Source organism: Camelus dromedarius, chromosome 23 (genome assembly GCF_036321535.1).
Source record: "Camelus dromedarius isolate mCamDro1 chromosome 23, mCamDro1.pat, whole genome shotgun sequence".
NCBI classification, from domain to species: domain Eukaryota; kingdom Metazoa; phylum Chordata; class Mammalia; order Artiodactyla; family Camelidae; genus Camelus; species Camelus dromedarius.
Genome location: NC_087458.1, coordinates 26,513,667 through 26,644,803, shown reverse-complemented (window position 1 = coordinate 26,644,803; position 131,137 = coordinate 26,513,667). Strand labels below are relative to the sequence as shown.

Sequence of the window (131,137 nt, the reverse complement as noted above, 5' to 3'; positions counted from 1 at the left end):
AAATTTACAAGAGTCTTTTTAAGTTCTTAGAATTTTCTTTGTTAGGTTTATAAAACTGCCTTGTTAGGTATATGTAAAGTATTTTTTAAAATCATATTTTAAATTCATAATATGAAATGTCTAAGGAATTTTAATTAACAAAAATATGGAAATGGTATCTGTTTAGGAAAATCTTACGTATCAAATGTACCATATTATTGAAAAATAATGAACAAGTGAAAGCAATTTTAAATAAAATCACTACATTTAAAAGTAATTCTAAGTAATTCCATACGCCAAGTTTAAAAGCTTAATAATTACCATATGACCCAGTAATCACGCTCCTGGGCGTATATCCAGAAGGAACTCTACTTCAAAAAGGCACCTGCACCCCAATGTTCATAGCAGCACTATTCACAATAGCCAAGACATGGAGACAGCCTAAATGTCCATCAACAGATGACTGGATAAAGAAGATGTGGTATATTTATACAATGGAATACTATTCGGCAATAAAAACGACGACATAACGCCATTTGCAGCAACATGGATGTCCCTGGAGAATGTCATTCTAAGTGAAGTAAGCCAGAAAGAGAAAGAAAAATACCATATGAGATCGCTCACAGTGGAATCTAAAAAAAAGAACATAAATACAAAACAGAAACAGACTCATAGACATAGAATACAAACTTGTGGTTGCCAAGGAGGAGGGGGGTGGGAAGGGACAGACTAGGAGTTCAAAATTTGTAGATACTGACAGGCATATGTAGAATAGATAAACAAGATTATACTGTATAGCACAGGGAAATATATACAAGATCTTGTGGTAGCTCACAGAAAAAGAATGCGACAATGAATATATGTATGTTCATGTATAACTGAAAAATTGTGCTCTACACTGGAAATTGACACAACATTGTAAACTGACTATAACTCAATAAAAATGTTTTAAAAAGCTTAATAATTAGTTTATTAAATGTGTATATTGAATATTGATTATAATAAAGCCATTGCAAGCATTTTGTTGTTGTTAATGGCACCATGTTCCATTGTAAGAGCCCATTAATAATCTTCTGTCATTAACTTGAAAAGCAAATTATCAAGCTTTCTATAAAACAATTTGTGTGGCTCTTCCTTAGCCACCCTTCCTCGGGGGCAAGAACTCAACAGCCTTCTCTGGTATCATCGGGCCATGACATCCCATCACTGGAACTGCACTGCCAGGCGTATGAGTACAGGAATGTACAAGACCTCAGAATGCCTGTCCTGAACTCCTGTAACAAACTCCTATTTACCCCTCAAAACCCAAATCATAATTAAACTGACATTTCATCCACGTTACACCTGTACTAGCTGCTTTATTTACTCTTTCATCAGCCATTTATTGCGTGCCTGATATGCGATGAGCTAAATGAACATTTTGATGATTTTTATAGAATTGTAAAAATGTAGCCATTTTAGCTCAAGCATTTTGACACCGCTGTGTTTTTGAGGTACACACATACCCCTATATCTATATATTTATGTACGTACAGATACTTCATCTCTATATAGGCATGTATACATCTATGTATCCGTGTATCTATGTATCTATGTGTGATCTATACATATGTGTCCTACATCTATCAGTTGAATTCTATGCTCATTCACGTCCACCTTCATTATGTTTACTAGGCGCTTGGAAAGCACTTGCTTATGTGTTTTTCTACCCTCCTCTTCACCCTTCCTGCCTTTCTTTTAAATTGATAACTTAGTACAAATGGAGCCCACGGGCCCCTTCCCATTTCATGGAAACATGGTGCCCTCTGGTGGATGGTGGTAAAGCTTACACTTTTTTCTCTAAAACTCCATTTGGGTTTTTATTTTAGTGTTTTGTTTTGTTTTGCTTTGTTTTGTTTTGTTTTCCTGGATTTATCTTCGGTTGGTTTTACATTCTACATGATTAAGATTCCTGGCAGAGTGCTCGTAGGTGCTGTGATGTGAGGAATACAGAAAGGTCCTTATCACCCAAACAGCAGGCCTGTCAATTCCACCTTCAGGCCTCAGGAATAATCCCTTGTGGCTTTGAAGGCCGCTGCTAAAATTTATTATTTTACCTCAAAGATGCATGTTGTGATACATAATAATATTTGAAGGCATTAATTTACTACAGGAGATGAGCTCGTTGGTATCTGACAGGACCTCAAAAGTACTCAGAAACGGGACACATCCGCCAAGAGGTGGCTTTGGCATCTCCTCAGCTTCTACTGCTGTCGAGAGAGAACACCTTGAAATATTCATATTTGGGATTTGCTTTTCTGCCCTTGTGTATAATAACTTATCTCCTAATTAATGACCTCAAGATGAGGCCAGATTGTAATAGCAAAAAAAGAGTCAATTTTAAGGTTTAAAAAAGACAACAACAAAATATACTTTTAATATGAAAAAGAGGAGGCCTGAGTGAAGTAGAGAACAGTTTTGCCAAATCACTAGGAAAGAGTATAGAGGAAAAGGGATTCCCTACCACCCGAACCTCAGGGCCCTAGAGGAGTTTCAACTGGGCCACGGGATGGAGGAGCCGCAAGTCTGGGCAAGGCCTGAAAAGGTACCCACGGTGGTGGGCGAGAAACAAGGGGACGGGCCCCAGAGGTGATGAGCAGGAACAGGGCAGGACCTCCAGGGGACAGTGCGGAGCTCCGCGGTCACCCGGAGCACAGAGATGCACCGAAGCTGAACCAATGCACTGGGAAGATTTTATTTCTGCCCCAGGGACCACTGCTCATCTCCTGTGGGCCATCCTGCTGGTGCAAGGGGTAAGCCTTCCGTGGAGAGCCGCCTGCTGGTCACACGCTCGACGTCCAGCATGTGCCCGCCAGGCGGCGTTCCAAGACATCGCTGCGCCCCCTGTGAGTAACACCAGCAGGCACCTCCCTCCTTTGCAGTAACTCAGGATGTTCGCCAGCCCCCCAGACCAGAGGGGAGCTGCCCTTAACAGCCGGATAACAATTTACCCCTGCTACTCCTTAACTTCTGAATGAGAAAATTAACAAGGAAGCACAGGGCCAGAACCAGAGGAAGAGGGCTACCCCTAGTTTTCCTAGGGACTAGAAGCAAAGGGGAAAGTAGAAAGATGATGGCCCTCTGGAATCCCTGCCCCAGCCTCACTCTGTCCTAAGCATGGATGTTTTAGCTGTGACCATGAGCAAGGGAAGCTTAACAGATTCTCTGTATCCTGGGGATGGCAAGGAGGAGAGCAGAACAGGTGGCAGAAAGACACTTTTTTTTGCAAGTCCCCAGGAATTTAACTCTGCCTCTCAGAAGGCCACTCCCTGTGACGTACAGATGGCACGTATGACATACTCCCAGCCAGAGTGTTATGTGACACGGCTGAATGTCTAGCTACTTTAAGCCAGTTTCCTAAGACTTGAAGTTTTAGATCACCATCTGTAAGCCTAGCTCAGAGAAGAGTTGTGAGGATTAGAGAGAAAAGTGTGCAGAATAAACAAACCATTGGCTTTTATGTGATATGAGAACCAGAAAGGAGCAGGTCCAGGTGAGTCTTACTTGGAAATTGAAGTGTGTGCAGAGCAATGGGTTGATCTACACAGGCAGAAGAATCTGGCAGACTCTGCACTTGGGGAGACAGGGGTTGAGAAATTCTAGAAGGAGACATACCCTCTGAGCCCTCACTACGTGCAGGATGCTGGTCTGTTCTACTGGACCCTGCAGAGGAAACTGCCTTTAAGGATTGTGGCGATGGTCTCACAGTACAGAGATGCTCAAACTCATCAAAATGTATACATTAAATATGCACAATTGCTTGTACATTAAGTGTACCTCCACAAAGCTAAAAGAAAAAAGAATCTGACTTTCTCTTAGATAAACCATAAAGTAATAAAAAAAAAAAAAGAAAGAAAGACCTCAGTAACAGTTCTGTGAGTTCTAGATGGTTAAAATGATAGTTCAGATTTAGTATGAGTACTGAAGAGACCCGGGAAGAGAAAGAATGAGGAGGTGGTTCGTATGATGGGTAAATTGGGCTAAAGAATGCAAATTCTTAGGATGCACTAAATGTCAGTATTCCATGCGGTGGGCGAGGGGTATGTATAAAAACCCAAAGGCAGGATATAGTACATTTACTTTCATGCTCTACCAGGGAGGGGGGAGTAAGGGGGGCAGGGGTGGGGAGAAAGGGGAAGGGCCAGCAGACCGCAGTGGCTGGAGCTGAGGACAGTTGAGGGGCGTTGGGGGAAATACTTGGGGAGTTGAAAGCGAAGGTCAGAGTCACATGCCTCCTGGGCTCCATTCGCCTTTTCTCTGCACACTGCTTGGCAAACCAGACGGAGGGCAGCCAAGAAGGGGGAGAGAGAGGGATGCCCCTCCCGCAGAGTCGGCTGGCTCGGGAGTGCCCTCTGGAGGAAGGACACCTGGTGTCCCTCCTGAGGCTCGACCTCCGGCAAGTCCTCCTCCAGGTGTTCCAGCGTGTGCAGGTGACAGCAGCCACTCCGGGCTCACCTGGTTCAGGCATTAGCACATGTAGCGATACCACAAAAAGGAGACGCCGTGGATCCAGGCCATCAAAAAGGCGAGGATGACCACATGCCAGCAGAAGAAGGTGGTGACAAACATAATATTGTTTTTGTCATCATCCATCCACTTATGGCCGGAGATCGGTCTGTAGAGCATGAAGCCTATCTGGATCAGCCAAGAGCCCGTAAGCATGTACAGAAAGGCCTTCATCACCCAGAGCTGCCACGCGTCGGGAGCCCACAGCTCGGCAACCGCCACCAGCACCAGCGGGAACAGGGCCTGGATGAACAGGAGGTGGGACTGCAGGTCCACGCCCTCCGAGCCCTGCAAGTGAGACAGCATCAGGGGCAGGATCAGAGCCAGGCCCAGGGCCTGGGTGGCCTGCTCCAGCGCGGCACTCCTGCGGGGCAGCAGGTTCTGGCTCACCGCGTCAACACAGCCGCTCAGGACGAATGTCATGTATATGGTGAGGTGCTGCCACTGCTTGCAGTACAGGAAGTCTCTCGCGTGGTACGTCTTCCTGATGAGTACAAACGGCCCGGAAATGTTATGCAGCTCTTGGGCCACTAGAATGAAGGTGCTCAGTATCTTCAGCAGCCCCACGTAGTGAACTTGCCGTAGCTTTGCCCATCTGCCTTTGCTCCAGGGAGGACGTGGCGGGTACTGGGCAGGCTGGCTGCATATCAAGGCCCTGGAGACGAGTCGCGCGTGATAAAGTCCATAGAAGAAGAGGGACAGTCCTGGGTACAGATGACCCTCGAAGCCTCCCATGGAACTGAAGGTAGGTCTGACCACAAGCAGAGGCAAGAGGCTCGGGGAACGGCCGTGCTGGGCTCTAGGATGTGGAGGGAGCTTCTCGGAGTCTGTTTATATTCAGCTCATTGCATGCACATGCAAAAGGGAAACGGTTTTGGAGAAGGCCCAGACTTATGGTGGGGTGGGTGTCCTGGTTTCCGTTCTGGTCTTCTGCTTGGTTCACTGATGGCTAACCAACCATTGCCAAATGGTGAAATAAGCATATTCTCCAGCACAACGCCTGGCTTCTGCCCTTCTCAGAGACCATGCCTCTCCCCCCGTTGGTCCCTGATGTGGTCTCTACCTTCCTTACTTTCCCCCAGATTCACAGAACGGAAGGAACAACTCAGAGGAAACGGGGAGGACACACAGGTTACCTCACACAAACACGAGGTACGAGTCTGTTCTTCTGGGTACAAGCAGTCTTAAGAGCCACAAGGAAGCACACACAGCCCAGTGACTCTGATGTTACTTGAGGACGCCAGTTCACCCCTGAGAATCTCTTCTGCTCCTTTCCAGACAGGACTGAGATGCCACCATCTGAGATTCCTCTCCTTGGGTTTCAGTGTTTTTTCAAGTTAAAATGCAGGTAAATAGGTTCTACTCAGACGTACTGATTTGAAATCTCTTGGGCTGGTGTCTTGCAATAAGCCTTTCAGTAAACATCCCAGGTAATTCTTAAGCATCCCAAATTTTGAGAAACGCTGAGTAAAATGTAGGTACTGATAGGAAAGAAGGTCCTATTAAGCTAGTAAACTTCATGTGAATTAACCATCAGATATTCCCGCTCATGAAAGAAGCATTTCTTGGTCATATTACCCCTTCATGACAGCCAATCAAGGACAGGGAATGTCTCAAATTTATTGTGTTTTATATTGACTTTATGGATTTCCATTTTGGTTTATTTGCTTTTTGTTGCTACTATGAATGCACCTTCCATTTTAGTTTATAACTTTTGCTGATGTAAGAAACTATACTTTTATGTTGATCTTTATATTCACCATCTTGTTGCATTTACATACTCTTCTTACTAATGTTCAAATGATTTTATGTAATCATATTATCTGTAAATAAGGGGGGGGAAATTGTGTCCTTTTAGATATATTTCAGTCTTTTCTAATTGGCTTTTCTAATTGAATTGGCATGGTAGAAATCTATCATTTTGATTGTGAAAGCTTCCCTCTTTTGGGGAAGTGTCCCGTCAAACCATCTGGGTTAGATGGGAGCTGTCATCTTCCAACAGATTCTGCATTCCTAGCCACGGAGTGGCCACGAGATGGGCACATGACCCAGCAGGGCAACCTAAGCCCTTCACCAGATTTTTTTTTAACCAAAGACAATAGCTCTCAGCCTTTTCACAGACTGTATGGCTTCTGTTCACTGCAGAAACAAGCCGTGTATTCGGGTTATATTTCCTTCTCCACGGATCCATATTGTATTGGTTACCTGTTGTTGTGTAACTGATTAACACAAAATTAGTGGCTTAAAACAACATACATTTATTCTCAGTTTCTGTGGGTCAGGATGCAGGCATAGCTTTGCTGGGTCCTCTGCTCAAGAGTCTCACAAAGTGTGATCATGGTGTCAGCCAGGCTGCGTTTCATTCCGAAGCTCGGGGTTCTCTTCCAAGCTGACAGGGTTATTGCAGAATTTGGTTCCTTGTGGTTGTAGGACTGAGGTCCCCTCATTTGCTTGCTATCATTTTACACCTAACAGACTGACAAAAAATAGCCTGAAAATAGTCTGAAAATGTGAAAGAAATAGAATAATTAATACATTATGAGGGGGGATGTAAGTTAATACAACCACTTTGGGAAAGAATTTGGCAGCATACGGCATGAGATAGTGAAGTTGAAGACAACGCATTCTTACTTGCGCATAGCACATAGTAACTCTCAGGAATGCCCACAACAGCACTGTTTATAATTGGCAGAAAGGAACAGAAATACTCAAAATGTCCTTCACTATTTAAATGCACAGATAAATTTATAAAATATTCATAAAATAAAATAATACCATAGGGGAGTGAAAATGAAAATTACAGCTACATTCAATAACAACGCTGTGGTGATAAGTTTCCTGTCAGCTTGTCTGGGCACAGGGCGCCCAGGTTAAACATCATTTCTGGGGGTGTCTGTGAGATTAGCATTTGGATTGGTAACTGAGGAAAGTAGATGGCCTGCCCCAATGTGAGTGGGTCTCATCTAATCTGTTGAGGACCCGAAAAGAACAAAAGACAGAGGAAAGAGGAATATGCACCCCCCCCTTTTTTTTTGTCCTGCTTGTCTACTGAGCTGGGACATGGGTCTTCTGCTCTTGCACTGGATTTATGTCAAATGAATAAAGTAGACTTTAGACTCAGACTGGAACGATACCATTGGCCTTCCTGGAGAGAGCGTGTGGCGGGCCTTCTCAGCCTCCAGGATTGCGTGAGCCGCTTGCTTGTGATAAATCTCTTTATACGTGTCTCCCGCTGGTTCTATTTCTCTGGAGAACCTTGACTAACACAAACATGGAACCTCAAAAACATAATTTTGGATGAAAAAAGAATGTCACAAAATAATACATACTGGATGATTATATATAAAGTTCAAAACCACACAAAACTGAACAATGTGAACACGTATGTGGAACCATAAACAAAATGCAGGAAAACGGTCACCTCTGAGAGGGAAGGGATGAGATAGATATGAGAGGGACACACAAGACATAGAAAATCATGGCGGTGTTTTCCTGTTCTCACGGTGTGGTGAGCATAAGCATAAGAGGGTTGTACCCCACCTCTGTAGAGTCCGTGCATTATATAAATGTTATTTTGTATTTACTCAATGTTAATTTTTTTTTAAGAAATAAGAAGACAGAGTAAAAGTGCTGTGTGGGTGAGACTTGGTGCCAAGCAAGGCTGCTTTGGGGTGAGAAGGTAGGAAGTTAGCTGTTTGCAAAGGCGCTCTCTCAAATGCCAAAATGAGCTTTTCTCTAGGACTTCACACTCATATGCATTATTCTACAACTGACTTTTTTCAGTCAGCCGTATACTGTGATGGAGACAGAACCGTTTTTTTATATAGAAGCTCTGCTCACTCCTTTTCCCGTCATACTCTTTATCTAGTTCCTTATTGATGTGTGCATTGGTCCATCCGATTTTTAAAAAAACAAACATGCTGAATAAATATCCTTCTTTGGGGTATATAAGCATAAGTTAGTTTCTGAGTCATAGGCTAGTATCTCCTCTTTCAGTTTTAACAGGCGCTGATACATGTCCCTTCAAAGTAGTGGTGCCAGTTTTCACTCAGCCCCACCGCCTGTTTGTTAATTAACGAGTTCTCCAGATTCTCCTTCCTAAGTAACTCCTCTGGTCAGTTCCTCCCGCCCCCTCCCACCCACTTGTTCAGCCATTTCCAACCCTGCATTGTTGCAGCATCTCTTAACCGGGTTCCAGTCCTCATCGATTCCTACCACGCTGCGACCAGAGCGAGCTTTGGGAATAGAGAGCGAGCCATGCCCCTGGCTAATTTAAATTCTCCCGTGGCATCCCGTTGACTGTGAATAAAATCCAGGCCCTTAGCACGAGCTTCAAGGCCCCTCATGGTTTGCCCTGGCCTCATTTCCGGTCCCTTTCCCCTTGTACCGTTTTCTCCAGTCATGTCAGAACCTTCCAGCTCGGTCTGGAATGGTCTTCCTATTACACGTTTTTCCTCTGTCTGAGAAACTCTGCCTTTCCTTTAAGACCCAGCTCAAGCACTGTCTCCTCTCGACCGACCGGGAAGGAGACCTCTCCAACATCCACACGTCTCTAGAATTACACTTGTCGTGCTGTGCACCACTCTCCATTCACTCGGAAGTCTTTGAAGTCGGAGACCATGTCCTGTCTTGTCTCTTTAGAATCTAGCCTCATGCCTGGAGGTGCTCAATGGATGTTTGATGAATGAATGAATTCATGAATGAGCTATCACATAAACACGTGGTCTCTACCATGAAATGCTTTTAATCTAGTTATAAAGACAGAACAGATACATTCAAATGATGCAAGGTCACTCATGCTAAGGGTGAAACACCAGACGTGTAGAACAAATGACCAGAGCTATGGAACTAGAGGCGAAGGCTCATCCCAGCTGCAGAAGTCAGGGCAAATGGGGTCATTCCCAGTGAACAGCTGGAGAGACTAACATATATGTGTCCAGATTTTATCTTTGATTCCTTTGTCCTTAATTAAACACAGAAGAGGCAGATTGAAAGGGTGTAGATGACATGGCATAATTATAACTTCCCAGAGACACAGACTCTTTTTTGCATAAACCAGTGTTTCTCAGGCCCTTTCTCATTTTTGTCCTCCCTAAGGAAGCTTCTCAACATGTGTTCCCTCATCATATTCCCCCATGAATAATTAATACCTAGATGTACTGTCTATCTGTTTTATGTCCTGTGGCCTCTTGGAAAGCCACAATCCATTGTAATATCTAAAATCGCAAATTTTTATTTCCTTGGGGGTGGTACTTCCCCCTTTGAGAGCACATAGTGTAAACCAGGAGCAGAGTGTAATCCCAGCAAAGAGCCTGGTGATGCAGCACAGAGGTCATCTTCAGAATATATTTCCTTTCGAAAAACGTTTGTCTTTCAGTGATAGGCAGTGGGGGCTGGGGGGGGGGTGTCCCTAGTGAGAGGTAGACTAGATGACTTCAAAGATCCCTCCAAATTCTGCAAACGTGACTGTCAGAGCCCAGAGATCTCGGGGGGGAAAGCCCTGGTATTTAATTAGAAAACTAATTTAATTAGGAAACTAATTAAACTAATTAGGAAACTCATGTTCAATTAGAAGTACTTGAGTGAAAATTGGTTTCCTCTCCAGTGGATAACAGGGGAGACAACTGTGGGAGAGGAGGAAGTGACACCTAACAGGATGAGAGGGGTGAGTGTATCTCTGATGTACAGCCTGCAGCCAAAAATAGACGAAGTGCAAATCAGGAGACTCGCCTCTCCAAATGCGGCGGAAGCAAGGAGCTCCCCGCTATTAAGCCAGACATACCTCTATGGGGGCATCCAGCCAGGATGGGGGAGGAGCAGGTGTCAAACTCACTAACTGACGTTCCGTGACCTAGAAGCAAGGCCTCCGCCTGAGGCAACCCTCCTGGTACTACTGTGGACACTTGGCCACTCACTGGCTTACCCCTAGGGGTGGGTCTGATGGGCACAGGCCCCAGCAGTAAAGTATGCATCTTGCTACACGTCTGAGTCATCTCCAGAGAGCTTTTTTTTTTTTTTTAAACACAGAGTACTGAGTTTGTATGATTCACTGAATAAAGACTCTGAGTTGGGGCCCAGGAATCTGCATCTTGAATCATACCCCTTCTCCTGTCACCGGTGAGTCCAGCGCAGGCCCTCCTTCACCTGATGCTTGGAAACCATTGCACTGGACTAGAAAACAGCCCCCTGGTCATCAGGCCACACCTGGATGCTACCTTCCTGCCCTCACTGACCCCAAGATTCACACAGGAGCATGGGGGTGACATCTTCATAAAAGCAAAACCCACCAAGACAGGCTGGCATGCAGGAGGAGGGAGGGCAGGGAGGGCAGGGGAGGGCAGGGAAGGTGGAAGAGAGAAAGGGAGATGGAGGAAGCTGAGGGGGAACATGGAGACCTCCACAGAAAAAAGAAAAAGAGGGTGAAAGCAGCCCAAATCCTGGAAAGGAGACATGAGGAGAGGGGAGAGTGAGGGAGTCAGAAGGCTGTGCCTTCTTTCCCAAGGGTGGGAGAGAAGTAAAAAAGCCTCCTTGTCCAGGCCCGGGTGACATTACCAGCTAGTGATTAAGAAAGTGTGGGTTTGAGACCTAGTCTGGCCAGTTACTAGGTGGATATTTTTTTTAAATTGAAGTATAGTCAGTTACAATGTGTCAATTTCCGCTGTCCAGCACAATGTCCCAGTCATACATATATATACATATATTCATTTTCATATTCTTTTTCATTAAAGATTATTACAAGATACTGAATACGGTTCCCTATGCTCTACAGAAGAAATTTGTTTTTTATTCTATTTTTATATATAGTAGTTAATATCTGCAAATATTGAACTCCCAAATTTATCCCTTCCCACCTGCTTTCCCCCATAACCATCAGATTGTTTATTATGTCTGCAAGTCTGCTTCTGTTTTGTAGATGAGTTCATTATTATCTTCTTTTTTCTTTTTTTAGATTCCACATATAAGTGATATCATATGGTGTTTTTCTTTTTCTTTCTGGCTTACTTCACTTAGGATGACAGTCTCCAGGTCCATCCATGTTGCTGCAAATGGCATCATTTTATTCTTTTTTATGGCTGTGTAGTATTCCATTGTATAAATATTAAGAGGCCATTTTAAGACAAGATATTTAAGGTATTTCTCTAAGACTCATTCTCCTCATAGGTAAATGTGGAATTCTAATTGTGAGGATCCCAAGAAATACTGTATTTTAAAGCAGGTTATTAATATGAAGTACTTTAAGTTGTTAACCTTAGGGCTGGATGAGACCATAGGGTCTATTTCTTCAAAATCCCCTCTTTCACAAAGGAAGAAACTGAAGCCCAGAGAAAAGTGACTCACAAGATGTCACGTGGTTAGTGGGTTAGTTAGTAACAAAGTACAAGCTGACTGTCAGTAAGAAGTACAAGAGAACTTCAGCTTGTCATCAGGCAAAAGGGAAGGTACATGGGCCAAGGTTGTGAGCCCTCTCTCCCAGGCAGCCCCCTCGGCTGATGGCTCCAAGGCCACAGGAGAGCCCAGCACTGCAGCTGGCCCACGAGCTGGATGCTGGTCTGTCCCACCCTGCCCAGCCCCTCAGGGGTATTGTCAAGAGAAGAGGCCAAATGAGGCACCCCCAGCAGAGTCTGTGTCAAATAAGCAGAATCATCTCTGCAGAAGCATCCCACCCTAAGAGCTGCCAGACACCACACACACATCCATCATGAACTTGCCGGCTTGAATGTACCCTCAAGACTAAAGCACAGCTGGAAAAGGTCGTCAGTGGATCCATTATTTTGAAGCTGGGCTTCCGAGTAGAAGGATGTGTTGGCTGAAGTGGGGGGAGTTGGTCAATATGGAATCCAGAAACATAGATGCTTAGGAGCAAGAATTTATCTGTCTTCATCCAGTGAAAGGCTATGTTTGGGAGAAAATAAATACTCTATTACCCTTCAGCTGGAGGCTGAAGTCCAGCGAAATCTTTCTGGAGAAGGGACAACCTATCAAGGTCTTCATTCACCGACTTTGTTTTCCCCACAAGTACGCTTGGTTATTGATGTTCTGAGTCGATGTTCTGAGCTAAGCCATCCCTTGCTACTTTGATCCCAGGCAAGGGGTGGGGCGGTGGGGTGGAGCCTGGATGGGTGGAAAGACATAGCCTTTGATGTTAATAAATACACTGGCCTTCAGGTTTATATGTTAGTGTCAGTCAGTCCTTCAGATCCTGAACAGACTGATAAAAAGACTGAGTTTCTGAGTCTTGTAAAGCTGAGGTCTTGGTCCTACTCAGGATTTATCCTGCCTTCCTTTGAGTCCCAAGACCTGCCCTACCCTCCTGTCAGCCGTCTCGGCTACAACCATCCTCTAACACTGCCCAGATCACAGATTTATACCTAAAGGAAACACTTCAGAGACACCAGTGCCTTAACCCATTTCATTTCAATTCAACAAATGTTTATTAACCAGCTGTAATCAGCCAGATACTGTACTAAAAGCTGGTATTACAAAGATGAGTAAGATATGGCAGCTGCCTTCAAGGAACTCAGAGGAAGTACTTGCCATGCCACGTGGGTCCACAGGTCACCAGTGTCAGCGACACTTGGGAGCTTGTGAGAAATGCAGGCTCCCAGGCCCCAGACCAGACCTCCTGAATCTGGACATGTACTTTGCCAAGATCTCCAGGTGACTTGTACGCATATAAAGTTTGAGAAGCACTGATCTAGTAGGAAAGATCCAGCTAAAGCCATCTTGAAGTAAATTTTATGATGATGGAATAAACCCAGTGTCAGGGGAACATCAGGTAGGTTGTGGTTAATTCTGAGAAAGGAGCAGCCACTGGCACTGAGACTGAACTGGCCAACAACTTGGGACGGGGAGCAACCGAGAGTAGGTAGGAGCATTCATTTGTGGACAATGGCGTGAACAAAGCTCTGACTGCGCACGCTGTGTGGGGGTGGGGTGAGGGTGAGGGTGGGCCACACACACAACCAGCTGCAGACAGACCGGAACAGTGGCCTTTCAAGAGCTCGAAGCCTCACCCCGGGATGGATGGAGCCGCCCAGCCAGCAGGGCTGTGCTAGCCTGTACACGGCCCTCGTTACCAGCACCCCAGGCCAGGACTGACCAGTGCATGGACAGGAAAAGGCCTCTTCCCACTCCTGGCCCTCGGTGACCCCTTGGGAATGAGGGGCTGATGTTTGCAGACAGCAAAGGATGCCGAGTCTCAGATCTCATGCCAGGCCACCTGGTCTCTGGCAACAACTCTGCAGAACGACCTTGGTAGGAAGTGGATGCGCAGATTCCCACGGATTCCCACGGGTTTCCAGCAGCCCAGACAGCCTCTGGGGAGACGGTGTCCTCTTTATTCAGGTTGTAAGAGAAGCTGACTCTGGAAAAAGTTGAGAAAGTAATGACACAGAAAGGAAAGGGACTGAGGTGGAGGCTGGAGGCTGAAGTCCAGTCCTGGCCTGGCCCTTGGCTGTGTGACCATAAGGAAGTCTCTGGGCCTCAGCTGTAAATGAGGAAGATGGACCAGATGATCCTCAGGCCCTCCCCAGCCCCGACCGCCTGTGACTCTGGAACCTTCTAGTTTTACAAAGGTCTTGCCTGTTCCCTTTTTTCAAATTGCTTAGATTCTTCTGGAATTCACTGCTCAGTGGCAAAATAAAACGATCTTCTTGGGGACAGGATCTCCACCCAGCTAACAAGGGCAGCTGGATTATATTGTCCATCAGGGTTACATTTAGAGGAAAAAAAAAATATATATATATATATAGATTAATTATGAAACAGATATTAAACATCTACGATGCATTTTGTTTGGCAACTGAGTTGGGCACCAAAGATGCAGAATCTTAGATTCTTGCCAAAAATGTCATATACATTTGAACAAATAGGACACATATTAATTAAGAAGAAAGCAGTATATAATTTCACAATAAAGTGTTCTATTGATGATCAGTGTTAATACTTCATAGTGCTAAACAATTGACAGGAATGACTTCATTTATTCTACTCAAATCTATGCGGCACTAAGTCATTTCGTATGTTTTTGCCTGTAAATAATAGAAAACCTTGGTGCTGCTGGCTTAAGCATTAAGACACACATCGTCTCACTGAAGAACTCCAGAGGTATGTGGCTCCAGAGGTGGCTAACGGAATGGAACCATCGAGGGTCCAGCTTGTGTCTAGTTTTTCTTCTCTCTGCCATTCTCCTGGGCCTTGTCCTCAGATTAGCAACCACCACGGTTTCAAGATGCTGCCAACTTCCAGACACCACGTCCTCAGAGAAGATCCAGAGGCAGAGAAGACAGCCCCTCCGCATTTGTGTGTATGTGTGTATTTCTTTACGATGGGGGAGGACTCACCAGAGTAACTGGACCAGCTTCCCTCACATCGCCCTGACTGGGCCTGGATTTCGTGCCCACACCTAAAGAAAGAAAAGGCAAATGGCTTGTTAAAAAAGCAAAAAAAAAAAAAAAAAAAAAAATTACATTTTACAGTTTAAGAAAGAGAAGTTTCGATAGCACAGGGAAATATATACAATATCTTGTGGTAGCTTACAGCTAAAAAAAAATATGACAATGAATATATGTATGTTCATGTATAACTGAAAAATTGTGCTCTACACTGGAATTTGACACAACATTGTAAAATGACTATAACTCAATAAAACAATGTAAAAAAAAAAGAACTGCCAAAAAATAAAAAAAGAAAGAGAAGTTTCGAGAATTAATTAACTTGTTCAAGGTCATGCAACTTGAAAGCAGCCAGGTTGGGATTCAAAGCAGAGCCCATACCCTGGCACATTCCAGGTCAGGTCAAAGCCACCTGCCCCCTGCAGCCTCCCTGACCTCAGTCACTCACTCCAGGGTCAGCGGCATCTTGCCCTCAAGGCCGCACTGCACAGCTGTGATGTGCCCGCCCCGCCTCCTCCAGGGCAGGGACTCATTCATCATTTTCTGTCTCGTTTTTCGCCACCCTCTAACGCCATGCTTACTTGCTTTTAAAATAAACCTCCATCTACTCTCCTCACGAGACTGGATTTTCCTCCTCAGTAGCTGGACCCTTGTCCCAGCGAGGCACTGAATTTCCTTTGCCTCTTCCTCAGCCTCACCGCTGCCCAGAACTCAGCCCTAATTCCAGGAAATGTTCAGAACAAGTTAGGGCTCACACTTTGGACCCAGTTCCAGCTCTGCCGCTCACGAGCCACGTGACTTCAGGCCACTGACAGAAGCTCTCAGTCTCAGACTCCTTATCCGTAAAGTGAGGGCATTGACCACACAGGGTTACGGTAAGAACTGAACGAGATAGAATTTAGCACAGCCCTCAATAGATGGGAGTCATTGTTCTTAATTAATATAATAAAAAATGAACACTCATGTTATCACAGTTTGTGGAGCTCTCTGCACATTATCTGGTCTGAGCATCATAACCACCACGTCAGGGGAAGGATGCTCCCTCCCTGTGAGGTTGAGGGACTGAGTCTGAGAGTGGCACAAGCCTTGTCTTTTTCAGATTCTTCTATTACTTTCTATGGTACATTCTTGGGGTGCTCCTCCCCCACCATGTGCATCAGCTCACCCTCCTTTTTGTGGATTATCTATTTTGGGCTGGATTATGCCCACCTCCCACCCCCAAATTCATAAGTTGAAGTCCTCCCTCCAGCACCTCAGGATGTGACCTTACTTGGAAATAAGAGTACTGCCGGTGTAATTATATAAGTTCGTGCTGGAGTAGGGTGGGCCCCTAATCCAGTGAGACTGGCGTCCTTATAAAAAGAGGAAATTTGGACACACATACATACACACACACACACACACACACACACACACACACACACACACACGTGATTGCCACATGAAAATGAAGGCAGAGACCCGGACAATGCTTCAACAAGGCAAGGAGCACCACAGATGGCCAATAAACAACCAGAAGCTTGGGGGGAGGTGTGGAACAGACTCCCCCCTCAGAGCCTCGGAAGGAACCAACCCCGCTGACACCTTGACCTCGTACGCCTCACCTCCAGAACTGAAAGATAATACATTTCTGTTGTTGAAGCCACTCAGTTTGTGGTACTTTGTTACAGCAGCTCCAGCAAACTGATACAGCCTCCTTGGGCAGGTGCTACCCCGCCTCCCACTGGGCTTGCTTTTCTCTTTGGGAGTCTCATTGCTCCTGCTGGGCACCCCACGAGTCTCACTGGTCCAGGGCTAACTAGCTTTTATGTCAATTTCACGGCTCAAGATCCTTGCATCCTCATTTGCAGCAACATGGATGTCCCTGGAGAATGTCATTCCAAGTGAAGTAAGCCAGAAAGAGAAAGAAAAATACCATATGAGATTGCTCATATGTGGAATCTAAGAAAAAAAAAAAAAGGACATAAATACAAAACAGAAACAGACTCATAGACATAGAATACAAACTTGTGGTTGCCAAGGGGGCAGGGGGTGGGAAGGGACAGACCGGGATTTCAAAATGTAGAATAGATAAACAAGATTATACTGTATAGCACAGGGAAATATATACAAGATCTTGTGGTAGCTCACAGCGAAAAAGAATGCTACAATGTATATATGTATGTTCATGTCTAACTGAAAAATTGTGCTCTACACTGGAATTTGACACAACATTGTAAAATGACTATAACTCAATAAAAAAATGTTTAAAAAATCCTTGCATCCTTTAAACTTGAGTGGTGTGAATTCAGAGAGTCCTCCGATTCTCACTTTTGCCTTGTTTTCTATCCTGAGCTCCTAGCAGAGCAGCTCCCTTACCCTTTTCTGAGCTGCAGGGAGTTTATTTCCCTTACGCTGAGTATCTCCCTTACATTTCCAAATCCAGCCTTTATGCACAAGCCTGCGTTTTAGTTCCCCCAATGTCTGAGCCCAAGTCCATGCTGCTGGCATGAAAACCCCAGCTGGTAAAGCTCCTACCTGGGTCCAGCCCCCCAGCCTCCCCACCACCGCCGCCTGCCACAGGACCCACATCAGCCTGACATCCAGCTCTGAGTCACAGTTTATATTTTACCACTTGGGGATTTGGGGTTTCTTATTTAGATCTTGGATGGAAATTAATAATCTTGTTCTCCTACATCTTATTTATTTTATCCAGCATGTCTTTCCCTACGGAGCAAGGATGGGGGTATTAGATCAGTCTGCTGTGTTGCCGAAAATGGAAATCCCCGGAGCAGTTATTAAAGAGAAGTGCATTTTCTAAAGGGAGCAGGGCATTTGAGTTGGGGCAGTTCTCACCCCCAGATGGGGACTTTGCTGTGTTCTCAGGCACGGGGGCTCTGGTCCAGCCAAGCCGCTGTGTGCACATGTGGGTGGGAGAGGGTGTCTGCGGTCTAGAAGGCGCCTCCTCCGCGGGCTGAGGTCACTCCCACAGGAGGACCCTGAGCGTGGCCCTCATCCCCGGCACAGCCACGCCTGTCAGGGGCCTTCAGTGCTGGTGAGAAATCAGAGAACGTTGCTGGACTGTAACGGGGTCCCAAACCACCTGAAAAGGACTTTGATTTCTCTTCTCCTTAGGAGGACAGACGTAGAGAGATGCATACAGAAAACTCTAACTATTTAAGCCAGGGTCAGAGCCATTAGACATACCCCGGTGAACTCATACCCTGTGGTAATGACTGTAACTAAGGGGACCTGCCCGCTCTCGTTGGCATTATTTCCACATGAGCTAAGGATCCTCAAGCCAATGAGGTGAGGGAAGCAGCAGAGGGGCTGCTACTTCCAGGCCGTCTGGGAATCTCAAGTCCTCCCACGCGGTTTGGTTCCCGCCATCCGCCTGCATCTGCGAGATTCCGCGCCGCGATGCTTCAGCCAGCTGGTGAGCCAGCCTCCGAGGACCACGCCGGCCTTGTGCACATCACACTGAACATCAGCTCTGGGCCTGGATGTGCCTCTGAGAGGGGAAACTTGCTTGAATCTCCATCAGGAGAAGTGAGAGAGCAATTGTGGTTACTGGGGTCATTCTGAAAGCAGACCCAGGGACATCAGAATCACTCATATCCTTGAAGTGGCTGTAAGAATCAGTGACTCGCTCATGTGAACCCCAGACAGGACAGCACATGGCCCTTTTTCCTGATTTCCTGCAGATGTAAAAAAGTCCACGTAAATGGTTTCACACTCTCTGGCAGAAGGCATGTCACTCACTTCTGGCTCCAGCCCCAGTCAGCCAGACTGCCAGGAAATGGATCCTGCCTCATCCACCAGGACCCGTCTCCTCTTTCCTCCAGCAACCCCGTGGCTGGGGCCACTCTGAGCTGCCAAGGCCACTCTGTGCGACCTCAGACACCATTTCTCCCCACGAGGGCCCTGGGACGTTGTCTCCCCGCTCAGTCCTACCAGACCCCTGCTGCCCGTCCCCTCTGCGGTCCGGCTCAGGAGGAGCGATTGAACCTACTCCCAGCCAAGTCCTGAGTCTCATACTCTTCCCATGAGCATCTCCCTCAAGCCTGGGCTGCTGCCAGCTTTTTAACTTCCTAAAACGCAAAGGATCCATCCTGACTCCTCCTGCTTCCATAGTGTGAGCATCACCAGGAAGAGTCTGTGTTTTTGGGACAAAAAGAGAGCCACCCACCCTCCAGAGAGGCAAGCAGGAGCCACACTTCAGGAACCCAGAGGCCCGTTTGCCACCCTGGCACTACAGTCAGGACCGTACCTTTCATTCCTCTTGGTGAGTTTCCATCTCTTTTCCCAAGGGAGACATGGAGACTTCTCCTGCAGCAGGGACACATACATACACGCAGGTTAGAAGTCCCACAGGGCCCTCCTGATCCACTGAAACACAACATTCAAGTAGCGTTTTGGTGGCTCACTCCGTTACACCAGGAAATGGTGCGCCATGACCTTGAGATCTGACCTTTCTGCTAGTCCCCTGGGCTTAATAATGTTTATGCAAATGAATTACTTGTTAGTGACAATAAAACTTAAGTTTATTTGCCATCAAAGTGTCTAGGAAGCCGGAATTAAAATGGAGGGCTTTTTCCCCCTAGTTTTTAAAATGATTTTAGGTGTGAATATTACTGAAATATGTTGAAATATCTCTGCTGCCTTTAATACGGTATGGTGAATATAGCTTTTTATCAGTTATCTTGTGCTATCATATAAGAAGGATCACCACGAGGCAGGGGGTGGGGTACGAAGGGACACTGCAATTATCTACACTCAACCCCAAACTGTTAAAATCGTTTAAGTTTTGTTTTGCTTGTCAAGAGGTTTTTCTCTAGGCTACCAGCTTGTTCTTATCTGCTGTCGATATGTCAATGTTTTCTTCGATTAATATGCTATTTCTAATCTATGACCTAGTAAATGAACCAGGAAGACAAACTTGTTAACCTTGCACATGAAAGGAGAGCGAACTGGTGCTGAGTGAGGTTTCTAGGTGCCTCTCCGTGATTGTCACTGCTTGAACTTTAGAACGTTGATTCAAGCTAAAGTTTTTAAGGATGCTTTTTATTCTTGGACAGTCTCTATATTCTGGAAACTTATGGTTTCCTATATATGAACTTTCAAGGGTGACTGAAGTGTAACTGTAGATACTATTCTCAGAAATTCCACTCTTTAACACCTAACTCCACGCATAAAAGTGTGGATTTGGACACCCTTTCATTTTTTCCTTTCTGTGTGCCCTCCCTCTCTCCCTCTCCCATCTGATCCTGCCCCCTTCTCTCTAAGCATTGATGCTGGCAGCATATTGCAATGAAAAAAAATTGGCTTTTGAAGTTGGACCATCCAGTTGAAGTCCTAATTTTCCTTATGCCATAAACTTGGAAAGTCACATAGCTGATCTGAACCTCGATCTCCTAATTAAACAGAGTGATGGTTCTTCTTGGTTGTGAAAACTGAAAGTGGTGATGCTTGTGAAAGCATTTTCTAAAAATGCTGCCATTACCCAGCGTAACATTCTCACATGTCCTTGGTGCTAATGTTTGCTGAGAGTTGTTCTGTGACACACATTGAGTTAGGCTTTATAGTTTTTTTCTCATTAAATCTTTATCAGAAAGAAATCCTAATTTATGCTAATAATAATGCTAATTATTATTCTTATTTTGAGAGTGAGGAAACTGACACTTAGGCTAAATAATTCCTAAGTTCACATAGCTAGTAAGTGTAAGAGTCAGGGTTTAAGTTCAGGCAGACCCCAGCTCCCAGTTTCCATTCAATGGCAGAATTCAGCTGTTTTGGCTGATGGGAGGCAGGAGGGAGGAGGGGCTAGTTAGGGGAGCAGAGTAGCAAAGGACCCTCAGATCAGGCCCCAGTGTCTCTCCGTCACTCTCTGTTCAGGCCCAGAGTAGCCCTGGCCCCCCATCCCCACGGCCAGCTTTCAGAGTTCCACTCCAAGAGGAATTCAACCTCCCTTCCAGGTGGAGAGGTCAGACCCGCCCCCCGCGTGGGCCATGGTGAATTTCTGTGGCTGCCCCTATGTGGCTGGAACTGCAGCTTTCCCTTGGTGGAGTGGGGCAAGCAGGGCCCTAACACCCATGGAAACATATCTGGTGGCTTCATCGTCCCAACCAGCAGGAGATGATCTAATAGGACCCTATAGTTCTGTATAGTTCCTTATAGCTCTGAGCTGCTGATCAAGCCCAGGGGCACTGGTTTATAAGCACTTTCTTTGCCTGCCCTTTCCCTCTAGCTATGTACCTGCCTAATCTCTCTATGTGAAAAGCCCCAAGATCAGAAAGGATATCAACACAGATCAAAACTACAATGAGGCGTCACCTCACGTGGGTCAGAATGACCATCATTAAAAAGTCCACAAATAATAAATGCTGGAGAGGGTGTGGAGTAAAGGGAACCCTGCTACACTGTTGGTGGGAATGTAACTTGGTGCAGCCACTATGGAGAACACTATGGAGATTCCTTAAAAAACTAAAAACAGAGTTGCCATATGATCCAGCAATCCCACTCCTGGGCATATATTCAGAGAAAACTCTTAAAAAGTTACAAGCACCCCAATGTTCACAGGAGCACTATTTACAATAGTCAGTCACAGAAGCAACCTAAATGTCCACTGACAGATGACTGGATAAAGAAGTTGTGGTATATATACAATGGAATACTACTCAGCCATAAAAAGAATAAAATAATGCCATTTGCAGCAACATGGAAGGACCTGGACATTATCATTCTAAATGAAGTAAGCCAGAAAGAGAAAGAAAAATACCATATGATATCACTTATATGTGGAATCTAAAAAAAGACACAAATGAACTTATTTACAAAACAGAGACAGACTCACAGACATAGGAAACAAACTTATGGTTACCATAGGGGAAAAGGGGTGGGGCAGGGATAAATTAGGAGTTTGGGATCAGCAGACACAAACTACTATATATAAAATAGATAAACAAAAAGGTCCTACTGTATAGCACAGGGAACTATATTCAATATCTTGTAATAATCTATAATGAAAAACAATATATATAAATGTATAGCTGAATCACTATACTGTACACCAGAAACTAACACAACATTGTAAATCAGCTATACCTCAATTTAAAAAAAAAAAAGGATATTGAGTGTTAACCTAATAATCTAAAGAATTCAGAAGTGACTGCAATGTCCTGTGAGAGCTTTCCTTATAACCTGGACCACGTGAACAAAATAGGACTGCCGAAGGGGACTATAATCTGGGCTGAGTAGGGTTAAATGGGTGGAACTGTCATGTTCTGGCCAAAAAGTATTGCTGCTTCTCTTCCATGGGTCTCCAACATTTATTGACTCAGTAGAACGGGATGGCATTAAAAAAAAAAAAAGAATGGCAGTAATAAACCTTCTTATGCAACACCGTCTGTGAATAGCAAATCCTCACAGTAAGCGTTATCCTTATTTGACAGATAAAGTAATCGAGGTACAGGGACTTGTCAAGGGTCACATAGCCAGGAGGTGAAAGATGGGGATTCAAATCCATGTTCAGCTGGGGCCAAAGCCTGGTGCTTGCCCCTGGGCCACCTGCCTCTCAGACCCACCCTCACTACTCATGTCCCTGCGTAACCTGTGCCAACCATGCCTGGTCAGCGCCTCAGCACCATGTGTGACAAGATGAAGAATGCTGCTTCTAAAATACCCAGCCAGGACACAGCTTTCTCACCCTGATTTACGGACATGAAGAGGCATTGTTAATAACAATAATTGTTAATGATGATGGAGTCCCGTCTGAGAAACGAGAGCCTGCTAACAGCCAGCTTGGCTTTCTGCAGAAACAGTCTGTTTTAAAGCCAGCATCAAATGCACTCACTCAGGAGGACCTCTTCTCCTTGCCTCTCCTGAAACCCCTAGTGAGTTTCTATTTCCTATTAACCTTAATCCCCAGAATTTTATTCCCAGGATGGCCCTAACTCAGGGAAGAAACTGAAGGTTGGATTAGCAAAAAAACATGTGCTTCTCATTAGCTTGGCTGTGGCATGGGTTGTAACCTGCCCAACGTCAACACTCAGAATCGAAACACAGCACAGTAGTGTGAGAAATACAATTAATGTGATTTTCCCGCTATGTCCCTCAGGGCTCGAGATCTCCGGCTCCCTGCTGATTCAGCAGACCCCAGATAAATGCCACAGTCTGGCATTCAAGGTCTTCTGTCAGCTGTGTCTCCAGGGCTCTCTAGTCAAGCCTGGCTGTTCCCCTCAAAGCTTTCTGGCTTGGCTGGCAGCCCCCTGCCAACTCCTCCCCATCTGGCGCCTTGGCTCACGCCTGAAACACCCTCTCACCTCCATCCTCCTCCCCTAAATCCATCATTTCCCTTAAGACTCACAAGACTCCAAGAAGCCCTTCCTACCCAGCCCCAAACCTACATTTCTTTCCATTAGCTCTTACTCAGCTCACCAACACCTACCGAGCACCTCCCGTGAGACATCAAGCCCTCCTCTGGCCACCATTTTTTGCGCCCTTTCTGCGTGCGAGGCACCAGGATGAGTGCTCTGCACCTCACCCTCTTGCTCTGCTCCCCTTTACAGGACACCTCCTCAAAGAAATTGTTTATACTCGTGTCTCAGTTCCTGTCCTCTCCTGCTCTTTTGAACCAACTTCAAACAGACTCTTGCCCCCACTTCTCCACTGAAGTTGTGCTTTTCAAGGTCACTGATGATTTCTATGCTGTTAAATCCACTGGTCACTTTCCAATCCTCTTTTTCATTGACCTTTCAATAGGATTTGATACAAGCATCTGACTCTACCATATCTTCTTATAATGAGTAAGTTTTATTTAAGAGAAGTTAGATAACATCCCAAAAATTATTTTTCCTATTTGGTCTTGTGAAATGAAGGCTGAATAAATATATATAAACACACGGCTAAAGTTACTGCAACTGCGTCAGCTGTGACTGTAATCTGATATAAATGCGGCTGCTCAAATAACTGGTATTGCTGCTAGCAATGAATTTTTCCCCCAGATGGTAATCTTCCTTTGATAGATAGAGCAAAGGACAATGTTCCTTTGATTTAAATGATTAAATGTTAAGTGTATATTAACCTGTACTCAGAATATTTTGTAAAGTGGAAATAGAGCCTAGGCTCAAATAATTCAAATAATTTTATATATATATATGTATTTTTACTTTTTCTTAAGTGAATGCCTGATTGCACATTAAAAGCTGCGTGGGACATGAGGTCATTCTTTTTGCGTGACACTGTCCCATACATTGCAGGCTATTGATTAGCCCTGGTTCCTGCCTGTGAAAGGCCAGTAGCACCCCTGATTATTGTAAAAAACCCAAAGTGCCCCTTAAGATTCCCACAATGCTCTTTCGGGGGTGACGATTTTCCATGGTCCCCCGCATTTCTGCAGGGTTCATGTGCAGAGATGCCGACTGGCTTTATTCCAGACTATCTTGTCAAGGACATCTGTGTAGCAAACAGCTTTGGAACATACAGATAATGTCCATCTCAGAACAAAGGCTAGGCACGCTTACTGCCTGTTACAAAGGCGTCAGGTTTCCTCAGCCTGGGGTTCCTTTCCTGTCACTCGACCCACTGTGTTCCCCTCCACATTGCCTTGGGGAACGAAGACTCAGAGAATAGGGCAGGAAAAGGCAGGTTCTCTGGCTACTGCTGTTGCTGGCTTTTTGTATTTTTTTTTTTTTTGATACTTTCCTTTCCCTTATACCACACATCTTATCAATCTCTCAATCCTCTTGACGCTACCTTCAAAACTTGTTCAAACCCTGGCCACTTCTCACCATCTTCACCTCTCTCATCCTGGTCTATTCCACCATCATCTCCCACCTGGATAACTGCTGTCATCTTAACAGGTCTCTTCCCCAGGCACCTGCGGGAGCCACTAGCTGACCTCGCTTCTTTCAGGTCTCTGCTCAGATCTCACCAGCATCACCCAGGCCTTCAATGATGACCTTATTTTAAATAGCAACCCCTCGCGGGCCTGGAGTATCCTATTCCCTTTCTCTGCTTTATTCTTCTCTAACCTTTACCAGCATCTAGCATATACGTACACTGCTTGCTTATCTTGGTCATCTTTCATCATCTGTCTCCTCCCACTAAAATGTAATTATCTGTTGAATGAATGAATCAATCAATATAATCTTGACAACACACCCCTATAATTCCAAAAGTAAAATTTGAAACAGTCGTGAGAAACAAACTGCACCTAACTTGCATGGAGGGACAGGATTAAATGCTATGAAACAACTAACAAAACCTGAAACCAGGCAGCCTGGGTTCAGATCCTAGTTGGCTAGCCCTGTTCTGCTGGGTAAGATAGTAATGCTGACCTACAGTTTTTTCATTTGTTAAATAAGATTAAAGAGCACAGTCCCCACCTGTTCCATGGGCTGCGGTATTTGTCAAATTTAGTAAGATATCCAAAAAAGGTTTCCAAACTATAAAGCACTGTAAGAATTTGTTTTATGTTTATCTTTAAAACATACTGCAATTTTCATTCCCATTGTCACAATCACAGACTACAGGATCTTTTTTTTCTTATCAACATCTGTTTGTTCTTTTATTTTTCACTTTAAAGACCAAAATCAAAACCTCTGAACTTATACTTTTCAACATGAAAGAATCAAAGAATATAGTTATAATTCTAAAGTAGCATCAGAATAGCAAATATTATCCTTATGAGTATTAATGGACTATATACTGAAACAAGGTAAAATACAATACTTTTATTTTGTACTTACTTGGAAGTGTTGCCACCGAAATCGACTACAAAGGTTTATTCTGAAAAATGCTACTATGAAGCTGCAGACTCAAATATTCCATTTGAATAACTAGGAAACAGACTGAATTGGAACCTGTGGACGGTTTTATAATATTAATTAGCAACAATTTTTTAAAGACATAGAAGGCTACTGTTTTAATATAAATGAGAAGTTTTAAAATCACCTCCCTTTTAGTGCTTTCAATTACCACATGGCCTTAAACCAAAGACTCAAATAATTTCAAATGGTCACAGATACTATTTAGGCAAAAATTCTTAGATGTCAGTACTTTCAATGTTGTGCACATCAAATTATAGTAAAGAGAAGACTAAATAAACAAGAAGCAGCCCCTCTGTTTCCATGAACAGCACAATGCATTACAGTAAACCGAGCTTATATTCAACCATCAAGTGTGGTTCCCCCATTAGTTCACTTTGTGACAGGTCATTAAGAGTATCTTCAAATCCAATAGTCTCATCATTACCCCTCAAAATATCCAGTGAAAGGTTTGAGCTTGGAAGAAATGGAAGACGCTGGGCCTGCTGCACTGCCTTGAATTCCATTTGTAACTTTAGTGGAGCAAATAGACCCTGGATGTTTCTCAGTGCGGAAAAGTTCATTTTATCTTGGTTGAGCTGGAAATTCTTTTCCAATAATTCAAGAGGATGACTGGGCAGAAGTTCCTTTTTCACACAGGAAAAACCTTTTCGAAGAAGATCATGACTTTAAAAGGTCCACTTGGTGACAGTTCAGTAACTGGAATACAGTCCTTTAGCTGAGATCCAAGCACTCTGGCATTCATCTTCAACTCGCTCTGTGCACACCCTCTCCAGGATCTTTTTTTTTTTTTTGATTGATTGAAGTATAGTCAACTTACAATGTTGTATCAGTGTCTAGTCTACAGCATGGTGATTCATTTATACATATATATTTCTTTTCATATTCTTTTTCATTACAGGTCAGTACAAGGTGTTGAATATAGTTCCTTGTGCGATACAGTAGGACCTTGTAGTTTACATATTTTATATGTAGTAGTTAGAATCTACAAATTCTGAACTCCCAATTTATCCCTCCCCACCCCCACTTCCCTCTGGTAACTGTAAGTTTGTTTTCTATGAGTCTGTCTCTGCTTTATAAATGAGTTAATTAGTGTCTTTTTTTTTAATTTCACATATGTGATATCATATGGTATTTTTCTCTCTTTCTGGGCATTATTTTATTCTTTTTTATGGCTGAGTAGTATTCCATTGTATAAATACACCACAACTTCTTTATCTAATCATCTGTCGATGGACGTTTAGATTGCTTCCAGGACTTGACTATTGTAAACAGTGCTGTTATGAACACTGGGTGCACAGACTGTATGATCTTGATCTCCAAGCATTCCTGTGCTTTCTTGTACACCTATCTTGTCTCAAGCAGCTCTGTTTGTATTAAATGCCTCTGCCCCACCAGTGCCATTTATCCAGCTCAGATCCCCTTCTACAAAGGCTCCAGGTCCTAAGATGGGATTTCTTTCCCATTTCCCTATATTCCAGTGGAATGCTGCTGTCAGGCTTCTCAGGGTTTGCCTGTCATTAAAGGAGTTACTGTTCCTTAGCTCCTAGATTGCAAGTAATAGGCTTATTCACTTTGGTGACCCCCATGACTCTTAATACAGTGTGGTTGTGGCACAGACTCTCATTGGCTGAATGAGCTCTCATGTCTGGGTGCAAGCTGGAGGCAATTTATGCCCTTTCACTGACATTCTCTGCAAAGAAATGTTCGCTTTCCCATCTCTTGTCAACTTCAATTTCTTATATGGGCTAAGCTGGATGAGATGGGCAAAGACCAGCAGCACGACTCCAGGCCTTCCCTTGAAAGTCTTGCAAGAGGCCCCAGCACCTCCCCTGGGACTAACAATAAGATTTCTCATCAACAGTTGTACTACTAGCCTTTGAAGCCTCTGCTGAAACTTGGAGACAAAAGAGTGAATTACAGTTAAGATCCTGCTTCAAGTATTTATTGAATCGAATACCAAAAAGTGGAAAATGACAAGACAGAGTTCCAAATGAGGTCTGTTGCTCCTGACACAGAAAACTGGCTCCGCTAGGAGCAGAGCAGCTGAGGCTTCCTTAAGCTCCTTTCTGGGAAAGTCTTCAACCAGAGGGCTGGGGAAGCAGTGAAGGAAATGACTGTGAAAGACAAGCTCTTTGGTGATGTGGATGTGACAAGACACTTGGAAAAGATGCCCATGCCATCCGTGAGTCTGCAACAAAGCTGGGGACAGTTCTATCCAGGACACTAGGGCCCTTTGGTGACGGGAGGGGACTGTCTCTTTTGCGGGCTGCCTGTGGCAATTCTGAACCTCTGTATTTAAACATCAGTACTGACCTGCAGATCTCCCCCTTTTTTGCCCCCAAACTCCATATCCCAGTAGAAATTCCTAAGAATCTATTTCTCACTAGCTTAGGGACTGGAATGAAGGGGAGAAATGAAAGCAGGCAAGAGGGACACTAATGACCATTACTGAAGCACATACAATGATCTACACACTTGCCTATTACAAGTCATTTAAACTTTATAATTATTCTGAGGCATATACCAAACTAGTCCCATGAAGAAAATGAGACTCAAATTATTTAAGAGATTTTTTTCCCATGAAAACACAGCTAGAAGAGACAGGGTAGGTACAACCTGCCGTCCCCAGAACATCCCCGGGACTCCCCTGCCAGTGCTCACCATGTACGCGCCAGCTGAAAGGCCACCGCTCATCCCCGTGGGTCCAGATCCCATCTTTCTTAAAAGGGTAGCTCGCTTCTAACTACCTTGCACAGCAGTCTTGGGTGCCTCCAAGGCAGAAGCAATTGCTCCTTCCTCAATCTGATAGAACATTTTACCTCTTTTCCAACATGTCATCTTCCCCTTTATAATGTGGCCGTTTGTGTATATCTCGTTTCCTCTGCTAGAACAAAAAAAATCCTTGCGGGCAGTGACAGTGTCTTATTCACCTTGGTATTACCCAAAGCATGTAATAAAAGCATTAGAGCAAGTTTCTTGCTCGTAGTAGGTATTCAACTCATGTTTGTTGAATGAGGAACACGGAGGCATTGCAAAAGGTGAAATCTCAGGTACGCTGGTACCAGAGCCCCTTGTTTGCAGCTCAGCTGAACGAGATCTGAGGGTTTGCTGTCATCAAGAGCAAACGCTGGCGCGAGTCCAGAGGGCATCTACCCCCTCCTGGCTTCTACTTCAAAGTTCCCCCGACGTCCCAGTCGCAGCCCTCTTGATCTTTCCCTGTTTGCTCACTAAAGTTGATTTGGAACATGAAAAGACCCAGGACTGAGTATTTCATTCAGGCCAGGTCTTCTTAATCCAGCGACTGTAGACAAAACGTACAAGGAGGGCAGAGGTTATCAGTACGAGGTCAGTGTGTGTAGCACCTGTCTAAACCCTGGACCCTCTGTTCATGGACTTCACCAGCCTTGCGATGCTAAGACTATCAGGAGAAGTAGATTGTGTCTTCTCCTAGAGACATGGTAAGTCTTCGAGGAGTCCCACAGCTCTCCTTCAGTGAAGGGGAAGGTAATTAAGAAATGACAGTTGGTGTGAAAACAGCCTTGTCTAGAGTCCTGGGTGTGGACTAAGATGATTGTTAACAGTAACAGCTACCGTTTTTTTTCTGGTTCTTACTGTGTGCTGGGGACTGTGCCGAGCGCCTTCACGTGGATTTTGTCTTCTAATGCTCCCCGTCATCTGAGGTGATGCTACAATTGATCCCATTTTTCTTATGAGGAAAGCGTGACCAGGAGAAATACAGTTACTGGACTGAGATCTTACAACCACCAGATGACAGAGAAAGTGATGAAGCTGAGATTCCAGCCACGGCAGGGCAGTCCCAGGGTCTGGGCTACTAACCGCCTCATCCTGTTGCTTTGTTAGGCTACCTCAAAATGTGTTCTTAGCAGGCAGGAAAGGGATTAACGAGTAACTGCCGCCTTGGACGGTGCCGCTCTGAATGAGGTACCAGTGGGTCAGGCCTTGGTTTTTATGAAATTTCATATATAAAAATTCATTTATTTGAGGAATGAAAGAATAGAGGTTGTCACAGAAGCAAGTGATGCCATGAGAACCCAAGGACAACTCTGCCTACATGACATGCCCGTACGGCACGTCAAGGCCCCAAGACTCAGCAGGACAGTTTGTAAAGTGTTACTAAGCCGGAATCGGAGGGGTGAGGGAAGCCGGGGAACACAGGAGCACAGTAATGTGTTGCCAATCCCAAGTTCCCATACCTTCCATTCTAACAGACATATCTTTGTTTCAGCGGAAATTTTAATTCTAGTAAATGTAAGTTATTCATTCCTATGGAAATACTTTTCAATGAGGAATTGGGGTCAGGACCAAAAAAAAAAAAAAAAGAAATATGCAAGCATAAAATAAAACGCTAAAAATAAGTCCAAATATATCAATGATCCCAATAAATGTAAGCACCTTAAATTCTTCTGTCAAAGTAATAGATTTTCAGAACAGGTTAAAACATAAAGTCAAGCTATATGCTGAGTACAAGATATATGCTTAAACTGGGCACAGAAACGTTGAAAACATAGGCATGAAAGAACACTAGAAAAATAATAAAAGAAAATAGATGTTAGAATATTAACATCAGACAAAAGAAAATTAAAGATGAGAAGCACTAACAATTAAAAGGGAAAATATATTTTCTTCTTTCAATTACATGTAACTCACAAGAGGATATAGCAATTATCAATTTTAATGCATTAACATTGGGGCAGCTATATGCATAAAATAAAAACTGATAGAAATAGAAGAAGAAATGAACAAATATGGAGTCATAGTCAAAGAACATAACACACACCTCTCAGGAATCTTCATATATATCATATAAAAACTATAGGAATATAGAATCATTAGGTACTTATCATAGCATTAATGAAGAAAAACAACATATTTTAAGAAGCAGAAAAAAGTCAACGTGAAGAGTAATGAAAGAAAAAAGATACAATTTCTTTGGAAATTAAAGTATGTTCTTCTAGATAACTTTTGGGTTAAAGAAAAAAACAACAGAAATGGAAAAATTATTCAAAAGTGAGTGATAATGAGAGCACCCCATGTATCAAAACCCATGGGATGCAGCCAGAGTGGCCTCAGATAGACGAGGAAGTCTCCTAAGGAAACCAAAAACAAACGAAAAGGCAACCTACAGAATGGGAGAAAATATTTGCAAATGATGCAACTAACAAGGGCTTAATTTCCAGAATATATAAACAGCTCATACAACTCAGTAACAACAACAACAATAAAAACCCAATCCAAAATTGCGCAGGAGACCTAAACAGACATTTCGCCAAAGAAGACATCCAGATGGCCAACAGGCACATGAAAAGATGTTCAGTGTCACTAATTATCAGAGAAATGCAAATCCAAACTACAGAGAGGTATCACCTCACACAGGTCACAATGGACATTGTTAAAAAGTCCACAAACAATAAATGCTGGAGAGGGTGTGGAGAAAAGGGAACCCTCCTACACTGTTGGTGGGAATGTAATCTGATGCAGCCACTATGGAAAACAGTATGGAGGTTCCTCAAAAAACTAAAAACAGATTTAACATATGATCCAGCAATCCCTCTCCTGGGCATATATCCAGAGAAAACTCTAACTTGAAAAGAAACATGCCCCTCAGTGTTCATAGCATCACTATTTACAAAAGCCAAGACATGGAAGCCACCTAAATGTCCATCAACAGACAATTGGATAAAGAAGTTGTGAGATAGATAGATAGATAGATAGATAGATAGATAGATAGATAGATAGATAGACAGACAGACACATACACACACACACAGTGGAATACTACTCAGCCATAAAAAAGAATAAAATAATGCCATTTGCAGCAACATGGATGGACCTAGAGATTATCATAGTAAGTGAAGTAAGTCAGACAGAGAAAGACATATATCATATGATATGACTTATATGTAGAATCTAAAAAAATAACACAAATAAACTTATTTACAAAACAGAAAGAGACTCACAGACATAAAAAACAAACATGGTTACTAAAGGGGGAAAGGAGTGGAGGAGGGATAAATTAGGAGTCTGGGATTAGCAGATACAAACTACTATGTATAAAATAGACCAACAACAAGGTCCTACTGTAGAGCACAGGAAACTATATTGAATGGCTTGTAGTAATCTGTAATGAAAATAATATATATATAAATGTATAACTGAATCACTGTGCTGTACACCAGAAACTAACAGAACATTGTAAATCAACGATACTTCAATAAAAAATAAATGAATAAAAGAAAAATTGAAAGAATTATACAGTAAGCGCTCATTTACACACCATCAAGAACAACAAAAAAGGAAGCCTCCTTGCCATTTCCCCTGAGCCTTCAGGCTCTACACTAGAGCTACATCCTTTGATACAATGGCCACTATCCACGTGTGGCTAGTTAAATTTAAATTCACTAAAATTAAAAATTCAATTCTCTAGTTGCACTGGCTACATTTCAAGTGCTCAATATCCACAAATGGCTAGAAGTTTATGGAAAATTCCTATCTTTATAGAAACAGATTTTAGAAAATTCCTACCTTTACAGAAACAGATTATAGAAAATTCCTATGTTTACAGAAAGTTTTATCTGGCAGTGCTTCTCTAGAATTCGCCAGGGAAATTCCAACATGCCACCTTCACCAATGGCCGCCACTGAGGCCAGGTGCCAATTGGCCAACCTAGCAGACTCTTTACAGCATTGTCAGGTGCTCAAGCCACATATTAAACCTAGACTCTCAGGAAAGTAAACTCATATTGATAACTGTGGCTCACTCAGCTCTCCAGTTTCACGTTACATGGCCGAGCACCTGTAGGACTCGTTCACATCCACGCTCCCCACACTCTGGCCAATCCGGATTGGTGAGTTTACACTCCTTTTGGTGCGTTGATTCCTCTCCCACCTCAGCCCAGGCCTCGTACACCCTTCTCTGGGCCATATTGGGATCTACTCTCGTTATGGACGTGGGGGTAGTAAGAGTGGTGGGAGCAGGTCCTACAGAGACTAGCATCCCCCTGTGATGGAACGCTCCCAGGTGCGGTCATTGACGGGTGTTTATGCAGAGCAAGACTTTTGTGCAGGTGGGGAGAGAGGTTTCCTCCATTAGAAAGAGAGGTCCTATGGAATTGGGGAGTTCAGATTTCTCAGCTTCACTTGTTTCCCTGTTCCAACTCTCTGAGTCCCACGCCTTCCCCGACAGGTGCTCTCATCTTGGCATTAGGGAATGTTGGGGGCAAGCATTTAATTGGCCCTGCCCGTCTACAAGCCATACAGTACAGCACTGGGTTGTTAGCCATATCGGCCCTGCAGTGATAAGAAAGGAAGGATTCCTTTAGACTGGTTCTAAAGGCCTTTGAAAGAACTGGACAGTGAAGCCTTCCCCGAGTTACTGGCAGTTTTCTGAGATACACCTAGGGTTGATTCTGACTAACCTGGAACCTCCTGCCTGAACACCTCCTGTCACTGACATATTCTAATATGCACTCTACACATCACTCAGCATGACATTCTCGAATTCTAACAATTCTCTAACAAGTGTGTATTTGTACATTTCGTTGTGTGTGTGTGTGTGTCTTTACTTTTTACTTTTTAAAAAAATTTCTGGGTTTTTTCCCTCTGATTTTTTTTTGGGGGGTGGTAAGTAATTAGGTTTATTTATTTACATATTTTATTTTTTTAGTGGAGGTGCTGGGGACTGAACCCAGAATCTCATGCATGCTAGGCACGCACTCTACCACTGAGCTATACCCACCCCCTACTTCACTTTATATTGTAAGCTTTGTGAGGACAAGATTCTCTCACAGCCTTTAGTAAATTCACGTGCACTGAATTCCTGAGGACTTTCTGGCTCACTCTGACATTTCATGCCAGACAAGGGGCAGTGGCTGAGCCTGGGGCCCCTCAAGAATGTGGGGTGGTGGGTGGGGGGCGGCTCTGAGGGGAGCCTCGCCGTGGAGCAGCCGGCCATGAAGGACCTCCGTGGGCTCCTGCGGTCAAACTGAGCTTTCCTCATGAAACTCTTCCCAGGTACTCGGTGTCCACAGACTCTGGCGCTGGCCGCCAGTCCTGCTAATCATTCACCACCTTTGGCTTCCTCCTCGGCTGCCTGTGGGCAGTGTCTGGTTTGGGATGGGCAACTCCTGTCTTCACAGTCCTGGTCAGGATGTTCATGTTTTAATGAGCACCGTGTAGCCTCGGTGCCCGGCCAAGGTGGGGCTGAGCCGCCCGGATGGGCCCTTCAGTGGGGCTCCTGGTCCTCAGGTGGGCCGCTTTCAGCCTGGCCTGGCCGTTCTCGCCTCCTCTGGCCACTGGCAACCAGCTGCCAGAAATGGCCAAGAGGTGGAGATTACTGTGGTGGTCAGGACGTGAGTGGTGTCTGTTTGTCCCTCCATGTCCACCATGTCCCTTAGACCCACAGCTCTGAGGAGCTGTAGGTATCATGGCTAGTGACCTAAAACAGCCTTTTCTGACACTGCCGTCCAATCTAGGTGGAACTGGACTACTTAGAAACAGGCGCTGGCTCTTTGCTGATGGTAAATACTTGGGGGAGTAACGGACTTGGCTGCACAGAGGCCACTTCTGCTCAGAGCAGCTCAGCAATCCCCCAGAGCAAAGGCAAGAACCAAAGACAGTATCGGAGATTTCCCTTCCCTGGTTTACTCTTACAGCGCCATGCGCAGGGCTTCCCTCTGCGCCTGCTCTCCCTGAGCATTTAGCTCTATAAAGGTTTCTGGGTGTTTAAACTACCAGCTAAAAAGAAAAAAATGTGGGGTAACAAAATCACTCCCTTCTATGCAGCAATGCCATGTTTCGCTCCCTTTGTCTCCCTCCCTCTTCTCTTTCCTCCCTTCCTCTTCTCTTTCCTCCCTTCCCTCCCCTTCCCTCCCTTTCTTTCCCCCCTCTCTCTCTTTTTCTCTCTTTCTCCTTGGAAAACACAGATGCCAAAGCTTTTTCTCTTCTCTAATAGAGAAACCAAAGCTCTGCTACTTAGGGGGAAATTGGGACCACAATCCTGTTCTCTTTTCCCAGTCATCCCCCCTCCCCCATTTCACCACCCTGCCTTCCTAAAGCTAGGATTCTACAGCAAAACATTAACAGTGGTTGTCATCAGGTTTGGAATTGTAGGTGCTTATTTGTCTCTCATTTGTTGCTTATGGGTTTTTCCAAATTTGTTGATAGAGGCTACGTATTGGTTTTGCATTAGCTCTGGTGAACTAGCTGCTGTGACAAACAACGTGAAGAATATCCATTGCTGAAACAAAAAAAGTATTTCCTGACCACTTGTAGTAAAAAAAAAAAAGAGTGTTCCTGAACGAAGTATAGTCCTCCTGAAAGGAGTGATCCAGGTAACCTGTTACTTCGTGCTGGGGCTCCTCCACCCGCAACAACAGATGGCTTCCAGGTAAGCTGTGATAGTCTGTATAAATCCAGAGGCAAGGAAAGTAGCATGGAAGAGTGTGTCAGACAGGATTTCATGACCAGAAAATAATATATATCATTTCCATTCACACTCCATTGCCTAGAGCTCAGTTGCCAGTCTGCATCCACAAATGTAGTTTATCAGCATACAAAGGAAGAAAAAGAAATGAATACAGTGAATTGCTAGCCCACCTATGCCACACCTGGGTGAGAAAAAGAAAAGAAAGTCGAAGTTAAAATGGAATAAGAAAGGTAAGTGCCTCTCTAAAGCAACCTTAAGTTCTCTCTCTTCTGCAGCATTTTTACATTCAGATTCTCACTCTCCCACGTGCAAGAAATGACCTTTACACTCAAGGGCATGGACAGAATAGGCTTTCTGGTATTAAATGGGTGTAGGAAAGGGAAAAGCTGAGGGCTGAGACAGAGCTCAGAGGCAGTGCTGTGGCCTGGGTGTAAACTGTCCTCCTCTCCACTAGGGGCGCTGTCAGCATATGCATGCTGCCTCTCTGCCCCACTAATAGCTAATATGGTAAAGACAGACAATTATGCAGAAGACTGTGATGTCAGCATCACATGAATTTCCTCTCCTGTCAGCAAGCCTGTCCCTCCCAGAGAAACTCCTATTCCATGTACCTCTTACAATAAACCCAGGACCATTTGTATGCCCAGGGCATGCGTCACATTCCCTTTACCTTGTTCTTTGCCATCCCCTTTAACATGAAGATGCTTGCCTTGGATACAGTCCTTCTAATGCAGCTGAATGCCATCTAGTGCTCAGGACTCTGTCTAACTGTATGATGTATCAGACACATAGCAGGTGACAATTAGAATAAAGTTGAAGAGCTAATTCATATTAAATATAAGTAGCTCACTAAGTCTACTTGTCTCAACATACCTGCATTTTAATAAGAAATGACACCCTAATGCCCCAAAATTGATTTCAAAGGTGGTTTTTCAGGTTCATCTACTGTCCAATGGAGAGAGATTTGGGGGAAGCGGAGGGGCTTCCTTGGTGGTCCCCCAAATCTGTCTGTTACAGACAAATGAAGAGGCTGGATAGATGCTCAGTATGTTTAATGTGAGCACACTCCCAAATATTTATTAAGTTTTATGCTTTCAACATAAGACTTAAGATAGGAGTAAGGGATCTTAAATGATGTGCAGATGGTGTGGGTAACCCAGGCCTTTTCTGGATAGTCTCTGTGTTTCTGCACCTTGTCCACGGCTCCTCTAAGTGCCTGACAGCAGGAGCAAAAGAAAGCAAACCATTAGAGGGAGGGACAAGTGTAACCAGAAACATCTCGAAGGCCCAAAGAGACCGCGTGAGAGCACATATTCTTACAGGTGCACACTGGAAAATATTTATCTTCCTCCTTTGGCAGAAGTCACCCAGTCCCCAGTGTACTGGAATGGAATGGAACGGTGAGACCCACCCCACCAAAGGTGTCAGCTCCTGTCCAGAACTTTCCATCCTGCCTGGGAGCAGTGGGCAGAGGGAGATGATAAAGGTAAGCAGACATTAGCTCTGCATACACAGCCCAAAACTTGAGGGGCCCTTCAGGGAGAGGTCCTGAGTTTTACTCTTCTCTCCTCCGTTAGATGGATACATTCTGCTCTGTCCTGTTTCTCGTGTTGCTGGCGGGGAGGTTTTGCCCTCACCAGCTAGAAAATAGCCTCCTTAAGGGCAGAGGCTGTCGTATCCTAGGTACCTAATTTGCTCTGCACATTCCTGAAGAGTATAATGTTTCCTTCTACACAGTTAATGCTTAATAAAGTCTCATTTGCTTCCAGAGCCTCCCTGCCCTGTCTCTCCTCAGTGTAACATCTGACTGCTCTGTGAGCGCTCAGGGAGGCATCAACAGTCTGAAGTCTGAGTTTCCTAAACAGCAGGTCCACTCTCTTTCTGGTCTGTGTGTAAAAACACTCCACTGAGCTATTTAAAATAGTTTCTCAGAGGAGGGTATAGCTCAGTGGTAGAGTGCATGCTTGGCATGCACGAGGTCCTGGTTTCAATCCCCAGTACCTCCACTAAAAACAAATGTCTATATATAAATAAATAAAGTAAATACATTACCGCCCCCAAATAAGTAAATAAAAAAAAATTGGACATGTTAAGAAAAACAACAAAAAAAGATGAGTTTCTCTGTATATAGTTGCTTCTTATCTCTACATCAGGTATGCCCTGGTAGCTTTCCAGGAGCCTCCATAACTAAGACTCCAATGAGTTGATTTGTCCAAAGACTCAGGGCTGGTCAGAGAAGGCACAGGGACTTAAGCTGATAGGTGAGAAAGTCAAGCCCCTGCTTCTGTCATCTGGGCTCCACTGACTTTTCTGCAGAGATGGGGGTGACCAATCCAGACAACAAAATGGGTAGAAAGTGGGTACAGGTCAGAGCGGAGCCTGGGACATGCTGCTTTGACTGTTTCTAACCCCTCTTGCTTTTTCGCACTTGGTTGCTGGGCTCTTTCCCATTGTTTTCCTTCTGGGCTTTCATTTTTTTCCCCCATTTTTTAATACAGTCATGGTAAGTGATGAAGAAATGCAGAAAACGCTTGCTCATTGCTTAGCAAGTCATTTGTGTCCCAGTTCTAAACAAATCTCTGATAATTAATGAATTTCTCCCAATAGAATACCTCATAAAACATATCTTCTGGTAACATACCTGCACTTGTAGAAACATATTTAAATTAAAGTCACTCCCGATAAAAAAAAAATTCTCAACATGATTTTAATAGAATTCAACAAACCCACTCTAAAATATACCTGGGAAAGAAATTTAGAGAAGAGCCCAGGTTTCTTATTTTTCCCCCTAGAAGAAAAATGAGGAATAAATTGCCTCATCTCATAATACATTATAAATATTCAATAATTAAAACTGTGGTGTAGGAGCAAGTACCATATGCTGACATTAACATAGTGTCATGTAACAGAGACCCCAGAAACAGAAATATGTGAGAATTAAATAAATGTTAAGAACGGGCTCCTCAATCAATGTGAGGAGTAAATGACTCTATTTGGGGGAAAAAAAAAACACAGCCTTAGTTTCTACCTCATACAATACACACACAAAAAAAGAATTACAGATGGATTGAAAAGTTAAATATGAGCAATAAGACTAAAAAAGTTTTGAAGGAAATAAAGGAAGATATTTTATACTAAAAGACATGAAAAGCTTTCTTGAGCAAGAAAAAATACTCTGAAAAGATTATCCATTTTATTTAGATTTCCTATAAATAAAAGACACAAGAAAAAGAGATAAAGGGTCACTAGGAAGAATATTTTCAATGTATGTAACACACACACACACACACACACACAGAAAATCGACACCTAGAATATATAGAGATGTTCAAATATTAACAGACAAAGAAACAAAAAGGCAACCTAATATAAAAAATGGCAGAAGATATAAGTAACTATGTCTCAGAAGAAGAACAAATGGTTAAAAACAAACAAAAATGTGCTAACCTAAACAATTTTGAGAAAAAGCAGCTTTAAATACAGTTGGATCTTTTTTTCACCAGGTTGTCAAAAATTGTCACAAGAATTGAAAAAACAGTATTACCTATTGCTGAAGAAGATTAGGGGAAAACAGATTATCATACAGTGAAGGTGGCAATTGGTGAAGTGGTCTACCTTTTTTTTTTAAATTTTTTATTTATTTACTTATTTCTTTTTTTATTAAGTACCATCAGTTACAATGTGTCCATTTCTGGTGTACAGCACAACATCCCAGTCATGCATATACCTACATATATCGGTGGTCTACGTTTTCTTGAAGGCAGTTTGGCAGAGTGTGCCAGAATGTCAAGTGCATATATCCTGCAAGCAGACAATCCTGCTTCCTGCTACCCGTACTGGACATCTGTCACGTGAGCCTAACCATATCTTTGAAATAGATTCCCAACATTTTGGTCAGTTTCCACATGGTCAGGCCTGCCTTCCTGGCAGATTTCTGTTTTTAAAGCCTGGCTTCCCTTGTGGCTAGCCAGGGCACAGGCCTGTGACCAATTGGACACACGCACTTAAGGCTTCAACTCAGAAGTGAGCAGTGTAATGAAATTGAATCTGCATGGGGTTTCGCTCCTGTAGCAAGAGCAGTGGGAAAGATGGTAACCTCTGTTCGTCACCAGGCTGAAGTGCCCTGGAGTTTTGAGGTCAGTGCCAGGAGCAGCAACCGAAGCCCATTTTGACAGTGAAGCTCTGGACCCTTGTCTGTCAAACTTAACCTGGAGCATTTCTCCAGCCTCCCTAATGATTCTGTGAACTAACTGCTATTTTAGTAAATTCCTTTCCCTTAAACTAGCCAGAATGGATTCTCGTTGTCTGTAGCTAAGAACTCTTACACTGTGTCTATTCCAGAAATACACATTCACACAAAAAAGCATGTACAGGAATGGTCACTGAATCATTGTGTCCATAGGGAACTTTAAATAATGCGTTCACCAATAGGGGAAAGGGTAAATACAACATAGGGTACTATGCAGAAGTTAAAAGGAACAGGGAAGGTCTGTGTCCTGACATGAAAAGGTCTTCAAGATAAAAGTGGAAAAAGTTAAATGTAGAAGATATGGGGCATATGATCCAGGTTTTGGAGACAAGCATGTTCGTGTTAACTTCAGAAAGTCTTACATTTTCTCCTGACACTTGTCAAGAATGGTTAGGACCACAGGGCTTTCATGAGATGGGACATCTTCATGGGCGTGGTGACTTGCTTTGCTTAACGCACCCCACAGCAGATTTTATCTCCATTTGAATAATGATCCAGTGGGATTTTAATCTATAACTAACGTGACTCTGTAATTTATTATCAAACCTGGACACTGGAAAAGGAAAGGACACAAAATTAATCCTTCCACTGAAACAATAGGGAAAAACCAAACAACTTCAGACAAATAAGGATTCATGGTTACCCTATCATAACCTAAAAAGAGCTGTGTATCTTCAATCTGCCCCTCCAAATCCATCTTTCGTCTCCACCCTTCTCCCTTTCCCAGGAGTGTGTCCTGGTCTGTAGCACATCACTGAGCTCCTTTATCCTCTGGCTTTGGGCAGCGCTCAGCCAATGACGAGCTCCCGCAGGAGGATGGAAAGAATAGTGAGATTAGGGTGTCATTCTCTTAGCTGCTACCCCCGGGGTCAGCTCGGGCTGGCAGTACCCCGCCACCACCACACCATCAGTATCGGTTTCCCAGGTTGCCATAACAAATTACCACAAACTTGGTATCCTAAAACAGTGGGAATCTATTCTCTCATAGCAATGGAGACAGAAGTCCAAAATCAGGGTGTGGGCAGTGCTGGTTCCTCCTGGAGGCCCTCAAGGAGCCCCTGTCCCATGCTTCTCTCCTCGCTGCTGCTGGCTGCTGGCAATCCTTGGTGTTCCTTGGCTTGCGGGTGCATCCCTCCAATCTCTGCCTCCATCTTCCCATTGCTGTTCCTCTGTGCCTCAAACCTCCCTTTCTCTTACAGGCTCACCTGCCATTGGTTTAGAGCCCACCCTAAATCCAGGATGACCTCATCTTGAGATCCTTAACTTAATTATATCTGCAAAGACTCCTTTGCCAAATAAGGCCACATTCACAGGTTCTGGGAAATATCTTCTTAGGGGCCACCATTCAACCCATGACATTGTCCTTGCAAACACCAGGAATTTCTCCCATTCTATGTCCCTTGCGGCCTAGAGGGTGTAATAACTCCAACTGTTACTCAGCTACCCTGTAATGTCCTTGCACCCTACCCACATCTGTGTAAGAAGTACCTTTATTAAACCTTCCCTGAACTACTCCAGTTCGGGATGCCATCTGTTTCCTGTTGGGACCTTATCTGAAATACCAGTGGAGTCATTGCTCAGGAGGCCAGAAGCCTTAAGCAGAATTCACTCCCAGATTATTTGGAACAATGACAAGTGAAAATTTTTTACAACTGAATTTCACAAAAATGAACATACAATAAAGAAGACTAATTTATAAACATGTGGGTAATACATTGTGGGGGGGGGGTCTTTCAAATTCAATCAGGATGACCAAAAGATTAATTCATTCATTCAAAAATCCTAAAACAGCTACTATTTTCCAGGTACTATGCAGGAATTAGCAATATAATAATGAAAAAGGTCCAAAGATGTGCACAATTATATTGCAACTTACAGTGATGAATGAAAAGAAGGGTTGGATGGTGTGGTAAGCAGAATTCCATTGGCCCCCACGATCCCTCCCCTGGTGTACATGCTCTGTACAATCCCTTCCTCTTGAATGTGCGTGAAACCAGAGCATATAATGGAATACTCCCGTGATGAGTTACTAATCAGTTGAGTTATGAATTAGTGAAAAGAGAAAAAGACTGTGCTGATTGGCTAGTCAAGTGTGGTCTTCACAAGGGCAATCGTCAAGGAGATGCTCTCTTGTTGGCCTGGAGAAAGCAAACAGCCATGTTGTGAACTTGCAGTGAGGGCCGTGAGGCAAGGGACTGCAAGCGACCTCTAGCTGCCGACAGCCAGCAGGAAGACGGGGGCTTCAGCCCTAGAACTGGAAGGGGCTGAACGCTGCCAACAGCCAGGGGGCTTGCAAGAGGACCCTGAGCCTCAGATGAGAATCACCACCCCAGCCAATGCCTTGATGTCAGCGTGGTAAGATTTTGAACAAAGGACTTAACTAACCCATTATGGATTCCTGGCCCATGGAAACTGTGAGATAATCAATTCGTGTTGTCTACACTCCTAATTTTCTGTTAATTTGTTACACAGCAATAGAAAACTAATCACAGGCGGTATTCGTTTTGGGGTGAAGGTTTACCCAGCGCTGGTCAGTGATGAGGAACGCTGTGTCTCATTAAGGTGTGTGGCCCTGATGCTGGAAGAGCGCATCCAGAATGAAGCAGAGGTCCTTATGAGAATGAGAAGCTTCCGGACCATCACGTTCTCGTGCTCTGGGTCTATAATCATAAGGCACCTTTGTGAATTTTCTTTCCTGGGCCCCAGAAACAGTGGCTTGGACAGGACATGAGAATTCTAGACTTTGGGATACAGAAGGCAGAGGAGGGAGGTGGGTGGGAGTAATCAACTTTACCTCTCAGGTAATTTGCACATCAAAGTTGACGGCCTGTGGAATTCATATGAGATTCCAGTGGGCCTGCTGGAGGCCTGACAGACAATGTAGATTAATTAACTGACTTCAAACAGATAAACCCTTAAATCATATTGGCTTAACCCAACAGGAGGTGATTTCTCCCACACTCATAAAATTAAATGCCAGCGTTCCTGGTCAGCAGGCAGGCTCTCCCCTGGCCTTTCAGAGCCAGACTCTCTCCTTCTTGCGCCTTAGTCCTTCTCGAGTACCTCACAATCTTCGGTATTCAGCCGGCAGATACGGAAAAAGAAAGGGTGAAGAATAGGAGAGGTTTCTGTGGGGCACGTCTCTAAGCGCTGTGCGTCTTCCACACACAGTCCCCTGGCCCAGACTCAGTCACTGAACAGCTGGGCAACGTGGTGCTTGGCTGGGTGGCCACTTCCCAGCCACACTCTACATCGTGGGAGGGGAGTGGTCAGAGACAGATGCATCTCCCACAGGGAATTCTGAAACTTAGTGGGGTTCCCAAAACACAGAATTAAGAATCCTGCACAAGAGGGCACAAAGGTGAACTCCTAACTTGGGGATGCATATTCTGGTTTGGAAGAGGAATGATCTATGGTGAGACAGACTCAGGAACCTTGAGTTCTGTCCTCAGCCACGGGTGAGAGTTGATACCATAGCTATAAAGGAAGAAACAGGTATAACCGAGGTCAGTATGTGCGTCCACCTTGCCACCAGTTTCCAGAAGAAAAAGAGATCTGCAGCTGTTGAAATGTGATCCTCAAAAGTATCTGAAATCTACCCTACAAACTATGAAACCTAAGTCATGGTTGTGCAATGAGGTATAAATCTCCCATTCTAGGAAATTTCAAAGAGAAAAATTATGAGCTGGTGCACCGGGAGAAAGAAAGCAAGTAGGTCCTTCCAAACTAAGAAATAAGAAAGCTGCTTTCCATCTCTTGTGGGCTTTGTTCTGGTAAGTCAGTGACAAACCCCAAGGCTTAGTAACCCTCACTTGAAATGAGATGAAAAGTGTCTGACCCATGAACAAACGGGCTGTCTCTGACCTTGTTCTGATTTCCATGGACGCCCTCCCTGTGTGTTTCTGCTCAAGCCCTCACCTCTGGCTTGCTTTCTTCCTGTGGCATATTTCTGCCTAACGGCAAGGTGAGATGGAATGTCTTTTTGATGATGATTATGATGACAATGCCCATTTTAAACAGAAAGGAAGTAAGTTAAAAGATGCTTTGGGAAAGCATCGTACTAAAATCTCAGTCATCAAGTTCATAGCATAGCTGTCTGGATGCCTTTTCTGACCAAATGATGAACTGTTCTTTTCACTGAAACTTTAAAACTGAGTCAACATGTCATTCTATACTGTCCAAATCTGCATAACCCAATACGTCAGCCACTGGCCACACGTAGCTGTTGAGCCCATAACACGGATTTTCCTGAATTGAGATGTGCTGTTCGTGTAAAACGTTAACACCGGAGTTTATAGGCTTAGTATGAAATATGGAATCTAAAATTCTTCATTTATAATGTTTTTATTAATTACACACTGAAATTATATTTTGCACAGACTGACTGAAATATAATATCTGATTAAAATTCTACACTGGAATTTGACATATTATAAAATGAATATAACTCAATAAAAAAAGTTAAAAAAAATTTTAAAAACAAGACAAATAAATAAAATTTCATCTTTGTATGTTTTTAATGTTCCTGTTAGAAAATTTAAAACTACCTGTGTGACACTTGATTTCTATGGAACAGAGGTAGTCTAACCACTTCTCTAGCGTTGTGTGTGTGCTTGGCTGTGTGTACAGAGGTGCGTGCCTTCAAATTGTTAAGTTCTCTGAGAGTAAGAACTATGTCATATACTCATTTTATTTGCCTGCTGCACCCAGTAGGATCCACAGCCTTTAGTAAATTCACATGCACTGAATTCCCGAGGACTTTCTGGCTCACTCTGACATTTCATGCCAGACAAGGGGCAGTGGCTGAGCCTGGGGCCCCTCGAGAATGTGAGGTGGTGGGTGGGGGGCAGCTCTGAGGGGAGTCTCGCCGTGGAGCAGCCGGCCATGAAGGACCTCCGTGGGCTCCTGCGGTCAAACTGAGCTTTCCTCATGAAACTCTTCCCAGGTACTCGGTGTCCAAAGACTCTGGCGCTGGCCGCCAGTCCTGCTAATCATTCACCACCTTTGGCTTCCTCCTCGGCTGCCTGTGGGCAGTGTCTGGTTTGGGATGGGCGACTCCTGTCTTCAAAGTCCTGGTCAGGATGTTCATATTTTAATGAGCACCGTGTAGCCTCGGTGCCCGGCCAAGGTGGGGCTGAGCCTCCCGGATGGGCCCTTCAGTGGGGCTCCTGGTCCTCAGGTGGGCCGCTTTCAGCCTGGCCTGGTTGTTCGCGCCTCCTCTGGCCACTGGCAACCAGCTCACGGCCGCCAGGAGCAACGGGGGAGAGGAGTTTGGGAGCTGGAGGAAGCTCCGCTGCCCCCACCTCACTAGCATCACAGCCTCGAAGTTCTAGAAGCAACATTAAGAGCCACCAGACGCAACCCCTCTTGAGGCCTGCAGGCCCCAGGCTTCCCGTCCGGCCCCGCTGATGCGCGCAGAGCAGCGCTGGCCCCTCTGCTCCTCCCAGAGCAAAGCCAGGAAGCCAGGAGCACCCCTGAGGCTCTCTCCTCCCGATGCCAGGGGTGCCACTCACATTCCCCCTTTGAATCGCCTCCGTCTGAGTGTGGAGCTTTACAGGTCCTTCCAGCTGTTTCACTGGCTCGCCAAAAGGGAGACAGAAAGACACATGCTCACTCTGTGCGACAGCATTTGCATCCTTTACTTTCACTTCAATAGTTAAGTTCAACGCTAATTTTCTTCAGCTGAGGGGTGTGACAATCAAGGGAAAAGGGGAATCAGAACCTAGATTTCTGACTTCCAGTCGGTGCATTTTCCACTTCATGCTGCCTCCTGAAAAGTGTGTTTCCACACGTCAGTGGTAACAGTGGTCACCTCCAGATTATGGGATTATAAATGATTTGTAATGTTCTTCTATTTGCTAATGTATTTTACCGAGTTTTCTAAAGTTATTATACATTAATTGAATTTTTAAGTAAATACCTAAAGTTAAAATTTTAAATAAGCAAATTTCCTCCGAAAGCTGAATTAAGCTTTGCTTTTCTAACCAACCTTTACACTCAAATCCCTAGCCCCACCAAATCTCTCAGTAGCAAAAAGAAATCGGAATTACTGCCATCCTCAAGAGCAGAAAGAAATCTAATTTTTTCTGGAATTAAGTAGACTTGAGAAAGAGTAGGTACCTGGGAAGGAGTGCGGTCTCAGAGGCAGTGCTGTGACCTGGATGTAAGTTCTCCTCCTCTCCACTAGGGGCGCTGTCGGCATACAGGTGCTGCCTCTCTGCCCCCAGCATTGCTTGTACTGTGAGGACAGATGATTATGCAAAGACTGTGGCATCCACACGGTTCATGTTGAGCAGTGAACTTCCTCCTCCTTCAGCATAATTTTCACCCCCAGAGAAACTCCCATTTCGTTTACATCCCACAACAAACCCACAACCGTTTGTGGGCATCATATCCCCTGTACTTTGTTCTTCTCTGCCTTTCACCCAAGTGGCTGTTATCTGGTGCCTAGGACTGTCTTCTGAGATGCAAGGCGCTAGGGGAGTGATAGACAAATGAAGCCGATGGGCTAATTCACATTAAACTACAGATGGCCAACAACAGCTCACTGGAGTCACTCCTGTCCACCGCATCTGCGTTTTGCGGGCTTCACCTTAATCCTTTACATCAGTTAGGGACAGATCATGGGAATACGGGTTTCTTATGGCTATCAGACCCTACGCATTTGTAGCGAAGAAGCCTTGGAAGGCTGTGTGATGGGCCGCGGGTGATGTCTGCTCAATGCGGCAGCAGTCAGGAAGAAGCCTATCACACAAAGAGCAAGGACAAACTGAGACCTACGAAGACGGGCTGCAGCCAGTGTCTGCCTCTCACCAGCTCCTGCGTCAGTGGCTGGCGGCCCGCGGGGGGAGCTGGTGCCCTTCACACTAAGAGCAGCTGAGGGAGCTCTAGGCCTGGCTGCCCGTGCAGGGAGGTGAGCCAGCGAGTCAGTAACTGAGGGCCCGAGCTACGGTGGCTCCTGGTCCCCGACGCCTTCAGAGTGTCTTAGGCTGCTGCTTCCCTTCCACCTTCAGACCCTCACGTAAGCGTCTCTTGTCGCCAACCCAGCCTGGAACCACAGGGAAGGGCACTCCTCAAACATGGCTCAAGCTTGGTTAGGTTGACACAGTGCAAAAACTACCACTGTCCCTAAAATAAACGCCAAAAGGTAGCTTTTCAAATCCATTTACTGGGCAGTGGAGATGCTGAACTGGGGGCGGACACAGGTGGGGATGTGAAGAGGGAAGGGGACGCGAGGGAGGGAGCTTGCTTGGTGATCCTCAGAATGGGTCTATAAGAGAACAGGAAAGCCAGGTAGGTGTGAAATATGTATTACATGCTCATATATCCAAATGTTTTTAAGTATGTGTGTCCAAAAAGAGAACCTTGCAATTGGGCCAAAGTTATGTCTGAGAAATACTGAGGGGCACTCAAGGACCTGTGAGTGCCCAGGCTTTCCCTGAAGACCATGGCAGCCCCTCCCCCATCCCACACCCTTCTCTCCTTCTCCTCTGAGTGCTGGGCAGTACAAGGCTCAGGGAGCCATGGGAGAAGGGGACAGATGTGACCAGAAGCACCACAATGGCCCTAGAGGGGAGCCCCCAAAGGCACATTCACCAACTTTCTTCTTTGGCAGAAGCCAGTTAGGTCCCAATGTCCCAGAACGGAATGGAATAATGAGGCTTTATGCCACCAAAGTCAGAGGTTGCTTTCAAGAAACATTTCCTCTCTGTGGGGGAGCAGTGGGTGGCATGAAATGATAAAAGTTGGTGGAAGGCAATTCTTGCCAAAGTCCAGACCTTGGCGTGGCCCCAGAAGGTGTGGACGTGCCCGAGTTTTGCTCTTCTCGCCTTCATCAGACGGATCTGTAGTTCAATGGGAACCTTTGTCGGTCACGTGTACCCAGGGCTGTTTCTACTCTCCTATGGGCTTTATCAAGCCGTCGTGGTCTCCAAAGCCGTGATATTCAATGACTCTCTCCTGCATCCTTCATCCCCTCCTGGGAACAGGGGGAGATGGGCCAGGCTGTGGCAAGTATCCTACGGAGGTTTGCTGAAGACACTGGCTGGCTCCGTCCTGATAGCTTACGAGATCAGCTGCGTCAAAGGGGGGCTGATACTGATGAACAGGGAGCTGCCCCCGAGGTTCATGTATGCCAAACAGTGGCAGCATCTCACCATGTTCGTCCTCCTCACCCTCCACGGCTGTGTAGACGTCACGAGCAGGAACCTGCTGCCTCAGCGCTGTCTGCTCCTAGAAAAAGGGACCCTGGTGCTGACTTTCTCCGTGCTCCTGCTGCTGCTGGTGTCACACGTCCAGGACTCGGAAGGGGTGGAGCTGCAGACTCACGCGCTGCTCATCTTGGTGGTGGCCCTGCTGACGCTGCTGCTGACGGCAGCGCTGTGGACTCCGGCCGCGGTTCAGCTCTCCGTGATCGAGACCTTTCTGTTTCAGATGATGGGCTCCTGGCTGATACAGGCGGGCTTCATTCTATACAAACCAGTCACCGGCTACCCGTGGCAGGACGATGACATCAATGACATCATGTTTGTCACCACCTTCTTCTGCTGGCACGTGATGGTCAACGCTTTGTGCCTGCTGGGAATCTACGGTGTCTCCTGCTTTTGGTACCATTGTCACCATCCCAGCGTGAGGCTGACCGGGTCCAGAGACACTCCGTGTCACACGAGCGCAGTGGGGCCCGTCTACAAACTGCTGCAGGAGGTGGAGCAGTCAGAGAAAGAGGACCGGGCTCTCCTTCTTCCTCAGAGCTCCCCCTGACACCGGGCCTGCGCTGCCGGGCACGCTGTCCACCCCTCTGCCTCCTTGCGGTTCTCTCCGACGTGTGCATGGTACCCTCTTTGGTCCCCGGTGAAGGTAATGGCCATGCAGGAGAGCCTGGTCTCCATCTGCTGGCACATCTCCTGTCCCCGAATCTCTAATCTCCGCGGAGACAAGAAGGCGACATTGGTGGGATTGGTCGGGGGCTGGGGGAAGGGCGGGGGGAGAGGCAAGTGAGCAGAGCACCACGAGGGGAAGAGAACGCAGCAGGGAGGCCTTTGAAGGGAGCTGAGGAGAGTCCAGCAGCCATGCCGTCACCAGGTGCTTCTCCAGCCTTTTACCTGAGGGAACACTGATTTCTCACACTCAAAACTGGAACCATTCAAATCTCATCCCAACAAAGAACAGCGGGCATTTCTGTTTGCGCACCAAAGTGGCGCCACCATGTGGAAGTAGCATGAACCGAATTTATAATTAATTTATACGGGTTGAAAATGTTTTGCTCTGCCCCAGTTTTTAAGCATTGGCTTCACTTCAAATTCAGATTAATAGGGTGAAACGTCATTAGAGCTATGGCAACATTTCAAATTTGCAGATTGTAAATTTGTATATAATTCAAATGCTCACTACTTCCCCAGCTTCTTATTTTGTTGCTCCTGTTCCAGCCAAAACTTAGGTATTTCAGCATCACCGCCACTGCACACAGAATTTACTAGATCCTATCCTTGGGTCTTTGCAAATTTCACTGCCTTGACTCACAGAAAGCCATCCCACCATCACACTGTTGCCATGTGTTTGGCACCCAGCATAAAACCCACCTTCACCCTGACCCCACTGAGCATCCCCAAGGAGGCCTTCTCCAATATTCTTACTGACTGCTTTGCTCTGGAACCCCTAGGCACTTAAAGTACATCCTCCTTGTTAATTTGCTCAGACAGCTGACACATTTTCCTTTGTTCTGTTTCTGAAATCATTTTCCCCGAGGAGGTTTTCCTTCACATCCCAGTTACATAACTCCCTATGTACACACCAAATATGTAGCATAGCTGATGCATGATAAAGGCTTATTTGCTTCCAGAATTCCCGCCTACCTGTTCCTTCTAAATGCGTTTCCGGACAGGCCCGAGGTTCTGGGAACGTCGGGAAGACACCAACAGTCCCAAAGCCTGAGTCACCTCCTTAACAAGCACTCTCTTCCTCGTTCTTGGGGTAACAAAATCCACTAATCTGTTTCCAAACTGCGTACTGTTATTGTTTATTAATCCTCGTATGTTTCTTTAAGGAGCCTCCAGAAAGCTGAGACCGGCAGGTTGACCTGTGCGAGTCTTACAATTGGTACGAGGCAAGGCAGGAACTCCAGCACAGGTGTCTCTGATTCAGGCCAGCGACTGTGTCCTCTGGGCCACAAAGACCTTACTAATGGCAATGGAGAAGGGAGTGATCCTCAGAATGAAATTATTAAAAAGAAAGAGAGGAGGAAAGAGAGAAAGAGAGAGAGAGAGAGAGAGAAAGGAAGGAAGGAAGAGAGAGAAAGGAAGGAAGAGGGAGGGAGGAAGAGAAAGAAAGAAATAAAAAGGAAGGAAGGAAAGAAAGAATGGAGGGAGGAAGAGGGAGGGAAGGGGGGAGGAAGGACGGACAAGAGAGAAGGAATGGCTCAGCCAGAAGGCCCACCTGGAGCAAGTGGCACAGGATAAATACTCTAGACCCCCCACAGGGTGTGTCTGTGTCACACTTTCTGCCCCCGCCAGTCCCCCCGGGGAGTGAGAGTCTGGAAGACTCAACTCCTGGCTGGGTCTTAAAAATCTGGGCTCAGATCAGGGTAAGGGCTGAGGCTAAGACTCGTTTGTGGCCATTTCCCCTTAACTCTTGGTCCTGAGACCCTTTTCAGTTGCCTTTCTTGGAGCCCTCCTTTTCCCTTTACCTCTCATACATACTGAAGGGAGACGATGAAATAGCACAGATGCCGCTAGCTGCCAATTTGTAGTCGTTTGAGGCCTAATTTTATAATGATGGACAAACCTCTGGTAAGCAATTGGTACCCCCAACTTAAATATCCAGTGTAGGTAATAAACTCGCGTGTTATTATTTACTATATTTGAGATGTAACAGAGAGGCGAAGGGCCAGCCGAGAAACTTTCCACTCTTAAGCTTGGGGGGAGATATTTGTAATTCTCCAAATATTCCACAAGAGGGCACTACATTCACATCACCCCAGTTAAACCTCTCGCTCCAAACCTGTAAACAAGTCTCCCAAGAATCTGTTTAAAACGAGTGGGGGGAGGGGAGAGGAGGTCAGGAAAAACACAGACCAAGCCTAAGTATTGCCCAAGCATCCAGAAAATGAACCCGAGGGCTGTTTGTTTCCCACTGGAACTTGGCATGTGAACGGGAAATGAACGGGATGGGGGTGCGGGAGGAAGGACTTGTGGGTCCAGCTGAGGGTGTACTGGGAGGAATACCAAGTAAAGGACGCACTCTGATCCAAGCAATTTTTGACCATGACACTAAATTTTCTGAACTTTTAAAGAAGTTTCAATAATGCTTCAATCAATCTAGAAAACAAAGATCCATACGTACATTGAGAATTAGGAACAAAATTTATCTGTGAAAATCCCAGATTCACAAAACAATGAGACAGATTGAATATGCAGAATGAGCTCCAAAGAGTCCTTTAAAGAGAACCTGTCATACAGCCATTTTTTTTCCCCTGGTAATCTAGCTATTCACAAAGAATACCTTGAACGTCCGCTGTACGTGAGGCACTGGGTAAACCATGATACAGGATTCCGTGGTAAACTGGGGGGCCCCCTGCCCTGGGTACTTCCCTTCGTGGGTCCAGTAGGGATTTCAGAGTTTTCAAGGTGGTGGCCCAGGAAGGCACCATCCACAGGCCAAGAAGGCTGAAGGAAGGGAAACAGAAAAGGGCTCTCGAGGGAGTTACACCTTGGAAGCACACTGGGCTGTGAAATACTGCACGAAGGTGATTCCAGTAAGATGCGGCAAGTGATCAAGGCCTCGGCTTCCTCACTGCTAAGACAGAATGATGTGAAATGAATTCTAGAATTGCACGGCTGTAATTCTCTCAGTAGGACTGATTTTCCCATGTTGTTAGATAAGATGGATTTAATTCTTCCCAACCATCCAAGCAGTTTCCTAGTAGAGACAAGACTTGGGGGCAGGGCTCAGACCCAAACCTTCAGTCCTAAGGTGCAGGCTGGGACGTGGAATGCTCCACCTATCTGGATGATTTCAAGGGGCCTTCAACAGAAGTCAGACTGAAGAAAAATACTTGAACTTCTAATTTGCTAACCTGAGCTTAAGAATATCAAACCATGAGAAAGGACATAAAAAACAATTTCTCTGGGTCAGTGTTAGGTAATGAATTGTAAAATCTGGTCTTTCCTTCTTTAATTATGTTGCATGAAATTTGAAAACTCAGCAACTGCAGCTTCTTCCCAAAATTAGGCTTAAGAGTCATGACATCGACTTCCAAGGCTGTTTCATTTTCTCCCTTTTGTTTCATTTTTGTTGTGTGTGAAGATTATACAATGGTCTATTCTTTAGGAAAGAATTGGTATTGGCTTATTAAAAAAATTTTTTAAGTTTATAATTCTGGGTTGGGTTTGCAGGGTGTTCCTCAAGCCTGGGTCTCAGCTTTGTCTCTTTAGCGAGTCAAGGCTTTTGCTGAATGTCTATTGAAATCATTCAAATAGAGGAAAAATTCCACTTCCCAAACTGCGTGTTCTGGTTGAAGATCTGGGTATGTTTGAGCCTTACCCCAAATTGTGTCTCTAACGAGGGAAGGCAACCACACAAGCCCGGGGAGGCACGCTCGGACCACTCAGTGAAGGGCTTGTGACCTGCAGAGTGAGAATGTGTCCTTTAAAAAAGAGAGAAAGAAACTCAGAAGAACTCACAGGCAAAGGCCACCCAAAACAAGGCCTTTATTTCAGGCAGCAGAAAAACATTGAAGAAATGCTTTTTTTTCAGTCCCGGGCTTTTCTGCAGATTTGGAACAAAGTTGTTACCTGTGATACTGCCCTCCCACTCCACCCACCCTTGGATACAGAGAAAAACCCGACTTCAAAGCACATGTAATAGTACAGAAGCCCGTCAGCTTTGATCCTGGGTGGACCAGGAGACCAGGAGTTCAGGAGTTCAAGTACTCTCTGGCTTTTTACGGAGGGGGTGGAGAGTGGGGGTGGGGGGGGGCAATTTAGGGAAGACGGGAAAGAGAACAAAGGGCAACAGCCACAGAAAAGTCAAACTGGATGGAGCAGCCGTTCCACTTCTAACTTCTCTGAAAGGACAGTCTGGGTGTCTGCGGGTGAACCACCTGAAGGACTTTCTTCTGCTTTTTCTTCCCTCATACTCTTTCCAGCTTCCCTGAACAGTCTTGGGCTCATTTGGGCCCTAATTCGGCTGGGTTAAGTAAGGATTGGGCTGCCCAGGAGGCCAAGGGCCCTTGTTCCCTCTTGAAGCACTCAGCGGTCATGTATTACCTCCCTGACCCTCACCAAGTGTGCCCCCGGTCACATGAATGGATCAAAGCAAATCCACTGCCATTCTTGGAAAAGGAGCCAAAAGCGCGTGTTCTCTTGATGGTGCCGCTGTCACTTCTGTGTGGTCAACAAACAGCAGGTATTGAACATTCCCCCTGGACACGACGGGGGGACACAGAGACGAACCAGCAGCTCAAGGAGGTGAAGACACAGCGCGGGCAGCAGGCGCCCACACAGCGGGATGCCACCCCGGGAGCTCTGGGGGCTGCACCTGCCTCTCACTGTTCCATTTTCCACTCTGGGTGCCGGCCCCACTGCGGGTGCTGGCGGGGACGAGCATTGTTAAAAGGCCCTGGCTTACTTCTGGCAGCTTGGCCGCTGGAAAGGAACATTTTTTAAAACAAGAACATGACCTTTCCTCTCCCCTCCTTTTGCGAAGGAAAAGGAGGGGAGAGGAAAGAAATGGAATGAAGACAGCTCACTTTGTTACCAGGTCTAAGCCTACTCTCAGAAAACCAAACGTGGGGCCCTTCACTGAGTTACAAAGTTGTACTTTGTAGGTTGCTGTGGAGAAAGAAATAATCCAATCTCTTCAGATTATCTGGGCCTATAATAATTATAATTTCTGTCTACTAAGCATTTACTACATGCATGCACCACCACAGTTAATCCGTACATTATTCAAGGTAGCTGATACCTCGATTCTGTAGGTAGGACCCTGAAGCTTCAGGCCTAAGTAGCTAGCCAGCACAAAGCTGGTCAGATGCAAAGCCCAGATTGGAACCTAACAGTTGTCTGACCTGAGGCCCAGCCTTTAATCATCATCTTGAAGGATCACAGAAAGGAGAGAATCCCTTATATTTGCAGGGTGGCTTACCTGGTCCAGAATGTCACCTGTCTGACACACAGCAATAGCCCCAGTTTGAGATGAATCCCGTGCATCTGTCATTTTAAAGCACTGCAGTGTTAGACAGACTTACAGGGAAGGGATGCTGACCCAAGAAGCCAAGTTATGTGTGTGTGGCCACAGGCAACATTTCTTTTCCATATTTGTGGTACAAAAAATAACCAGAAGAACAAACTTCTTCCCTTCCTCTTCCAAGGGCACTGGAAGCATGACTTTCTTAGAGTTCAAACAGAAAATCTCCAAGCCTCAAACACTGGGGCTCTTGAAAGATGCAATGAAGGTTAGACACCATCAGGTAGGTTTCAAGCAGTAAAAATAGAATGATCGAGTACCCATATGCATACATACAATTACTGTGTATATGTTGACAGGTATCCCTTTCAAGGCTGTTCACATATGCATTTTCTCAACCATCACAGCAAGGCTAATGAGGAGGAAGGGTTACTGATTCTCATTTTCCAGACGGCAAAGAAAGTGCAATAAATTACTTGAAAAGCAAAACCAGAGAGAATTCTAAATTTTTGACGTACCCTGGGCTTCAAAGAGGGGATGCCAAGACCTCGCTTTCCTTTCAGCAGCCCTTGGGAAACAGTTGGCACACAGCATTTCAAATCTGAGGGGAGGCTCTAAAGGTTCTTTCTGGAACCGCTTTATTTGTAGAGGAGGGAGCTTGGGCCCAGAGAGGCCAAGAGAGCGGCCGCAGGTGTGGCCCGGGCGGAATCGACAGGTCTCCCGACTTTGTGTCTCGGCCCGCCAGGATCCTCTCTCTAAGGGATGATACAAAACACAGCACGCTGATTACAAATGTGAGATCCTGGACTTTTGTTCACGTCCCCCAACCCGCTGAGAGAGCCGGAGAGGGGGCTTTTCCAGGACTACCTCCGCAGCCTCCTCCCTCCGCCGCCCCCTGCGAGCCCAGGCCTTCCCCGGCCCCCGCGGCCCGCGCGCTCCCCGCCCCCCGAACTTGACCCGAGCGCCGGGAAGGGGGCCTGGGAGGTTCTCTACCAACAAAAGGCAAAAGAGGGTGCCTGCGGGTCAGAACCTCCTCCGGGGGCTCTGGGGTGTGCAGTGTGCCCTCGTAAAAGAGAGGGGTCTCCCGCAAAAAATCCAACCTGAAGGCAGCAGGGGGCGGCGGGGACGACCCCAGGCCAGGCCGGCGCGGGGCGCGCGGCGGTGCAGGGGGCGGGCGGGGGCCTTCCCGGGGGCCTTCCCGGCAGGCACTCGGCCCTCCGCCCGCCCTTCCTCGTGCCCCTCCCCCACGCCCCTCCCCCACGCCCCTTTCCCTTTCTTTCTCTCCGCGGCCGGCTCGCCCCCACCCCGCGGGCGCCCGCTCGGCGGCTCGCCCAATGGCCGCGGTGTCGGGACGCGCATCAGCTGATCCGCCCGGCTCCCGGCCGCGGGGAGCCAATCAGGGAGCCGGGGGCGGCCCCGGCCGCCGATAAAGAGTGCGGGGCTGCGGGCGGCCGTGCAGAGCCGAGAATGGGAGAAGAGTAGGGCGTCTGAGCGGCACCCCTGGCCTCCTCGCCTCTCCTCTCCGCACCTCGCTCTCGCGGCCTGCCCGCCCTGCCGCCTGCTCGCCGCCTCAGGTAAGCGGCTGACCGGCCGGGGGGCTCGGAAGTGACGCGCGCCGCCCCTACCTCTTCCCCAGCCGCGGCGTCCCGGCCGATCGACTCGGCGTGGCCCCTTCCCACCTCCCGCCCCTGCTCTGCGCCTCTGCGCCTCCGCCTGCGGGCCCTCCCGCGGGCCGCCGCCGCCCCCGTGACTCCTGGCGGGCCGGGGCTGGCGACTGCGGGGCGCGCATGTCGCCAGGCGTTGAGGAGGGTGGGGAGTTGTTTTGATCTTCCTTTAGCTGCTTGCGGCCCGAAGCGCCGCCCCTGGAGGCCGCTCGGCGGCGCGAGCCGTGGAGCCTCTGCTTGCGCTCGGCGCCCCCGGCTCGGCTGTGTGGTGTGCGCGGTGGATGGAGTGGTCCCCCTGCGGGAGCCTGGCTCTCTCCCTCCGCGGTGGCGGGCCCTGGGGGCGGTCCTCGTGCCTAGACGCCTACGTGGAGGCGAGGGGCCGTGAGCCTTGGTGGCGCGGCCCGCGCCCGCCACCGGGTCCCGGGGGCCTACCCCTGTGACTGAACAATGGGGAGCCCGGGGCGCGGCGTGGCCGGCGGGCTTGGCGGGTGGAGAGGCCTGGGCGGCCGGGCAGGGACAGCAGCGGCTTGCTGTCCCTCCGGCGGGACACCCGCTCCCCTTCCTCCCCCACCCAGCCCCCGCCTTGGAGAGGCATGGCCCCCTGGGTGAGGCCCTGAGATACGCACCGGGGCCCAAGGGGTGGGGCGCCGACTTTCGGGACATTTAAGTGGGAAAAGGCAGCTCTCAAAGTGGATTATTCCAACTGCCCCGGGGGCGGGAAGCGGGGATCCTCCCCTAGCCGCAAATCCTCGAAGAAAACCACCAACGAAGAAGAAAATGACCTGGAGTCGCGGTCTTCGGGGCCCCCCTCCAACTGCTTCGGCTTCGTCGCCTATTCAGTGAACCCCGGAGAGAAACCGCGAGTCAGGATTAAGACCGCGAGCCACCAGCCTTCGTATTCCTGCTCGTCCGATCCCGACCGCTCTCCAACTCCCTCTCCCTCTCCATCCCCCTCGCCCAGAAAGCTCCGGTGCGTGGACCAGCCAGAGCCGGAGACCCACGAGAGGCGCGAACGCAACTCCAAAAGGAGAAGGGCTAAGGAGGGCAACCCCATCGACACAGTTATGTGGCTGGGGTGAGTGAGGAGGCAGGGACGAGGACCCCGGTGCCTGCAGCAGCTGCAGAAACAGCTAAGAACTGCAAAATCCCATGCCATCCCGCCACCCCCGCCCCCACACACAAGATCTCGGCACCAGTTGATACAGTAGACTAGGCTGCTGACATCCAACTCGTCACGGAACCCAGCTGGCATCCCCGAAAAGAGCAGGAACCGAGGCTATTAAGGGAGAAAGCGTGGCTTACTGTCTGAGGTGTAATGGTTTGGGGAGGACAGCTGGAGACGGGTTGCAACTTGTAGTGGGGGCTGAAAGGGTCAAGGGATTGCTCCTTCTGGCTTTTAAAGGCAGGATGGATGTGGGGGGTGGGATCTGACACACCCCAGTCTTCTAGCGGGAATAGGCTATGGTAGTGGTTGTCTGCTAACACAACTCGACAGACAGCTTCTCTTCCCCCAGGGGAAGGGTGAGGCTCTTGGAAGGAGAAGCAGTTATGTTTTCAGCTGGGCAAACATGGACGGTTGCCCGTAGAAACTTTGCCACTGTACTTCAGAAAGTTGCCCAAGTCATTGGAGGGGAACAATGTGTTCCCTTTCCAGCCACCCTGGGCTATCGGGGGAGGGAGGGGTGGAACGTTTCCTCTTGTGTTGAGGCTTGGTCTTGTGGCTTCAGTTTGTCTTGCAGGGGTTTTGTGGCGGTGGCTTGCAGTTTTTCAGCATGCCTCAGCTTTTGAAGCCCCAGATCCTTTATGATTTAGAAGTGGGAATTTCTTAGTTACTTGAGAAGTTCTCTGGTGTAATCTGGTCACTCTCAAACTCGAATCTACTTCCTGAGGGAGAACTTTGCCCCGACTGATGGAAATTATGACAGTGTGCATCTTCAAGTCCAGCTTGGATCAGCTATTTTTACATCTTGGCCATTCTTTTAGGAAGTCGCCAGCCCTTTAAATCACATGGCTACCTTGTTTCATTCTACCAACTAAATGTGTGTGGAGGGGTTGTTTGATTTTTGCAGAAGTGGAGGAATCTTAAAGGGTTTTTTAAATTGATGCACCCTCTAGGGTGCAAGGAAAAGGGATGCATACCCAGAAATCCTAGCAGCCAAGCCTTCCTGGGGCTGGATTTTACTTGGAGGTGTTAGCTGTTCTGCAAATTTCCTGTATCTGAACTTTTTTGTGTATTTTTATGTATGTGTTTTGGGGTTTTTCCCCTCTAGCATCTTAGTATGAAAAATAAAAAAATTCCTCTACCAATGATACCCTGTAAAAAATAGAGCTTAGTCCTCACAAGGTTAGATTCTAGCGTGAGGAAGTCTGTAAGGAGATGATTGTCTAGTATAAAACTGATCTCCCTGAAGGCAAATTAAATAAATATACTGTGCTGTTGAGTGTGTGACTTCCAAGGGGAGAGGCCACCACTCCCACCATGACTTCTTAATTTAATTGTCTTTGTTGAGTCATTCCTGCAGAGGCTCTGTTTAGAGTTGGTGTTCTTATTTTGTTTTGTTTTTTGTTTTTCTCTCTCCAGAACACCTTCGACCATGGCCACCTCAGCGAGCTCCCACTTGAACAAAGGCATCAAGCAGGTGTACATGTCCCTGCCTCAGGGTGAGAAGGTCCAGGCTATGTACATCTGGATTGACGGTACCGGAGAAGGACTGCGCTGCAAGACCCGGACCCTGGACTGTGAGCCCAAGTGTATAGAAGGTGAGAGACTGGGCAGAGTGCCACGTGCATGCTGGGAGGGGAGCAGTGTAGTGGTGCACAGAAGCCTGGGGCCAGACCACTAGATTTGGCCTCTTTTTTATTCTGTTTGTGAAACTTTTCTAAGACAGGACTTTGCAGACTTCATTCCATCAACATTAAGCTTCTACACTGCCTCCAAGCATGACAACAATGGACCCTTTTGTTTAAATAGATTCTTGCGTATAAAGCCCATATATTGAAGGACAAAAGATTAAGTCTGGATTGGGGGAGAGGGGAGTTGAAGACTTGGCTGACTTGGGCACCCCTACTTAGTTGGCTCTAAGGTACCCACAGGAACCCAGTTTGAAAACCACCATTCTAACCTGACTATGCCATCTACTTTACAAACTCTTTGAATGCTGTTTCATACTCATGCCACTGAGGTTCTCGATACAAAGCAAAAGTGCTTTTAGTTAAAGCCACATTTGGGATTCTGTAACTGGCTGATTGCTGATCCCACAGGAGCTCTTAGGTGAGTTATGATTTCGTTTTGTTTTGTTTTTGTTTTTGGTCTAGAGCAAACCATAGCCACCCTCCTCATGGTCCATCACCTTTTTCCTACTTTTAGGGTAGCTTACTCTTCTGATAATGTTCATATTTGAGTGAATGAATGAATGACTATAATGTATTGTGCACCTGCTGTGGGGCAGGTATTGGGCATCCCTGGAAATATGAGATGGGAGTCTGAAACTGGTCTTTAAAACATAACGTGGAAAGTGGATAAATGATACGGGAGTATCCTTGAATAAGACATCTTGCCAGTCATCTGTTTCCTCACCTAAAAAATAAAGACCCGACTTGAGCTAGGATTGTCCATCAACACAGTGAGGGGATGAATTAAAGAAAGAAGCAACACAGAGGGCTACTGAGAGAAACCAGAGAATCTTTACTTCTATTTCAAAACTAAATGAAGACTGACGTACTGGTGATCTCCTTGGTGTCCAGTAGACTTTATTTAGGGAGGGAATGTTATCCTTAGATTGTTCCTGTGACTTCTTTTAAGAAAGTGATGCAGTAGGCTTACTTGGAACTCAGCTAGGAAGGACAGTAGGGCTGCATGCAGTTGTCTGGGTTTGCATATTAATAGTGGCAGTCATGCATCACTGCCTTTCTGGAAAAGAGAATATGGACCTTTGGAGATGGAAAGGTGGGTGAGGGGCTGTGCTCGCGCCTGGAAAGCTCCTGTGCACTTTAACTTAAATTTTCCTCTCTCTTTTTGACCCCAGAGTTGCCTGAGTGGAACTTTGATGGCTCTAGTACCTTTCAGTCTGAAGGCTCCAACAGTGACATGTATCTCGTCCCTGCTGCCATGTTTCGGGACCCTTTCCGCAAGGACCCCAACAAGCTGGTATTCTGTGAAGTCTTCAAGTACAACCGAAAGCCTGCAGGTGTGTGTAGGATGGGTATGGGTGCCCCCACCCCAGTCCATGAATTGTAAAGGTCAGGGGAGAGGATATTCCAGAATCAGTATTGGGAACACCAGCCGATCTCAGAACTGCATCAGAAGTCTGAGGGATTGGGCACACATCTCTCCATCCTCAGCATCCCTGTTCAGAGAGGTGGTGCGGCCCCTCCTGCCATCGTCTCTTAATGATTGCATAAAACAACACTGGATTCTTCTAGATCTGTTTGCAGGAGGAGTCCCCACGTCACAGCCCTCCTGCCTGCCTGCAGACTTTAGGAACGTGGATTCTGCAGTTAGAATGTTGGATTTGAATTCTAGGTCTGTCACTTACTTGCTGTGAACTTGTTTTGGGGCAAGATCCTTTACCCCTATACTTTTCAATTCCCCAATTTTAAAATGGGGGAAATAGTAAAATTCATCACATCAAGTTATTTGGAGGATTGACTGAATTAACATGTGCAAATAATTGAGAACAATTGTATGTCGAATACTGGTTGCCTTTTCATTCCAGACAGCTTGAAAATACGAGCAACTTGGTTCACTGATAGACGTGTCTTTGCCTTAAAATTTGCTATAACTGCCCCTTTGGTTTTTCTCGGGCGTGCCAGTTCCTCCCAGTTCTCCATCGTTCGTCTTTTTAAACAGCTGAAGTCTCACTTCTGTGAAATCTCTTGCCACACTCTGCCCGTGAGACTTCTTGGCAAGTCACTTGGTGACTCTGGGCCTTACGTGTCGTCGTTTTGAGAGGAAGTATCGCATTGTGGCGAAGGGCCTGAGCTCTGAAGTCAAGACGAGCAGGGTTTCCTGACCGTTGCTTGTGCTGTCACCTGGGCGGGCTGCCTGTCATCTCCCAGCCTCGTGTTCCCATTTGTAAAAATAGACTCTTAATACCCACCTCACAGTTGTTAGGAAGACTCAGTTGTTCGTTTTCTTTAATATAATACCGTCTTAAAATAGTTCCAGGGGCATAGGAACCTGTCCCAGTCTATAAGTTCTCTTCTAGCTTAGAAATCATTTGCAGTTGAGCTCATCACATTTTAATATTTGTTATTTTTGCACTAGCCAGTACTACAGAACTTAGCACTTTGTCTTCTGGAACGGAAGGCTCTTAGTAGACAAATGATGCTCAATAAAAACTGTAGATTGAGCTCTAAATGCCTGAGAAACCAGGACTAAGTCTGACAGCTAGAAGCTCTTGTGAATAGAGGATGTAAGTGCCTGACATTTGGTACTTGGGAGGGGGCCAGCTTGCAGATAAGGTGAAAAGTTGCTCTGTTCTGGGTCTGCTCCCATGTGACTTTGTTGTAACCCAGTTTAGTTATAAATAAAGCCTTTGAGAGTCTCCCTACAGATACATAATTATAGCTTCTCTCATTGTCCCCTCTTATACCAACGGGGCACGGGAAGGTTGACACTGGGTCATTTCAGCTTATAATCAACATCACAGGTATGTGGAATCCAGGGACCGTTTCCCATCCACACGGAGATTTGGTACATTTGTCCATACCTCTTGAACATCTGTGTGTTGACCCTTTTTTTTTTCCCCTAGAGACCAATTTAAGGCACACCTGTAAACGGATAATGGACATGGTGTGCAACCAGCACCCCTGGTTTGGAATGGAGCAGGAATACACTCTGATGGGCACAGATGGGCACCCCTTTGGTTGGCCTTCCAATGGCTTCCCTGGGCCCCAAGGTGAGTCCCTTGGTGAGAGGTCAGTCTTGCTCCTCTCCAGGTGCTTAGTTTGCAAGAAAAGTCTCTCTCCCGAGAAGGGAGTGAATCCTTGTGGCTCAGAAAGCTAGGAGACTTTGTCAGCTCTGAGAATGGCTGAAAGAAAACTAAAGAGATACAGCCCTCGTGTCACGCAAACCCAGAGGTGGCTGTTTAGACATTAACGTTGAGAGACCACCTTTGGCTTCACTGAGGACGTGGCCAAGAGGAGCCCCCTGCAGCCCCTCCCCTCCTTCCAGGTGAAGGTGCGGATCGCGATTCCAGGGAGCAGGTGTTGAGGGCTTTCTGGTTTCTGGCTTCGGGCCGTGCCTCTCACAGAGATAGGAATTTCCTCAGGGTCCCGCCTTTGACACCCCATCTTGGCGCCTCCGCAGGTCCCTACTACTGTGGCGTGGGAGCAGACAAAGCCTACGGCAGGGACATCGTGGAGGCTCACTACCGGGCCTGCCTGTACGCCGGCATCAAGATCGGGGGCACGAATGCCGAGGTCATGCCTGCCCAGGTGAGTGGCTCTGGTCCGTCACTTGCCCCACGCCGGGGCAAGCGGGGGCTTTTGCTGGCAAGGGCTGCTGTGGGGCACCGCTTCCTAACCCAAAACCCTCCAGGTGGCTTGGAGTAGAGGTGAGACGGGAACAAGTGTCAGAGCTTCTGGGTTGGGGTGAGCAGCTGGCTTCGCTTTAAAGGCCAGTCTTCTCTTTCCCTCTAGTGGGAGTTCCAGATAGGACCCTGCGAAGGAATCGACATGGGCGATCATCTCTGGGTGGCCCGTTTCATCCTGCACCGCGTGTGCGAAGACTTCGGCGTGATTGCCACCTTTGACCCTAAGCCCATTCCTGGGAACTGGAACGGCGCTGGCTGCCACACCAACTTCAGCACCAAGGCCATGCGAGAGGAGAATGGCCTGAAGTGAGTGCCGCCCGCTGCTGGGGCCGCTTCACTCCCTCTGCAGGAATACTTGCCTGGGATGGATGAGTAAAGCAACCCCCTCGGTTTCTGCCTCCGCTCTTGGCACTCTGCTTCCAAAATTGTCTTCTAGTCCTATCGTTCTGTTTCTACCTGAAAAGTACCCCCAAATACTCTAGGGGCAGGATTCAAGGATAGTGATGGGGGAAAGCTGACATAGATTAATGCATCTGAAAGTCTTTAGTAAGAACGAAATGAATAACAACACAAGCTTATGAGTGAACTTAATACCTGTGGGTGAGAGGAAGTCTTTGATTAGGGCCTTTTCATTCACCAGATGCCATCTCCTGCGTGCCCAGCAGTCTTCTGAGCACTGAGACACACAGGTTACAAGGCAGAATGCTGCCCTCCTGGAGTATTTGTTCCCCTGGGGCCATGTTTTGGGGAGTTGGACCTTGGAAAACAGTCTTTGGTAGATGAGTCACTCCATTCTTGGAGCCATACCTGCTCCTCTGCCCTTGAGGTGGGTTTCCTGGTGACAGGAACCCTGATCTTACCTGTTTCCTCAGGTACATCGAGGAGGCCATCGAGAAACTGAGCAGGCGGCACCAGTACCACATCCGAGCCTACGATCCCAAGGGGGGCCTGGACAACGCCCGGCGCCTAACTGGATTCCACGAAACCTCCAACATCAACGACTTTTCTGCCGGCGTGGCCAACCGTGGTGCTAGCATCCGCATTCCCCGGACTGTCGGCCAGGAGAAGAAGGGTTACTTTGAAGACCGTCGCCCCTCTGCCAACTGTGACCCCTTTGCGGTGACAGAAGCCCTCATCCGCACGTGTCTTCTCAACGAAACTGGCGATGAGCCCTTCCAGTACAAAAACTAAGCGGACTAGACTTGTAGCCATCAGACCCCTCCTAATTCTGCATCCCGCTCCTTCTCAACTGTCATAATAGCTGTAACTCAAAGGACGAAATATCATGGTCTTTTTTTATTCCTCATGCCCAGTTAATATCTCTTGCTTTCTTGGGCCAGAATAGAAGGGTCACATTCTTAATCTCCTCACCCCCCCCCTTTATTTTCCCCTATCACTGAAGCTTTCTAGTGCGTTAACGGGGAGGAGGGCGGGGAACCATAACCACTGCTTCCACTTAATCAGGTATGTTTGTCCAGTAGGCAGAGCTGTCTGGACAGAGAGCATAGTGTCTGCAGGGAGTGGGGAGAACGTTCTCTGAGTGGTAGCTGAGTGGGGGGCGGGGGGGGCTGGCTGTGATTAGGTTAAGACTTCCCTTCTTGGTGCGAAGTCCCCTTTCTTACAAGGTTATAACGAACTTTTATTAAAAGTGAGAATTAGGGGAGAAGGCTGGGTGAGAATCAAGTACAAAAATGCCCTCGATCTCTTGGTGTGGTGCTTCCCTGGGGCTACACGCCCGGACAAGCTCAGCATAAATGGATGGATAGCCCTACCTTAAAAGAAAAAGTCCTTATTGCTTGATCCTCCATTTATAACACAAAGCAGAGTAGTATTTTTATATTTAAATGTAAAAACAAAAAAATTATATATATGGGTGTGCAGATGAAATGTGTGTTTTTCCTAAGGCAGAAAAACCGTTCTGGTCACCGGGAACCAAATTTGAGCGGAGGAGTCTGATTAGAAATAAGGATCTCCTTTTGAGTCGGGGTGAGGGGAGGAAGCGGTGCCATTGAATATTGGCAGTTCGGGGCTGTTACTCCCTCACTACCACCCCAGGGTGTCTCTGTGCCCTGCCCACCCTTCTGGAGGGGTGGACACTGGTCAGTTAGCAGGTGGAAAGCCCATGATAGCAGAAGCAGACACCTGAGCCCCGGGGCTTTGGTTTCAAAGACACACATGTACTTGTACACGCAGGTTTGGAAATATGAGTTGGCTGGTCAACTTGAGCATGTTACTGACAAAGGGGTATTGGGGTAATTTTCTGGTGGGACTAGCATGTCACTAAAGCAGGCCTTTTGATATATTAAAAAAAAGTTTTTTTTAAAAAGCAAAACAAGTTTAGATTTTAATCATATTTGTAGGGTTTCTAAGTCTTTGTTTCACAGAATTGCTTGTTTGCTTCAGCTATCTGTTCCCATTTCTGCTCTTGGAAGAGACGGGGACAGGACTGGAGTCAAAACACTTGTAATTTTGTATCCTGGTGTCAATTCTCTTGAGTGTGAAATATTCCCTTCCTTTGTTAAGATTCCTGAGGAGTTATTTTTTTCTTTTATAATAAAAACAAACCCCACCTTCATCCCTACATTTCCCCTCCTGTTTCTAGCTGTTTCTGTGTTGGCTGCGGTGGATGGGCTGTGGTTTTTCTCTTACCATGATGACTTCTAATTGCCATGTACAGTATGTTCAGAGTTAGACTAACTCCTCATTGTAAACAAACTGTGTTAACTGCCCAGAGCAGCTCTTATAAATCAACCTAACATTTATAAGATCTCTTCTGACTTGATTCTTTGTGATTCCTTTAAATCCCTATGTGCCATTTTGTTCCCTTCTTTTCCCACCAAAAAAAGAGATTTTTTTAAAAAGAGGCATAGTAAGTTCAGGTTTACCTGTTCTTGGAATTAAAAAACTCTTTCCTGAGTCATGTTGCCAACCAGCTCTTCCCCACGCTTTGGGTATTTGTGATGTCTAGGTTAAGGCATCTCCCAGCCCTAGAGTTTTGTAATAGGGGACAAACCCCAACCTTGCCCTTCCTGCTCCAGAGCTTGGCTTTGCCCTACCATGCTACCATGTTGTTTTGAACACCTCTCTGGCTTAATTTTATAGTAGCCTAAAGTTTTGAGTGTGTTTTCAACTGATCTCTGTCCCTACTGGTCACTCTGCCCAGCTGCCAGTGACTGCATCTAAATAGCAAATACTGACCACGCTGCTACCCTGGTTAAAAGCCTTCTAAGGCTGGCTGCGCTGAGGGCCACCCAGACCCAGATATGCCTGGGATGTGCTGTTCCTTGCACTGGACCAGTGAGCTGCTTGTGCTGTCCCCCAAAACTCCACACTGACACCTCTGTGCCCTTGCTCTCGGTCCCTTTACTTAGAAATTCTTCCGCGTCCTCCCAACTTCTGCTACCTTAGTTCATTTCCACCAGGCTGGGCAGGCGCTCCCTCCTGCTCCTTGGTGCCGTGCACACACCTCTAGCAAAAGCACTTACTCATCCAACACTTTCTAACCTTGCAAGGTGCCAGGTATTGCGGGCAGCAGTAAATTACTGTCTTTTAAATGCGGTGCCCTGTATTAACTGTCTTAAAAGGTGGAGGTCGCCGGAGACTGTTAACAGCACATTTAGAGATGACAGTTTTCTTGGGGCAAGTGTTTATTGCTCTAGTCTTAGGTAATCCTAGACATGTGCATTTTTTCTAGAAAGGTTACCTCCTGACATAATTTTCAAAGCAGGCTGATGTTCGCCTGTTGCTTTGCCGAGTGGTCCCAGGTTGCACCATGTCTTGGCATGATTGTTGAGAGTGCCCTCCGTTGCTCTCAGCATTTTCCTGGTTTTGCTGATAAATTATTTCAACTGAAGCTCTGCTTGCCTCTCCCCAGCTGCAGGTGGCTTCCCCAGGGCACTCCTGTAGTCCTTGGCCACGTGGGTATTCTGCACTGCACTGAGGCACTTTGCCTTTGGGCTCATTGTAACCGAATCTCTGACAGATTACCTGAAAGGGAATTCTAAATGAATGTGATCAGGATTTAGGTGGAAACAACCATTGTATTTCCTTCTCCACCCTCTTACCTAGAGTTAGCTTTGACCTTCAGTTCACAGTGCAATTCCCTTGTGTTTCTAAGGTGTTTTTTATAGCTCATTTAGCAGACACTGGCTTATGCGATATCTTTATCTGTAATAGATTAGACAGAATGACGGCCAAGCCTTCATTCAGCCTTAAAGAGACAGGCCAGTATTCACAAAAGGCGTTCTCAGTTTTAAACACGAGTCCCTTCATTTCATCCTGCCAGTTACTGGTAAGAGCTAAATGACAACACAAGCTAATAGAGGAGTGTCACGGAGCTAATAGAAGATTCCAGAGTTCCTTGGATAATTATTACTGAGGCCATTTAACAAGCCAGATCTGTGCTGCCAGCTGCCACGCTACCTACACGAGTGAACAAAAGAAGGTCCTAAACAAATACATGGTGCCCAGGCTCCAGATACCTTGCCAAAGGCTTCATTTAGGTAATTCCAGCTACTCCTTGGCCCTTATACCAATGAAAGGTGCAAAGTTTAGTAAGTCACTTGCTAACCCAAAGCTCATCACTCACTAGACTTTCTGATTGCAAACTTCATGAAGACAGGGAGCCTGCTTTCCTTTCTCAGGACTGTATCCTGACCCGTCACGGTGCCTGCAGAACTTGTTTAATAAGTTATTTTAAAGTAATCAGTGTTGTGAGTTCTAAGCCCAGAGCTCTGTTGGGTGGTGTCAGACCCACAAGGTCTTAGCGGTTTGGCTGTGTTTTCACTCTGGCCATAGCACCAAGGCAAAGTTCTGTTTCACTGAATTTTTAATGACTGCTAGCTTGGTTAAGTCTGGCTGAGATCAGGCTCCCAAGAGCCCCACGATGCTTTATGAGTAGTGGCAATTCACGTAAATCCAAAAGCTTCAGGCAAATTGATACTGTAAACAATCTGACCTGATTAGAGCCTTTAGCTCAATCGCTAACCACTCATTTAAATAAAAAAAAAACTTGATTTTATGGTATTCAGATATATGCACATATACAAAATGCAGACACCAAATAAGGGCATATGTAAGTATGTACACATGAGATACACAATACAGGTATCATGAAATTTTTGCCAAAGCCATAGCACCTTATAAAGGAGACAGGAACTTTTATCTTTTCCAGAAGGAGGACACATTCAGGTGGATTCACTGAAAAGTCCTGAGAAGCCGTCACTAGGGGTGGGGAGGCCAGACATAGAAGCTATGATCATTCTTAAAGCATGATTCTACCGCCAACCCTTTCGGATCCCACACTCCCCTGTGCTTTATGGGCAGGAGGTTCTTGGGTGCGGCCAGCTAATTGTTTATCTATGATTCACTGCCCAGAGAGCCCCTGCTGTAAAGGGGGTGGTGTCCTAGTGCCCTGATACAGAGGAAGTGTCTCTGCAGTTCCTACTGTCATTTGATGACTTGCCTTTGGAGGGCCTTGGCCCTCAGCGTGTTGTCCTCTTTCTCAAGATTTCAGACTGAGTTACTTGCCTTGTCTTGGGATGGCAACCGTCTCAGCTTCCTGGACTCCTCCGCCTTACGGTGCCGTCAGCAGATCTGCTGAGGTCCACTCCAGATCTAAGTCTTCACGAAAGCCGTCCTGCAACTGCCTTTCGATAAAGGTTCAGAGTAACTCCTCTCTTGTGACTATTTTTCTGCTCTACTGACGTTAAATGGAAGAGGCATTCAAGATACCTCCAAAATTTAATAGATAGAATGAGGACAAAATAACATGATTTTTTTTTTTTTTTGGTGTTTTTGGTGCAAACATATGAGTGATGGGGTCAAGTGAGTGGAAAGTCTCTTCCTCTCCTTCATCGCCATCCCTCTTACAGCTAAAAGTGTCACTGGCATCATGAAGTGGTATGAGACTTCTGGGCCTGTTGCTAGCTTATCCTCAAGTGATTTTGTGATTTTGGTAACTCAACTCAAATAATGCGGCATAATGAAGTACAGAGGCATATTGGTAGCAGGGAGGAAAGAAGGTTTTGTTTTTTTGTTTTTTTGGTTTGGTTTTTGTTTTGGAAGAAGTGAACACTTGTCTGGTCTCTGGGAAGGAATTTGTGATACATGAGGAGTTAAGTTCTGAGAGACAGGAAATCGGAGAATCCACTTCTCCATGGCTTTCTTTACAAGAGGGAATCATAAAATAAACGTAGTGGGTTTCTCTCCCCAAACCACCTTCCACCAGACTCATGCCTAGGTGGGCTTAGGAACCAGAAACTGCCATCCTATTAACATCTTTACATAAGTACATTATGGCCTAGCCCACTCAAGGCACTCAGCCGTGTAAACCTTTGGTAAATGTTTGTTGAATTAACAGAAAGGTCACTACCAGGGTCAGTGGCTAAAAGAAGTGGATGGAAGACTGGGGTGGAGGGTGGGGGTGGGAGGGCAGTTAATTCACAAGGATTAATCTTCAATGTTAATGATTTATGTATGAACGTCTCCACTCCTGTAGTTAATCCCAAATTACCTGGTCCAGAAATACTCTCCTCCTCCTGACCCCAAATGCAGGGCCTTTGAGGGTGATCATCTCGTCTGCTATATCCCAGAAGCTGCTGACACTTGCAGGTTCCTTCCTGCCCTTGGGAGGGGACAGTTGGGAACACACCTAGACTATGTGGCACTAAATGATTCATTTGTACAGAAACTGCCACCATCCTTATAGAATCAGCCTGAGATAAGCTATGGACATCGCTGAAATTCCTTCCAGATTTAGAATTCTGTGTTGTGAACCATGAAGCAGCTGAGGGATGAATTTGCTTTCTTGGGGGATGAGTTCTCTTTCAACTTACAGTTACTTATTTGTGATCAAGGTTCACAACTGAATTCAGAAAGTCAGGTATGTTGAAGAAGTCTGAAAGAAATGAACAAATCATAACTTAAAGCAGTGTTTCTTTTGGGGAGAAAAAAATGAGGCAACATTTCATCATTTACCCATGAGGCAACATGGATAATAACAGGAATATTTAACCATGCAGTGATTTAAAACTCATTTCTTCTAGGTTAGAGAAAATGGTTTCTCCTGCACTGGACAATGATCCTCCCCAGAGTTCCCCAGAGAACTCAGCCCAGTACTCGCCATCCCTGAGGGGCAGATATATATAACTTGAAAGCATTGAAGTGTATTATCCATTGCTGCAGAACAAATTACTCCAAAAATGAAGCAGCTTACAACAGCAAAAACTTATTAATCTGATACGATTTCCTGGGGTCAGGAATCTGGGAGTGACTTAGCTGGGTGGTTCTGCCTCAGGGTTTCCTTGGAGGTTGAAGTCAAACTGTCAGGGCTGCAGTCTACAAAGATTTGACTGCCCTGCAGGATCTGTTCCCAAGCTGAGTCACATGACTGGGCAGGAGGCTTCAGTTCCTTGTCACTCATGACATGTCTTCAGAGCAAGCGAAGCAAGAGAGAAAATGAAAGAGAGACAGACACACAGAGAGAGATGGAAGGCACAATCTTTTTATAACCTAATCTTGGAAGTAATAACCCATCACTTTTGTCATTCTCTATACGCTGGAAGTGAGTCCCTAAATCCAAGCCACACTTAGAGGAAGGAAAAGCTCTACCTCTTGAGGGGAGGAATATCAAAGAGTTTGTGGGCAAATCTTTAAATTGATCACAATGGGCAGCTTTGGCCTTGAGACAATAGTAAAGACTGAAGCATTATCCTGCAGAGAACGTCTTCTGTTCAAGGTTTCTGGTTTCCTTCTTTCAATTCCTGTTCTTAAGTGTTCCCTCTCGGCTGTCAGAGAGCAGAATTAAGGATTTCCAGTTCAGTGTCCACAGTTAATTGGGAGGGAGGGGTAATTTGGTTACTTCTCTTCCTTTCTTCCTCCCAAACTGTAGGACAGTCCTCTGGGAGCCATGCAGGGAAGCTGGAGCGGGCAAGAAGACAGAGGAAATGTTTCCAGGGACCAAAAAAGCCCCAAAGTCTGTGTTTGTGCATGGAAATAAGTCCCCAGACTGGACTCCGTCAGGCCTTCCAAAGCCGGCTGTAACCTCCGCGTTCATATTAGGTCCACTACAAGCCCAGACCTGCATGCCCCTCTGCGAGGTATCTCCTTCCCATCAAAGACACCCTTGACAGTCATTGCAGTCCACGTTTCACCTGGACTGAAATGTCTGGAGAAGACGTCTACACAATGAGATTGATTCTCCCTTTAGCCTAGGCCACACTTTCTCTGATTCTACAAAGTGACTTTACAGATCAGCCCTGCTTCTGATGCTTAGGAAAGAAAGGCAAGTCCCCAGTAGAACGCATACAAATCTAGAAACCTCAAAAGACTTCTATGTTCTTGACACAGCATTTCCAGGAGGGACCCTTAGGGGCTTGTATTAATATTTCTGCCCGAAGAATCAAGATCTGGGAGCCAGGGCCATCGCCCAGGGGACAAAGTTAACGTAAGTCACTTCTGGGAGCTTGAAGCTATTGATATGGCCCTGCCTCTCTGTCTACACAACTATTGAGAAACCGAGAAACATTTCTAGGGGCTACTAAACTAATGTGGATTGTGCAAAAATTTCAGCAGAGATGCCAACTAAGAATTCCAGAGGTGGTGACAGAGCTTGGAAAGAATGGAAGGGTCTTGCCCTAGTTCTCACATTTACTTAATCACTGAGTCTCTTTGCCACCACCTACTCCATCCCCACCCTCCCTTGTCTCTGACACATTCTTCCTCTGCCTTTTAACAGATTGGAAAGCTCCAAGACAGAGTTGGTCTCAAGAGAGACTTAGATGTCTGGTGCCCTCTGAGCACGTAAGCCCTTTTCTGCTGATTCTCCTTGCAAAGCGTCCAAGAAAGCCCAAAAGTGCCAAGCACCAGGCATTTTCTTCTCCTCCGGGTTTCACCCAGCCTGGCATTGCAGGCAGCAGAGTTATTCTGCTTTCATAAGCCATATTTTGTTACTAAACTCTTGAACGACGCTGAGCCAACTCAGAGGTCACAACAGAAGGGAGGGGAGGGACAATCAAAGAAGTGGCGAGAGGATACAGAAAGAGAACAAGAAGGGAAGAGGAGAAAAGAGAAAAAATAGAGGAGAGAGCAGAGACAGCGAGACTATTTAATCTCTCCTTCATAGGTTCTTGGTCTCCAGCGATGGGATATACTACTCAAAATGTGCTTCTCCCCTCATTTGAGCTGGGCAGGAGTTCTCCATCAGTTCATGATGTAAGGGAGCTTGCTGAGGGCCAGCTGCCTGCAGGCACCACCTGGGTCCCGTTGCCGTTCCTGTTGGAGGCTACAGCTGCCCGGCATGGTGTATCATGGAGTGCTTCTGGTGGAAAACTGGCATGACACCATCTGTGTTCACCCAGCTTACAAAACAGTTCCACGCTGACCACATGAGTCCGGGGCTGGTCAGTAGGGAAGCCCCAAAGGGTCCTGGAGACCTAAGGCCTTTTTCTTCCGCCATATTTCAGAAGATTAGGGCCCACTATCACCCGCTTCCAGGATCTTGGGTCGACATCAGCCGCAGGTGCCAAAGACAGGGCAAAGGGTTCCGAATTTGTACCCACAGAATGTCACTTTGTTTCATTTGCTTTAATCAAATTAAATCTGAAGCCAAGAGTAGTGATGCTGACATGTGGATGGCCCACATCTCTGTGCCAGGTACCCAAGGAATCCTCTCTTCTCATCAGCGCATGCTCAGTGGAAGTTTCGTTAGACTTTGGTGCTTAAAGATGTTGGTGCAGGAGTTTGAATCCTGCAATATCAGAACTGGAAGTCTACCTAGGGCAATCTCCTCAAACTCTATTGTAGGTTATTCCCCTCTCGGATGCTCTGGTTAAAACAAACAGAAGCAGTTAATGGACAGTCTCCCTCTAAAATGTGCTATAAATACAATTTGTGTGTTCGAAGTCTTCCTGAAGCCTAACCAGGGACTCGGGTTAAGGACTCCTGCCCCGCAGCTCATTTCGTGCAGCCTCCTAGGTTGAGGAACCCTTGTTACAGGATCCATTATAGGCGGTCATGCACTTATGCTCAACCTCTGTAGGGCAGGGAGGTCACTATCTCCTACGGAAGCCCTTTCCATTTATTAACTGCTTTGTTTTTCCTTATGATGAAGTAAAAGTTGCTTCTCCGTAGTTGTTTGTTTTTTTGTTTTTCGTGTTTCTTTTCTTTCTTCTTCTCTCTCTCTCTCTCTTTTTTTTTTTTTGCCTTTATCCTCATTCTGCCCTCTGAAATTACACAGACCCAGGAGGCTAGTCTCTCTCTTTATATGACAATTCTTGAGAGATGTGAAGACCGGGCTCATGTCTCCATTGGGTCATTTCTTTTTCACATCGGACATTCACAATTACTTCTGTTCTAGAATGACTTCTAGATCCTGCCCCAGCCTGGCCTTGCTCCTCTAGACATTCTCTGGATCACAGATCCAGTTCTAAGAGGCTGATTCCCTAGGACGGTTCTAATGGGTGTGATTTCAGAACAGGTGCCTGCTTCTCCCATATAGACACCACATTTCTAATTAACACAAGAAAAATTTCGCTGACTTTTTGAAGGTCTTAATCACACCTGTCACTGCAGTCTATTGAAATCCTTGAGAGAAGGGGATAAACTGCTCCAACATTTGTGCTCTTGATTTTCAGGATTTCATAAGGATATGGTTTATCCTTGTTACATATCACCTTGCTAACTTTGGTACAACTTTTTCAAGCCACCGTGACCTTTTTGAATTTATTTGGTTTCTTCCTCTTTGAGTCACTGGCAAATTATGTAACTGAATTACTATAAATTCTTCGATCAAGTAAATGACAAAAAAAACAGAATGGAGGCAGAGACAGACAGAACATTCTGCTGTAAATTCTGAAAGATTTCCTTTGAGGCTGGAATCATTTATCTATCAATATTCCATGGAATATTGGTTGTTCACCAGACCAATACATCTAACTTTCCTTTATCCAGTTTATATTTTTTCAGCATGTTAGTTTGCTCATAAGAGATTTTTTTCAAATGTCTTACTGAAATCAAAACAAATTTTGTCAAAAAGTTTTTGCCCTTGTCTACTGGTTTAGTGACACTATCAAAGAAGAGCGAAAGAAAGAAGAGGAAAAAAAGAAAACAAAAGTCTGGCCAGGTTGTCATGACTTTTTCTTAGCCTATTTGTCACCATCAGGCCTTTTGTTACTGATTATCACTTAAAAATTTGCTTTCTTGATTTTTCTAAACTTTTACTGGGATTAAAAAGCTTACCAGGCTCATTACCAAAATTCGTATTTTAAAAAGTGAGGGCAACATTCATGCAGTGTACAGTATCCCGGCTACCCGTCTGCTAAGGTCACTGAGGATGGTTCCAAGAGCAGGTCAGCAGGTAGCCCTCCCCTCCCCCACGCCCAGCTGGCCCCGCCGCTCGGCCAGCAGTGAGCTGGGATTTCTGTTTCTTTGCCGCCGGGCAGGGTTGGGTTGCTAGTTGGAAATCGGAACCTGGGTGGAAACCTGAAGCTACCGGAAGGCCACTTCCCCAGCGGTCCGTAAGTGAAAGCTCAAACACTTTAAATCTTCCGGGGGGAGGGGACAGAGGGGTCCCCAAGAAAAGAAGCCTCTGAGAAGACCTAAAGGAAATATTCCCTAAGACAGAAAGAACGTTGATACTGCTTGCGGGGGAGGCGGGGCGGGGGGTGGGGTGGGGTGGTTGGAATCCAGGAAGGTGGAAGGACTTCCTAAGGGAAGGACTGTAGGGGTGACCGGAGGAGGCCGGACCAGAGCGGTGGGCAGGCCACCTGCTTGTAGGAGAATACGGGCGCTGACGTCATGGCTGCTGCAGCCACTTGCCACCTCTCCCTTGTGGTCTGCGCACCAGGTAATCCTCCGGAATTTACTTCCAGTCCTGGGCGGGGCCAGGGACCCAGCAACGCAGGCTCAGAGCGCAGCGAGCGCTCTATTTAAGGGAGGGGCCCGGGCAGCTCTCGGGTTGTCGGGGCAGCCAGAGGACTTGTCCGCGAGCTGCGTTTGCAGAACGGGGACTCTTCCTTAGCTTGTAAATCTGTTCGGAAGGGCTGAGTAGAGATTCTGAGGGAGATGAAGAGATTGCTGGAGCCACCAGGCTTTACCTCCGCATCACTACTATTGGCTTGATATTTAATTTAATTAAAGCAAACGAAGTAAAGTAACATTTTGTGGGTGTAAATCCAGAACCCTCTACCCTATCTTTGGCACCTCCTTCTGGTATCTATTCAAGTGCCTAGTAGATACCCAACACATGTTGTTGAATGAGTGGATGAATTCTCATGGAGCTGAGCTATTCATTTATATCCCTTTATTTTTTGAGTATGTACTTTAAAAAAGTATAAACTACAGAAATCTCTCTTATAAAGACTATCTGTAAAGATTTTTTTCCAAAAAAGTACCCCCCACACACACACACATTGATAATTACTGCATGCGACTGACTCATTTAACTGCACAAAAAACCCTATGAGCTGGTGTTACGATTATTATTCCCATTCTACAGATAAGAAAACTGGAGGGAAGGTAGAGCTCAGTGGGAGAGTGCCTGCTTAGCATGCACAAGGTTCTGGGTTCAATCCCCAGTACCTCCACCAACCAAAAAAAAAAAAAAAAGAAAAGAAAAAAAAAGAAAAACGAAATAAAATAAAATACTTATAAATAAATAAAACTAATTACCTCTCCACCTCAAAAAGAAAAAAAAAAAGACAACAACAAAAAAAACCAGATAAGAAGGCTGAGGCATATAAAGATTAAGTCACTTGCCAAAGGCTGCACACTAGTAAGAGGCCCAGTTAGGATCTGGTTCCAGGCAGTCCGGTTCCACAGCTTCCTGGACCCCCCTCTGCCATTTTTTAAAGGCACTGGTATTGGTGAGGACATGGTAACCGTGAAAGTGCTTTGTAACTTGCACAAAATGGCATCAGCATACATTAATTCTAGTTATAAGAGTAACAGAGCCCTTTCTCCTGTTTTAACTTCCCGTGACGTGGCCACAGTTTCAGTTTAGAACCTGTGTCCTTGGTGCCAGCCCCTTTGCCTTCATGTCTCAGAAAGAGAACATTTCCAACTCAGGGTAAGCTGGACTTCTTGGTGCCTTGGTCTTCTTCCTCACAGAGCTGGAATCACCCAGCTTCTATTTTTAATTCAAAATGATTGGGAAGTGACTTTATTCTGGGGCAAAGAGGGGAGAGATCAGAGGAAGATCCTGAAGGCGGCACAGGGTTCCCCCACTTTATGAAGGTAGAGGGTTCCTCTGAAAACTTCCCTAAGTCCAAATGGCATAACGCGATGAAGCAGTCACGTTAGGACACATCTTGCTAATGGAGGCACAAAATAAATTGAGATAAAGCACAGATGCTCACAGACACAGTTCAAAGGTACAGCGGTTGGATGCTGAGATGCCGAGTGTAGCTCCCAGGAAGGAGTTTGGCGGTGACCCCCTCACTGTTTAAGGCACGTGCTGCTTCTATGAAAGCTCCTGCAAGATGGACCCTAAACACTACTTTCACTTTTCACCTTTTTTAGTAGAAGCAAAAATCCTCTTTGGATTTCCTTCTGTTAGGGAAAGTAGGTACTAACGTAGGTTTTTCCAATAATTGGAGAGCATAAAGGAGCCTGGAATAAAGTGAACTTCTGAAAAGCGGGGGATACCTGTATGTCACATCCATTTTAGCTTTCCTTTGTGATCTGAAAAGACTGAGTGTAATGAGAGTGACTCTATCGTAGTCTTAAAGCATTGCAACACGGGGTAACATGACCAGATGGGTGAGGAAGGAAAACGAACAGCTTGAATTTCCCTCTCTGATTCTTACAGATTCTCCAGGCTCCTCATGCCTAAGTACATCCTAGGAGCTTGCGGGTAACCTATTGCGCCTTCAGGACATCCCTAAAAGAGGAGGTTCAAGACTCCTTCCCCAAAGGAAGAACACAGAAACTATTTTGTCCTGAGTTTCCTCGGAAAGTGCTTTCTAGACCTCCCGTTGCTACAGAGCTGGTGTATTTCTTGACCATGTAATTTTTGCTTTTCAAAAGGCAAAGGACTTATTTGTACGCTGTTTGTTTTTAATTGGTGGGGATACATTAGATTAAGCTAGAGCTAACCTTTTACCTCCCCTCCACCTTCTCTTCAAACATCACAACCACATAAAAGTGGTCCTCTGAAACTGACCAGAGTTCTGTGCACCACGTTCTTTCCACAGCTGGGGCAAGTGGTAAACTTTCAGAATCAGGGACTCCACCGTAGACCTAACTACATAACTGTCCACAGGAGGGAGAGAGGGAGTATGTATTTTTAAGAAATAGCCCAGATGCTTCTGCTCAATCAAGATTAGGAAATGCCTCCCGGCTTCAGAGTGCCAAGGAAAGCCCTGATTTCGTACTCAAAGGGCCTGCTTCACTCTCCATCTGGCATCCATTTACTTAAACTCATCAAGAGTAATTTTCTATACCTGTAAAGTGGGGCTCATAATGCCCCAAGCTGCGCGAGGGAGCTTGTTGCTACAAAGCCTAGTGTCCTCGCTCAGGCATTAGGGATATTCTGGGCTGTGCTTTGAACTGACTTCCTGATACTTACTCCGTCAAGCCCCCATCCCTATTTCTCTCAATCCAGCCAGATCTCCAAACCTCAGCCCTTATGGTAGGGTCTGTCGTATCTGCGCTGCTCCACACATTCCTTAATGTGGACCCGTTGATTCCTCCTTCCCTCACATCCGACCCCTCCGCTGTGCTCTCTGGAACTGCTGGCTTGTAACTGGCAGCCTTTCTGTACGTCTAGTCCTAACTTACTCCCTCCATCTCACTGCCTTGACCAACACTTCAAGACAAGGCTTCCCTTCAGGGCCAGCTGGATATGAGTCCAGAGCTATTGCATCCCCAGATATTTGTGTGAGTTCTTGGCCCTTCTTTACCCCTGCATTTCACCTGGCCTTTCCTTTTCAACTCTTTCACTGGCTGCTCCTCCTCCCTTGACTGGCTCCAGTCTCTACCTTTTGGAGAGTTTCTAGGGCTCTGTGCTAGACTCTTTTCTTACGTATTTCCCTGCCCAACGAACCTTCAGACTACATCCCAGTGTTTATCTCCAGCCCAGATCTTTCCCTTGAGTTCTTGACTTCTATATCCAACTACATGCTTGATAACCTCACTTGGCTGGCTTGTTAGAATCTAAATCTAAAACTTCAATATGTCCAGTACGGAGCCCTTTATTTCAGAGCACCCTTTCTAAGACCCATTCCCCTCTCTCCGGTATCATCCATTGTTGCCCCCAAACCTAGTCATTAATCTTCATTCCTCCCTTTTATTCATGGCATACTCTTTCCCCATCTTGTCTATCAGAGAATCCTCTGGGTTTTATTTACAAATGTATTTTGAATCTTCCTGTGTTCGTCCGTCTCCACCATCACATTCCTAGTCCAAGTCACCATCACCTCTCACTTGTCCCTTCCATTTTAGCGTCAGATGGTTCTTCTCCTTCAACTCTAAGCCCTGATGAATGTATTTCCCAACAGCAACCAGAGTCATCTTTCAAAAAACCTAAACTGGATTATGTCCCATCTCTTTGAACACTTGTTAACGGTTCCCCATTGTTGTGGTGATAGAATTCAAGCTCCATTCTGTTGTCTGTTGGGCCCCGCATGGGTCTGGACCCTTCCTCCTCCTCCACTTTCATCTGGGACCAGGGTGCCTTTGCTCCCTGTGCTCAGTCCCGCTGTCCTGCTTTCTGCTCCGCGAACACGCCAGGATGGCGACCTGCGTGTGTGCTGCTTCTTCAGTCGGAAGCAGGTCTTCCTCAAACTCCAAGCAGAGCTGTCTGACTCTCCTGGGTCTCAGCTCAACTGGTGACTTCTCAGAAAAGCCCTCCCAAACCGTACTCTCAAAACCTTCTGCTCTGTCCTGTGTTTTATTCTAGCACATCAGTCTTAAATTTTCTTTCATCACAAGTATCATAATTAACATAACATTACCCTGCTAATCTATTTATTTGTGTGTTTATCTCTCTTCCTAATAATAATAATTATTATTATTATTTTCAGTATGATATTCTAGAAACCGCCTGGGATGTGGAATTAGGTGGAAGGCTCAGGTTAAGTTTAGGTCTCATCACTTACTTATTCTATGATCTTGGCAATTTACTTTCTTTTTCTGTGCCTTATTTTTCTCATCAGTAGAATGAGATTAACATAGGACTACAAAGTCATTATGATTAATAAGATATCATCCATGAAGTGCCTAGCAGAGTTTTTCTGCTATGTTTTGGGGACAATATTTCTAAATATATTGACTTGCACGAAGTAGCATCCCAAGTAAAATCATTTTAAGGATTATTTAAGAAGTCTTTAAAGTTTTTTTTTTCCTATAGTTCACCTTCCATTTTTATGGTATGAATCAAGGAAAGGCTCTGGGCCCCTTCATCTTGCAAACCAGGAGAATGGACATGAGGACCTTTACTTTTGGAAAACAGATATTAGGGAAGGAAGGCAAAGCTTTCTGGACCCACAGAGTAAAACATTCCCAGCCAGACAAGCCCAGTGAGGCCCAGGGAGGACATTAAGGAGACTCAGCAGAGACAAGGTAAAATTATGAAGCAGCTCTACTCAAGCACTGGCATTCTGAGGCTCAGAAATGGAGCTGGCCATCGGAGCCTGGGTTGTTCAGTGACCTGTTCAAAAGTTTGCATTGCTTTCTTTACTCCCAGGTGCTAAGCTCCAAAGGTAGAGATGCTATCCCTTCTATTTCATTTAAATTCTGACTTTCTCCCCCCTCCTTTAGACCATGTCTATGTGGAAAGTAACTTTTGCATAAAGGGAAAAACAAACAAACACTAGACTTAAAAGCAGAAGTCCTGGGTCTGGGGACTGGTTCTGGGCCTTTCTGGCAGGTCGGAGTCACCGGCAGTCTCTCAGACGTTGCTTGTGGAAGTGTCAATTGGGACATCCTTTTGGGAGCACAGTTTGGCAATTTAAGTCACTGTGTCCAACATGCATGTCCTTTTGACACAGCAAATGTTCTTCTAGAAATGTATACGCTTGCATATGTGAGTAAAGACGTGTATAAGAAAGAGCATAGCCTAATTGTTTATTTCAACAAACTATTGAACCCAAGTGGTTCAGTAAGTATGGCCCATCCATTGTATTACATACCCACCCCACCCCCCAAAAAAAACAAGAAAAAGATAAAAAAGAGAGAGAAAAAGGCAAGCAAAAGAGAATGAAGGAGGCCTATGTGTACTGACAGGGAAATTGGACCCATATCATTAAGTAAAAGAGCAAGGTAACATATTGTATTCCACCTTTTGAATGTGTGCACACCAAAAACACACACACACTCCCAGACACACTTACATGCTCATGTGCATAGACTATTCCTGGTAAAATTTACAAGTGCTGGTGATGAATTACTTGAGACAGGGGTAGGAGAGAATTGTCTGTGGTTGTTTTTCTCTCCAGTTTGGAGTTTTGTTTTTTTTTAAAAATCACACATTTATGATCTCTTCAGAAAACAAAAATCTATATTTTTTAGCTCCATGGCACTAAGTCATAGCACTGAGTCAGTGAAGGAGCCGTGTCTGATCCTCTTACCTTTGGGCAAGTCATTTAATCGTGCTGAGATTTTTCATCACCTACAACATAGTTACAGTGACGGACAGCCCTCAGGATTAAGTAAGGCCACCATGTGGACGTGCCAAAGCACACTAGTAGGGAACACAGCCCATGTCTAGCCACTGCTTGTTAACCTCTTTTTCTGTCCCTGCTGCCATAGGTAGAGCCATGAGCACAGCATCTCTTGTGACTTGGGTTTCCTTTCTCAGGCCAGGAAAGTTGCTGCAGATGCCACAGCTATTTAAATCAACTGACCTTTCCTGCTAAGGCTTCAGGGCACCTCTATCTTAGGCTGGGAATGAATAAAGTTACTGATGACGGAGGCTGCTGGCAGTGTGTTGGGAGGTGGGGCAGGAGTGGGGCCGTGCCTTCCTCAGACCCTATGACCGACTAGCTCTCACGCTCTGCAAATTTCTCTTGATAGAGATGCCTGCCAACCGGACTGGTAATCTCTGAGAAAATAGAAATAACAGGGCTCCTGGCTCCAGCTCCCATTCTCTCCTTGGCCTGAAGTCATTTTCCACCTTTGCCAGAGTTTTAACACCCTTTGTTGTCTTGGCTTCAAGCTCCTTCCTCAGGGTGATGGAGCTTTGTCAGAGCAGTAGGGTTGGGCTGGCAGGATTTTCAGAGTGAGGACGCGATCTAGAGAAACAGACAAAAACATTTCATTGTCTCCTTAAGAGGCACTGTCAGGATGTTGTTGTCCCACCTGGCTTCTTCAAGCCAAGTGACCTCGCCAAGGGAAGTCTTATGATTTAACCACCTCCTACCACAATTGCCATCAGCTCTCTGCACCCTCATCCCCATCATACAATCTAAACAAGAGCTGTGAGCTTGCTGACTCCAGAGAGTAAACCCACCCCACACACTCTACCACACTGACTAGAAAGCTCTTCCTAGAGTTAGGCTGAACTTGCTTGGGGTTGAACACCTGACATGGTTTCCACAAAGCTTTACACAAGTTCTGTTACAGTATGAGAAGCAACTTGCACGGAGCTCCATGTGACCTCAGAACTTTTATTTATAAAGAGCTTTAACAAAGTGTTGATTTTATACATCAACTAGGCTGGGCCAGGGTGCCCATGGTTTCTGTGAAAGTGTTTTTGGATGAGATTAACATTTAAATTGGTGGACTTTGGGGGAGAGTATAGCTCAAGAGCACATGCTTAGCATGCATGTAAGGTCTTGGGTTCAATCCCCAGTATCTCCTCTAAAACTAAATAAACTTAATTACCTACCCCCACCAAAAAAAAAAAAAAAAAAAAAAAAAGACCACCAAAATTGGTGGACTTTGAGTAAAGCAGTTTACCCTTAATAATGTGGGTGGGCCTCATCTAATCCGTTGAAGGCCTTAGTGGAATAAAGAATAACTTCCTCTGAGCAAGAAGGAATTCTATTACTCAAGCTGCAATCCTCCACTGAATCTCCACCCCTTTTGCATTTGCCAAGCCTCCACAATCTTGTGAGCCAATTCCTTAAAATAAACCTCTCTCTTCTCTCCCTCTCTCTCCCTGTCTCTGTGTCTCTCTCTCATATATATATATATACTTTACATGTTTATATTTATATTTTATATATTTATAGTATATATATATATATATTTGTATTTACAGTTTTGTCCTATGAGAAAATAAGACCTAATTAGATTTTATCAACATCTTACCAAAGTCAAACAAAAAAAGCACACATTGAAAAAACTGGAAAAGGGAGAGTGTATAGCTCAGTGGTAAAGTGCGTGCTTAGCATGCATGAGGTCCTGGGTTCAATCCCCAGGACCTCCATTAAAATAAATAAATAAACAAACAAATAAATAAATAAACCTAATTACCTTTCCTTCATTAAAATAATTTTTTTTAATTTTTAAAAAATTAGAAAAAAGAAAAAACTGGAAAAAATATTGAATGTTTAAATCGTAGAACTGTGGTTGATATTTCTACATTTTTAAATGTTTAGTAAGGAGAATGTACTACTTTATAATGAAAACATTTAAAATTAATTTCCTAACAGGAAGGTTTATGTTACTAAAATAGATTTTTTTTTTAAGTAAAACAAAACAAAACAAAAACTGTGTGCTTGCTGTGCAAATATAGCTTCAAATCAAATAGCCCAGGGCTCTCTTTCAATCAGCTGCAGCCACTAAGACCCACTAGCTGGGAGTCTTGCTCAGGTATTCCCTCAGACTGAGGGCTGCACGTCCCCTCCCAGATTCAGTTGTGACCAACAGTCTACGAAGGCCACCTACAAGCCAAGCCTGAGCTAGGTGTTCATCACAGCAAGTGTTCATCTGATTCCCACAACTCTTGGGGAGAGGTAGGCTATTCTCACTTAAGAGATGAAGAAACTAAAAAAAGAAAAAAGAGAAAAAGAAAAAAAAAAAGAAAAAATCAAAGAAAGAATAAAAATAAATTTTTTTAAATAAAAATTTAAAAAATTTAAAAAAAAGAGATGAAGAAACTGAGGTTCCAAGAAATGATGTGATTTGCTTAAGGCAACACAGCTCGTTAAGAGGCAGTGCCAGGATTTGAACCCCAATTTCCTAACTCCAGCCCCAGTGCTCTCGCCTCTGTTGTGGCTGTCTTCCCGGGGATCCCACGAGATGTGGGAGGGGGCAGCACCAGGAGTCTGGTTCATTCTACAACAGCTTTTGTATTGGAGGAGGTATGGGGTGAAAAAATGCTTATGATCAAAATTTTGCCTACCATTTCCTTGGGCCCATCATCCCCACTCACCAAGTCTCCATGAATCCCACTTACACCTTCTTGCTCCAAACTAGAGACCGGGAGATGAAGCCAGTTCACCCCTGGAACCGAGCAGAGGCTGCAGGCCTGATCCTCCTTGGCTGGGGCCCTTAGCCCTTTCCTGGCCTCCACGGTGGCCATCTCCCCTTTATTGTTCCTCTGCTGTTCTTTTCACACTAAAGAAAACCATCCTTCTCTCCCGCCTCTCTCAGAGCAGGGAGCAAGGTGAGGACATCTTGTTGACATTGAAAGGAGGTGACAGGCGGGGGGATGGTAGTAGAGGGAGGTAGAGGGATGGGGGATGGTGGAGAAAAAGCTGCTGAGGGAAGCAAGGGAATAAAAAGTGATTAAGAGCGCAGACTCTCTGGAGCCAGATTACGTGGGTTCAAATCTCAGCTCTGCCCCTTACTGTCTGTGTGCCCTCAGATGAATTACTTTGCCTGTCAGAATATCTACTTGGTAAGGTTGATGTAAAAATTAAATGAATTAATGGATATAAAGTGCAAAATTCCTGGTATATGTGTTCTGTGTTTGCTTTTGTAATCCCCAGACCAGCTGTGTGACTTGGGCAACTCACTTCCTCTCTCTGATTTTGTTTTCTCTTTTATAAAGTAAGAGGGTTGGATTCAATGGTCCAAATTCCTTTCTCACTTTCAAATTTTAGGCTTCTGACCTCTTTTTAGTTATGGGGAAATACCCTCAAGTTTCTATCCAAGGCTGGCTCTGTGTAGTGTCATTCAAATGGTCGCACTACCTGTCGCTTGGCATCCTCCATCATAACTTATGTCTTTGGATATTGCAAATGCTTCAGTTTTTAAGAAAGTCTAACTGAAGTTCAAATTCTCTGGGAGATCCCAAAAGCAAAAAGATTGAACAGCAAAAAAGGGACAGCAGGCACCCTGGAGGGTGGGGTGGCAGAGGGGACATGGCCGGACAGCCAGCCAAGATCTAAAATCACACTCCGTGTGCCCTTTTAGTCCTGCTGGCTACCTCTTTCCCCTGGACCGCCTTCCTTTTCTTACCTACAATGTGTGGTTAGCTACTGGCAGGTTTGTTCCTTCCTCCACTGCCAGACTTTGGGAAAACCCAGCTACCTGTACTGCCGGGCCATCTGGCCACACCCCCATCCTCCCTGGGTGACGCCTTCGCAAAATGCTCCTCCCCTTTCAAGTCGGTGACGGACACTAAGGTTCCCTTCTGACTTTCCAACAGCTTCTAGTCCAGTCTAGCTGGCTCTTGGCCCAGCCCGGGTCTAGGGTGTGTTCTGGCTTGAGGGTGTGTTCTGGCTTGACGGGATCCCAGCAGGGGAGATTTGGCCCACCTGAAAAGAGCAAGATTGCCTTGGGGAATACAGTCCATTTCGAGGGTGTGAGCTGTTCTTCTTTCCCTTCCCCTAAGCCCTTGTTTCCAGCCCTAAAATGTCCCCTTCCTTTGCCTGCTTTTGAAACAAATGTTCAGGGAGCTGCCCAGGCAGGTTCAAAGCAGACAGCTGCCAAAGCCGCAGCCCGTCCCCCGCCGCACTTGCTGCTGCTATATGTAGAGTGGAAACCGCCGCCCTAAACATCGAGTCAAGTTGCAGGCACAGCTCTCCAGCCGCCTGTCCTTCTGCCCTGTGTTTAGGCTTAAGGGGACCTGAAACCCCTGCACCGCCTCCGCTCCAGGTCATGTTTCCCTGAGCCTTTGAGGACTGCGTCTCTGCCTGAGGGCCTGGGTGTGTCCGGCACTTGCTCTGGGCTTGGCGGTCCCAGGGGACCTTGGACTGGAGCAGCAATTCGTTTACATTTTCAAAGCCAGGCTAGGCTAAAGCCTTTCAGGCATATCTATTCTTTCCCCTAAATGAACCTATCTGGACCCCCGTGTGTTTGTTTGACAATGTTTGTCAGCATAGAACCTGACTGTGGGCTTAACCAAAAAGGATCTGCTTTCCTCACACAGCAAGAAGTCAGAGACAGCTGTCCAGGCTAGGCAGCAGTGCCAGGGTGTAATTAAGGTACCAAACACCTTAGATGTTTTTGCTCCATCATCTTTAGTAAGTGGCTCTTTTTATGGTCTAAAGGTGGCTTTTGCACCTCCCAGCATTATCTCTGTCTTCTAAGCAAGAGAAAGGATGAATGGTGACGGGCACAAGGCCACCGTGGCTCTTACAGCTGCACTTGCCCCTCAACAAGCTTTCCTGCCAACAGCCTCTGCTTGCATCTCACTGGCCATCACCATGGCACCTGGCTGCCCCTACAGACAGAGGACGCTGTGAGGGTTTTAATAGAGGGACATTGACGCCTAGCACCAAGTCAGAGTTTTCTTTGTGGAAAAAAAAAGAGGAAATGGATATTGTGCAGGGAAGTAGCCTTGTCTGCTATAACCGGACTCCTCCCACAGCACAGCCATCCAAGTTCACAAGTGTCTCCAAGTCTCAGCTCTTAGACCACTGTAGATCATCCACGGTCTCTCTACACAAGATAGCGTAGCCATCACGAGTCTGGACTCTGGATGTGTTCACATCCCTGTTCTGTACTCATTAGCTTTGTGAGCTTGGTCAAGTCTCTCAGGGCCTCAGTTTTTACAACTATAAATTGGGGATAATCATTGTTCCTACTTCTCGAGTTGTGGTCAGAATTAAGTGATTTACTAAATAGGTGACCCATGGTGTGTAATAAGAACTCAACAAATGTTAGCTAGCTCTGTTGCTGTACAGATTATTCTGAATTATATTTTAACACATCATTTAAAAGATTGTGAGCCCGTTAAGAAAGGATGCTGCCTTCTCTTTGCTTTTAAGTGTGAAAACTATTTTAACTAAAGGAGTGATCCATGAATTCACTGATCTTGTAAACATTTGGAACATTCCAGAGAAAGCTAAAGGCTCCTTTGACAATCCTACGCCCTTCACCATCCCTTTTCCCAGTTCCTGGAAGTGAGCATTGTTATCACTTTTTGTTTTTCCTTCAGAACTTTTCCAGCATCTTTCTTCTCTGAGGGGGAGGTGATGAGGCTTCTTCACTGATTTCCGCTTGGAGGAGATACTGGGGATTGAACCCGGGACCTTCTGGGGGCTGAGCATGCGCTCCACCACTTGAGCTATACCCTTCCTCCTGCGTATTTCTTATATGTATATGGAGTTTAAAAAAATTTTTCTTGTATTATATCGTATGGATTATCCTTCAACTTCGTTTTTTTCCCCACTCAACCCCATATTTTGGCAATCTATTCTTTTATTACATGTAGTTTTCCCAAGTTGTCTTCCTTTTTCCAAACTGCTCCCTGGTTGTTTCCATGTGTATATGTAGTAGCGTAGTCTCTCTAGTGAATCCCCTATTAATTGACACATAGGTCATTTCCAACTTAGTATATTGCTCAAGAATGATGCAACGACCGCCCTTAGACATATGCCTCTTTGCACATGTAGATACTATAAAATGAAATTTCTGGGTTTTAGGATGCAGGCATTTAAAATCTTTACAGATATTGCCAAGTAATCCTCTCCTTCCCTGCAGAGACAGCCGTATTTAAGAATGTGGTCTGTTCATCTTTAACTCAGTTCTACCTTTGGATCTAGCACAGTCCAAGCTCAGTAAGTGTTTGCTAAATTGCATGCTCCACTAAGATTTTGGAAGGAGATTACACAGGGAATTTGCTACTTCCAAGGCCTCTCTTAGACTGTTTTCTGTGTTAAAAATTCTTTCTGTTGACTCTAATGCTCTCTCTCTCTCTCTCTCTCCCATTGCATGTTGGTTCTTTTTCCTAATCCTAAGATCCCAGGGGGACAAACCAGATCTCTATTTCATGTGATGTACCCAGCCTGCATCAGACTCAAAATTCCTGCTTCCCCCGTCCCTTATGCCCATTTTTTATTTTTTCAGGGTTTTTTTGAAGATAAATGAGATAATCTTTGTGAAAATAATATGAGTTCTTCTTAAGGAATGTAAGTATGGCCACAACATGTCCCCAGTATTTTTAGGACAGATTCATTTCTATCATTTCCTATCATTTCAGTTTTTGAATATGTAATACATTCACATGGCTCAAAAATTCAAAACTACCAAAAGGCACACATTGAAAATTCTTGCTCCCACTCTTATCCCCCCACCTTTTAGTTTCTGATTCCTCTCTCCAGGCCCCCACATAAACGTTTGAATTAATTTCTTGAATATCATTACATAATTTCTTTAAGTGCTTACACACATTTAAATACATTTTTATGCTTCCCCACTGTGCCTGCCAATTGTTCCTCACTTCTTTCCATTCGCATTGTATCTTGAAGATGTTTCCATAGGAGAATGTAGCGTGCTTCCCAGTGATTACTTTTGATTATTTCCTTTTTTAAAATAAATTTTATTTTTATTTATTTATTTTTAACCCTTTTTCTTTTTTAAATGGAGGTACTGGGGATTGAACCCAGGACTTCGTGCATGCTAAGCACATGCTCTGCCACTGAGCTGTACCCTCCCTTCACCCTAGACTTTTTCTATTAAAGCAAATTTATAACTTAGTATATAGAAAATATAACCTTTCATATGACCTCCATCCAGCTTCAACAATTGTGATAATTTGACAATTTTTAAATCTTTTCTTCTTCTTTTAAAATTTTTGTTGTAGGATCTTAAAGCAAATCCCTGGTAGCACATGCTATTTCTATTTTCATCTTTCTTTATTACTATTAGGTTTTGATTGCTGAATTTTATTGTTTGTTGTTGTTGTTGTTGTTCGTTTAGGGGGTAATTGGCTTTATTTATTTATTTGTTTATTTTTAATGGATGTACTGGGGCTTGAACTCAGGACCTCGTGCATGCTAAACATGCGCTCTACCACTGAGCTATACCCTCCCTCTTCTTTATTATTTTTAATGGATACACAAATACTCTGATATAAAGATAGACACCATAATTTATTTAAGCAGTCCTCCATTGATGGATATTTATTTCCATAGTATAATTCTTTTTAATAAATGGGATTATATCTCTATATATGTTATATATAAATACAGATACACACATACATACACATGTAGCATACTTTTTTACTATTTAAAATTTTCATGTAAATGAATTCACTAATCAGAAAAGGAAATTTTTTTTTATCGAGGTATAGTCAGTTTACAGTGTTGTGCCAATTTCTGGTGTACAGCACAATGCTTCAGTCATACATGAATATACATATATTCGTTTTCATATTCTTTTTCACCATAAGCTACTACAAGATACCGAATATAGTTCCCTGTGCTATATAGTGTGAACTTGTTTGTCTATTTTATATATATATATAGGTCAGTTTCTACAAATCTCGAACTCCCAGTTTATCCCTTTCCACCCCCAGAAAAGGAAAATTTTTATCAGACCATAGTTTCAATTTTGAGTTCATAAAATAGAATTACTGCAGAACCAGAGCAGTAACCATGGAGCCTCCCACCTGGGAAGCCAGGGGCAGACCCTTTCTTCTTGCGCTTTTCAAAATGCTGTGGGAGCTTTGCTTTTAAGTACTTGCCCATATTAATACTCTTCTCACATTTTCATGATTAAGGAAGCGAAAGATTTCCTGAATCGAATCTTCTCTTTTTTCTTCGCAAGGTCTTTCTCAACTTAGCCAGACTTTGTCCAGGTTCTCGGTCTCAGCACCCCTGATGAACTGGGCTGGATGGTTTTTTCGCTCTGGGGGCTTGTTCTGTGCATTGCAGGGTGTTTGGCATCCTTCCTGGACGTGGCCCACTCAGTGCCAGAAGCACTCCCCACCTCACCTCCATTTTGACAACCAAAAATGTCCCCAGACACGGCCACATGCCCCTGGGGATTGATCTCCCCACCTTGAGGACCGCTGCTTCGGACTTAGAGCAAAAGGAGGAAACACAGGCAAGATGGCAAGTAACAGAAACGCTTCATGCTCAACCAGCTTAGAGCCAAACAAGACAAACAAGTAGGCTGAAGTAGGCTTCTGTCCCATTTTCCATTCCAGAGCCAATTACTTGTTTGTTTATTTGAACAAAAGTTTCTAACTTACTAGTTTAAACAAGTTTTGAGAATATTAGTAGAAGCAGGCGGCTAACGAATGAATTTGCTAATTCCTCTTCCCAGCCAGTGACCTTGGTTAATATTTCTTAGCAGTGACATGTGTCAAGTATTCTTTATCTTTTTAACCTCTGATAAGTCACATTTGGTGTACTTCTTTTGTGACTTAATGCTGTTTTCCATTAAGTGTGTCAAAATGAACTCTATGAAGTGGAAACACTTTTTATATGTGACTTGAATTTATACCCAAGTCTTGATTAATTTCTGCATCAGAAATTCTGTGTTTCGGTCTAGATGGCTCTCGAAATGTGTGTTTAATTTTAGAGTTGGCCACTAACGTCAAGTGGAAGTGAATGGAAGAGAATGAAGGAGTCTCCTTTATCTTCCTTTTTCGAGAAACATCTTGTCTTCTTTGCAGAGAGAAGAATGGAACAGAAATTTCCCAGCCTAGACTATAAACATGAGGTCAGATGCCTAGAAATCCTGCCTAGCTATCCAGGATCATTGCACTTTCCTACTCCTCTGTGAGCTCCTGTACCCGCTAAGCCATACTGGTCTGTCTCATCCTCTCTGCTCTGACAGTGTTTTAAAATTCTACCTGGCATCAGGTGCGGGAGGGTATAGCTCAGTGGTAGAGTGCTTGCTTAGCATGCACGAGGTCCTGGGTTCAATCCCTGGTACCTCCACTAAGAAAAAATAAAATAAATAAACCTAATTACCTCCCCCCAAGAAAAAAAAAGTTCTTCCTGGCATCATGGGGAAGTGTGGACACCTGGCCCCTCTATTTGGCTGTGAGCAGCATAAGGGGCATGAACTCATTTATGTGTATCCCTGAAATCCCCAGGATTCGTTACCATACTTGGCACTACATAAATCTCAGTTTAATTTGAATTGGTTAAACAATTGAACCCTTTCCTTTCAACTCTTCTGACTGCTTGTGAAGTACTTATCGCTTATTCCTTTTGGAGTTTATGCCTTTGGAATATTCCTTCTGTGGCCAGAGACCAGCGTTGCTGTGTTGCTTTCAGTGAAAGATGATGGTCATCATCATTGTCATCATTATCACTATTAATAAGTGTCTCTTATGTGCCAGAGATTTTACACATCACCTCATCTGATGATGATGTAATTTGTAATTACATTGCAAAGTAGGCATCTTATACCCACTTTTAGATGAATTAGAAAGCTGAAGCTCAGAGAGGGTGAGAAACTTACCCAAGATCACAGAACTCGTAAGTGGGCAAGCTAGAATACAAACTCAGGCCTCTTTTGATATTTCCTCTTTCCACGAGTTATTCCACTCTGTGACCGAGGAGAATCTCTGGGAAGCCTCCATGTGGGGTAAAAGCTTTGGTCTAAACATTCTTATTTTCTTCCTTCACAGGACATTCAAACCCTCGATGGTCTCTTAGATTTCTCCTCCACAGGAGTGAGTCTTTTATCTGTTAAGTGTTGGAAGGACATGGGTCTCCTGCCTGGAGAAATAGTTTGTTTACAGTGAGGCAGGGATCCACTGGAAGGGTCATCTGGGGTAATAAGAAACCTCTGGCATGTTTCAGCCTCATTTCCTCCTGTCCCGTAGGTCACAGGTCTGGCATTGTGCAAGGAGGGGTTCAAGCAGTTTGGAAGGGAGCATCTAAGGTGAAGCTGACAGGAGAGGCTGGGGTGGGGCAGGCGCGGGAACATCAAAGCTCCGATGAGATCTTTCCATGCCTCCTGCTCAGTGACCTCTTGAGCAGTTCTTCTTGTAATTTTTCCCACTCTTTTGCTTCTTGTCTGTCTTGGATAGGGTGACTAGGTAACTTATGATCTAAACCAAGACAATTTTGGGAAAAGGACGCTATTAATAATAACACTAGAATATCAGAACCCTCTTGTAAAAACTGAGACAGGAGGGAAGGGGGGCAGGGCACAGCTATTCAAGGAATGACAGCAATTAGCACCAAAATGGCGGAAGATTCAACTCCCAATTAGGCCTTGAGGATTAAGATGGCAGGAGATTTGACTTCTGGTAGACCTTGGAGCTTAATTTTATGCTCATTGTAACACATTAGCATGATAAATAACATGCCCACAGGCACCATGAGAGTCCCTAGGCTAACCACAGAAGATCTAAGGGTGGGCGGTGGCCCAATTCCTGGGAATCCCAGCCCCTTCCCCAGGGAAGCTGGAATTGTCCTCCCACTTGCAGGAGTGAAGCTACCGAGCCCATAAAAACTGGCCACACCACGCCTCATGGCTGCCTCTCTCTCTCTCCCTTGTCTTCGGAGACGGTCCGCTTTCTGTCTATGGAGTGTGTACCCACTTTTACTTTAACCTGAGCACCCAATCCCAACACTTGTGGCCTTTCTCTTGCCTTTTGAAACAGCCTACACTCTATGTAGTATGTATCTCTCTAAATGAATCTACCTTTACTCAACTGTGGCTCACTCTTGGATTCTTTCCTGCATGAAGCCAAGGACCCACACCTGGCGGGGCACGTCCCAGATGCTCAACCGAGATCTGGGACACAGCCCTCCTCACGCCCCACATCAGTTTTTCCTGCATCAAAACCAGGATGCATGGTCTTCCTATTTAGAAAGTCCTGTCCATAGCATTTCAGAAACATTTCAGAGGTGAATATCTCTGACACCCTTGAACATGTGGAACACATCCATACAGGCTAGACAGAACGCACCATAAGGCAGTAAAAATTGATGGGGCCTTTTCCTAGCTGCATGACCTTGGATAAGTCACTCAGCCTCCTTGAATTGTTTCTTAATGTGTGTAAGGGCATAATGGTATTTACCTCAAGGGGCTTACATGGAATACGTAAGATACCATATATACTATGTCTGCATGGTAACCCCTTTCTCAGCTGGGTTGGGGACCCTCATGGCCGGTAAGGGTGGTGGGGACCACTGAATATTTGGTCCAAGTTCAGGGGAACTATGGAAACCTTGAGAGACAATCTGAATTTCAACTTCCTGTGATTTGAGGAGTCTTGACCCACTCTCAGCCAACGGAAGTGGGGCCCATTCACTTTCCCTGGTTAAGGAATATCCGTCCATCAGCTGGGAATAAGGAGGGCAAAACAGAAGAGAAGAGGGGGCTTCAAAACGTGCTTCCTGTAGTGCCCTGGAGAGAGGGCAGTGAAGGGCTGGGGGAGGCACTGATGCGGACCCACACGTGACAGCACAGAGAGAGCATGAGAGTTGATCTTGGTTGCTGTGTTTGCAGTTTCCATATTAATAGGAACTGAATAAATGGGAAATGAAGCAAAGAGCTGAGGTCCTAAGCTTGGGGCCGGAAATGACCTCAGTTTCGGCCTTTTACCTGTTTTTTTCTTGGGCCTGGCAATAGGCTTGTCATCTCCTGACTGGACAATGATCCCTCAGGCAGCCGAGCTCAGGGAGTGTTTTCCAAGACTAATGAGAGTTTAGGAGCGACTTTCCTTGTTAAAATGGCCTCCACCTTCGGCTTCCTTGCTTCAGGAAGAGGAGAGAGAGGGGCCCTGCTTGCCTGACACCTACTAGGTTTGCTTAGAAGGTAAGACTGTTGAGCCCAATGTTTGCTTGTTTAATCCTAGCTGCATTAGATGTGCTGGGACAGCTAGGAGATGGGCCACATGACGTCTGTTCCCTGAGACTAAGCTGAGAACACCACGTAAACAGTGGTCACGAATTCCATCCAAAGAGGCAAAGTGACAACTGACTCCGGTTACTGGGTTCTCAAACAGCCCGGCACACAGCTGAGCGAGGGCTGGCACCCAGGGCCAGGGTGATTGTCATGCATTCTCATCTGCCCAACCCCTGAGCTCCTTCTCGAGGCCTGGGGCGGCCTCTCCATTTTCAGCCCTCCAGGCTCCTGTGCTCTTCCAGTGGGATGAGGAGCAGATGCGCTAAAATGCTGGAAAGCACATGGCTGGGGTGCTATTCCTGGCTTGGGCTGAACTCACGGCTTGCCTTCTGAGAATTCATTTTGGCTGCTCCTGACACTCATTCAGACAGTAGACTTGCGGAGCAAGGCATCCAGAGGGGCCACACCAGGAGGGTGGTGACCCGGCACCAAAGCAGCTCCTTAGGGGCTGGCTCAGTGCACACCACACCCTTGGCTGCTTCATTTATTTACGCATTTGTGCATTTATTAAACAGTTACAACTGCCAGACCTTGTTTTGGGAACTTGACATACATAAGAGAACGAATCAGATTTCACATTCCTGCCTTCACGGGTTTTATATGCTAGCAAGGGGAATATAGAAAATAAATAAGTAAAACGTCTAGTGTTAGGCGATGTGAACTGCTAGGGAGAAAAGAAACAGCAGAGCAGAGTAAAGGAGACCAAGACAGCCAGCTGGGCGTTTGCAGACTTAGACGGGGTGGTCGGATTAGATGTCATTGAGAAAGAGATTTCAAAGACTTGAAGAACGTGGTTAACTTAGCTCACATCTGAGGGAAGAGTTATCAAGGTAGAGGAAACTTCTAGAGCAAAGGTGCAAAGATGGGAAGATGTCTGGCAGGTTCAAGGGGCAGCAAGGAAGCCAGCGTAGCTGGAGCAAGAGAGCCAAAGAAGAGGAGAGCGGAAGGGCTTAGAAAGGTGATGAGCCGGGATGCGGGGAGACACTGACCCTCCAGGGCCCGAAGCCATTGTAAACACTTGGCTTTTACTCTAAGTGAAATAGGAAGTCACTTCAGGACTTTTGAGAAGTGGCTGATCTGACATAATTCAAAAGGATCGTTCTGGAAAGACGGCAGCAGCGATGGAGACAGTTTTGGGTTGTTCTGAATCTCCGCGTAACAACCGATGGAGAAACTCCTATGAAAACGGAAAACCCTTGGACAACATTTAGCTCAAAACTAGGTGACAAAGTGTCTTCCCAAAACCCCCCAAAAGAAGTGGATGGAAACAAATCACCAAAAGCCTGTATGGTATCAGTATGTTTGCAGAGGAAAGAAACAGGGCATTTGATGGACCTGAGGACAGGGGGACCGGAAAATAGCCAACAGTTACTCACCGGAAGACACAGGCAGCCAGTCTGAGATGGGCATTCCACTGGCAGGTGGACGCAGGGCTTGTGGTAAGGTCTGCGGGGCTGCAGCACAACGGTTCCTTCGAACTTTTGAAACCAACCTCCCTTACTAGACACAGTCTTCCGTGAAGAGAAACTGCTGGGAGTGGATTCGAAACACAACAAAATAGGAGAAAAGAGATGCAGAAAGGAAAGCTTCAGAGCTAAGTGGTGGGAGGAGAACAGAACCAGAAAATCCCAGAGAGCAAGCCACCATGGTTTGTTCTGGTTTGTTTGTTTTTCAGTATCACACAAAACACAGAGGAGGAGGCTCTGTGAAATCAGAGAAGATAGCCAAATCAAGGTTCCTTCTAACAGTGCTAGAAAATTTAATTCACATAAAAGTGAGCACCAGAAAAGTATCAAAATTAAATCCATACACAACTGTGATAAGAAAACTAGAATATAGATCATGAAATCATGCCAGAAAGGCATGCATAAAAAAGTAATATATTTTTTCAAAATAAAATAAAAGACTCTAAGAAAATATTTTATATTGGAATTAAAGAAAGATAAATCAGAATTACATGAGCTCAGAAATTCAAGAAATAATTAAAAAGAAAAAAAATCAAAGTATATTAGAAGGACTACAAAAGCAAATAAACAAAAAATAGCACCTTAGAAATAGAAAGTGAAAAGTCAGAACATTTTTAAATTTCAAAAAGTAATGAAGACAAGGATGTGGGAAAATATGGGAAATATTTCAGATTGGCAAAAAAATACAGCCTGAAGTTAATAAGAGTCTTAAAAAAGGAAACAGAATGAATACTGAACACTATATAATGTAAGAAAATTTGCCTAAATGGCACCAAAAAAAAAAAAAAAGAAAAAGAAAGAAAGAAAAAGATTTTAAACTACATACTGGAAGAGCATATAATGGGCTGAAGAATAAACACATATTAGTAAAATGCTCAGGTTTCAAAGAAAATGAAATGAGCATGTCACTCGTAAGGGAAAGAAAATTAATCATTAGACATTTTCACAGCAAAACTTGATGCCAGAAGCAAATGCGATACCATATTTCAGGTACTCAAGGAAAGTAAATACGAACTGTAGATTTTAAATCCAGCAAAATTTACCTTGAAGTAAAAAGGGCCCTGAAAAATTTATCAATATGCAAGAGCTTGAGGAATCTTTTTCCCGTGAACCCTTCCTAAAGAATTTTCTAAAAAATGTGCTTCCAACAACCACAGGGATTTAAGAATAATTAGTATAAGGACTATTGGTGAGTATTAAATATACAATTATTTATAGAATTGGATTAAAAGAGTAAAAAGGCATAGGACATAGTGTATGTACTACCTATATGCTCTGGCAAGGTACATTTAGCATAACCATTAAAAAAAACAAGAAGGCTAGAAGAGGCGTGCCGTAAGCAAGCATTTTAAAACTTTTTAATAAGCATAATGGGTGGTGGTGGTGCTGGCATTGTTATTCTGATATGGTTGCCCTTGTAACATAGGACAAAGCAGATGAGAAATTGTAGAGTATTCTGATTTCATTATCCCAAGGTCCTTGAGAAATAGGATTCTCAGAATTTGCATTGGAAATATCATTATGAATGCATGAGAATTTTATCCTTTTTATCTTCCAATATGTTTATCTCCCCTCTAGGTCTATCTATAAAATGATCAAGAAACACTCCAGATCTGGGCCACAAAATGGTCAAGATGAGCCACCAGGGACACCTCCTAATACCAGAGAGTGAAAAAGTTATCAAGTATTAGGTGTCAGTTTCCTAGGTCTGCCATGACCAAGTACCAGAAACTGGGAAGCTTAAAACAACGGGAATTTATTCTCTCAGCTCCGGAAGTTAGAAGTTTGAAATCAAAGCACCGGCAAGATTGGTTCTTTATGGAGGTTTTGAAGAAGGATCTGTTTCACACCATTCTCCTACATCCTGGTCGTTGCTGGCCATGCTCGCCTTGAAGATGCATTGCTCCAGTATCTGCTTCCATCATAACAAGACATGCTCTGCGTGTCTGTGTGTCAAAATGTCCCTCTTATAACGACACTAGTCAGATTGGATTGAGGGCCCACCCTAATCCAATAAGACTTCATCTTAATCTGATTCCCTCTACGAAGGCCCTATTTCCAAGTAAGGTTACGTTCATATGTTCTGGATGGACACAAATTTTGCAGGGACAGTACTCAACCTAGCACAGCCTACTAGAGTTGTCCAAATAACTCATCCTAAAGAGGCTTTCACTGGCCAAAATTTGAATGAAATAAAGCATTTTCTTCCAAAGGAGATTCTTCACCCTGGATAATTATTGGTAGGCAAATAAATTTTTTTTTAAAAGTCACAAATCTAAGATGAAAACTGAGGGGTCGTGAGGAATCCTTTTATTTCAATGATTCTGCTTCGTGTTTCTGGCAAATAGAAACTCTTTGAGCTTCGGTGAAGAAAAGAAATGCAAAGTTCAAAATTATACACACACATACACATGATACAAAAAATGGTTACCTTTTGAGGATGACAGGAAACCAATTCATTATCCAAAAACTGAGGAAATTATGGGAAGAATCGAGCACTATTCTGCCTTTCTCATGTAAACTGTGATAGTAACAGAAGCAGGAAACATCTCATAAAATTATTCCAGCTCATAAAGGAAAACAAAATCATAAAATCAGAATATGCCCATTTTGCAAACCCTAATGAATTAATGGATCTCGGCACTGAGCACCACTGGCTGCTAACATCGACAAAGAGTGAAAGTTAAAATTAAAGTTTATTAAAAACAATAAAACAAGGTAGGTGAAAGCCAGATTTTATATGCCTCCTTTTGAAAGAATGTGCCACAGTTTGCCAAAAGGAATCAAACTGGATCTGACTCGATGCAGCTTTCAACGTGCCCGGCCGACAGAGGACAGAGGAACGTGTTGTGATGCACCGTGAGGGTTCAATCGGACAAAACCCAGACTGCAGGAGAGTGTGCAGGCTGCACAACCCCAGGTTCTTCAGCAGAAAATCCGTAAGGGGAAGGAACGGGTGGAGGGGATCCTGGAGATTGAAAGAGACTTAAAAGACATACCAAGTTTTTAAAAGTAGGCAAGTCTAAACTGTTGTGCCTCAGGTTGCCCACGAGGATGTCAAAACCACAAAGAAACACAAGGAAGAGACTGCTGTAAAAGTCAGGACAATGGTTCCTGTCGGAGGCTGTGACTGGGATGGGGCACGTGGAGGGGAGCCGAGGTTGGCTGGTGACATTCTGTGTCTTGACCTGGGAGGTGCTTCCAAGGGTATGCACCACACCTTATAATTCATTAAGCGAGATATCTTTTTGGGGCTGTTTGTAACTATATATTTTTAGCAATAAAATGGTAAGAGAAAAGGGGGTGGGGGAGGATCACTCTGGCTACAGGGTTAAGAATCAGTTAAAGGGCCATGAGAGTAGAAGAAGGGAGACCCAGTCGGAGGCTATTAGGGTAATTAAGGTACGAGAGGTCATACTAGAGAAGGTGGTAAAGGTGGTCAGATTCTGGATCTATTTTAAAGATAAGCCAGCAGGACTTCCTGATGATTTCCATGTGTGGTTTGAGCCAAAAGGAGGCATCAAGGATGACTCTGGGGATTTTGGCCTGAACAACCAAGGAGGAAGTTGGTGTTAGCTGAGACAGCAACCACTGTGTATATTAGAGATTTTCTGTTTTGTTGCGGGGAGGAGGACGAGAGTTCAGTTTGAACACGTTGAATTTTCAGACAGCTGTTGGATGTGCAAATGAGAGTCCTAGAGGACTTTTTATTTTTCGGAAATCAGGAGCCTGATAGTCAAGAGAGATGCCTGGGCCAGAGATGATGTCTTAATGATGGGAGTCATCAGCATAGAGATGGTACTTGCGAAGGTATAAATGGCAGATGAAGTCAGATGACTTGAGGCTATGTTTCCTTCCTCCCAGCTTGTGCCATCCGTGGCAAGTCATTTAATGTCTCTGCCAATGATTCCATTTCTTCATTTGAACAAAAACGCTACCTACCTCATAAGGTTGTGGTGCTGTGAGACTGAAACGAATTGGTGTCAACTGCTCAGCGGAGTTCTTACCCAGCAGAGCCCTCAGGGTCGTCAGGCAGACGGTGGTGGCGAAGGTCTCACTCGACAGCCCACTTCCTCAGGCATCCAGTGGATGTTGCTTAAACTCCCAGGGCTCTCAAGAGCCCTACTGAGACCACCCCTTCTGGATATCACTCCATGACCCAGTTTGTCCCCAGATTTTTACCTCCTCCATTTTCTTTTCTTTTCTTCTTTTTTATTGGGGGGGGGGGTGGTGTTCCATTTTCTTATGACCCTGTTTCTCACTATTTTATCTGATAGATGAAATACAGATCAGTTGATATTGGTCATGGTTTAAGAAGCTGTTTAGACATGACCAGCAATTACATTTTCACAAGTACTTTTTTTTTTTTTTTTTTGCTGGTACTATTTTTTTTGTATATATATATATTTTTTATTGAAGTATAGTCAGTTTACAATGTTGTGTCAATTTCTGGTGTATAGCACAGTGCTTCAGTCATACATGAACATACATATACCCGTTTTCAAATTCTTTTTCACCATAAGTTACTACAAGATATTGAATACAGTTCCCTGTGCTATACAATATGAACTTGTTTATCTATTTTATATATATTAATATCTGCAAATCTCAAACTCCCAATTTATCCCTTCCTACCCCCTTCCCCCTCTGGGAACCATAAGTTTGTTTTCTATGTCTGTGAGTCTGTTTCTATTTTGCAAATAAGTTCGTTTGTTTCTTTTTTTTTTTAGATTCCACATGAGAGTGATATCATATGGTATTTTTCATTCTCTTTCTGGTTTACTTCATTTAGAATGACAATCTCCAGGTCCATCCATGTTGCTGCAAATGGCATTATTTTATTCTTTTTTATGGCTGAGTAGTATTCCATTGTATAAATATAGCACTACTTCTTAATCCAGTCATCTGTCGATGGACATTTAGGTTGTTTTTGTGTCTTAGCTATTATACACAGTGCTGCTATTAACATTGGGGTGTACATATCTTTTTGAATTGTTTCCCTCTGGATATATGCCCAGGAGTGGGATTGCTGGATCATAGGGTAAGTCTATTTTTAGTGTTTTGAGGAATCTCCATACTGTTTTCCATAACGGCTGCACCAAACTGCATTCCCACCAGCAGTGTAGGAGGGCTCCCTTTTCTCCACACCCTCTCCAGCATTTATCGTTTGTGGACTTTTGAATGATGGCCATTCTGACTGGTGTAAGGTGATACCTCATTGTCACAAGTCCTTTTTAAGCCAGGCTTCAAGAAGTCAGTCATGAAGGAAACACTTTGGGACTCAGCAGAAGCAGCAGGACCACTTTGCCAAGGCAGGCAACTCAATTCTCTCCAAACCAAAGGCCTCTCTTAGGTCCTGCCCTAAGAATAAGCTCAAGACGAATGCCCTGCAGGCAGCAGGAGTATTTGTCCCAGCAGAACCTTTTCCCAGACCCCTCTCTGTTTCTCTTAGCCTTAGGAGATTGAGCTCAGTTATTTTTTGTTGAGCCATTGAGTATGGAGCAAGCAGCACAGAGTGATGGAGAAAGGGGCATCGAGTCAAACTTCTGAAGGGTTTTTCAGGATAGAGGCTCAGAGTCTTATGTTCTGGGATCCGGAGAGCCTAATCACTGTCCCTCAGGGCTGGTCTGGGCTCCGTGTTCAAAGTCATGGTTGTGTGAGGAGGATTCACTGCAATCTCTGCATCACCCACAGAGAAGGGAGAGCAGAAGCAGTTGGTGATGGAAACACGGCCTGTGTTTGCCTTCCTCCCTGTTTACTACCCAGCATCTGTTCTGTTCTCTTGGCCACGCCGTGCACAGGGATCCACCCCTCAGTGGATCTTCTCATCCTTCCCGACAGACCCTCCAGGCAACGGGTGGGAAGATGTGTTCTGCCAGGAGACGATCAGACACTTCCATTCCAGCTCCAGTCTTACATTATGTAAATGATCAATATGTAGTTCCTAAACGTCACCTTTGGTCTCTGAGACAGTAGAAGAGGGTGTTAGGGTACTAGTCCGTTCAGAGAGGAGCTGTTTGTGTAGTTGAAGATTTTCGATGACAGTGTCTTCTTGTTTCTTGTTGATTCCCAAGAGAAAGGCATGGCACTTGTGAGCACTAACTCTCATTTTATAGGACTTTTATTTTGAGATTTATATTGGCCTTCAAAGTATGCATAAACCTGAAATTGTATGAAAATTTACTACGTGTATTTTTTTTCTGGGAAAGTTTAGCAACAGTTTTCATCAGATTCTTTGTATGTGCGTGAGACCAAAAAGTTGTTAATAAAAACAATAATACTGTCCTTTCACTTTTATTACCCCTATGTGGTAAGACATCTTCCCTTTCCGCTTTCTGCTACTTTCTCTCATGATTTTCTAACCATTAAAAAATACTAATAAAAAACACTAACAAATATTTGTCCAGGGGTTTAGAATATCCAAATCTAAAAAAAAAAAAAAACCAAATATAAATACAAAACAGAAACAGACTCATAGACACAGAATACAAACTTGTGGTTGCCAAGGAGGCGGGGGGTGGGAAGGGACAGACTGGGATCTCAGTGTCCTCTGAAAGCCCTCCTAAGACTGTGCGGGTAAGTGCTGTGAACCAGCACATTTTACAGAGGAGGAAACAGAGACCAGGGGGCGGGTAGATAGATGGCCCAAGGTGGATAGGATTCAACTCAGGTCTCTCTCTCTCTCTCTGAAGGTAATTCTTTCCTCACTCTATGCAGAGCTGAGCTAGTACAGATGGGTGCTACTCCATCAGTGGCCAGATGCCAAGAGATTGTGTGCCCATAGAAAAAAGTCCCACCGAGTAATAGATCCTCAGTTTTTGTGGGGACAGAATGATTGGCTTCATCTGTAGGCAGCTTTCCTTTGACACATCTTTCTGGGGTATGTGTGTGTTGTGGGAAGGTGGGCGTGAGGAGGCTGCCATTTTCAGAAGCGATTAAAGGGCTGGGGTAGGAAAATATTCTTCGGAAGGAAAAGAAGTCCTTTCCACCAGTTCTCAGGAGTGTCCCCTACCCTAGCCAGCCTTCTCATTTTCATCTGTAAAAGGTCTTGCCTCAAAGGAGATTTGCAGTGAGGTTCAAACAGCCGCCCACTCGCATTTTTCGAGCCCACGGGTGGCTCCCTGCAGCGCGGTCTCTTGTGGCTGTAACAGCATTCTGAACACAAATCTCAGACAGTCCAGGAGTTCACATTTTTATGCAGTTTCTCATTTGCCACCTGTGTTCTTTTGGGATTGGCTTAACATTCCCCAGGCTGTGGAGAGCAGGCCGAGGGGGAGCTGTGCCGTGCTGATTTACAGCTCAAGGGCCTTGCCCTCTTTAATCTGGATCTCTAATCCCTAGGAATCCTGCCATGGCGTATGCCCTCTCTCGGTCCCCTGGGTCCCCAGCGACTTCCTGGCACAGACAGACTCAGGCCACAGGACTCCCAACCCCCATGCTCCCCCTCTGCCCTCCGCCTCGCCTCGTTCCTGCTGGTGGATCTTGAGCCCCATGTCCAAACACACAGAATCTGTCACGTTATGTAAGTTTCCCTGTCCGCGAGCTGGGTGACTCAGCAGGAGGTGGTGCCCTGCTCTGTGCCAGCCTGGGGCAGCGTGTGAGCCCAGCGCCAGGTCTGTGGCTGGCTGGAGTGGAAAACAGGCCTGCTGATGGGCCGGCCGAGCAGCCTGCGTGCCCAGGACGCCCGTGGGAACCCCCTGAGGGCTGCAGGGAGCTAGGCCCTGGGTGGAATTCTCCAGCTCCCTGCCACTTCCTGCTTCCTCCCCCCTCACCTGGGGCTTCACCTGGGGCTGAGGGTCACAGAAGCTTCACTCCGATTCCCCACCTTCTGGGCCCCTGTTAAGGACTGAATGCTTGTATCCCTCCAAATTTCTTAGGAGGTGGGGCCTTTGGGAGATGACTAAGTTTATCTTTTTTTTTTTTTTTTTTTGGTGGGTCGTTTGTTTGTTTATTTATTTATCTTAAATAGAGGTACTGGGGATTGAACCCAGGACCTCATGCATGCTAAGCATGGGCTCTGCCGCTTGAGCTATGCCCTCCTCCCCGAGACAACTAAGTTTAGACGAGGTCGTGAAGGCTGAGCCTCCCTCTCCCTGTCTGTGAGGACACAGCAAGAAGGTGGCCGTCTGAAAGCCGGGAAGAGGGCCCTCCCCGGAGCCCCACCACACTGGCACCCTGATCTCGGACTTCTAGCCTCCAGAACAGTGAGAAAATTAGTCTCTGTGGTACAAGCCACAGAGTTTGTAGGATTTTGTTACGGTGGCCTGAGCTAAGACAGTCCCACTGACCTGAGCCCTTACCTCTGGGATCTGTCCAGGCTCAGGCAGGAAGCGATGGTGCCAGTGGATGCACCCTTGGGTGCAGCTCGCCTGGACCCAGGCCCTCTCTCTCTCCTCTGCCCCAGGTCCCAAGCACAGAGGAGGAAATCCACTGGGAACACGGGTTATGAAGAGGACAGACTTTGGCTGATTTTGTTCTTGGGTCTGATTCTCCCTCACTTCCCTTTCCCACAGGCATGTCACTGAGTTTTCTTTCCTCTCCAGGACAGGGACACGCGGCTGTCATCCTGCTAACTGTTGCACAAGGAGCCAGAGAACTCAGATTCTAGGACAGGTTTTGTCGCTAACCAGGTGTTCAGGCTTAGACAGCTCACTTTTTCTCTCTGTGCCCCAGGGACTCATCTGAGGGGCACCTGCCTCAGAACAGTTACACGTTCATTAATAAAAACTGTGTGCCAGCTCTTCCAGTGCTGGGATACGGTGCCAAACAAGACAGCTGTGATTCTGCCCTCCTGGAGCCTGCGTTCCAGAGTGAGGGGACAACAAGGAAATAGGTAAATTAGGAAATCGCTGACCGGGACGAGTGCTCTGCAGGAGACAAACAGAATGATGCAAGAGAGAGCTCCTGGGAGGCGCTGACATTTATTTAAAAGCCTCCACCTGCAGACTGAGAAGGAGCCAGCCCAGTCGCTGGGGAAGAACTGCCTTCTAGGCAGAGTTCTGCGCTAAAAAAAACCCCAAAAAACCAAAAAATGCTTTGCAAACTGTACAGTGCAACACAGGTAACAAGTTTAATAGGAGTTAAACCGCCTTTGTTCTCTGTGGCTTCGCTGCCTCACATTCCTTGATCAAAGCCTGGAGTTGGCACCACTGGCCGGTGTCTGGAAAACAGAGCTGGGACAACTTAAGTCACAGGGTGTGGTGGGAAGAGGGGCGGACCAAGAGTTCTGCTCTCTTTGAGGACATGACAAACCCATCTCTACGGGGAGGCTCTTCTCCTCCCACAGCCTGATGTCCCCTCACAGGATGATTTTTATTTTCTGCAAAATCCTGAATGCATAGCCAGTCTTACATTAATTAATAACAAAAGTTACTAATTACTTTTTCTAATAATTAATAAGAAAAAGAACTTCATTTGTTTGTGGATGACTTTGCTGAAATGGATGATAACTTCTGAGTACTGGAAGAATATTTCCTCAATTTTCTGTACCATTTACAATGTAACAGCTACAGACTTGAGACACTTTGAGTGTTTATATATATTCTTCACATTTTTCTCCATCACCTAAGTCGGTTTTTAATTTTTTTTTTTTTTTTTAGGGGGTAATTAGGTTTATTTATTTATTTTTAACAGAAGTACTGGGAATTGAACCCAGGACCTCGTGCATGTTAAGTATATACTCTACTGCTTGAGCTATGCCGTCCTCCCTCATCGCTTAAGCCTGGTGGTCAACTATACAAGAAATCAAGCACTGATTTGTAGTGTTTGCCGATTCCCATGGTGTAAATTCTTCCACCATGGAAAATTGGGGGTTTTAAGGTGACACTGAATGAGGAGGTGGAAAGAGATGCGTGGGAGCACAGCATTATGCGGTACTTGTACCATATGGACAAGGTGCACGTAAGTCATCGCTGGCTCTTAAAATCCCCAAAAATGTCACTACTAACATTCGCACGGCATTTGTGTGTACTCTTCAGCTCCAGTAAGTGTCCGTGCATGGCTCCCAACCGAAACGGAGTTCCTGTGTGCTGCGGACATGCCTCAGTATTTTCGTCTCTCAGTGACTGTCATAGTACATGCAACATAAGAGGCATTTAATAAACTTTGATCTAATGAATGAATGAGCCCAAACATTGCAGGGCATTTTGCAAAAGTTCTGGGAGTGTAAGTGGCTTGGTTCTGGTCACTCAACGCCTGGAACTTCTGAGTCTCCTTTATGTTAAAGGTCTCCCAGATCAGGTAACCGTTCTCATATGTTCACACCCTGAGAACAGGTCAGAGAACCGGTTGGGTGTACATCTGACTTACATGACAGGGGGAAGGATTTGTCCCTGTTGTAACTGACAACCAGAAGACTGCAGGAAGAACTCAGGACTCTACCTGGAAGGAGAATGTGTAAAATATAAGGTTAAGAGGCATGCTGGGTGCCATGTGCTGAGAAGTGTGTGTGTGAGAAGCAGAGCTGAAGGGGAGGGGGGCTGGGGTGGTGCCATTTGAACTTCCTCTTGTGGTTTTAAAATACAGCATACAAGGCGTTCCCCCTACTGGTCTACCGTCCTCGTGATCAAATTGCATGTTTGGCTTTAGTGCGCATTGTAAGGGGTTAGTTAACCTCAGCACACCATAGCAAGAACTAAGGGACATAGTTTTTTCCTAGAAAAGACCAATCAGAAATTAAAGATGATGTTTTGGACATTTTGTCTGTTTTAAGGGTCAGACCCAGGAGAAAATCAATAGCTGAACATATCCTTGGTTCTTGCAATGCACCCAAAACAGACACCAGCCTACATGACTCCCCTCATGAGTTCCCACTGCTGTCAGAGTAGAATTTAACTGCAACCTGACTGCAGCTGACTGTGCCAACCCCGTAATGTATTTCTACCTCTTCGCCCTCTTTCTTGTCCTCTCATACCCCAGGCTCTTTCTCTCCTTGGAGGCTTTGCACTGCCCCTGCTGTCCACATAGTTCTTCTGCTGGTTCCTTAAAAGGATGGCTTGTTTTCATACTTCAGATCTCAGCTCAGATGTCACCAACTCAGAGAAACCCTTGCTGACCCCAGTCATCCCCGCCTCACTTCTTCTGCCTACCAGCCTGTTTATTTCCTCCGTCACCCACATAGCAATCTCTAACTTTCTTGTCTATTTACTTGTTTATCGCTGGCTCTCGCGTTAATGTACGTTCCTTCTGGTGAAGGACCTTGTCTGTCTTGAATATGACTCTAGCCTCAGTCTTCAGCAAATATTTGTAAAAAAAGTGCACGAAAGTGTTGAAAAGGTTCCCTTAAGACAGGGCTTCTCAAACTTCAGCATGTAAGGGAATCAGCTGAAAGGCTTTTTAACACAAGATTGCTTGACCTTGATTCCCAGAGTTTCTGATTCTGAATGTCTGAATGAGCTGGGGCGTTTCCAACAGGTTTCCAAGTGGTGCTGTTGCTGCTGGTCCAGGGACCATGCTTTGAGAGAAACCGCACACGGTGAAACCCCATCTGTACCCCGCTGAAGTGCATCTGTTGACCAGTCACGGGGAGGAGGCTGGAAGCAGTTCATGTTGAGGACAGGAGAAGTCAAGACAGGTTGACTTCAAAGGTATTGGGGAAAAAGTAAGGGCCCCAGGATGGTGGCCGGGTTTTTTTCTACTCAAAGATCCTGGGCTTTGGAGATAAAAGGCTGCTTTTGCACTGATGAAGCCATGGCAGACAAACAGATCTTTCCCTCCTCAGCTACCAGAATAAGCAGAGCTAAATAATGGCTCATAGGTCCCCATGCTGAACAATCATCATATTCTTGACTTACAGATGTGACCTGGGTTCTAAATCAATTCTGGCTTCGACAATCCCCAAAGAATGAAACCAGAGGTTAAAAGGCGGGAAAAAGAGGAATTCTTATCTTCATCCAAAGTCAAGTTTTTCCAAAGTGTATTCTGAAGAATACTCATTCCATAGCATCACACCATGACGAAAGCGTTCCCTAGTCAAATGCAACGAGAGGATGCTGGAAGCTGTAGCCGCTTCTCAGAGATCCACAGTCCATATCTGAGAAGTCTCACAGGCAAGAAATTAGTTTAAGATTGTTAGGAACAGTCTTTGGAAATAGGACCAAAGGGCATTTTTGCTTATAACGCATCTTCTGTGGCACACCTTTAGAGAAGCACTGCTTTTGAATACCTTCTTTCTTCCAAGGGAGGAATTTTGTTTTGCTTGTGATGGGAACTTCATGTCAGCATGCATGAACGACCTGCTGCATACACACACAGACATGGACACACACACTTGGCTGCCTCCAGCCTCAGTCCCCAGATAGGCAGGAGAGGAAGTACCTGGAATGACCTTTCCAGTTCTCTTCCCTTCCAGATGTGACGCTGCCCCGAGCTCTGACAGGAGTTGCTGCCTGGGTGGGGCCCAGGGGCGGCTTTTTTCATGGGGTGGTTAGGCTGGGCGGAGGAGGAGGGGGAGGAAGCTCTGGGGATAGGCGATAGGCAGTCAGGAAAGTGCTGGCCGAGGGAACATCACGTGGAATTTTCCTCTGGAAATCCTTTTGAACTAAGTGGATTTGAATGTTGCACCGCTGGTTGCCTAGCTCCCGCGGCTGAGTGATTTTGTCTTCGTTTTTCAGTAATGATTAACACTGCTGTAGTCACTGCAGTTAGGGGACAGTTTACCTAACTGCTGGGGATGGAGACAAGGAGGAAGTCCCTCCCTGAACCCCTCAGCAAAATCTGCTTCCCACTTCTGACTGCGGGTGGGAAGAGGAAGGACACTCAAATGTTCCTGTGTTTGGAAGGATTGTTCTTAAATAAGATACTTCTCAGTGTCATCTTAGATATATTTTTATACATTTTTACTGAAGTGTAGTCAGTTTACAATGTTGTGTCAATTTCTGTTGTACAACAGAATGCTGCAGTCATATAGGAACACACATATATTCGTTTTCATATCCTTTTTCATCATAAGTTACTACAATGTATTGACTATAATTCCCTGTGCTCTACAGTATAAACTTGTTGTTTATCTATTTTACATACAGTAGTTAGAGTCTGCAAATCTCGTACTCCTAGTTTATCCCTTCCCACCCCCTCCCCACTGTAACCATCAGTTTGTTTTCCATGTCTGTGAGTCTGTTTCTATGTTGCAAATAAGTTTGTCTTTTTTTTTTTTTTAAGATTCCACATATAAGTGATAGCATATGGTATTTTTCTTTCTCTTTCTGGTTTACTTCACTTAGAATGACATTCTCCAGGTCCATCCATGTTGCTGCAAATGACATTATTTTATTGTTTTTTATGGCTGAATAGTATTCCATCGTATAAATATACCACAACTTCTTTACCCAGCCATCTGTTGATGGACATTTAGGTTGTTTCCATGTCTTGGCTATTGTAAACAGTGCTGCTGTGAACATTGGGGTGCATGTGTCTTATATTCTTTTAATGAAACACCCATCTGGGGCTAATGGATGATGTTTTCATTAATCATCCTAGTGAAACTCCACTAGGAGATGGTGTTTTTAGCCTGGGAAGCAGAGGCTGATAGGCCCAAATCTTGTAGGGACAGGAGCAGGGGAAAATGTGCCATCTTGTCTCCTAACCTGTTGGAGACCTCTGATGCCACCTGGCAAGTTGTCTGGGTCCCACATTTCACTTTGAATAAACAAGTAGGATGTGATAACCAAGTAGGGTCAGAGTTGTGACCGTGGGATGGAATGCCACTTACACAGCCCCTGCACGCCTGCCCCCAGCAACCACCCAATTCTAAAAGGCACGGCTCTGCTTTGTGACTTTTATTTTGTTTCCAAAAGCCCTTCTCTCTCCCCCATTTCTCCCTCCTCCCTCCCTTCTTTCCTTCCTTCCTTCTTTCCTTTTTGCCAGTGAAAGAGGAAAGGATAACAAAATATTGCTCGTCGGAGAGCAGCAACAATAGAAAGCCATCAGTCTGCATCTGGGAGTGAGGGGAGAGCTGCCTTTTCCATGACAGCATGGATGTCCTAGAATGTCAAAACAAGGAGGGACCTCAGGGATTGTCCTGACCCAACCTCTCAAAGAAGATGGAAGCCAAAGTTTGAGCTCTTGAACAGGACTGTCAGTCACAGCACTGGCCCTTTCTGTTGCTCGGGGCTTGACATGGGAGCGGAGTTTGTCAGGCAGTATCTTGCAGGCAATGTCACAAGTTCTGCCACAGCTCTCTCTGCGGCACAACATGACATCGTACTTTGTGGGAACTTTGAGTTGGAGCATCATCCAGATTGTGCTGAGGACTTGGTTAGCTGGTCATATTCGTGGGCTGACTGGGTGGGTTGAGGTCGCAATGAGATGAGCAGCCTGCAAAGAAAGGCTGCTTCTCCTAAAACTAAAGGTGTTGAAAACATGCTAGATGCATTTATGAGCCCTCAACCAAAATAATTTGCCAAAATTACAATGTTGGAGGCTTCTATGGTGGAGAATGAGGGAAACTGAGCAAGGCATGGAATGCCCCAGGCTCAGGAAAACCCACCAGGACTGTGACATCATTTGAAGCCCCTGTGTAACTCCATCTCTCATGAGGAGATGGCTGAGTTTAAATTCTGGGCCTCTTGGCCATGCTGTGAAAGGTTTTCTCCTGCAAAGAATGCTAACTACGTAGTTCAATGTCTGCCGCTAAAACAAAACCTACTCATCTCATTCCTCCTTCAAGGGGACTCTCCCTGGTCATAGTTTCATGTCATTTGATGCTGTGAAGCCACTGATTCAGAGCCTGGGAGTGTTTGTTCTAGATTCTTTATTCCTTATTCTCGTGACAGAGGGATATTCTATTATATGGATTTTGTTTTTATGCTTGGCAATATTATCAAGTATCAATTATTTGCTAACCATATTCTTAATAAGTTAATATGTAATGAAAGGAACTGTTCGTTATACCTGTGACTACACTAATAAAAGTAAACTTTAAGGCAGAGTATAGTGATCGGGTGATGGAGGGGCAGTGAGAATACAAGCAAGGAAAGAGGAAGGAACACAGAGAGACAAAGGGTCCTGCAGGTGGTGGTGGGTGTTGCTGTTGAGGTCCTTAAACTCTTGGCCAAGTCATCACCTAATCCTGTATGTTGTGTTCACTAGATCCAAAGTAATGACTTGAGCTATGAATAAGAACTAGAAAGCATGGGAAAGTGCCTTTCCCAGAGTAGGGGTGATTCACAGCCTCAAAGTGAACCCCCAGGATTGGACTGAGTCACAGGGGATGGAACACAACTTGATACGTTTCTCAGTTACAGCCTCGGAGAAGGTGGCCTTCAGGAATCTAAGATTGCTAAGGACATAGAGGCCACCAAATGCTAGGGTTGGGAGGACCGTGGAGGTCATCTTGTCCGTTCTCCCAACTTCCACTCTCAGACAATGGGTGAATTGGTGGGGGGCAGGGGGAGAGGGAAACTCCTGCCTCTGATTTTGTCCTAAATATTCCAGAAATGAGGATGATGTCCTGGCCACCAAGATGCTATAAATCTATTCTAGTGTTTAGTTTTAAAGTCAGGCCAGTGCGTGGAGAAGAGTGGTTCATACTGTCAAGGGCACAGAATGTGTCCGGCACCAAGCTGAGCACCTGCAGGGCATCCTACCTCATTTGATGCTCACAATAGCCCTAATGAGGCAGGCGCTTCATTGTACAGATCAAGAGATCAGCACACAGAAAGAGTGAATAACACTCTTGACCACAGTTAGCAAGTGGCCGAGCCAGGGCTCAGACCCAGGTTTGCCTGCTTTCACACTCCAAACTCCTAACAGTCCTATTCTATTTCCTATGAGCAAGAAAATCCTACTGCTGTGAAACAGTTCTCTTTATATGCTGAAAAATTGGTTTTGATTTATGGGTCAAAAGACATGAAGCTTACAAGTAATAAGAGGTTCATTATTATTAGGGTTGCCAGACTTAGCAAATAAAAATACAGAATGCCAAGTATTTATGAATTTCAGATAAAGAAATTATTTTTGGGGGTAAATGTTTTTAGTGTAAGTATGTCCCAAATAGCATGGAACATATTTAAAACTAAAGGACTATTCTCATTTATCTGAAATTCAGATGTACTGGGCGTCCTGTGTCTTGCCTGGCATCTGTATTCAGAACGAATGAGACTTAGTCGGTAAGCTTAGTCTCCCCGGAGGCCACCTCGTGTTGCTCTGTTCCATGGCTGACCCCTCTCTGCTGGGAACCTCTTCATCTAAGGCTCATTGAAACCCTCAGTCCCACAGTCCCTCAGGGTCTATGTATATGATAGGCTAATTTATTTATTTTAAAATATTTTTATTATTAAATGGTTGACACATTCAGAAGGATATAGAATATGTTGTAGTTAACAATTGCTGAGTCAAAGGTTGCAGGCATGTTCGGCAATGCAAGATAAGGCTAATTGTTTTCCAAAATGATGGTACAGATGCCCTTCCTCCATTGCTGTCCCTGAGCTCCCTTTGTTCAGTATCCTCAGGGCACAGGGGGGGTCCTCAAGACGCTTACCCTTTTGCCTTTGCAGTGGGTGGTGCGATGTGCTCTCTCCCTGTGATTTCAATTTGCATCTGCCTGATTTCTGATAGGACTGAGCATATTTTCACAAATTCATTGTCTCTTCTTTTTTTCCACCTGATGTCCATTTGCATTCCAACTATGTGCTGGGGTCTAAAAGTCCATTTTTGTAAAACTTTTTTTATTAGACTTTATTCTTTAAGAGCAGTTTCAGGTTCACAGCAGAATTGAGCAGAAAATACAGAGAGTTTGCACATAGCCCTCCCCACCCACACATATACACTCCCCTGCCCTCAACCTCCCTCGTCACTGTGGCATATTTGGTACAATCGATGAACCAACATACACACGTTATTATCAACCAAAGTCCACAGCTCACATTAGGGTTCACTCTTGGTGTTGTACATTCTATGGGCTTTGACAAACGCATAATGACATGTAGCCACCACTATAGTGTCACACAGAGTAATTCCATTGCCCTAAAAATCCCTTGTGCTCCATCTATTCCTCCCTCCCTCCCTCCCTCTCCCCAAACCCCTGGAAACCACGATCTTTTTGTTGTCTCTGTAGCTGTGCCTTTTCCAGAATGTCATTTGGTTGGAATCGTACAGTTTGTAGCCTTTTCAGATTGACTTCTTTCATTTAGTAATGTGTCTTTTAAGTTTCTTCCATGTCTAAAAGTCTATTGTTTTAAGGGAGATGCTCAGAGATACCGACTCAGGAAAAGGTTAAGCAGCGAGGACTCCAGAGTGCACACTGGCCCCCAGTGAGCAGAGGAGTCAAGTGTGCTTCGCACACGTGCTCCCCGAGGCCGGGAAACCCCTCTGCTGCCCAGTCAGCACTTAGCTCCTCCCCACTGGCATCAGGTGTTGTAGCAAGTATTTCCAAGCCAGACAGACCTGGATTTAAATTCTGTTTCCTAGTGACAGCCTCAGAGTGAACCCCCAGGGTTGGACTGAGTTGTGACAGCAAGTTATTTTCTTTGTCTGAGTCTCAGTCTTCTTATCTATAAAATTGGTATTAAAAAAAATGCCTTGCAGGGTTGCTCTAGGATTAAACAAGAAACTCGGCCTGATAGGGTCTCAATCCAGGTTGCTTTTTACCAGGTTTCTTTGTTTGAAGAACTGACTAGAGGTAAAGCACCCGAAGACAACCAATATCCTGATCAAAGAGTTAGAATAAATTGGCAGGAATTTGGCACTTAAGATCTTACTTGCAGCAAAGGTAAGCCTAGGGTTTCTCCTGCAGGCAAAGTGTTGGGTGGGTTTAGGAGACAGTCCGACCTGAGCCCTCGCCAGGCACTCCTGCGAGTGGGCCATCTGAGAGCCGAGAGCCGGCCGCCACCCTCGCGTACCTTCAGAGGGAGGTCCCGCCCCCACTCAGATGCTTTCTGTAGGTCAGAGTTCTTCCCAATGTCTTGCCTAGAATCTCTCTTGCTTCAGCACACACTGTGTTCTCTTCTTCCCAGAGTGAGGGAGCACTGCCAAGAGACAGACATCTGAACTACACGGCAAGTCTGCCAGCTGCTGCAGGGGCCGGGTTCACAAGTTACAACATTATGGATCTTTGGGCCTCGGCCACACCTCTCAATTCACATGAGAAAACCCAAGCCCAGAGAGGTCCGCGGCCTGGCTCTGACACCGCAGCTGGTAAGGGGCGAGAGCTGGGTTTCAACTCAAGTTTTCTGAGTCACAAATTTAGGATTTTTGATTCCCTTTCGCTGAGGGTCTCTTTTTATTGGGCGTGTACCCAAATGTGACCCAGAGCCCTTTGGCCACCCAAGGGTCAATTTCAGACACCTTAGTCCAGGAGTCAGAAGACCCTAGTCCCATTCTTGGTCCTCTTCAGACTGGAGAATGTAGTGACAATAGACCTTTTGTTTATGTGCTTTTAAGAGATACCAAGTGTTACAGGTGAAGCAGGAAGGTCCTTTGGAAACTAGTCTTTGCATGGGAAGATTCAATTATACGTATAAATATATATATATATATTTTCTTTTTTAATGGAGAGAGAAGTTAATTTCTTTTTTGATGGGGAGGTAATTAGGTTTGTTTGCTTGTTTATTTATTTATTATTTTTTAATGGAGGTACTGGGGATTGAACGCAGGACCTCGTGCATGCTAAGGATTCACTCTACCACTGAGCTATACCTCCCCCTGCAACTTTCATCCAATTTTTAAAAGGGGTCCAGGATCTTAAAAGAGGCTAAGGAATGCATGCATTGATCATTCATTCAGCAGGTATTTTTCAAGTGCTTACTATATGTGAAGTACTCCACTAGGCCAGAGAATATTATAGAAATAAAATAGACATGGTCCTACCCTCACAACACTTAGATTCTAGTGAGGGAGACAAACGATAAATAATAAGCAAAAATAAGATGAAGTAACACCCGAAGGGGTTCAGAACTATTGATCTGGCAGGACCTTGCCTTTGTCTCCGGACTTTATATTTGAGCTCTCCTCTCCTGAGAATGCCAGACGCCACTGGAAACAACTCAGTTTCAACTTCTCAGTTGTAATTGGAAGGTATGTAGCTAAGTCCCTAAGTACCCTGACCCTCCTCCGTGTTAACAGGGTTGTTCTGTGCAGCCAGGCTGATTAGATTAACCCTTCGTTCCTTCCTACCTCCCAGGCAGGCAGGATAATTCCAGGTCTCCAGAAATGAAAGGCCGGTCTGTTTGGCCAGGATCTGTCACGTACTGTCCCCTTGCAGAATCACCCGGCTGGTTACAGCTGCTGCTTGTGCAAGACTCGAGGCTCTGAAAGCCCCAGAAAGACAAACCACCAAGAAGCGCTGGTGAATTTTTAACACTTGTGGATTCTCATGAGGGTATTGTTCAGAATTTTATCTCAGGTCAGGCTTTTGTGCACTGCTGAGTGCATTTTTCATGGGTGCACCTCTATTGTTTAAAAATGCAAGTGATTAACACCCTCCAGCCCCCATTCCCAATCCTGAACAAACCCCCAGGACAGTGCTACGTTGTGTGCCGAGAATTGCTGCTATTTTTGAATTGGTGTTGTCCTAAATTCACCTGCGGGGGTGGGCAGTAGAAAGAAAGAGGGACCTGTTGAAAGTCTGACAACTCAACGGCAAAGCTGAAATCCGACTCTCGGACACCTGATTTCTGGGTCTCTGCTCTCCAGGCACTAGATTAGATCCAGTGGCCTTGCTCAGATTACACGTGCGTGTGCACACAGCATTATCAGGGTGCTGTTAGGGGTCAGTTGATCAGAATTTTCAGTCCCTACTAAATCTAAGGAAAGTGTCATGCCCTCAACTGAAAGGCCAGTTCTGATGTAGAGAAAAACAGACTCTGCCAATTAAACTGGAGTGCATGGTTGGAACACTTTGAAGTGAAAACACAAGTAAATGAAATTTAAAAAAAAAAAAGATGTTGAGTAGGGTCTGGATACCATCTGGAGAGTGAATAATGAAAGGTTAATTATGACGTGTAAGTGGAGTTACCTGGTCAGGATCTGAAGTCCTGTTGGGTGTCCAAAGGGGGTCTGAATTGGTCTGACCTCAGTTGCTGGCTTCTCTCTTCCATTACCTTTCTTCCCACCCCTGTCTTCCATTCCGTATCTCCCTCCCACCCATTCCTGTCTTGGATCTGGTGGGGATCCTTTTCCTGCAAATCTCTTTGGGGATGGGCTTCAGGCCCCGGTATTCTAGCTTTAGAAATGAATTAGCTTTTGGGGGGAGTCTCCTGTAGACAACATCACCTTCCTTGATCCCCCAGCAAAGGTATCAGAAAAGGAAACGGACCTGAACTGGAGAGAAAAAGCCATGCTTCCTTCCCAGGGAGCTATTGGCTGTATCTGCAGAGCTAGGCCCGGGATGTATGCCCGTTACTGAGAAGGTGTCATGGCACAGACTGAAATAATTAGGTCCCGTGTCCTCTCGTCTCTTAAGTCCATGCAGCGTTAGTTCCTGGACTATGTGTGTGAGGGGGTGGGCGTGGGGGGGTCTGGCACTAGGAAAGACTGCAAGATAAACTGAACAGGGACCTTCCTCCATAGTTACTGTGGCTCAGCCAGTTCCAGGATTTAAGCTCAGACCCATCATGTCTCCGGTTCGGTTCTCCTGGGAAACTGGATGCTCCTGGGTACTGATTGCTGGGCAGCAAAAATGCTACTAGTTCTGCTTTGGCGTAGCTGCCCTGTGGCGTGCCTCCTACCACCCTGGGCCCAGGCGGCAGGGGACAAGGGTAGGGGTCAGGCATTCGCCATCGTCCAGGTCACCCTCTTTTTTTATGTTCTGCCTGCTATCCCAGCTCACTGTCACACCCCTCGTTCCCTTGACCCCACTCATGCACAGCCAAACCCTCCCTTAGTTTTCAAGCCATGACACAATTTAAATGCTTCTGTGAGCGTCATATCAAGTGTCTTAAGGCCCCGCATTTGCCTAGGCTAAACAAGGACGTGCTGCTGGGAAATTCATTTCCTAGGATCTTATTTGTGTCTTAAACTAGACCAGCACCTTTGGTTATTACAAAGCGCCGGGCACACGGGCTTGCCTTTCCAGCCCCTTATTTTGAACGCGTTATTGGTTGACACTCGCCCCGTAGAAGAAGTTCCTACCCTTCCCGGCAATCGTTGGGACTGATTCACCTGCCAGCTCAGGCTGGCTCACCTGTTCAGCAGTGCGAGTGATTTGAGTGGGGCCGTCTTCCCCGCACTTCACCAGCCCCATTGCTTTGACACTCTCTGCTCAGGAATGTAGTCCTGGCGTGGGAGCTTGGAATTCCTTGAAGGTTTCGGGAGTGCATGAGCACAGGCCAGCAGAGAGAGGCGTGCATATGCTGGCTTGCAACTCTGGAGACAGATTCCTGTTCAGTGCCCAGGAAAGCCGATTTTCTGGCTAAAATCACGGGGAGATGGGAAATTCCAGGGATGTGGGTTATAAAAGCCGGGGCTACGGATGATGAAGGGGAAGGAAGCCTCATGCTCGAGACGAAATCGTAGGAGACATTCTTGATTTTTCTCTCCTTCTCACCCCTCGTAACCAGCCTATTAGCAAGTCCCTCAGTCTCACCTTCAAAGCATGTCCCGCAGTCATTTCTGTTTTATCCTGTCATCACCTTTGCTGAGACTCTGATGTCTCTCACCTAGTCCACCCGATGACCTCTTCCAACTAACTTATGTGCATCTCTCTTGCTGACTTCTAACTAACTCTCCACGCGGAAGGCAGAGAACTTGTTCACAAGTAGAAATCAGATCACATCACTTCCCTGTTTAAATCCCTCTGGGCTCCCTGTCATTTCTAGAATTATATCCAGCTCTCCTCCAAGGCCTACAAGCCCCAGGTGCTCTGATGTTCACTCACCTCTTCCAGGTCCTCTGGCTCCGTTCTCCCCCATGGTCAGCGCTCTCTAGGGGAAACCTACCAGCTGAGCATGGGCTGCCTCAGGGCCTTGGCGCTGCCAGTGCTCTCTGCCTGGAATGCTCCTGCCCACCTCTTCACCTGGCTGGTTCGTTGTTACGTTGCAGATACTCACTCAGATTCTTCCTGTGAGAGGCCCAAGGTGAGTTCCTCACCTGAAGTAGCAGTACACCTCCTCCCTGCCCCTCAGTTGCGGGCCCGTCACCGTTATTTCACTTCTAGCATTTCTCACAATCTACAATCATCTTTATTAATCTCCTTACTTATTAATTTTCTAACTTTCCCACTGGTATGATGGTAAGAGAGATTTCTATCAAAATCTGTGCTGTCTGGTAAGGTAGCCACTAGACCCGTATGTGGCTCCTGGGAACCTGAGACGCGGCTAAGTCTGAACTGAGATGTGCTTGAGGTCTAAAACACACACCAGATTTTGAAGATTTAGTGTGAAATATCATATGGGTAAATTGATACTGATTACATGTTGAAATGATAATATTTTGGATATCGTAGGCTAAATAAAATATATTATAAAAATTAGTATCACTTTTTTTAACCTTTTTAATGTGGCTACTAAAACCTTTTAATTGCATTCATGGCTCACGTTCTATTTCTGTTGGCCGGGACTAATGTGGATCACCATAAGTCTCTCAGTGTGCGTTAAATACTTGTTTACTGAATGGTTGTCTATTTGCTCCCACTGTCCCTTTGAAATTTACCAAAGATAAGTGGCTTCGAGAATTGTCAACTGGTTCTCATTTCCTCGGTCCATCTGTTCCCCATTAGGAGAAAGACAAAACAAAACTCAGCACTAACAACAGCACCAGCCACAGATGAAACCCCCTGAGACGTTTAGCCCCCAGCAGCAAGCCAAGGAAGGCAAGCTGAGACTAGGGAGCAAGCGGGTAGCCCAGGACAGTGGCCGGATGGGGTGAGCAGTTTCAGCAGCCAGAGGTCTTCCCTTAGGCCTGGGAGGTGACATAAGCAATTGTCCCAGGCTCATCTTGACACAGCAATAAATCAAGTCAACGAGGCAGAAGGTCACTGGAACCTAGTCTCAGCCAGTCCTGGAGCAACTCTCCTGTATCCTGTAAACCGAGGGACTGGCAGAGAAGTCCCCTGATTCACTGGCCCACCTGAAAACAGGTCTTTCTTTTTTTTCCTTTTAATGAGGATAAATAAATTAGGTTTATTTATTCTTAGAGGAGGTACTGGGGACTGAACCCAGGACCTCATGCATGCTAAGCATGCGCTCTACCACTTGAGCTATGCCCTCCCTGCTATGCCTTTCTGCTTGTGTGGTGGGAGGAACTGAAGAATTTGGAAGGTGAAAGGGGAGTGGGGGAAGGGAAATAACAGTGGGGATTGGAAAAGCCCTACTGATTTTTTTCAGCTCTCCTTTTACCAACTTCTGGAGACAAAAGGGGATTAAAGCTTCAAGTTAGGGTGGAGTGAAAACTCTTGGCTAACTGATTAGCTGGGTTTATCTCACTAATCCCCTGGGGAGCCCAGGTCACAATCCTATCCAACAAAATCTGAAGTATGGAAAGTTAAAAAAGTTTTGAAGCCAGATACCCTACCCTGGTTCCTTGGCTAGAGGAACAGGTGGGAGAGAGTGGGAAGGCATGAGATGTTGCTCCCTTCACAGATCTGAGTCTTTCACTCCAGACTTCCTTCCTTCAGTTCCACTCATTCATTCATTCATTCCACAAATATTGAACTTGGAAGTCTAGAGTTGTTAACCATTCTTCGAGAAATACAGATACTGCCGTAAGATATTTACGCAGGTGAGAAAGTGCTTCATCTGAGTCACCAGGTAGGTGGAGCCGCCACTTCCTCCTTTTATCCCTTCTCCCTAGTAATCTGCAGTCCCAACCACTCCATCCCTCTGCTGTCTGCTAAAAGCATTTCCACTGAATTTCCCAGTGATCTTCATTTTGCCAGATCCATAGCCGCCGCCATCCGTGGAGTACTGACATCTCTTGCAGTTCTGTCTTCCTTTGTTCTGGCGGACACCTCTTTTCCTTGGTTCTCCTACATTTCCAGCTGTTCATCTTTTAATCTCTATCTCCTCCTTTGGCTGACTTTTGAAATGAAAGCTCCTCAGGAGTTCTTGGCTTTCTCCACTTCTCACTCAGTTTCTCCATTTCTCCATTTCTCACTGTTCTTGGGTATCAATAACCAAAATCATAGCTTTGGCTACCACATAGACATGGACTGAGCTCTCAAAACTGTATCAGGTCCTTGTCTATCATCTCACATCTTAAACTGCCTGCTAGACCTTCACTGGATGAACTTAACCCCTAAACCAATTATTCTCCTGTTACCCTTGTCTTGGGGGCTGGCAGAACCAAAAACCTATGGGCTGTCTAGACTCACGCTCCATGTCATTTCATTCATTCAACGCGTTGATCCCTTTCTAGATCCTAGGCACTGGGCCCTGTGCTAAAGGGTACAGAGATAAATATGACACAACTGCTGTCCACCAGGGACTGGGCCCTTGGAGACAGGTGAACAATCAGATTCGTACAGTGCAGGACATCATCAGAGGGAGAAATGCAAGAATAGAAGCACATTCAAGATGCAAGACAAAGAAAGCATGTGACTGGGAGACGGAATATGAAGGAAGGCTTCCTTGAGGAGATGACACCTGCGATGGGCTTTGAAAAACAGTGGAAATAGAATCCCCGTGGCAGGCAAGAGAGAAGTGGTATTTTAGGCATTGAGAATAGTGTGTAAAAGGCATGAGTGTGTGAAAGCAAATAGCATATCTGAGAAAACATGAGCACAGTGATATTGACAGTGCGTAAAGTGCAGGGTAAGGGGATGCTTGGCAGGAGGTGAACCCGGAGCAGGTAGGCCCCCACTCATAAGGGGTCTGTTTAACAATAATAGCTACGATTAACAAAGCACACTTTACCTGCAAGACCACTAGTGCTCAATCTGCCCTGTGTTGTCATTCACACGCTGCAGCAAGGAACCCAAGGGTGACATACTTGGTACGGCTGAGCTGAAATTCACACCCAGGACTCTCTGACTCCAAAGCCTAGGCCCTCTGTCACCCCTCCTGCTGCATGTGCTTACTGCTAAACCTCCTTACCTCGTGGAGCCGAGAACACAGTGCAGGCTGAAGGAGCCTGGCCGTGGTGGGTTGGGCAAGGATGGGAGATGGCCTCTGTGCCCGTTGGCAGGGTCAGGAACGCGAAGGAAGCGGCCTTAGCCACAGCTGGTGGTGGGCTGGGTCTTGCTTCCTCTAGGAAGTCCGCACCTCTGGGCAGTGTCCTGTTCTGAAGTCAGAAGATTTTTCCTTCCATAAGAGTTCTCTCTCTCGGCTTCCTATGCCCTCCTAACCAGCTTCCCTACTACTCTCCTGGTCTCAGCAAAGCATCTTAAACCCCGTCCATATCTGACCTCATCAGTTCCCTACTTAAAATCCTCCTCTGGATAGTCATTGCCTTCAGTTTAAAGCCCAGTTCTCCTTTGCTGACACACAAGCCCTTCCAGATGAGGGCTCTGCCCACCCTCTTTGGCTCTGTCTATCCCCTGTGACTCGGTCACACTGCATGGTCCGCTGCCCTACACCTCCGTATCTTCCCAGCTGTTGAAAACCTGCCCAGAATGCTTTCCCTTCACTTGCCTTCCTAATCTCACGCCTACCCTTCTGTATGGTACACATATCACTTCCTCCAGGAAGCCTTGCCTGACTTCCCCAGGCTGGTCTAAAGACCCCTCTTTTGTGCTCCCAGCATACTTTACATATATTTTACTATCTGTGCAGTTCTTTTTTTTCCTTTTTTTAAAAATAGAAGTATAGTGAGTTTACAATGTTGCATTAATTTCCGGTGTACAGCATAGCGATTCAGTTATACACATATTTATATATATTCTTCTTCATATACTTTTTAAGTCTATGCACTTGCAGTTATTGCCTTCTAATTGTGTTAGGTTCAACTCCTAACCTTGCTTCTTCCTAATTACTTGACCTCAGGCAAGTTAGTTAACCTACTGTTATCTCAACTTACTCATCTATAAAAGGGGGTAAAAATACCTACCTCACAAATGTGCTATGAGGATTCAAGACATTTGAAACACTAGTATATTGTACAACATATGTTAAATATATTATATATTACAATATATTATTTTATATTACATATATTTTTATGTATTTTCTATCAAAACATACTAAATATATATTAAAGTGCTTTGTACAATCCTTTGTATAGTGTAAGCACTAAATAAACATCACTGCTATTCTGGCTGTTAAAACTGCTCATCCATACTAGACTGCAAATGCCATGAAGGTGGTGATTTATTAAACATTTAGTATACTGCCTGGCGTCTGGTAGGCATTCAGTAAATATTTGGGTCCATATCTTTCTTTCTTTTTTTTTTTTTAATTTTATTTATTTATTTATTCATTTATTTGGGGAGGGTGGTAATTAGGTTTACTTACTTATTTACTTAGATTTGAGAGGAGGTACTGGGAATTGACACATCTTTCTCTTTTTTTCCAGTGTTGGCTTTGCCATTTCACGTTCTCAGTTCAATTTTTTTTTTCTCTTTTTAAAAACTGAGTAAGATGGGAAGAAAAGGGGGAAAAAGATATTTGCATTTACTTATAGATATTTCTTAACCCTGGGCTGTGGTCCAGCCCCCAAGGGACTGCAGGGAGACGTTATGTTTGTAGATAAGAGAGCTTTGGCGCCTACCCTGGTCTTTCCCGCTGGTCCACCTCCCTCCCTGCAGAGATCCCTTCCTGCTTTTACTGCCGTCTCTGTCCATTCCTGGGCACTGTGAAGGTTTTCCAAGAATGTGGTGGTAATGGTGGTGGTGTGGGGAGAAGGGGAGTTTGTATGTAGCTTGGGGGGAAAATCCATCTTTCTGAGACAATCACAGGAGAGATGAAGAAAGATGAGGTTGGACAGTTTCCCGAAGGGCTTGGCGAGCTTTATCTGAACCTGATCCCTACAAGGCGGAGGGGCAGTCATGTTTCCCCATGTTTTGGTTGAGCATTTGGAAGTCCTGAGAATAGGGAGCTCATTCAGCAGATGAGGGCTCATGGTGGGTGTGGAGCTGGACTAGATGAAGTAATCACTGTGACCAAAGTTTCAAAACCAATAGGACAAATTGTGGTACAAAAAATTGTTTAAATTCTGATTGTTGATTTTATTTATGTAAAAGTTCACGAAAAGATATTAAAAAATGAAATTGCATCGAATGAACTGTCTTTATTAAAGACTATAACTACATAAAAGAAAAAAGTACATTCAATAATGTTTTAATGTTTGTAATATTTCACAATAAAGAAGATTTATTTCAAGTCTTTTGCCCACTTTTGCATTCAGTTGTCTGTTTTTTTCTTACTGATTTCTGAGAGTTCTTTAAGAATTCTGGCTAAAATTGCAAATATATTTTCTTATTCAGTGACTTGCTTTTTCTTTCTCTTAATGGTGTCCTTTGATGAGCAGAATATTTAAATTTTAAGGGAGTCTACATCACTCTCTTCCTTTATGGACAGTCTTTCTTGTTTTGTTTAAGAAGTCTATATGCATAGTATATACTTATGTATAATGTTTTAATATATTTATGTATAGTATTTATTCATATACAAATTAAATGGCATATATATATATATATATATAAAAGAGGATGTAGAGCAACTGGAATGCTTACTCTCCTGATGGATGAGTAAATTGATACAGTAAATTAGTACAATCACATTGGAAAACTTTTGGTCAATATCTACTAAAGCTGAATATAAGCTTACCCTATGATTTAATAATTTCATACCTAGGTTCATACGCAACAGAAACTTATGTGCATCAAAACACAAAACTACTCACAGCAGAGCTCCAGATTGGAAACAATCCACATGTCTGTCCATAGCAGAATGGATAAATGCATGTAGCATATATAGTCAATGGAATATTATACAGAAATGAAAAAGAGCGGGCTATTATTCCATCCAAAAACATATATGAATCTCACCCGTGTAATATTGAGCAAACATAGCCAGACGTAAAGGAGGACTACTGCATAACTGCATTGATAGGAAGCTCAAGAACAGGAAAACCCAATTTCTGGTGAAAAAAGTCAGGATATTGGTTATCTTTGGTGGGAGTGGGGTGGGGGTTGATCAGAAGCGGGGAGAAGGAGGCCTCTGGGGTGCGGATAATATACTAGTGCTTGATCTGGCAGCTTTAAGGTGCATATGTTTGTAAAAATTGATCCAGTGTCACTCAAAGATTTGAGCATTTTACTTCAATATAAAAAGTTAAGAAAAACGCGTTAGTTAATAAAATATTTGCATTTACCATTCACTGACAACAGAAGTTGAAAGAACATTATTTTGACTGTATTTGTATGTCTGAAGAATGCAGCTTACTCAGCCACTGTAATATTTACTGATGGATTCATTTAGGTATTTGAAGGAATGTTAGAGTTTCTGTGAAATGTCAATGATCTATGAGGGCTGGGATATTTAAATTTGCTATCACCCCAGAAAATATAAGGAATAGAGTTGGAAGACCTCTACAATCCCTCTGGCCCTAGGATATAATAAATTCTCTGTGATCACGTGTAGTACCAGCATTTTATCCTTTGATTATAAATGCTAGTAGACATAAAGACTTGCCTGAGGTATGTATAAGAGCAGCATTGTCCTTTGATTATAAAGCCCTGTACTATGTAGCATATTTTGAGTTTCTTTTCAGAAGCGTTGACTGGATTCAAACTGACTTTGCATTTTTCTGCGTAGAACATCCCAAATACTTGGATCTTGTGTTACACTTTTCAAAGAGCTTTTCCATGTATTATGTGATCTGCTACTTACAACATGTTCAATGAATGAATGAATGAATGAATATATGAACAAAAGAGCACACCACTCATGTTTCTGTGCTCAGTACAAGGGTCATAGTAGTAAAAAGTCAGACCAGCTCTCTGCCCTGATGGGCACCTAATATTCTAGGAGGAGGGACTGACCTTACGCAAGTAGAGGCCTGGTCACGCGAGGAAAGGGACATCTCGTCTAATCTAGGAGGGCTAACCTAGCCTAGGGGACTGCAAAGGGTTCCCTAAAGCACCAGACCCATATGCTGAGATGAGTTTAAGGTCGCTAGATAAAGTGGGCCTATGAAGGTCATTTGGGCAGAGGGTTAGCACATTCCAGAGCTACAAGAATACGGAGCAGCACGTTGCTGTGGAAGGGAAAAACAAGGTTCAATGGGTTGGACAAGAGCATTTGAGGAGATACCTGGGGGCCATTAGATGCGGAGGGCCCTGCTTGCCCTATTAAAATACTGCACTTTAACCTAGGGCGAGGTGAGGCCCCTTGAGGTTTTAAGGAAGTACACTAACCATATTTATATTTTAAGAAAATCAAAATGGAATGGGGATAGCTGTCTCCTTTTGGTAAGATCTGTGGCTAAGAAGCAGAGCTAGAACCAGCACGCAGCTCTCCAGGGGCCTGGTCCCAACACCCTAAATTCTCTGCTGTTTGTTGGTCTCGGACTAAAGCGAGAAAGGGAACTTGGGTGGGAAGCGACACTTAAGAGCCCAGCTGAGCCCTCTACCTTCTTTACTGGTAGCATGCCAGAGGCGAGAGAGAGAGAGAGGAGGGCTGACTTCTCGCGTGGACTCACAGTGGTGCCATCTACAAAGGCTTACCCTCACAGCAAGACTTTTTAATCCTTTTCATTGATTTTTATGTCAGAACACTTTTTAGACAGGAACTAAAATCCCTCAGACAATGGATTTCCATCAGGGCCACTTGGAAATCTGTGAGCGGGTAAATGCCGTCTAGGAGGGCTGTAAAAATCACTTGGTCTCCTTCACGTGCGCAGTGCCCAGGGTGAGTGAATCAGAAAGCAGAGGGGTTTTCCAGGACAGACAATTGTTTTTCTGAGGCAGGGAGGGGAAAGAAGAGTTATAGAGATCTCACTTCTTGAAAGCTCACTCTCTGCTCCTTGCCCGTCCTTCTTCAGACCCACTGACCCCTGAACCCGTGGGAATTTGCTTTCTGTTCCTACCAACCTATGGAAACTGCTCCTGTCATGTGCATCCATGACATCCTTTTTGTAAATCCAGCAGCTTCTTTTTGGTGCTCATCAAAAACCAGTCGTCTGTCCTGAAAAATACCCCTGCTTTTCAAATCACCAGCCTTGGGCACTGGGTCCTGGAAACAGACGGATCGAGTTTTAGAACTCTCTGTGCTGACACTTAGTGTTTCACAGAATCCCGGCTGGGCTTTATGGGAACCCATCATTTGAGGGGTTTTTGCTCTTTGCGCTTTCATTCTGTTGACTTTCCTCTCCTGTGGAGGAGAAAACTTTCTAAGTTCTCTTCTCCATGGCTTTGGTGATTCTGCTTTCTCCTTTTGTTTTCTCATCTCTAGTTGGCTTCTTTTGCTGGCACCCCCATTAAATGCTAGTACTCCCCAGGGTTTTAATTGTAGTTTTTTTTCCTTACATGTTTGTTGAATAATGTCCTCTACACCAATGCATCATTGGCTGATGGTTCTTAAACACATATTTCTAGCCCCTACATCTTCTGGGCTCTTGATTTACAGTGCCAATAACTGCCTACTGGATTTTTCACCTGCATGACCTAAAATCTTGGCATCTTCTGCAAATTAATTATGCCCAAGTATCTCCCTCATCCCAAGGAGAGCTGCTGTTCCCCCAGCATTTTCTGTTTTAGTTAATGGCGCTAAAATCTGTCCAGATATCTCTCCAGAATCCTGAGATTCATTCTTCAACTCCTTTCTCTCCCTTACCTAAGAGCTCAGTATGTCACGAAGTCCTGTTACTTCTACAACCAAGATCTATCTTCCCGCCACACTTCTCATCACCCATGACCTGTTTTTAACCTATGCGGGCGCTTCCCTCCCTGTTGCTACATTGGTAAGTGGTCACTGGGTCACTTTCAAAGCTCACATCTGATGATCTCTCTCCCCTCGTTTAAGTCTCTGAAATCTCTGAAGGCTGCCCACTCTCTCCAGAATGAAGTATTAGTCCCCAACTACGGCACATGGGGTCAGCCACACTCTGGTCCCAGCTTTTATCCCAAGGTCTGCCCCCCACACCTGCTCTGCTCGAACACGCCCTTGGTGCCCTCCCTCTGCCTCTGCCCGTGCTGTTCCCCTGTACCTCCACCCTTTCTTCACATCTGACAAACTCTTCTCCATTCTTCAGAGCTGTCACCTCCTGTGACTTTTCCTGCTGCTCCTCTTTAGTACCCCAAATTGGATACATCACTTTCTTTGCTCCCTCAGGACTTTGTGTATGCCCCTATTACAGCCGCTCTTGCATTGCTTTCTGACTGTCTGCCTTAGTGCTTCTCCCATTCTCTCTCAGGGATCTTTCCTTATTTCTCGCCATAAGCCCCAAAGTGCCTGGCATATGGTAAGCGTTCAATAACGGGTATGTTTTAGCGCTTCTTCCCTTTTTTGTTTCCGACTCTTTCCAGTGAACTGATTAAAGGTGTAGACAAAGACCAACTCATGTTTCCCAGCTGAGTCAGTGCTAATGGACACAGCAGGCCTGAGAAACAGTGCTCAGAGTGGAAGATCAAGGGCTGCGGAAACAAAGGACACATTGAGTCTTTGCAGAAGGGGTGACGAGGATTGCACCACCCCCAAGTGCTTGCTCAGAAAATAACAGAAACGCTGTAAAGCCAGGGCCTGTTTTACACTTTGCAAAGCGGAGGCCAGCTGGTGTGAGCAGCAACACGGTGAATGAGCCAAACGGTGTGTGTGTCTGCTGGTGGGCATGTTTATGGTGACAGAGGGGAAGGTGTTATCTCTATCTGGGAGGTGGGAAGAGTGGTGGGAATTGGGCTATTGAACCTCTAAGGCAGGGCTGACCGGCTTTTTTATTGAAAAGAGCCAGAGAGTAAGTGTTTTAGGTTTTGTGAGTCCTGTGCAAAAGCAGCCGTAGAAGCCATATGAGCAAATGAGCGTGACTGTGCTCAGAAAAACTTCCCTCCTGGACGCTGCCGTGTGAATTTCATGTACTTTTCATATGCTGTAATTATTCTTCTTTTGAATTTTTGTTTTCTCCGACCGTTTAAAAATGGAAAGCCAATCTTAGCTCTCCATCTGTACAAAAGTAAGCAGGAGGCAGGACTGATCCTCGGGCCACAGGCAGCTACCCCTGATCGTAGCTGCTTCACTCACCAAGTGCCGGGCTCTGTGCTTCAGAGCAGTACATGCGTTCTCTCATTTATTTCTTACAACACCTGGGATCATCCCTGGTTTACAGGTGCTCAGACTGGTCACCCAGCTCATGATTGCCAGAGTCAGGCTTTTGAAGGTGCGTGTGGTTCTGAGGTGCGTATCCTAACCTCGGCATCACACTGCCTCCTGCGCCAGAGGATCATTGCCATGGAAATCACATGTGATGGGCTCTGTTTTTCAAGAACACAGGCTTTTTTTTTTTTTTTTTTTTTTTTTTTTTTTACCAAAAAGAGGTCAAGTTTCCAGAAGAAAAACTGGGGACAAAGAGGACGGAAGCACAGATGGAGTCATATCCGGCTGTGGGGACTGGCTCAGAATCCCCCAAGACTTAATAACTTTTCTAAACTTGTTATCTTTCCCCCAGAAGTTTGGAGGGCTGCAGAGGTCATCATCTCACTCTCCAAAAAGACCCTCCCCTCATGGCCTCTCACTGTCCTCCACTAACCCCCTGCCTGGCCACACACAATTCTTAGATGTTAAGCTGCTGTCCAGCAATCTATTTGGCATTAGTACCTATTGCTGCTACCTCCAGTGGGTCCTGCCAGGTGAGTGCAAAGGTGGGCACTGCCCAGCAGTGCCTGCTCTTTCCTGCCCTCTGCATCTGTAGTTTCTCTTCCCTGGACACTTACCCACTTGGAACTCACCACTGAGGGCAGCTCAAGGGCGGACCACAGTAACAGTGCCTTGGAGGCGGGGGTGGAGCGGGGCTGGGTGCCCTCTGCTACCCTCTCTACACTTTTGAGAAGTCTGCTTCAAGTTTTTTGTCCTCCTCTCCACCCTGCCCCACCCCCCACTTCCTCCCTGACCTCACCAGCTACTTCCCTCTGCAAGATCTGGGGTGTGACTGTCATTCCCTCAGCGGGAGCTGCGGGCCCTGAAGAAAGAAGCTCAGACGCCCAGTGGGGATGGAAGGAAGCTGAGGGCAGGGGTGGGAGCTAGAGGTCGGGTGAGGGAGATGAGAGAAACACAAAAGGGAGTTAAACACGAAAGGGAATTTAGGAGACCTGACAATGGTCAGCGAGGTTGGAGCCAGCGGAGGAGGCGGGTGGCCCTGAGCTGACTTGAACGTTGCCTCCTCTCCCTGATTTTCTCCCGGCCCTTCTCTTCCCACCCTTAGAGGCCCTGGGAAATTTGCCAGCTGCCGAACAGGGCAGTCTCAATTCTTTACTAGAAATCACTTTGTTGGCGCCCTTTCCTCATTTGCTTCCTACTCCTGACCTCCCTTTCCCATTTTGCTAACCAGTCTTTTTGGAGCGAGCTCTGGGGGTGTGGTAAGGGTAGGGGCACAGCTCCAGAGCCACTGGGAGCCTCTTGGGGTCTCTGAACTTGGTTCTTGTAGAACGATGTGCCTGAACTACCTCTTTTGTGTAGCTTTCAACTCCCCCTCTACCCTCAGATAGGGTAATGGCCTTTGCTGGACACTGCACTGGACAACAGGGAGAAGGGCCAGGCCCTGAGGCAGGAAGATCTGGAGCCTGTGGACTCACTCAGCTCTTATCCAGGCTTCTTAGTGAGACTGGGCCAAGGCTAGGCATCTGTATCTGAAAAGCAAAATAAAAAACATATCCTTCCCATCCACCATTCCTAGAGTCGCATTTGCTCAGGGTAAAGAAGCTGGACAGCACAGAAACACACGGAAAAAAAAAGAAAGCAAAATCACCCATAATTCTGCAACCTTGTGAAAATGTGTGACATTTTGATGTACTTCCTTGTGGTCTCTGTTCAGTGCCTGCCCGCCTCTACCTGTGCCTGGAAGGCATGGTGTCTACCACTTGATAGCATGTTTCTTTCTCTGCTGGCTTTCTTTTTTGATCATTTCCCCATTAAAAATTCTTCCAAAACACTGACTGATGTTTAATAAATAGGTATTGGCCTTCCAAGACTAGATAGTGTTCTTATCCAGGGATTCATTTTGAATTATTATTTTTTTTTAAATTGAGTTATAGTCAGTTTACAATGCTGTGTCAATTTCTGGTGTGCAGCACAATGCTTCAGTCATACATGAACACACATACATTCATATTCATATTCTTTTTCACTGTGAGCTACTGCAAGGTATTGAAAATATCTCCCTGTGCTATACAGTATGAACTTGTTTATCTATTTTATATATACCAGTCAGCATCCACAAATCTTGAACTCCCAGTTTATCCCTTCCCACCCACCTCCCCCCGGCAACCACAAGTCTGTATTCTGTGTCCATGAGTCTGTTTCTGTTTTACATATAAATTCATTTGTCTTATTTATTTGTTTATTTATTTATCAGTTCTGCTGTCTTAAAGTTTATCAGGAGGTCAGGAGGATCAAATACTCCTCCCCAGGAGGGGCAGGCTCTCCAGATGGGATTTGTGGGCTTGGGGTAGGGTGGAAGCTCAGGGCCAGGGGTAGAGGGGGAGGTAGGCAAAAGGGGATTGTTCATAGGTGCTCATTTCTGCTCTTGAAGTCCCCACCTCCCACCCTTGACCAGAGAACTTCGTCTTGAACGTTGTGTGCTGGGACCAGGGCTCAAAACTATGCGGGCGTACATTTCAATGCTCAAGCAAGCAAAATGATTCCACACGAACTCTGCCAAAATCAAACTGGATCAGACAAGGGAATTTTACCTGTTTTCCTGTGAGTGCTGACAATCCCTGCATCTTGGTGGTTTACTTCCCTGCCGCCCAGGGTTGCCCTTCACCTGGCACACACCCCAGAACTCCTTTCGGTGGAGATGGCTGCCGGCACAGCCCAAAAGGCCCCCGGCGCAGCCTATGCGTCTAGTCCCCTAGGATGCAGTCCTTGGCACTATTTTGGGTTCTTTGGGGCTAGCACAGGGCAAGAGAATGGGGTGTAGGTGGGAAGAATGGGCAATAGCAGCCATGAGCACACCTGAAAGAAACCTGCCACAAGCTGCAAAGGAGAGTTCCCAAGGATTGGCTTCCGGGGCCAAGCTTCTCAGCTTGGAGGATGGTCTGCGCGGGATTCGACATCACTGGAGGTAAGAAAGATGTGAGAGGAAAAATGAGCATAAAGGTGAAGGAATCGGAGCAGGACTGGATCCCCAAGTCGCAGATTATCTCACTTGGGCATTCAAAACACAAGGGAACTATGTTCACGTATGACTGAAGCACTGTGCTGCACACCAGAAACTGACACAACATTGTCAACTGACTGTGCTTCATAAAAAAAGTTCATGTATTGCCTGGGGGTTGGGGTACGGTGGAGAAGGGGAAGGTAACTAGGGCCCTAATTATTTTCAGTTCTTAGGGCCTCAATAGGTCCTAATGGGCAGGGAGGAGAGGGGAAAGGAGGGAAAAGAGAAAGCTGGGAGGATAAAAGGAGAGAAAGGAAGCAAGGATGCCATCCATTTACAAGTATGTATTAAGTGTCAGCTCCGTTGTAGGCTCTGTGCTAATAGCTGGGAACACAGGATTAAAACTTTCAAGCTGTGCCCTCAAGGGATAGCATGCCACAGAAAATTTGTTCTCTACACCCCTGCCCTAGTAACTGCTTCTAAAGACCTTCGTTGTTCGGATTACTCAGATGGTCCCAGGCGGAGCACAGAGTTCCCGGCTCCAGATAATCTGCTGATCATATTCACTGGGCTGGCTCCCTAACTACCATCCCTTTGTGGCTGCTCATTCTTTGGGAGGAAACCCAGTCTTAGACTGTGTCCTAGAACCTTGGGGAGGGGTGTTAACTCTCTAAGGAAAATTAAACAAATGTCATATCTTTATTCAGGGTCTGGCATGCTCATTCATTTATTCATTTGTTTGTTCATTCATTTACTTTTCAAACCTTGAGGTTACACCTTATTCCTAAAGGCAAGGTTAATAAGGAGATATATATATATAAACATTTCTTTTCTGCAGCACTTTAAAACACAAGGAAAGCTGTTGTGGCAGCCTCTCCCTGTGGCATTAACTACCTTGGAAAACAGTTGGACCTTAGACCAGATTAGGAAGGGAGGTAAAACCATTCCTGAATCACTTAAAACTGGGGACTAGATAGCTTCAAGGGAAATCCCTCAAGGTTGAGAGCTGGAAACAGACATGGGAAATCTACTCGGAGCTTCTGACCCTTGGCTCTGATTGGTGTCCAATGGCTCATGACCTGGGCAGAATCACTGAAGGTCCGTGTGATGCCACTGAGTCAATGCCCTGCACCGTCAGCTGCCTTTACCATCAAAGACTCTTGGGAGACCAGGCTGCTGCCCTGCGAGTGGTGAGTTACAGAGATGAAGAGGATGCATTCCCTGCCCTTGGGTCACAGCCTAGGAGAAGAAGCAGGAAGGTAAACAACTGATTGGAGTTTGAAGCAGAATCAAGTGAGTTCTAAATTGTGGAAGAGGCAGTGGATTGTGAGGATGTAGAAGTAAGGGTGTTTACTTTTATAATCGTGTAGGGTTACAGAAAATTTCATGGAGACAATACTCATTTCAGGTGGACCTTCAAGGGTAAGTAAGATTTCACTGGTAGAAAAGATGGAAGGATGTTTTTCAGGCTGAGGGAATTGTAAAGGAGTTACATAGAAGTACAAAAGCATGTAATGGGTTCCAGGAGAAGCAGTTCCAGGGAGGTAACTTGAAGGGAGAGGCAATGCATGGAGTGATGAAGTGAAAAGTCACGGGTAGGGCATCCGAAAGACCCACAAGAGGAAACTCAGCAACCTTTCCACGGATGTTCAGGTGGGGAAGAGCGTGGCACCACTGAACGAGCGTGGCATTCCAAGTCAGGCCCCCTGGAGTCTGCCTCTCTGTTCTCTCTCATTACAGCTGACTGATGTTGAACAAGTTGTCTTACATCTTTGATCTTTATTTTCATAGTGTGTCTTTGAAGATAATGTTCTTACCTCTCAGACTGATGTGAAATTTAAATGATAGGATGTTCATAAAGTGCCAAACAAGCGCACGAGAGACCCTCACTAAACATAGCCTCTTCTCTTACCTGCTCAGGCGGAGTAAGTTAGGAAATACAGCTGTGCATCAGAAGGCTGTCTGTATTGTCATTCATTTTACAAATAGTTATCGACCACCTATTATGTGTTAGGTCCTATGCTGAGTGATGCAAGCCACCCAAGACAGGAACTCCCGAAGAGAGAATGGTACAGCTGGAGGATGACAGGCAAAGTCAAGGGCTGGGCAAAAGTCTGAGATAATTAGCCCAGAGCCATCTGAAGGCTGCCTGCGGACTGATGAATGAACGAGCATGCAGACAGTGAGGGCTGCTATGAGTGAAGTGCTGGTGGACACGGCAGGGTGAGGTCACTGAGGGCTGGGGGTGGTGGCTGGAATGGTGTCAAGGATCAGGAGAACATGAGCCAGGTGTCAAACACAGTGTGCATTTGGAGAAGGAGAGGAAAGGAAGAGTTGTGCCAAGTGGTCCAAAACCACCCATGCCGCAGGGTGAGCTTAGGGTACGGTCTGGTTGGATTGTAGGAGGGGGGTCCTGGGAGGTGAGGCTAAGAGGCAGGTTGAGGCCAGATTATGGAAAGCACCAGGAATCAGGCTAGGGACCTCAATGTCCATTATAGACAGTGTCTTTTTCATCGTGTGCTCTAGGCCGCAGTACCTGATCTGTCCCCCCACATGCACACTGATCTGTCCCCACCCACACCTTGAATTTCTTAATGCCACTTATTCTCAAGTATTTGTATATTGCCTTGTATTATTTTCTCTGTTGCATATATGTGTCACACTGTGCCCTAAGCAAGACTGTAAATTTCAGAGGACAGGCCACATAACGATTTCCTAACCCGAGATGACTCGGTTGGGAGCTGAGAGGTAAAGAAGGCTCAGGGACACCCACAGAGAAGCTGAAATCATACTGTTGTGGCGACTTGTAGTAA

The 131,137-nt window shown here is 45.4% G+C and overlaps 3 protein-coding genes, 2 long non-coding RNA genes and 1 pseudogene across 7 annotated transcripts; 2 read left to right on the top strand and 4 right to left on the bottom strand.

Moving 5' to 3' along the window:
- Positions 1–4,485: 4,485 nt before the first annotated feature.
- Positions 4,486–5,259, bottom strand: LOC105096238 (transmembrane epididymal protein 1). Its single transcript, XM_010988542.3, has one exon. The coding sequence runs from the start codon at positions 5,257–5,259 to the stop codon at positions 4,486–4,488; it is 774 nt and encodes a 257-aa protein (XP_010986844.3).
- Positions 5,260–12,838: 7,579 nt separating this feature from the next.
- On the bottom strand, positions 12,839–15,693 carry LOC116148062 (uncharacterized). The gene is made up of 3 exons (XR_010377569.1): positions 15,500–15,693; positions 14,868–14,929; positions 12,839–13,888 (listed from the first exon to the last, which is right to left on the bottom strand). It is a non-coding gene; the product is annotated as an uncharacterized LOC116148062 (long non-coding RNA).
- A 10,166-nt stretch (positions 15,694–25,859) lies between these two features.
- On the bottom strand, positions 25,860–26,490 carry LOC105096239 (proteasome maturation protein-like; annotated as a pseudogene).
- A 20,783-nt stretch (positions 26,491–47,273) lies between these two features.
- TEDDM1 (transmembrane epididymal protein 1) lies at positions 47,274–48,179 on the top strand. The gene has a single exon (XM_031435645.1). It carries the CDS (start codon positions 47,274–47,276, stop codon positions 48,177–48,179), a length of 906 nt encoding a protein of 301 aa, XP_031291505.1.
- Positions 48,180–50,798: 2,619 nt separating this feature from the next.
- Positions 50,799–55,283, bottom strand: LOC135318468 (uncharacterized). 2 transcript variants are annotated; one of them, XR_010377568.1, is made up of 3 exons: positions 55,226–55,283; positions 54,119–54,355; positions 50,799–53,623 (listed from the first exon to the last, which is right to left on the bottom strand). It is a non-coding gene; the product is annotated as an uncharacterized LOC135318468 (long non-coding RNA). The 2 variants fall into 2 exon arrangements; XR_010377567.1 differs by lacking the exon at positions 55,226–55,283 and adding an exon at positions 54,701–54,781.
- On the top strand, positions 55,019–64,381 carry GLUL (glutamate-ammonia ligase). 2 transcript variants are annotated; one of them, XM_031435642.2, is made up of 8 exons: positions 55,033–55,174; positions 56,226–56,339; positions 57,846–58,024; positions 59,290–59,451; positions 61,018–61,164; positions 61,575–61,702; positions 61,907–62,106; positions 62,673–64,381. In XM_031435642.2, the coding sequence occupies exons 2-8, from the start codon at positions 56,329–56,331 to the stop codon at positions 62,989–62,991; spliced, it is 1,146 nt and encodes a 381-aa protein (XP_031291502.1). In that variant the 5' UTR covers positions 55,033–55,174; positions 56,226–56,328; the 3' UTR covers positions 62,992–64,381. The 2 variants fall into 2 exon arrangements, with proteins under 2 accessions (XP_031291503.1, XP_031291502.1); XM_031435643.2 differs by lacking the exon at positions 56,226–56,339 and having other exon boundaries at positions 55,019–55,174.
- The last annotated feature ends 66,756 nt before the right edge of the window (positions 64,382–131,137 follow it).

Coding starts and splice junctions, on each gene's coding strand:
- LOC105096238 (XM_010988542.3), bottom strand. CDS start 5,259: ATGGGAGGCTTCGAGGGTCATCTGTACCCAGGACTGTCCCTCTTCTTC.
- TEDDM1 (XM_031435645.1), top strand. CDS start 47,274: ATGGGAACCTTTGTCGGTCACGTGTACCCAGGGCTGTTTCTACTCTCC.
- GLUL (XM_031435642.2), top strand. Junction 61,165..61,574: donor TGGCTTCCCTGGGCCCCAAG/GTGAGTCCCTTG, acceptor GCGCCTCCGCAG/GTCCCTACTACTGTGGCGTG. Junction 62,107..62,672: donor CGAGAGGAGAATGGCCTGAA/GTGAGTGCCGCC, acceptor CTGTTTCCTCAG/GTACATCGAGGAGGCCATCG.